Source organism: Dermacentor albipictus, chromosome 5, assembly GCF_038994185.2.
Source record: "Dermacentor albipictus isolate Rhodes 1998 colony chromosome 5, USDA_Dalb.pri_finalv2, whole genome shotgun sequence".
NCBI lineage: Eukaryota > Metazoa > Arthropoda > Arachnida > Ixodida > Ixodidae > Dermacentor > Dermacentor albipictus.
The window spans coordinates 61,296,642-61,432,208 of NC_091825.1; the positions used below are offsets into that span (position 1 = coordinate 61,296,642).

Consider the following 135,567-nt stretch of genomic DNA (forward strand, 5'->3'; position numbering starts at 1 on the left):
AGAGCCTCGAACGCAGTTGGAGCCTGGAACCTTTTTCATACGGGAGTGGTTGTCCAGCTGGATGAACCAGACGTCCGGCATGTCGATGTAAAACTCCCGGACGCCCTACAACCACGGGACGTCTGCCGGACCACTTGAGTCCACGTCACTCTCCCCTCGGTATATGGAGTTGGTGCGTTGACGCTGGCATGGCTGGGCACGGCTGTCCTACTCAGAAATCTGTGTGAAGTGGCGAAGACGCAGTCGCCGTGGCCACAGTTTATTTAGGCAGGTCAGTCAGTGTGCCGCGGAACCTCGCGAGCAGCCGACGGCGGGGGCGCTGGGGTCGAGCGCGATAGCGTGTTCCCTTTTCGTGCTCCCTGCACGTGAGCACATATTCTTCTCCGCCTGCTTTGGAGGCGATAGTCGTGCCGCTTTATATACGTCATATATCATAGCAAGTGAAAGCTTTTACTATTTTAACCGTGTGATTGAAAAAAAGCCACATTTGTTTAATTTTCTTTCAATACTCTTGATTTCACTTGAGGACATAGCAGGTTCTCAAAGTCGTATGAAAGGCAAAATAGGGAAACATATGCTCAAATTATTTTTTATTTATTTATTTCATATTGCAGATCATGTTGCAGATCCACGCAGACCAAATTAAGAAATTGATAACATAGGGTCAGAGGTAGCAAGTAAAAACGACAACAAAACAGCACGCAGCATCCCAGTGCATTGTTAGTTATTCTGTCGGCGAATTCCACTCTTAACGCTACGCGGCAAAAAGAAAAATTTAAAAGTGCCAGTGCGAGCAATGTTAGGAGTTAGTGAACCAGGCTGATCGTGACGCGTGCGGCGTGTGGTTAGAAACGATACATAGGGTGCAGGGCTAAGCGCATTTTTTTTTGTTTATTAGCAAGGAAAGAAATTCTGGACGCATATTTTTTCTTCTTGTTTCAATGAGTTGGATACTGTTATTTTTCATTAACTCAGACGGTGAATCGAACAATGAAAATTTCAGATATATAAACCTTCCGGCTTTTCTTTGAATTCTTTCAAGTTTTTTTTTTTGTAATATTGGGTATAGTATATGGATCCCACACCACGCATGCATACTCGAGCTTAAGCCTGTTTAATGAAATATGAGCCAATAGTTTAACCTGAGCGGGACCTATCGAAAGTTTATTCCGTGAAAGACATAGCTTGCGAAAGGCTGAGGAGCAGATATTTTCAACATGTGAATTCCAGGAGAGATTGTTAGTTATTGTTACATCTAGATATTTAACACTGGAGACATCATGTAAGGGTGATTATCCAAGGTGATACCTGTGATCTAAAAGAAGCTTTTTGCGTGATAGGCAAATGAAGTTCGTTTTGTCTTTGCTTAGAACCATATGCCATTCCTGGCACCATGCTAGGATGTTAGTTAAACAGTTGTCTAGGTCATTCTGGTGATTACAACATGTTATATCATGGTACAGAACGCATTCGTCCGAGAACAAACGAATCTCTACGCCAAGAGTAACTGCGTCAACGATGTCGTTAATATAAGCAATAAATAATAAAGGGCCTAGTACACTCCCTTGAGGCACACCAGAAGTGACTGCAAGACCATGCGACTCTTTAACATCAATTGAAACATACGGCTCACGGTTAGTTAAATAGTCTGAAATCCAGATAATTAATATCTCAGGAATCTTGCCGATAGATTTGCAACACTGCAACGAACACTTCCGTACGGCAATGGCAGGTACACGCAACAGCTGTGGTTTTATCGCAGTTCTCGTGTCAGTGATGGTTCAAAATGAATCAGTATATTCGTGACAGATGGGTGAAGCTGACTAAACTCCCGTATTTAGAGTGCAAAAAATCAATGTCCAGAGTCCCTTTGTTGAAAGAATGCTTTGGCAATGCGTCCGGGTGCTTTCTGCGTGTTGAACGCTATTAAGCAAGAGTGATATATTTATAGGTGTGTATTTTATCATTATTATGGAGCGACTGAAATGGGAACCTGAGGCGAGCTTCTCTCGCTCTGGCACACAGCCTTTTAACGTTTTAGCATCAGGAGTGTCAAAGCGGGAAAGCATGTGTGTGTGGTGTGAGAAGCCGGTCACGTGATATATACATACATATATATATATATATATATATATATATATATATATATATATATATATCAGGTCAGCGATATATATATATATATATATATATATATATATATATATATATATATATATATATATATATACATATATATATATATATATATATATATATATATATATATATATATATATATATATATATATATATATATCGCTGACCTGATGCGAAGACGTGGGATCGTTCCCCACCTCTAATTCAATTAGTAAGTACAACTAAATTTTAATTCCGCTGTGTAGCCCTTGGTATCTTTGTTTCTTGGCTTTTTATGATATGATTAGTAAAAATCGGGCCCCTCGGTTAAACAATTTTGTTCCCATTCAATACATAACGAGGGCATGGACTCCGGCAACACTGATGCTTTCAGGTAACATGTGTGGGTTTTTTGACCAGTTGCCTTCACCCAAAAAGATCACGTACTCGTGACGCCTGCGGCACAAAAGATGTTTCACATCCGCAGCCAATGTTTGTGAGTGCTAGCGCTGGCTAACACGCCCAGGGTTAGTTCTAGCAGTAACACACACAACATGGTGCTGGAAAACGCAGAAAGGTCGGCCGGAAAGTGTAGTATCTGGCCAGCTACTGTACTCAAGAGAAGCGGAAGAAGAGAAGAAAGAGGGTGACAATGGGGGATGATGATGGGAGAAACGAGACAAAATAACAGACCACATAAGTGTTACCATCACACTCCAGGCTTGTGTCGCCTAACAAACGCTAAAAAGCATGCATACTCTCTATCGTCGGCCATGCGACCCTACGGCCATGCGCCTATCAACCCATAGTGGTCTGTTGTCTAAATGCCTCAAGGTGGCTGCTAGTGTCACTCTTTCGCGTGTATACATAGGGCACCCAGCGAGCACATGGTGTATAATCTCAACAACACCACACGCTGAAGAGACCGGAGAGTCCGTCATTTCAATGATCTGCAAATACCTGCGCGTGAAAGCGACGCGTAAACGTAGTCTATGTATGAGGCAGGACTGCGGGCGCGGAATTCCACGCGGAACAGAAAAATACACAGCGCGATCCATCCTTTTAAGATGGACGTGGCGAGCGCCTAGCTGGGCCCAGTATTTTCCCGTTTCACTCATTAATTTCGACAGGAGGCATGTGATGTCCTGTCTAGAGAACGGCACAGCAGTTCGCAGGCCATTGCTGAGGGCGCACCTTCCTTCAGCATCCGCCGTCTCTAGTAACACATAAATATCCCTGAAAGTCGATGCTGCTTGGTACCCCGACGGGACGGCATTCGTACCGGTGCACATCGATCACGGTGGGAAGATCACGAACTCTACAACGGTTCGAAGTCGGTCGAGGTGGCGGAGCAAGTGGCGATCACTCTGACCTTGCTGGACGACAGAAGTACTGCAAGTTATAACGACTCGAGGACGCTATCCGGGCGTTCGCTAAGGGCACCGTTTCGGAGCAGGTCGTGTGGATTATGCGGGACAAGGACACCAAGCCGCACGCGATTATCTGCGTCCCCGCACACATGGGGCAGATCGAGGACGCCCCGCCAAACTACAACGAGTCGGCCCACAGAGCTGCGCGAGGAGTCGTCGACCGCGTACCAACCGGGCGGCGAGGCGCAGAAGTTATGGACAATCGGAACCCTCCCTCTTCATATTATGAACTTACCAAACATTTTACACGCGACGGAGGTGGTATCCTCCGCCCCATAGGAAACTAGGCAGACCACAGGCTTTAATATTCAGGTTACTCCAGGTCGGGGCATATCATAACCCCGCACTGTTACACAGTATATAACCAGAGATACAATCGACCAATATTTGCGTGCTTTGCTCAGACGTAGCTAACTTGGAACACATGCTCTGGCGGTGCCCCGCGTTGCGCAACGACGACGGCGTCACGTCGTCCAAATGGGAGCCTGCCCTAAGGAGCCCCGATCTTGAAGCACAGCTATGGGCTGTCCGCCGAGCACGCGACTTAGAAGAGAGGCTCGGTCTCCCTATAGCGACGCGGGAGCGGCCCGCGACGTGCTGACGCTCGTTCCGAAGGACCAGAATAAAGTTTTACCATACCATACCATACCCCAGAAAGTGGGCAGGAAGACGGCCGGCGCCACAGTAACTGAATTGGCAGAGCATCCTACGCCTAATGCGAAGCCGTGGGATTGTTCCCCACTTACGGCAAGTTGTTTTTTCATCTACTTTCATTTTCAATTCCATTCATTTATAATTTCTTGAAGACAATTAGTATATGAAATTTTCTGTGTGCTGTGCTGGGTATCTGTTGGCTTCTTATGATATGATTATTAAAAATCTGGCCCCTTGAATAAAGCCCTTTCTTCTCATTCATTATACATGTGTGTGTGTGTGTGTGTGTGCGTTCGTGCGTGCGTGCGCGTGTGTGTGTGTGCGTGTGTGTTCGTGTATGCGTGCGCGTGTGTGTGTGTGTGTGTGTGTGTGTGTGTGCGTGCGTGTGTGCGTGCGTGTGTGCGCGTGTGTGTGTGTGTGAGAGAAGCAGTGTATCTATAAACTCCTGAACAACACTTTGCAAAGTGGTGAACTCGGCTTACATCATACATCATCCAGGACCTCAAAGAGGTGCGACGTAGGACTAAGGCATTTCGCTCGCATTTACCGCTAGATCGCTACTGAATGTTTTTAGACCAAAAGTACTTAGAAGGCTTGTGGGCGAGATCAGTGCACCTGTACTTTAAGTGCTCAAATTATATAGCCTTTCTTTGTATTCCTCCAAGTTTTGTTACGTTAGGAAGCGATTGGGAGAACCGAAATGCACTCGTGTTTTCCAGGATCGCTATCACAAGTGTTTTGTAGGTTACTAACTTAATAGAAATGGGCGCGTACTTAGAATCTTTTCTTTTTCAAAAAAAGCTTCCGTATTGCTGCTGCTGCAATTTTGCTTATGTATGAATCTCGTTTTAGACTTGCTGTAAGTATAACACTTAGGAATCGGTTCGCATACTTTAGCTAAGCCTGTTGAAATAACTGAATACGCAAACTGAGAGGGTTCTTTTTTCCTGGTCACAGTTTTTGCTTCCGATTTTTCACATCACCTGACACTTTCCAGTTCTCGCCTCACTGTAATATAGTGTTAAGTGGTGTATTCAAAGGCAGGTGGTCGTAACAGGTATTAATTTTTCCGTAAGTGATCCACAATCGGTTAAATCTTTATTATTACAGCGAGGTTAGTTGTAATATCCCTACAAAAATAGAGAAATAAAGGTCGAAAGACAGGTCCCTGTGGCACACGGGACGTGACAGGAACTACTTTTGATGTATGGTTAACAGCAGGAATTGTTTTTTTGATATAACAGAAAATTTTATTCGGACATGAGAGTACTCCGCTTCCCACGACGCCTTCTATAAACTTTCTATGAAATGTTCTGAAGCTGAAATATGTTGAGGCCTAAAAGTATGTTTTGTCATTGAAAGGTGCGTTCGGTGATTTATCGTAAAGCCATGACGACGTATCTGATTCCGTGTGTTTGGGCACCCTACAATTTGGGCTTATGGCAAAAACGACGTATGCACTGGAAAACATGTCAAACCTCGCGGCTCAGTACGTATGCTACGAAAGCACATTGTTGACTTTAGGAACCATCGGCGCGGGCAGGTGAAAAGGCTTCTCTTAATTACTTTCATCATTCTAACTCTTTAACCTTTCTGCAATGGTCAATAAGAGGCAAAGAAAAAAAGGCACATCACGTGGTTTTTACACAGCGCTATCTATAGTAACTTTTCTTTTCCAGAGCAAGATTTGTAAAGCAACACAACTGGCATCGAGTCCGTTCAAAAGCAAAAGTGAAATTATGTGTTCAATGTAGAGAAGTAAGTTAGCTGTTAGACCAAATATTTGAAGGACTCAGTGTCAAGAACATTGGCGAAAGAACCCGTGTCCTCTTTTTATATATTTTTACATCCCAGAAGACCCGCGCAATTTTTTTAACAAAAGAGGACAAATAAGACTCCTATTTATTGTTTTCTTCTAATGCATAAAGTGGAGGGGGGGCGGAAATCTTGGAAATCTCTAGGTGCTATGCGACCGATACGGAACCACGTGACGAATAAAACGCCACTTTATTGCAGAGGGTAAATCACACCTGAAACTTAGCAGTGCCGCAAAATGTACAAGCAAGGTTATCATTCCGATCACCGAAGCAACCCATTCACGTTGGTCAGCTTACATGCCTTGAGCCGCACTCTACTCGAGCCTTCTCGTCGACGGTAGGCTCCGAGTTTGGCGAAGTGCGCTACGGCGTGTGCGGCGAATTTGAGACCCAACCAATTCTGTTGGTGTGGCGTCATTGATCGTGGCTTGTGCTACCGCGCAACTAGGGTACTGGGCACTACTGGAAGACATGCTTGTGGGTGGGCAGACCCCAACGGCTTCGAGATTGTCGGCTCCAGAAGGCGGTCCAGCAATTTGCGCCATGGTGTATAATGTGGTCGACGGGCACCTTGCACGTGTGTCGTCCCCTCCCATCAAGGACGCAGAATCCTTTTTCGACGCAGTGGCAGTTGTAGAGGCTTGCAGACCAGCTTCACCTCCCGCTCCAGCGTCTGGCGCCGCAGCTGCGTCAACAGATGCGGCTCGCTGTGACGAACCGACCATGACGGAGTAGGTTCCGTCCGGGTGCAGCTTGGTCGGGAAGTGGCAACCGTCGCCTAGGCTGGTGAACACAGGAACTAGCCAAAGGACGATGTGCACGCCGAAAACCTGCAGCAGCAAAATTTGTATTATGCGCTGCAATAGGTTTCACAGCAACAGCCCTTTTTTTAAAAGCAGCTTTTCTTGTCCCTTTGCCCCAGGAATTACATTTATCCCATATAACATGCTTTCACTGCCCTGGAAAAACCTGCGATACTGAGACAATTACGTGCACCTCTTTTGCGTATTTACTGACAGGTGCACCTCAGTGACATGCGCTTCCTACCCTCGTTTGCGTTGGGTGGTTGACGCCCCTCATTGAGCGGGCAAGGCTAAGGTTGAATGTGCACGACCCGGAAATTGAAGATGAGGAACAGTGCATAAATGTTATTTGCCGGCGCATTTATGCATGCAACCCACGAAATCCATACAATGGTGCATTCCTCACTTGTTCACTTATAGAAGAGCTGGAATCTTGTTCATAGGTCATCGTATAAGTAGCACGCGAAAAAAAAAAACGGGGCAAAACATATAGACGGACACGTAGTGCTACGTGTGTCCCGTCTTTCTTTTTCGTCCTCGCTTTTGCGTGCATTATACGCGTACACGAAATCGAAATGTACCAACTCGCCCAAACCGCAAACACTAGCCCATGACGTGTAAGTGCTTCGTGTGAAACCGTCTCTCCCCCTGACCTCGAGACAATTTCTGTAGCGTCCGAGGTTGAACGAGTCACCGCGCTGCTTGAAGTTGGGCGCCCGCATGGACTCCAACGTGGTGGCGTTGCGGATCACGAGAGAGATGTGAATGCCGAGGAAGATCGCGAGCATGGCGGACATTGCACCGCCCATCACCACGAGGAAGCTGATGTGGCGCGAGCGGTGCAGGAGTCGGCGGCGGGGGCTCTTGTGCAGCAGGTATATGGACACACTGGCCACAACGTAGGCTGCCAGGAACGCGGAGTAGAATAGCGTGAGCAGAAAGAACTTGTACGTGCTGAAGCAGACGCAGTTGTTGAACCACGGGCAATGGTGGTCCATTTTCTGCACGCACCTGCGCAGAAGGATTGGTCGAAGTGAGAACTGTTTCCGTTTAGGCAATATTGTGGCAGGTTGTATTCCAGCGTGAGCTTGCTGATGACCACTTATTCGCTGGAACATGATCGCTGGTGTGCCCGTACACCGACGCGCTACTAAAGCAAGGTTTTGTTTTCATCAAGGTTGTAGCTGATTTGATCGTGAGTGGTACTGACAACATAATATAAAAGGCACGGCATGCCAACGCTTTCCCAAAGTTTGGTGCTATCTCCTTAATCCACTTACGTGTGTCAGGCGATTCTTTGTGGAGGGCAGCGCAGACAATCAACAAATATATGATGCCATAGTAAGTCGCACGATAATGATAGGTGGCACTAATCCTTGCACATCGGTGTGCAGGTGCAGCAGTATTATTTACTAACAATTTCTGAATGGGAGCATATGGCTACATATTTCATTAGGTCGGGCACTTTTAGTGCTTTGTGATGCGCTTTCTTTCATTCCGACAGCAACTATACGGATACTCAATACCAACACTGTAATGCACCATTGTAATGTCACTGTGCCAACGCTACAGACGCGCATGCAAGATGTGCTCGTGCGTCGTTACAATGTCTCTAGAGATGCGGGTGATACCTTTGGCTGCAAAAGCGAAGAAGCAATTAGGCTGCAAATTGTTGCACCGCATAATCAACTCTTCTGCACGAGGGGGGGGGGGAGGGGGGGGGGGCAGAGCACAACAATGCACTGCACTCGGCAACCACTGCACTGATTTTGATAAAATCTTTCACACTTAAAACAGGAAGGTAAAGTTTAGTAAATGTAGGAAGCGGATTTTCAGTTTAAGCCAGCACGTTTTTCCCAAAATTCATAAAAATAGCCAAATTTCAAGAAACTCAAGCGTCAAGTTTACAGCTGTAACTCGGCAATGAAGAAATCTCACTATTCTACCATCTGCACTAAGAATATCTCTCCACCGCACAAAATTAATGCATTATAGACCACTCCAAAAGGAACCGCTAATCTGTCAGTGCGACTTTTGCAGAATCCTCGTGAATGATGTAAGAATGTTACGTAAGTTGTAAATTCATCTATCAATTTTGTCCGCTTGATATGCTCAAACAGGCACCATTACAGATAATGCGATATCTATTTTTGCGGTATCCTAGCACAAGTTTGTGCTAGGATACCGCTTGTGCTTGTGCTTGTGCATTTTTTTTTCATATCTTCAGGTCCTAGACAAAATATTCTGCTTCATACAGTGGCTACTATTTACCTTTCTCAAATTCAACAAATTTCACTAAAATTTTTATACCAGTTGCCGAATGAGATCATTGCTGCGATTTACGAGTAATTCGATAGGGGAATTGGAGTTCACCCCGATCTAGAGCTTCCTCTTTGAATAGTGAACTTTGCTATTCATGAACCTTTCATGAGATTGTACCATTTCGTTGAATTGAAATAAAGACAACTGCAGGCGTCAAGTTCAGTTACATATAATTCCATTGGCTGCTATGCGAAAGTTTCGCTTCCCATGGATACCAGTGTGCCTTGGATCTGCATAATATTTTACTATGTGACCTATTCGGCAAGACAACCAACGGCAGCAGTAGCCAGGATCAGCAAATTCCGGGAGAATTCGCGAACACAACTTCGCTTTAAGAAGTTATGCGGAAACGATCGAAAAATGCATAAGGTTTCGCACAATAATTACCAGCGGTAACTTTGGCTTTAGTGTTTCCAGGAGCTGATATGTCTGGAAGCTATGGATAGTACATGGATTGCCTCTACTTCATTCGTCTGGCTTCAAACGGCTTCGCAGGCGCATAATTTTAAGCAAAGTACCATATCTTAAATAAATAGACGCCATTAAGATTGTCTGAAGGCAAGATTTGAACACAGGACCTCTACAGAGGCCCGACATTGAAATCATTGCGCCACACACGCATGCATCGACAAGCGGCATCATCATCATCATCATCAGCCTGGTTACGCCCACTGCAGGGCAAAGGCCTCTCCCATATTTCTCTAACAACCCCGGTCATGTACTAATTGTGGCCATGCCGTCCCTGCAAACTTCTTAATATCATCCGCCCACCTAACTTTCTGCCGCCCCCTGCTACGCTTCCCTTCCCTTGGAATCCAGTCCGTAACCCTTAATGACCATCGGTTATCTTCCCTCCTCATTACATGTCCTGCCCATGCCCATTTCTTTTTCTTGATTTCAACTAAGATGTCATTAACTCGCGTTTGTTCCCTCACCCAATCTGCTCTTTTCTTATCCCTTAACGTTACACCTATCATTCTTCTTTCCATAGCTCGTTGCGTCGTCCTCAATTTGAGTAGAACCCTTTTCGTAGGCCTCCAGGTTTCTGCCCCGTAGGTGAGTACTGGTAAGACACAGCTATTATACACTTTTCTCTTGAGGGATAATGGCAACCTGCTTTTCATGATCTGAGAATGCCGGCCAAACGCACCCCAGCCCATTCTTATTCTTCTGATTATTTCCGTCTCATGATCCGGATCCGCAGTGACTACCTGCCCTATGTAACAAGCGGCATAAAACACCCTTATGACTTTCTCCCGGGCAAGCGAGCGCGTTGAGACGCTTGGCGCGTCGGTTTGGCCCCCCTCGACAGGCTGAACCACTGCAATTTGTAGCGATCATGCTTGTTCAGAGGGTTTACTGAGTTTAGGTAAATATACAGTGCTTTGAAATTTAGCACAATGAAAGCAGTTAAAGCGTTATAAGCAAAGTCACAAAACCATCTTAAGCCACAAGCAAGAAGATCAGCCAAATTCACCAACTAATTCCATCATTCTAACGGTGGCTGACTGTGAGCCCACATACAAGAGTGCATGTAAGCTCCCTAGTAGCTGAACGATTGCAACGCCAGAAATCCATCTATAGCCACTATTTTAGGAAACATTATGGAATAAGGTTGTGAGGGGAATTAAATAAGTAGCCGAACGAAAAAGTTCGAGTACGAGACCATGTTAATATTATTTTTTTTTTTGCGCAACTGAAGCGTTCTAGCTAGGCATGACGCCTTCGTTGCTATTCCTATACTGTTCCTAGGTGAGTATGTATTTGTGCGACATTATATTGCTATAGTAACTACATGAACACTCCAAAAGAGTTCTTTTCGTTGTCGGCGTTGCCACGAAGCTCCGCATATATTTAAGGATTTGTATGCTATATTCTTATTCATGCCCTTATATGCGGGTTTTATTGCTACACTATACAAACACTAATGTTGCTCATATCATGTGTTACCCGTCGTGGTTGCTCCGTGGCTATGGTGCTGGACTGCTGAGCACGAGGTCGCGGGATCGAATCCCGGCCACGGCGGCCGCATTTCGATGGGGGCGAAATGCGAAAACACCCGTGTACTTAGCTTTAGGTGCGCGGTAAAGAACCCCAGGTGGTCGAAATTTCCGGAGTCCTCCACTACGGCGAGCCTCATAATCAGAAAGTGGTTTTGGCACGTAAAGCCCAATAATTTAATTTTTTTAATATCATGTTTTATGCTCTTGACTAAATTATTCCCAGGAATTTCGAGTGTGACAGCCCGCAAACAAATGTCATGAAACATAACATTCACAGCGCATGCCTTTTATCTTAAATCTTTTTCAGACTATTAAAAATCAGAAGTGTGAAACAATATCCGTGCTCAAACCTGAAAGTGACGTAACTTTACTGGCCTGGCTCCTTACGGGCAGCGTAGTGGTGCCTGTGTTATGTTATTACAGGCCCAGCATGGCGTGTTAAAAACTCCTAAAGGTGTCAGAAATTTTGGCGCGACCACGTATGTCGCGCCCGTGTTAGTCAGACCCGTGTATAATTCGAACTCCGTCCAGGAAGTTCCGGCGCAGCGTTACACCTTGCTAGCCGTGCCTGGTTACCTTGTTGCCGTGCGGAGTAGCCGACTAGAGCGCACTAGCTCAGGTCGTCCTGTCAATAACATCCATCGGTATGAATATATGCACCTTGCTAACGCAGACAGTGCTCCGCCCTCCGGGTTAAACTGACAATTGTTATAGAACTTTCCTATCAATTTTAATAAGTTTACATGACTGCTTGTTTATAACTTGCAAAAAACGCGCCGGGGAACACGAGGAATAGGCAGGGAGACATTAAGACGATCACAAGCACCTTGTGATCGTCTTGATGTCGCTGCCGATGTCATGTTGTCGCGGTACCGTTGGCGTATGCGTGGCGCGCGTTTAGAGGGCTAGAAGGTGTCAGAGACGCGAGGTATGCTGAGAGCGTTTGGTTGCAAATAAAACAAGTCCAAGTGGAGGCACTCGCGCGCTCACATGTATATATTCGAACGCACTAAAACTAGTAGAAGGGGTTCACAAAGGAAACACGGAAGCGTTTTCAACAACTGTCGTTTACTGAAACCTTGACACAGTCATATCGAAACAAGACAGCCTGGAACGAATGAGTACTTAATATTTACACGGCTGCGACGTTCCAGCCAAACACAGGAGCCATGCTTTTCCACCTCTTTGCTTCATTACCCGTGCTGCCCATGGCATTCACTCTGCACCGCAAATATGTGCGAATCCATATCAAATTTTATGTGCCTATGCTTCCGCGGCATTCTCGAAATTTATCTCGGTTTGCGGCATCGAAAACCATCTAGTGCCGACACAGCTATCTTCCCAATATACCAACTTTCTTGCCTCTATTATGTCACTTAAGAAATTGTTCTTCCGGAACCTCCTCAAAGTAGACTATTTGGAAAGCGGCACACACCAGGAATTATCACAATGCGAAGAGTGTACAACGTTCGTGCTTGGAAATAGATTTTAGTAACCCACGTGCTAAGGAATGAGCGTTATTCTAACAATGAGAGCCTGCAAACGTACAATAAGGTTTTTCTCTAGTCGGGTCCCATTTCGTTTTTAATTTACAAGACCTATCACGAGTGACAATGTAAACCTGCAAATACAGGAAACGCGCCTTCCACGCCTTCCGGGTGCGTTTTTGCGATAACAGACGCCTTTTTAAGAAACGTTTGCTGATTGAGTTGGATGCGAGTTTGCTGGTTTTTCAAACCGTCGCTGAGTAAAATCATCCTTTGTGCAGCACAGTAATACAGGAGGGAGAAATTGCTCAATAAAAAATTGCTCACTGTTCGATAGACAATAGACACATACAGGAAGGACTGATATACCGAGCGCCTCTGATTCTATTGCTTTGCTTGTATTTGTGTATGTCCGTGAGCACACGCTTAACGTTCATTTCGCACTTGACTTTACTTACAACCTAATCGCTTGAGCTTAAGCTTCAGAGCATGACAGGGATAGGACAGTCACATACGTGTGCTAATTGTTAACTATGCGGCGTTCAAGTCTGTCAAACTATCGCACTACCGCACAGGTTTACTGCCTTTGTAGTCCACGCAACCAGAAAGAACCGTCCTTATTCGTGGATATCGAGAAAGCAGGTTCATTTGCCTTTCAGAGAAGCACACTCCATTATGAGTGACGGCAAAGTCATCGATGTCATCTATGTTAGAGTACAAAAGGCCTTAGCGTAAAACAATAGCTGCGGAATGAGAAAACCAGGCCTTGCCAATGGCCACCTTCAACAAGCACGACGATGATCATGATCACTGCGTTCTTCCCATTTATATAAAAAATATCACGAAGCGCCTTATGGTGGCACGCGACGTGACTTGGCTATTTTGGCTGAATAGTTTGCTGAACGCGCGATCTAGTTTTTCTTCTGCTCATTGTGATTTGATTTGTGCACATTTCAGCCGTTGCTATCCCAGCAAACCCCAACCTTCGCAGCAAGCATTAACTGGGACGGTCGCCTTACTTGCCTTTTGCAGCTCGAGCAGTGGTGACATCGGTCGGGTTTGATTAGCTGACACCTGTCGCAGCAGCTCACGCCGCCGCCCGCTAAGCGAGTGAGCACGCCTCGTTCACTGGCCATCGTTTCAAGCAGCGCGCACCGGCGATTCCCGTCCTGGGCACAGCGAACCAGCGCCTGGCATTCGTTTTTGGTCAAGTGAAAGGAGCGAGGCACGGATGGCGCACGCGTGAAAGTGGTCTGCGCGTACGACCACAGGCACATAAGCAGCAGCAGGTGGAAGACAGTGGCCAAGGCGAAGCGCAGAGGATCTTCCTTCACGTACCGGCCGCAGAACACGATCAAGTAGGCGTAGTATGCTTCGGTAAATGTGGCCATCGCCAACAGGGCGGGAAGCCAGCAGCAAATCCATTTGGTACCCTTGAGCAGGAGTCCGAAGGCTTGGCGGAACATTCTGGTCCTATGTCTTCTTCTTCATTCACTACTTGACTGCTCGACCTATAGCGGAAGTTACCCACTAATGAGCCGTAGACAGGAGTCAAACTGTAATGATAATAACAATAAAAATTGTGCGGATCCAACATACATGTAGAGAAGTACGTGAAGCACATATTTCTTCAAACTGATAATTAAGCGTCATAAAACGCGATGTCGTACATACAACTGTATTTATTATCCCCCTGGGCAGCATGTAATCTCATACAATTTTTATGTTTGTACAACGCACAAATCATTATTATAATTTCGGGTTAGTATAATTTTGGGCATTACTACAACTTCCAGCACAACTGTAAAACTTGGGCTAGTTGGTCATAACGGAACTTGCACTGTTTGCTACCAGCTGGAGGAAGGTACAGGGGTTAGCATCTATCTGGCAGTGCTTGCGAAAAGCCCTCCAGTAGACAGTGAGGCACACGCTGCTCCTGGCAGTCTTGCCTATCGGAACGGGATTAGCGGGAGGGGCTGGTGGTCCGACCCCCAGGTATCCGAAAGCGGTGCCCAAATACAGTTACATCCCTCCGTTGCTAGGCTGACGTCGATAGCTGTGAAGACCACCCACGCGACACCCGGATGAATGTATGAGCTCCGGTGCTGAGAATTGAAAGACCTGGTTGGTGGCGACGTCCCGAAGTCCCTGGCCACGTGGACAGCAGCGGCCACTTCCCAAGGTGGTGTGGTGAGCATTGACGTCCCCGCAGAGGAGCAAGTTTTTCCCCAGGCGCTTGCCCAGTTGCAGGAGGCTGACGGTTCCGCGGTGCATGGCCGTGCAGGTGCTGGCCACGGTAGTGTCGGAGCCTCGCCCCCCCCCCCCCCAACCACCTCTCGTACCCGAATGGCACATAATTCAAGAGGACCGCTCAACAGGTCTGCAACGTGGACTTCCGCCTGTGGTAGTTCTTGCCTCACGTAGATCGCATAACGTGGTGATCCCTGCTGATGGCCCTCGTCAAAGTAGGGGGCGCATTGGCAGGACTCCCTAGTGCAGTAGTGCGGCTGCTGCAGCCCACGTATCCAGGAAGGCTCATGCTGTTGCTGCAGCTTATACCTCCTACAGAGCAAGCACATCATGCTCACTCCGCAAAAGGTGCATGGAGAGGTCTGCCTGCCACCGCCGCTACAAGTTTGCGCTGCTCTAGAGCATACTCTGGTGGCGTTGGCAATGTACAGCTGCTGGCGGGTAGGTCCATGTTGCCCCACCCGCCAGCAGCCATGCCACCACGGCTAGCCATGTTGATTAGTGGGGGTGGCATGCCTCCAGGCACGCCACCTGCCTGGAGACAGATGTAACGCAGCTGCTGGTTGTCTGGTGGCAGCAGGTCGGCGATCGCCCCGAGGAGGAGTCGCCAGGTTCTTGTTCTCCTCATCGCTGCTGCTCTGGGGAGCCTCCTCTAGGGACCACCATGACTTGGTGCAGCCCCGCTTTTTGGCGCCTGCCTGCTGTCCACACTGCTGCAAGCGGAGTTGGGGTGGTGGTAGAGCCGTGGCCTCCTTGGTACAAGCGCCGAGTGCTGCAGCTGGTCCTGCAGCTCGCAGGACCAGCTGCACCTCGCGATGCGATAAGTGTGTGGGAGCTGACACCCTTATGGGGGCCAGGCGCCGCTCTCTCCGCCATAGCTGGCAGTCATTTTGATAGGCTGGATACGGCCATCCGCAATGCGAGCATGTGACACTGCTCGAACAGCAGGAGTCCGTCTGCTGTTCGTCTCCGCACAACAGACACACCGCACCGCAGTATGGCAGGTTGCTGTGGCAAGTCCGTAGCACCCGCAACGAAGGCGCTGAAAAAGGCTGGGCCGGGAGAGCAGCACCTTGAAGGCATGCTAAAGAGGTAATCCTTGCGGAAGGGATGGGGGGAGGGCAACAAAGCGCAGCACCATGGTGGTGCCTTGACATTTAGCCGCGACCGCCTGTACCTCCAACGATACGGCAGCCAGCAGCTTCACGTCAGCGTAGTCGTCATGTACGCCCTGCACCACGCCACTGCACCGGGACCGGTCAGCAGGAATGCGAGCAGTCACGGGTGGTTGCCGACGTAGCCAGCAAGTGTTCCGTCCATTCGAGCGATGCTGCGTCCACTACCACAATGGTCTTCGTGTTCATGCGTACCCCCTTCACGCCAGGTAGAGGGGAGAGGGCCTGCGCGATGGCGAGGCGGGAGGTACTGGGAAGGCGGCACCATTGTGTGCCGCACAAAACACCCCTTGCAGGTTGTCGGCAGCAGGGCGGGCATTGTAGTTGCAGGGGCCCCGGCAGTAACAGGGGTAGCCACGGCAAGAAGTGCACAGGGCTCAGGTAAACTACAGCAGGCTCGAGGTCGCGGGAGAGGGGGGACGGTAGCTCGTTCTAGGGAGGAGGGGCATTGTTTCCGGCAAGGCCCACTGGCAACGCAGCACGCTGGCGGCGTTTCTGCGCCTTTCACAGGACCTGCTGAAACTCGCCCTCGTTGGTACTGCCACCAGCAGGAGTGAAGGGGAGCTCGTCTGCCCTTGCAGCACATGGCGTTAAGTTAGTCGTCGATGTCGTATGTGGCGTGGTCCCGACTGCTTATTCGCGCTTTCCAGATACGCTAGCGCCGCCGCGCGGATTTTTTCGGAACCCGGGAGGCGGTGATGGATCTCCCGCCCACGCGGTTTCTGCAGCTGTGTTGGCGTTTTGGTACTCTTTGATATGGGGAAAAAAAAAAAAACAGTCGACGAGCGAAGAGCAATCGCATGTGCAGTGTGCCACAATGCACAAATCGTGAAATATTGGGAAAAGTATTGAGAAAAGCACCACTTTCCAAAAAAAAAAAAGACAGGAAGTTGTGGGTGATCAAGCTCCGCATCGGGAAGCAAGTGAGCGAAGAAATAGTCATATATAGCGAGAATTTCAACAAAAACTTCTTTTGGGGCCACCTTGGTGAGTGTACTTGACTGTTGCTCAATGATTTCATTTTATTTTTGTGGCGAGCTCTTACGAAAGCGGCTGAAGAGAAACGCTGTGCCTTCGCAAAAGATCCCGCTGCGGTCCCACGAAGCAAGACTGAGATCATGGTGTAACTGAGACCTAGCGTTGGCCGAAGAAGGCCCTCTACAGATTCCCAAAGTAAATTTAAGTACACAAGTGTCACCGTTTATTAAGTTTTCTGCCTGCACTCGCGCTGTTTCGGCAAATACCCTGCGACGGTGCCTGACGCTGCGTCGCGAGCATTGCAAACTAGAGAACCTATTCCGCAACTGTTCGTAGTCGTTTTGTGTGAGAACGAAACAGGCGGTCTATGCACAAGGCGTTCGGTGATTTTTTTTTCTTTTGCTGTATTCAAAGGTGTGTACTGATCGGGGGTCGAGCGCACGTGTTTCTGATTTTGTAGTTTTGTTTGGTCTTAAAGTATCTCTTCTATAACAATGTTGCAAGAAACAAGGGCCAGGACTACGTACCTGAAGCGGTCATTGATGAAGAATGCGCATGCGAGCTTCCCTACAGCACGCGAAAACATTAATCGTGCTGTAAAACGGGGCGCGCTGGCACACGTCATAGTGTCACTCATATATTGTAAATCGGCACTACTGAAATGTTTACGTATTATCTGGCATCATTAACAAGCATTCCGTATATAAGCCGGAGCGTCGAGCCATTTATCTCATCGTGAATGCACCCAACGTTTACCTTATGCAGCGGCATAAAGCGCATACTGCGCTTTGTTTACATCTGAGCGCTACCGATTAACTGCTTGGTGTCAATTCTTGTACATCGCGTATAGGTTACGAAGCGTAAGGATACATAGTGACCTTTACGGCGCCGGTTACACTGCAGACTTGAACTTTTGTAGTATGCGGCGGGCCTCTCACGGCGCTTGTCTGCAGGCAGAGTTACTCGACCTGAACAGCCGCGCTTGTCGTCTTTCGTATTTCACACCATATTATATGACCAGCGTTAAACGTAGCCTCTCCCTCTACAACACCTCTCTGCGTTTCCTTAGCAATGTTAAGGATCGCGCTTAGAGATACCAGAGGCCCGTAAGCCGCCTGCTTCTGCAGATGCGCACGCTTTCGTATCGCCTCCATCACCTCTATCCCCGCCATATTGCAACGTTCTCCGCGCCACCTATAGGCGCTGGAAAGTGCGAATAGCTTTCGCGAGACGCTCTCGTCGTTGCGACGAGGCTCGCTTGGACGCGAACGCTTACGCGCAGTAGTGGTGTCCATATCTTCGATGTCCGAGTCTGTCGACAGTGGGACGTATTGCGGTTCAAAGAGAGACACGCACGGCAACACCAGCACAGCGGCGCAATCCCCAGAGAGCAGCACACCCGAAGAACTCGTGGAGGTTGTCGAGAGCTCACCGGCAGTATCGAGGGTAGCGGCCGAAGGTGTCTACAGAGCCGCCGCAGTGGCCAGGGAGGCAGCGGCGGAGGTGGTGGGGCTGGAAGGTTCATTGTGATCACGTGCATTTCCGCTGCCGGGTCGTCCTTCAAGAGTGGCTGCGTCCCGAACATCTCCGCTTTGAAGATGGTCGTCGATGAGGAAGTACAAGTCGGCTGCTTGCTGACGGCCCGGCAGAGGCGTTGTGCCTACTCGTGCTGCAACCGCATCGCCTCGGCACTGGCGATGAGCGGCCACAGAATTTTCGGGCAGGCCACGTTCATCGCGCGTCTGCGCAAAGAGCTGCATACGAGATAAAGCCTAGGGTGCCCATGGTCGATCGGCTGCGCCGGGAAGGGTGGGGCACACCTGTCACGTTAAGCGCAAAGACGGCAGGAGCTCAGCCGAGCTCGTGAATAATTCTCATGAGAACAAAGCGGCGAAGAGGAAATCGGCGGAGACGACGTTGTCGGCGGCGCGACCAGGTCGGACGAACCTCAGGCGGGCGGGCACGGCTAAGCTTAGCCGTGCCCATAAACGTAAAAGTAGGTAAACCTACTTATGGTTGAACAAACTAGGGAGGACACTTAAGTTTTGCCTTAAGAGTGGAACGCGATAGCAGTCAGAGATCCCTGACTGCTTCTCACGCTCCCAGGAAACTTCATCTTATGCAAGCGGAATGTTTAACGGGAAGCGTATTTCTAGTTGCTAGTGGGTACAGCGGGGCGTGGCACTTGCGCAGACGACGGACGTATGCGCGCATGCGCGAGTAAGAGCGGATGCAAGAGAGGAAATGTGGGTATTTTCGCTCCTTGAATATACGACTCTGCCTAGGCACTACGGAGGAGCTTCTTAGCGCGTGTCGTATGCGCTTGCCCCTAGGCGCGCTGGCAGAAGTAGCGGGGAGCGGTAGTGCTGAACCTAGCATCGCAACTTGGCGGCTCGACGCAATTATATTTATTCAATCGTGATGTTTGCTCATTAAAACAACGTGTCACTATTTCGCATTATTGGCGGCGCCTCCAGGACACCAAAGCGGCAACGGGGACATCAAAGCTAGAAGCCGGACTGGTCCGGTGGTTGGCGCTCGCAGAGGCCTGCGTGTGCCAGGGGAGTATAGGATCGGCTTTTCACGATAGCGGACAGCCAATGTATTATGCGAACACCCCCTGGCACTCTTCGGCCTCCGCGGCTCCAACCCACGGGCCGCTCTGCTTCCAGCTTTGATCCCCCCGCTACCGCTTCGGTGCCCCGGAGATCCTGCGCCACCTGCTTTATTATAACCTCAGGTGCTCTCCTGAGGCCTCGGTTTCCCGGTTACGTGTGCTCTAATGGAGCAGTGCTTATAGAAAATGCAATCTACCGTCGCGACTAACAAAGTGACCCGCAGCTTATACATCAGTCAGAACCTTGCCCCTTCAGAGACAGTGATCAATAAATGAGGCGTCCGTGCCCACTGCCTCACCGCGCGGGCAGTCAGCGGCGGAGAGTAACTCGACCCCACTCGGCCCTGCCGGCACGCCTAGGGACAAACGCACGCTACACGCGCAAATAAACCTCCACCGTGGTGCCTAGGCAGACTCGCACATTCAAGGAGCAAAGGCCCCCAGATTTTCTCTCTCGCACCCGCTCTTACTCGTGCCTGCGCAGAAACGTCGGCCGCCGTCAAAAGCGCAACGCACCGCTGTACCTACTAGCAATTGTAAAAACGCTACCTGGAAAGGTTGGCACCGAACGCTATGGGCGAAGGCGAGCTTTTTGGTAGAAACGGCACGCGATGGATGAATGGATGGTGTAATGAGCGTCCCCTTTGGAACGGGACGGTTAGTTGTGCCATCAAGCTCTTTTTATTTTCTTTAAGAACAAAAAACAAGAAACAAAATAAAGAAAACGCCCACGATGCATTCCCATAACCAAGTTTTTTTACCCCTTATTGTGAACTTGGTTTTTGTACGTCTCCGTTTTTGTCATTTCCCTACTTTTCTTCTTTTACTCGCCTCTTACTAGTCTCTATTGCAGACATGTTTACTTTCCTCCTGCTCTCGCAAAACCCAAAGGCTTCAAGGGGGCGAGTGATGCCTAAATAGACCGTTGGGCAGATATCTTCACATTCTAATAAAACATGCTCTATCGTTTCCCTAGATTTACCGCAGCAAGTACATGCTTCCTCTTCCTTCTTATATCTCGCTTTATAGGTGCGTGTTCTAAGGCACCCTGATGTCGCTTCGAAAAGTAATGAGCTTCCCTTTTAGCTATCATAGATTGTTTCCTTCCTGATTTCGTTTTTTTTCCTTTTAAGTAGTTACTCATGGCAGGTTTATTTTCCATTGCCGCCACCCATGATCCCTTTCTTTGTAACTTAATTGGTAGGCAAGAGCGGCGTTCAGTTGGGCATTATTGCTTTCGCATTCACAACTCACATGCAGCATATCCGTAGGCGTCCGTGGATACATGACGGCGAAAACCTTACATGCCCCATGAACCGCAATATCCTTCGAGCGTACGGCGCTTAGGTAGGATGGCAAGAAAAGCTATGTGACCAAGTGAGGACGTCACGCTCCCGGCGCTGCAGCTGCAGCGGCTCATTCTGCGAAATCCAACGGCGAACCGCCACGGCGTCAGACGGATGCCGCGGTCCAAGCCCAAAACTATATTAAGGTGGATTAGGGTCAATTAGTGGAATGAGGTGGATAAAAACAATAAAGTGGATTAGTAAGGATTAAGGCCGATTAAGGTGGACGAAGGTTTATCAAGGTTGGTACACATTAGAGTAACATGGATTAAGGTTGATTGAAGTGGATTAAGGTGGATAATAGTGGATTAAGGTTCGTACCAATTAGAAGAACGTCGATAAATGTGGCGTTTGCATTTAACGTGACAACTTAGTCAAGTTCTAATGATTTCGCATTCAAATCACGTACGTAAGGATAATTAAGCTAGTGTCGATTTTTTTCCGCGAGAGCATGCCGTCCTTGATGAGGCAAGTCCAGATGGGCACTCTCTCAATCTCTGTAGGGTCCTGCTCAAGGCGGCTGTATAACATTTCTGGAGTGGCAGACCCAGACGCCGCCTCCTGAGCGAGTGAAGCCGGCGGCGGCCATATAGTGCTACATGCAGAGGAGCGCGGATCCAGCATGGAAAGCTATTCTTGTATTTACGGTACCGCGGTGAAAAATAAGGATGAAATACCTTCGTAAAGCGTATCATCCTGCACTTGCGTGTCGCTGTTGTCGATAAAAACATTCCTGCATCGATTTATTTTCTCAAGCTTTGGGAAAATATATCGGCGGGACGCTTCGCCAGTCGCATTTCCTCGCTTAGTTGAATTATGATCGGTGTCTCCATACAAGCGAGAGGAAGACGACGAAGTGTGGCGACAGGTCGGATTGGCTCCACGTCTGCTCCGCACAGAAGCTACATTTTCGGCGAAATCACCTCCGCATCCAGATTCTACGTAATCATCGTGTGCTTGAAGTCAGCCAGAGCACGTCAACACCAAACTTGAGGGTGTAAGTGCTATATTTTGCATTTTACGGCCACATCAAGTTTCGCAGCGGGGCCGCCCCGCTAAACCCACTTCGCTAGTGGCGAGGCCTAGCAAAGGCTTCGGCCGCCGCACCGCTGCAGATGGCGAACGCGCTGCTCAATGCCGACGCCGACAAAGCCCACCAATCGTCTACCGGGGCCCCGGAGGACGAGGACATGGAAATTCGCGAATAGCAAGGACTTCGGGCTGCCGAGGAAAACGAATAAGACAGTGAGCCTTGGATCAATGTTACCAGTCGTGCCCGTTGCCGTCGGCTGCAGACACGCTGGACCACGCCCCAACTTTCCCGAACGCCATCGAAGGCCGTTCTCCGCCACAGCCGACCGGCGACGCGCAAGCCCCGACAACCCCCCCTTCGTGCCGATGATTGCAAGTTGGCGGTTTGTCCACGGAACGGCCTGCAGCTCAACAAGGTGAGCCCAGGGAAGTTAGTAGACGCCATCACAAATGCGGCAAAGCTACAAATCGGCTCCACCGGATTCAAAATACGCATTGACGAAGACCAAAACATCCTTGTTCTGAGCACTGCCTCAGAAGCTACGGCCTCAGCACTAAGCAAGATGCGAAAAATCACAATTGATGCAACAACATATGATATTGCATCATACGGAATTTCCCCCGATAACTCTTGCAAAGGGGTAATATACAACATCGATCACGACACCACGCCCGAAATGTTACTTCAATGCATTGAATCTCCCGGATACGAGGCGCTAACATGTAGAAGACTGGGAAACGCAACCACCATGGTGATCACATTCTTGGGAAAAACAGTACCATATTACATCGAATTTTCCGGCATTCTTCTGCGGTGCTACCTCTACAAGAGAACCGTGCCACATTGCCGAACCAGCAACGAGACAGGCCACAGAGAGGACGTCTGCCCGCGGCCCCCCGCCACACTCAAGTGCAGAGAGTGCGGCACTTCGCTAGCAACGGAGCAGCACGAGTGCCACCCTCGGTGCTCTCTGTGCGGCGGGAATCACCCGACAGCAGCGAAAACCTGCCCCAACAGGTTCCTGCCGCCCGTCAACCACCGGAAACCGCAGCAGACCCCGAGAGCAGGCTCCTCGTCTCCGAGGCCACGTGGCGAGCACTCAGCATCCCGCAAGTCGCGGTCCCCGAAACGACGCGGAGCTGTCCAGGGGAGGAGCAGTTCCAGGCCGCGTTCCGGTTCCAGGCGAAGGACCTCATCGCGACGACGGACGCCATCCCATGGCAGGACCTCGAGCCGTGGTCGTTCCGCAAGCGGCAGGAGGGGAAGCAAGGGAGCAGCGCAGGTCACGCAGCAGGTGAGCTGGGCACAGGTTGTTTCTCCCAAAGCTCGTCCCCCTCCCCCCCTGTTGACACAGAGCTGGCACAGGCACATGCCCACATTAGGCGTCTCACTGAAGAAAACGCAAAACTCAAATCAGAAATCACTAGCTTACACGCAGAATTCGTAGCACTTAAAGATGAATTGCTTGGAAGAAATAGCACTACCCCTACACAAAACACTTCAACCCCACCTCCGGAGAAGCGGAAACGGGAAGAGCAGCCAGCTCACACAGTCACGTCAAATCCGACACCGCAACGAGCAACCGCGCAGCCCACTGCACCGCAGGGAGTCATACCCGTCCAATATGCCACTCTCCAGAAGGTAGAAGAGGTAGTAGCAAAATCTATTCAGAGCCTTCAGACATCCCTACAAGCTACCATGCAGCAACAACTCACAGCTATACAACAGTCAGCGGCACAACAACAACAATTCGCAACTCAACAACAACACTCTAACACTCAGTTGGCGGAACGCATCATGAGACTAGAGGAACGCATACTAGCACTGGAAGCTCGTCAAAGCCGGCGCCCCAAGAAAACAGCTTATCAGACCCTACCAGAATTGCCAGATTCTCTGGGCTCCCCAGAACCCCATCTTGTGCACGCATCACCACCCCTTGATAACCAAGATGGCTCCGCCTCAACATAAATGCAGTAAGCGCGGGGGCTCCCCAGGCGAAACCACGGTGTGGCAGTGGAATTGCCGGGGCTACAAGAACAAGTATGGATCACTGATACAATACATCGCTACATCAACAAGACCACCTGAAATCATCGCACTGCAAGAAACGAACACACACGTCCGCCTACCCGGATACGTCACTTATGGCACCGATACAGGGAGCAGCCTTCACACCCTGGTCAGTAAAAAGCTAGTGCCGTTTAACACCATCTCCAGCAATCCGAACCGCTTGACATTCTGCTCGAAATTATCCCACAGGCAACAAAGAAAAAGGGTCCCATGTTTGTTCTAAACGTCTACTGTCGACCGAAAAGCGCGCCATCGGTCCTCAAACTGGTTTTGGAGCAAGCCACGCACGCAGCAGGCAACCATCCGCTTCTAATTGTGGGCGACTTTAATGCAGCCCACCCCCTTCTGGGGTTATACGTACACCAACCCCAGGGGAAACATGCTTCACAAAGTTATTGAGGACATGGATCTCACGCTCGTCAACGATCCAAGGAATAGCCCGAGGCTCGGCACAAGTGTTCAAAGAGACACGAACCCCGATTTAACCCTCACCAGAAATATCCTCCAAGCTTGCTGGACCAATCTGGAGGAGTACCTAGGCAGCGACCATGCGCTTCTAGCCACCACTCTCCATGGGCTCGAATACAAAGCCAGAATAGGCACGGCTCGCCTCACCGATTGGACCAAGCTGCGGGATATAAGAGAAGAAAGAGCTGCGAACGAGCAGAGCCAACAGCTTCAGTCAATTAAGGACTGGATCGCTCAGCTTCACCAGGATGTGAAGGCGCACACCAAAATGCTTGAAACATCCACCACCACTCCAAGCATCGACGCTCGCTTGCTCCACATGTGGGAAGCCCGGCGTAGCCTGCTGAAGCGTTGGAAAAGGCAAAGATTAAATCGCAAGCTCAAGAGGCGAATAGCACTACTCACACAAGAGGCTGCGGAATACGCTACCACGCTATGCCGAGAGAATTGGCTATCCCTCTGCGACAGCTTGAGAGGAAGACTGAGTACTTCCAAGACGTGGAAGTTATTGAGGTATTTACTCAACCCGGCCAGCAGCAAAACGGAATCCCACCACAATATGGCCCGAGTAATTCACCAATTTCCTGGAAACGAGGCGGACCTCCTTTTGACTCTCAAAGCCCAGTATACTTCCCCACACAGACATCGGAGCCTCTGCCACCCTACACCGGCACCCCTAACGAGCTCCTAGATGAGGACATTCATCTACATGAGGTAACAGCGGCGATAATGGGCTTGAGACGCCACACAGCCCCGGGAATGGACCAAATTACCAATAAGGCACTTGTAAATCTTGACAGCCCCTCGCTAGTAGAGCTTACCGCTCATCTTAACGAAGTATGGAGGAAAGGAAACCTTCCCGAGGACTGGAAAATAGCCGAGGTTCGTCTGGTACCGAAGCCAGGCAAGCCACCAGGCAAGCCACCAGCCATTGAGAACCTACGACCGATCTCCCTTACTTCGTGTGTAGGAAAGCTCCTAGAGCACGTCGTTCTCAACCGGCTACAACCATTCCTGGAGGATTCGGGGAAACTTCCAACAACGATGATAGGATTCCGTCCACACCTCTCAACTCAAGACATCCTACTTCAGCTGAAAGAGGAGGTGATTGTACCAGCGACACGCAACTCCCCCACGGCTATCCTCGCCTTAGATCTTAAAGGGGCGTTCGATAACGTCAAGCACACAGCAATCTTACAGAGGCTAAACACGCTGGGCTGTGGGGCCAGGACGTACTCCTATATCAGAGATTTCCTCTCAGATAGAAAAGCCATCCTAAAGGTCGGGGACAAAGCCACAAACCCCTTCCTACTGGGCGGGCGCGGCACACCACAGGGCGCAGTGTTATCCCCTCTCCTTTTCAATATCGCCCTAATAGGCCTACCGCCGCTCCTCGATAACATCCCAGGGACCCGGCATGGCCTATATGTCAACGACATTACCACCTGGTCGTCCACAGGGTCCATCGGGGAAATGGAGAACCACTTGCAGGAAGCTGCAGACGTGGTGAGCGACTATGCTAAGTCATGCGGGCTCAGCTGCGCCCCCCAAAAGTCCGAGCTACTCCTGGTCTCACCGCGAAAGAAGCACACATCCGACTCGCCCACTATCAACATACAATTGGAGGGACACACCATTGTTCCGTCTCAGAGCGTAAAGATATTGGGAATGGTTTTCCAGTCCGATCGCACCAATACAATATTAATTCAAAAGCTTAAGAATACAACAGCTCAAGTTACGCACATGATCTGGCGAATAACAACAAAGACAAGAGGCATGGGGGAGGCGGACACGCTTCGGCTTGTTCAAGCCTTCGTCGTGTCTCGAATAACTAACGCTATTCCATACGCACTACTCAACGAGACGGAACTGAAGAAAATCAACACAATGATCAGAAAGGCATATAAGCAGGCGATGGGCCTGCCAACCAGTACGTCCACAGAACGCCTACTACGACTAGGTGCGCACAACACGGCCGAGGAGCTGATCGAGGCACATTTATCCAGTCAGCGAACAACGCTGGCGGTTACGGAAGCGGGGAGGTCCATTCTCTTACGCCTAAGACTCTCTGCCCCTCTAAGCCATCCGCCACCTCAGACTGTGAGCTTACCCCATGCCATCCGGAGAAACATCACCGTACGTCCTCTACCTCGCAATATGCACCCAGTGCACCACGCAGAGCGAAGGGAGGCCCGCGCCCTTGCCATACACAAGCGATACGGGACTTTACCCTCTACAGCCTACACGGACGCGGCTTCTTACTCCAGACGCGCAGCCACAACAGCCACCGTAGTCGTCATTACAGAACATCGGAGCAACATTTCGCTCACACGAAACAATCCCCTCCAAGCCGAGGAAGCGGCCATAGCCCTCGCGCTCTCCCAAACAGAGGTTGCAGTCATAGTGACCGACTCCCAACAGGCGTGCCGCAACTTTGCTAGCGGCAGAATTCATATCACTACCCTCCGGGTCATCAATCAAAAGCCGCCAACGAGATCAGTCATGATCATCTGGGCGCCAGCTCATCAAGGCATTCCTGACAACGAGGTCGCCAACCACTTGGCTCGAGATCTGACCCACCGAGCCGACGCCGAGGAATCTCAACCCGAGTGCATGCACCCTCTAGTCTCTTACCAAGACATTACACAACACTACAAGCTAACCCGCAGAACATATGCACCCCCACACAAGTCACTACCGAGAGAGCAGGAGCGATTCCTCCGAGCTCTACAGGTTAATACATTCCCGCACCCAACCAGAAATCACCTCATAGACCCTACGAAATTCTCTCCGCAATGCCGCTTTTGCGCAGAGCCCGGGTACCTCAGGCACATAGTAGGGGGTTGCAGAGCGGCGCCATTAAATCCTCCGAACCCTTACCCCACTAACGAGCTTTGGGAGAGAGCTGTGGCCAGCTCCGACCTCGAGGATCAGCAACAGCTGATTGCGAGGGCCCAGGACGCGGCCCGAGCTCAAGGCATTCTGGAATGAGGACGCCTCTCCGAAGCTCCATTCACCGAATAAAAATGTTTATTCTCTCTCTCTCTCTCTCTCCATACAAGCTAACCGTGTGTAATATGAGCGTTTAATGAACATTCGTCACTGGTTACCCACTAACTGACGTGAAGGATACGACAGGCGCTGTTGCGCTGCTCGTCAAGTGAACGGTCTTCGAAGTCGCACGGTGCATCACTGCGCCATTCGCGTAAGGATCTGCCGTGTCCACTTGTGTCGCGCGCATTTCCTAAGTGATGTTTGTCCAATAGCATCGGTGGATGTTATGGCCGACAACACCGTTCTCGCCGACAGGGATAAATACGCAAGCACTCGTGATTTCACTTTATTTCGGTGACAGAAACTTTTCTTTGGCTAGGCACGCAAGGCGATTATTTCAGGGAGTTTGCCTGGCATATATTCAGGACTCGATCTGCGCCAGGCAAACTCCCTGCAATAAGCGCCTTGCGTCCCTACAGAAATAAACTTCCTATCATCTTCGTGACAGGTGTTCTCGATCCCACGGTGGTCCAAGTCTCCCTAAGCTCCAACAATAGGCGGTGGCGACATGGCACGAACCAGCTCCAGCGCAGCTTGAACTAACGTTGCCCGTTTGCAGGAAAAGCGCCCTGACGGATACCACGCTTTGCGCAACGCTGGCACGAGGATGAACGCAGCCAGAGGCGCCACAGGCGTCGCACGTCGAGGGTCCGCGAGATGAGACCAACGGCAAATCCTAGACGTTTTTCATCAATAGATGGAAAAGCTAGATAGATTTAGGTTGACGTTTACTCTCTGTTACGCTCAAAGCATTGTATCCACCACACAACGATCGCTACATGCAAGTAATGTTTTAGGCAGCGATTGTATGTAGGCTCCCTAACCACACAGCTGCTCAGTAAAAAATGGCTGTGGCTTAGCTAAGGTTAAGCCCAGGAAGCGAAGCATACTAGCCTTTATTTTAGTTGTTGAACCACTGTTTAGCCTGGTGAACTGCTGTTGCTTGGCTATATTTGGTTCGGCTAGACGAAGAAACAACTCATGCGTTACTTTGCTTCGCCTTCAAGAGTGGAACGCGACAGCGTTCCCGTCGACCCGCCAAGGGGTGTACGGCGCAGCGAGAGATAGTGATCTAGGGAAAGGAAGGACGCTTGGTTCTGCAACCCGTCAGGGAGCACGGCGAAGCGTCATCAGGGGAGAGGGAATGGGTAGTGAAAGATGATAGAGAAAGAGGGAGGATGTGGCCTAATAGACTCCACTATACGCGACAGGTGGCAGTCCTCAGTAAAGTTGCCAGCGTTGTAGCGGGCGCTTATAGGGTGTCTATTCCCGTGGAACTTATAAACTCCAGCAGGCTTCGCAGCGCAGGGAGCTGTGGACACACTGCGAACAGCAGGTCAGTCTCTGTGGCCGCTGGAAGGCCGTGGCGTCTGTAGGTGTTGATCACTGTGGAGCGACGGCGCAGCGACTACGCGCCCCGCATTGGACGCGGTGAGCGTCGAGCAACGCAGCGTTCGGCGCGGCAACGAAATGTGCGCCTGAGCAAGCGACGCACGCCTGAGCCTTAGAAACAGCTCGTTTCTAAGGCAACACCGCATTCACTAGACGCGCTTTTGTACCGCTTTGAAGCATCGTACACGTGGCTCAGTGTGATGAATTAGTGAATTTCAAGAAATTTTAGCTTGTCACGTTGGTCCAAGTAGTCCAACGTGTTTTTATGTATGTCATTTTGTGAATAAAGAAAAAAAAAACTCGTGGCTCAGTGGTAGCGTCTCCGTCTCACACTCCGGAGACCCTGGTTCGATTCCCACCCAGCCCATCTTGCAAGAGTTGAGCCAAAGCCACCTAGAAAATCAGTCTCTGTAGCACGCCGCAACCTTCGCTTCTCATTCCAACGAGCACCTCTTTCTCCAGGAGGCATCTCACCTCGTGAGTGTCTAGCAGAGGCAAGCGCAGCTGCTTATATACCGCCGCGACGCCGCGAGCGACGGCGCGAGTTGGAGCCCCGTTCCTCCTCTGTCGTGACGTCACGGTGTCACGTGGTATTGAAGGCGACACCGCCGCGCCTGAGGAGCTGGGTTGAGCTCTCGTAATATGCTTCGCATAAAAGCACTAATGTGTGTTGCGCACAGCGGTCATGCCAGCAGCGGAAGCCAGAACACTGCCCTGGCAGAGCCGACTGAGCGAAGCATGATCGAGCTTCGCTGTGTTGTTTCTGCAGCTAAAAGCGCTGCTCGTCTCCGGATACCTTCTAGCCCTCCACGTCATTACGGTGGCGGCCGTATGGCGTCGCCAGCTCCCGATCGCGGCTGAAAGCATCCCATATTTACAATTGTCATTAAAAGTAAGGGCCGTCATTTTGAATAAAACATTTCAAATGGTCGATGAATGGTTCAACCATGCACACTCCTGAGCTGTGTGTTTAGAAAAAGTTTATTTAGGATTGTTCCATGTCAATCGAATAGTCGGTCACAAAATCCTCAATTTGAAGTAGTGGTTTTTGCTCTGTAGACTAACACAGTCGTTCTGGTGGCCTCTGCGACTCTCGTATTACTCGGTCTTGTTGAAGTCGTCTGATAAAGCAGAGTCGAAGAAGATGAAAGCACCTTCTGTAACAGTATATGGCTTTTAGTCTCGGAGACCCTGCATAAACGCCGTTAAGATAATGCAACGCAATCTGTGTTCACAATTTCTAGCAGTTGGTTTGAAAAAGGGACATTCTTCACGCCGAGCTAAGTGTCACTTAAAAATTGGGGAAATATTTCACGCTTTCTCCAGGTCTGCAATCTGAGTATCACCTGCTGCTAGTAGGAACACTAGTTCATCGCTTTCTTAAATGAAAAATGAAACACCTTAACATTTCTGACAGCACTCTGAAATTGCGGAACCAGTTCTCAATGGCATCGTATATGTCCCTTTATAATGGGGAAAAAGTGGTACTCCCACCTACCCACCCAGAAACTTCACCAACACGTTCACGAACGTGTAAAACCGCAAAAGAACATGTTAGGTAACGAATAACTCCTTGAAATCATGCGACTGTAGTCTTTCCTGACCCACCAAGTAACATTCTACAGTGAAGTTGTTACGGGGACTTCCACAACGGTTTTCACGTGGTGGAAGCAAGGTGCAGTAGCGTTGGCGGTATCGAATATCAGCTGCAGAACCGCCAACAAGGCCGCCTACGTCGGAGCCCACAAAAGCCGGACGCCGGCATCGATTGCGAATCATAACTAAGGAAAACCAGCAACGCATGCAACCTGTCTTGCTGTTCCGAAGCGGTCTTATGACCAGCCGGAAGGGACCAGGGGGGAGACTTGGTCATAACACACAGCCGGACGGCGGCATTCCAGGGCACCATACGCTGGCGTCAAGAGAGCCGGCCAAGTGTAGATGAACATGCTTCGGGTACAGTGAAGCGTTTGAAAATGATCGGATATAAGAATGAATAGCGTCAGATGTCGTCAAGTCTTTCGAAGTCTTCTGAAGTGTTCCGTAAAGCGTTCGCAAAGTCTTCCGTAAATTTCGGGCAGGTGCAACCATACTCTCTAAGATTTTAAGGTACTTAAGTGGCAATATTTACCTAACTGAACCATGAAATTCCTGCGTGGTCAAGGTCCCTGCAAAGAATTCGAGTGGTCATATCCGTCTTGTGTGTGCCAACCGAATGTTTGCTTTTGGCAACGCGAAACACCATGTGAAGACTACACGCACGCACACACGCTCACACACACACAAATGCACATATTTGCTGCAAAACGTTTCTGTGAAAATTGTTCATTTTTAAATCATTCTTCCTATGAATAGAATATGACGATCATTATAGTGTAATAAGGGCTAAGGACAGCCCTCCCCGCTGAAAAAGAAGCGGCGAAAGTAGTCCACAAAGACAGTTCTTGTTGTAAGCTCTGCGCTGGAAACAGGTATTTCATAGAACACGACCAAACTTGTGCAGGCACGACAGGAACCTTCTTGCTTTTGTTATATTTTTGTCTGGGCTATTTCTTAGTGATATCTGATTACCTTTCTTCTCCATTGACTTAACTCAACCTAAACACAGGAAATTTCCTTATCACCTACTCCAATTATATGCGACTGTCAACGCTGTATTCTTATTTGTTCAATCAACCGGCCGATTGCCTGCTCTTTACAACACGATTTTCCACTCCCACGTTTCCCTGCTTAAAGTCAGCTTGATTCAGATCTGCATTGCTTTCATTCTGGAGCCGCGCTAGTACCTTTATCTCTTAAAACGTTTCCTGTGCTTTCTCTTCTAATCACTTATTGTGAAGTCCCTGGCTTGTTCACAATTTCATTAAAATTCAAGTTTCACAACATAGGCTAAAATAATGATGTTCACGATATTCCTATTATGGCCAACATGCGGGCCGCACATTTAATGGCAGCTAGAAAACGCAGAAGGGCCCATTTATAACATTTGTGTGTCAGTACCTCGATCTTGTAGGTTCAGATGAGCGCTGGGGATGACCGCACCAAATGTACACAACAAAAAACACCGCCCGAAACATCGTAAACCAACTCTTATTTGCCAACGAAGAGACTCATGGGCTTTTCTGTAGTTCCACACAATACAGTGCGAAGCAGCAGCACCGATATCTAGTACAACAGCATAAAAAGAGAAAGAGTCGCAATGTTTCGTGCAATGCCAATTGCACGAAACAAAGCGGCTTTCCAGCTAATCAAGACTTGAACCCCGATTCGATTCGCCCGTTTGAGGGAATGACAGTGCTAACTTTGTCGCAAGGTAAAAACAATGGGGCCCGTCATCACTTCGAACAAACACGTCTCGCTGAGTGCTCTGTGTACGTAGACAAACTCAAATGGTGCTAACATTTACCATCGCATCACGACTGTCGTAGGCAGTCAACATCACCGCTAGACACCGTCAATAAACTCAAACAGCGCAGAAAGCTTCGCTTACATCGATTCCCACAGTGCATGGAGTCTGCATGATTTGTTCATTTTATTTTTATTGTCATTTTATTTAATTATGAATCACCAAAAAGCAATTATACAGGGTATTTCAGCAAAAACTCAATTTTTTTAATTGCCTGTGACAGACAACATAATTCTACTCATGAGTTGGTCTATTCGAAGAGGCGGACATGAAAAAAAATTTTAAATGCATAAGACTAATTAAAGATTCACTAATTGTTTTAACTAGTTAACTGATCGTACATATCCCAATTTAAATATTCTAGCGGGTGAAGATAATTGTGTCGATGACACCATTTAAGAGATATGCGCCGTGAAACTTGCGGTAAAAATGCACGGCCGTTCCACTTTAACGAAATGTTTTGTTCATTGAAGCACAAAAATAACTTAAAGGCCAATGCGTTTCATCCGAGAGTTCAGGAATTAATATCTCGAAACTGTTGTCATCCTGAGAATTCGTTCCAAGTGGATCTGCCTTGCGAACTTCCCAGCTAGAATTTGTAAATTGCAATATGCGCCATAGGGTAATTAGGCTAAAACAATTTTTTAGTCGATTATGCATTTCAATTTTTTTGTTATCGTAATGTCCTCCTCTTTGATCAGAGAGAGAGAAAGGCAAAGGAAAGACAGGGAAGTTAACCAGAGATCTGTTTGAGTAGACTAGCTCATGAGCTATAATGGTGCTATCTGCCACAGGAAAAGTCTTTTTTTTTTCATTTTGAAAGTGTTCGCTGGAACACCCGGTATGAACGACACAGAGTGACGCTGGGAACACGCATCAAATGCTTACCGCACTGGAAGTGTCGCATTTATACGAGGGCCTCCGAAGCTCGAGCTCTGCTAGAATTCACTTGTGATGATGTGGCAATGAGCACTTCACTCCTTTATGGTCTCATTCAATCAAGGATTTCGTGTTCTGCACATCTTCTGCCCATGTAAACTCCGTATGAAAGAATCATCTTAAGCTGAGTCAAATTTCTTCTATAATTAACACCCTTAACGTTCGTCATCTCGCAACGGCCTTATGGATGAACTGCATATGGATGAATCTAACGGCCATACAAGTGACGAAGTTAAGCGAAGTGTAAAGATAAAATCACGTCTGTGCATTTCTTCGACACAATTTTACGGATGTTCCGCAGTGTGCAGAAGAGGCACGTTAGTGTATACCTACGCAATATCAATACATGCACTGATTCCTTGCTGGATTTCTTGTTCCTCGGTAAGGTCTCGCAACGCGGCGAGTACATATCCGCGCATCGCGCGCATGTTCGCTTGACGCAACCGAAACCACAAGGCTCCGGCGACGACATGCACGCGCCCGCTATCCAAGTCACCGCACATCCACCGACGTCAACGACATCGGTGGTGCCACCGACGACGTCGCGTCTTTCTTGTTCGCCGAGTGAAGCTGGGACGCCGGTGTCTCCCTGCTCGGCACAATGGTGATGGCCATCGGAGGCAGACGGGCGTGGCCACCACGGCCAGCTCCCCGACGCGGCGACTGCAGTGGCGGCGACAGCGTCAGGGCCACCGACTCGCTGGATGGAACCGGATAGCGGCACGAGGGAGGACCCACGACCGGGGGCATCCGCGAGTGCGCGGCAGTTTCGGTTACCACGGTCGCGGGAGGGACCGGTACGGAAGGCCTGCGCGCCTCCACCGCCACCGACGCAGGAGGGCCGTACACGTTCCGATCCGGATGCAGTCGTGTCGGGAACCGGGTTCCGTCACCGAGCGCCGTGAAGACCGGGAGCAGCCAGAGGGCCTTGCGGCGGCCGAACACCTCGGCGATGTTGTTGCAGCAGCCCACGTCGAAAGAGTCCCTGCATAGCGGCACGCTTCTCCGAATGGTGTTCCATGGGGTCACTTGTATAGCATAGTGCATAGAAGACGAAGAAAAGAAGAAAACTGGATACGCGATGTCAAGCGGGTGTCCAGTCACTTTCTTTTGCCGTTCGTCTTCTGTTCCATGGTTTGATTATGGTGCGTCAAGAAGAACCTCCCGGAACAACAGTGCCTTCAAAATACTGCAGACGCTAAGTGTATGACCCAATACGAGGATTTCATGATTTTCGAGCGCGCAACGCTATTGGGACGTAACTGTGCACACAGATAAACCGATGCACACCAAGAAGATCTTGCACTTTACGTAGCCACATAAGAAGCTCGTCACGCACAAGGGCACACTTTGGCATGCTGGTCGAGTGACAAAGTGTGTCAAGTTTAAACAGGTATGTGTAAAGAACAATACGCTTCAAATGCGAGAACGTAGCCTGTGTACGCGGTAAATTGGCAATAAACGATGCCTTTTTTCATCAATGGCATTTGCTACTACCATTGTCCTACACCCTTTCCTCATTCTTCCCACCAATTTTTCTTGGTACTTTGCTTGCTTTTTTAACGTGCTCATTTATTATGTGAACAGGGCAGGTCTCAGCTTCAATTCGAGTACATGGTTGATGCCACAGAACTAGAGCAGCCATGCATTCAAGCCTCCCTCGCCTGCATGATGCGATGAATTCCAGTTGCTTGACACATTGTTGTACGACACGTGCTTGAGCGATGAGTGCCCAGGCGTATGTTTGCAGTGCATTTCTTTATTTTCTGTGTAGGATAAGTGCCCCCATCATTTCAGTCATTCCAACGTTTCAGTTGTGGACGCTCGCGCATACCATTTTAATTCAGAAGTCAATGACAACCGCTACGCCTATCTCAAAGCTCACAAACAGGGACACGAGTTCGCGCAGGTCACGAAACTCCAGTTGATTTCCGTATGCCTGTATGATTTGTGTGCTGCACACGGCCTGCGTGCCGAGTTGTAGGAGCAGAAACCTTTGTCAGGCAACATGAACTTTAGCTTCTGCTTCCTTTCTGTTCTAAACAGGAGAAATAAATTCATTCATATATTCTTATGATCGTTCTATCTAGCACCAATATCGGATCTCGGGTAGCACAAAGAGGGGTGGGAACTCAGCAAAACGGGAGGCGGCGGTTCGCTGCGCGCCTAAATTTGTCAATACACAAATTTTCTGCACAACGTATGTACCAACCCCACGTTGTATATCAGAAAAGATGTCGCCAATATTCGGGCAGAAGGGGGAAGGGGCAGGGGGGGTTGTTCACAGGGTCCCACCGAGGCCACCAGTGCTTAGTACCCTGTCGCCGACAAATGCGTTTCCCTTTTAGTGTCATACATTGTTAGGGTAAATTAATATACATATTCAAGTAAGCCAGCTTGTATTCGTTTTCCTTTGCGCTCAGCCTTACTGTGTCTCCCTTCAGTGAGCACCCGTTAAATACAGGGTCGATAAACAACTATCGAATCCGCATGGCGTGTACCTGCGATCCTTGAACTGGTGCGGTCGCAGGTCCTCGAGAGTGGTGACGTTGCTGCAGACCATGGTGATGTGGAAGTAGAGGAAGGAGCCCAGCGACAGCGACAGCACCAGGCCGAACAGGTACAGGAGTGTCGCGTGAAGCGTCAAACTAGAGGCGGCGCGGTCGGACCACAAGCCCGCCACGTGGTGCGTCGCGCTCAGCAGCCCGAACACGCTCAAGACCACCACGTAGAATATCGTGAGCAGGAAGAACTTGTACGTGCTGAAGCAGACGCAGTTGTTGAACCACGGACAGTGGTGGTCCATCTTTGGTATGCACCTGGGAACGTTAAGCCAAGGATGGTGCCACACGTTCCAAACTGTACACGCCACTGATTTATAGATCGCGCATAACCTACAGAATCATCGTATGTGGGTTCTGCCAGAATTCTTTAAATATAATTTGCGAGCTATGTTACTAGCGCAGAAGTGTCAGCTCATCATGTATACAGGAGCGCGCACTCAAATATGCACTCCTATCAAGTTCTGGTCAAGTCGCAATTTTATGTTTACTTCTACGGTCACGCACGTTTTCTTGTCGTCGTCATTGTTGTTGTTCTTGTTGCAGCAGTCATTGAATCGTGGAGTATAATGGAAAATGTAGGGCTATTGTGTTTCATTACATTCTAACGTTACGCATTAGAAAAACGCGATCCACAGTGCTCGAGTAAAGGATGCCTGAACCTAGAGCCAACGTTTCAACAAAGGGTCTCGCCTTCGTCCCGGCAAAGAGGTCCTGTTGCCAGAACGGGTGCTCCGGCCTGACACATTTCTCGTTACACCCCTGCCGATCGTCGCAAACCTCCATCTTCCTGTGAACGCATGTTGTTTCAACACAAGGACACCGATAAAGCGGTTCACCTCTTGCACTGGGAGCAGTGATGAGCCCGGTCGGGCTTGACCTGCTTGCAGGTGTCGCAGAAGCGCACCACTCCGTTGGAGCCTCGGGTCAGCACGCCCCGGTTGTCGGCCAGGATCTCGAGGAACTGGCGGCGCGCGTCGTCGTCGGCGCATTGCTCCATCAGCCGCTCGTCGCTCTCGCTGAGCGAGAAGTAGCGCGGTATGGGCGCCACGCTGGTCACGGTCGTCTGCACGAACGACCAGATGCACAGCAGCAGGAGCAGGTGGAACACGCCGCCGAACACGACCCGCTGCACGTCGTCCTTGACAAGGGAGCCGCAGAAGATGAAGACGTAGACGTAGTAGGCCCACACGAACAGCGCCACCACCATGGCGACAGGAAGCCAGGCGACGAGGCGAGTCGTCGCAGAACGCCGGGGCTTCGTCGGTTCTGGGTCTTCCGAGGAGGACGACATGATGGCAATCGAGGCGGTCACTCTGTCGGTCTCCCAAAATCTGGGTGCGAGCGAACGTTTGCGCGAGGTGATGGTGGCGATGTTGATGGTTATGATGAAGATGATGACGACGATCCCTTCAGCAAATGCCATAAACCCGCTGTGGGGGATGGGCCAAAAAATGGGTGCTGTTATGTTAAGAAAAATGCTAATGGAAATATGAAATAAAACGATTATAAATCAAATTAATTAATCCAGCCGTGGTATTCAATTATTTGCGATGCTGCTGATGTCAAAAACTGTTACTCATTTCTATCAAACGGAATTGGACAAGGATCGGGCGCCACGGGCAGAATTTATTATCGAAAGAGACTTTCAAAGCTAAGTTGGTAATTGTAAGCGAGAAAATAATAAGAAATATCGAGCGTTCAGACGGAAATAAAATAATCTGTCTTTGAATGAAACCTATTAAAGGAACCGAATTTTTTTAAGCCTAGAACGGTGTTTCGTTTACGTTCGTTTACGTTTTTACGCGTGTATGGCACGTAAATTTAGTTTTACTAAAATATTTTACGTATCCAAGTCGATTATTCACCACCACATGTTGTGTGTGTGTGTGGGAAGCACTCGGTTCTTGGCTATAGCACATACCCACGACGATGTATGTGCCAAGAATTTTCAGGGCAACAACAGCTACAGTGCTCTGCACGTTTGCACAACCTTCGAAAATTCTATTCCATACAATTCCCCACCGGTGACCTTGCTATTATTAATTCTTTTTCAACACTGTGTCGTTTTAATTTATGTTCTTTGACCCCTGTCCTAATGCTCATTCCATATCCTCACTTATTTAATACAAAAATATTTTCCGCTTAATGCTGAACTGATCTCTATTGCCCTGTTATCCCGATGTCGATGGCGTGTGCAGCGCGAAAGGTGCAGCGCGAGCTTAGAGGCCCAATGGAAATCGATAGACTTTACGAACCAGAGTCTTTATTGCATGGATCAACATCTAGACTTCCGCCTTCCGCACGGCTTACCACGATGGAAAATTAATTCTAATTCGTCGCCGGTGTCTTGGAGCAGGACTCACTAATGCCTACTCCTTACTCGTCGGAATGGCCTGAAGTCCAGAAGGTGAAGTTTGTGGGTGCAAATAGACACTTGCGCACTTTCTATGCGACTGTCCTAGTTTCTGGACACGAGTAAAATGCTCTGCTTTCAACTCTGCAACTTATGTACAGTGAGGACGCGAGCATGGAGAGTGAAAAAAAACACACTCAAATCGCAAAGGAAGCATGTGATCGATGGCCACTGTCGGCTATCGATGTGTAATGCACACAGCCTGCTCGGGGTGAACACAGCGCTCGTACCAGCAGCAGAAGATGGCCTGGCTGCGGCAGAGCTGCCTGGGCCAAGAGTGGACAGCACATCCGCTTGGTTTCGTCGTATTCGCATCCAAACACATTGCGCGCCCCAAGAGACCTTCTAAGCCTCCACGCACAGGTCATGCGTGCGCCGTCGCTACCAGGACAGCACGGCGGCCCCGCGCCTCAAGCGTCCTTATATTTGCTGTCGCACTAAGGAAAGAAAAATGTAAATTGCTCTTTTAAGTAGAAAGGGTGCGTCCTGGTTTGACTGCACAAAGCGGCGCGAGCCATTCGACACTAAAATGCAGCGCCCTGAAAACTCCAAAGGAGTGGCAGTAGGGGTTGACTCAGAGCGGCTTATTGTGACTTATTGGCTTGTGTGAATATTGCGACTATACACAGGACACAGGCAAATGGGACTTACTGCACGTGTTAGTAATGAGAGCAACACAAATCTTCAACAAATATTTGAGCCTACAAATTAATATTCAGTGTTCCCCAAAATCTATCCCTCACACGTCACGGCATTGAACTTATCAATGCTAATTCTGCTGCAGACGAGAATATTAATAGAATGCTAGCTGGCGCACTCCCCCAAACTTGAAACGTCTTGTGCATCTATGTGCCCATGCGCAGCGGCCCTCACGGCGCCATCATGACAGTAGTAATCGCTGCTCTACCGCTGTACTCAAGGCGCCATTTAAGGGAACGCTGGGGAGAATGCCATTGTGGATTTTTTAAACTGGTTTCAACAGGAAAGTGTTGTCTGCTGAGCTATAGTGAAAAGCTGTTTTATATACGTATATCAAGCAGTCATCATGACTGATATTTTCTGGCATTCCCGCGAGATGACTCAATTTTGCCAGCTTGTGTAGAGTTACTGTATATTTAATTAGGTTGTTTCCTTTCCCTCCTCCTTTTCCTTACTATATAGGATCCTGTACAGTAACTCTAGTTTTATGAGGCAGTAGGGGATCTTCGGAGAAGGGATCGAAGGACAGCACGAGGAGGAGGGGGGGTCGGCCACAGAAGAGTCGGCGACACGGTGCAAGTATGGTATATATTCTTACACTGAGGTCGGCGACGTGGGCAGTGTTTGGAAATGGAAGGGGGGGGGGGGAAGAAACAGCGCACATTCCCCGCCATGTCATTTGCTTTTCATTGGATGATCGCCTTCGGCCCCGAGAGGTCACTCCATCCATAAGCGCGCTCGCCTAACGCGCGTCTGCTCACCTTTGAAGATGTGAATGGGCGCGCACGCGCGATGCTTTAGGAGTTCCGTTGCGTCAGATATACCTACGACACCTGATAGGTTTTTTTGCCGGTGTGTGCCAACGCATGATTTCTCAGCGTTGGCACGCACCGGCGCGCCACGCATCTCGGAGGCCACGCCACAGGAGGGAGCTTTCAACGGACTTACCACACGTGCCGCTATGTGGCGCAGCATGGCCAGTAAAGCCCAGCATGGCCAGTAATGTTTAGTGTTAGAAAATCAGGTGTTATGGTATTCAATGAAAACAGTGGACAGACAGTGGAGATACAGGGCCAAGAAATACCTCGGGTAACAGAATATAAATACCTTGGTATATGGATAAACGAAGGCAATGGATATATGGAAACACAGAAAAAAACCATAACAGTAAAGGGGAAGAGAAATGCAGCCATAATGAAGCACAGAGCGCTATGGGGATACAATAGGTACGAAGTCCTCCGAGGTATATGGAAAGGTGTAATGGTTCCAGGACTTACTTTTGGAAATGCGGTTGTTTGCTATAAATCAGGGGTACAATCAGGACTCGACGGGAACCAAAGGTCAGTGGGTCGCCTCGCATTGGGCGCTCACGGGAAGACTACAAATGAAGCTGTGCAGGGTGATATGGGCTGGACTAGTTTTGAAGTGAGGGAAGCTCGCAGTAAAATTGAGTATGAAGAACGGCTGAGGAATATGGAAGAAAGTAAATGGGCTGGGAGAGTGTTCATGCAGGTATCAGTACAGGAAAAACATTGATTCACAGTGGAGGAAAAGAACTAGGAAGCTTACCAGCAAGTACGCGGCCTGTAGGGTGGACAACACAACAACAAAGGTCAAGCGGAAAGTCAGAGATGCTGAATTAATCTCATGGGTGGCGGCAATGGAAAAGAAACCTGCCATGAGTAACTACTTAAGAGGAAAAACGAAATCAGGAAAGAAACCATTTATGATAACTCAAAGGGAAGCTCATTACTTTTCGGAGCGAGATCAGGATGCCTTAGAATACGCACCTATAAAGCGAGATATAAGAAGGAAGAAGAAGCATGTGCTTGCTGTGGTAAAGCTAGGGAAACTACGGAGCATGTTTTATTAGAATGTGAAGACGTCTACGCAGCGGTCGATTTAGGCACCACTGGCCTCCTTGAAACCCTTGGGTTCAGAGGGAGCAGCGGTAAAGCAAACATGTCCGCAATAGACATTAGTAAGAGGCGACTGGAGGATTGGTGGAAAAGTACGGAAACGACAAAAGACGGAGACGTACAAAAGCACAGTTCACAATAGGGGATCAGAAAATTTGGGCGTGGTAGTTCATAGTGTTTTTTTTTTTTCATTGTTTAACCTAGGTAGAATATTAGGCAGTATAGTAGCAAGAGCTTGGTGGCGCAACCCACCGCCCCGTTCCAAGGGGGACGCTCATAACATCCATCCATCCATCCAGCCCCTCCATCTAGAGTTACTGTATATGCTACCAAATGATACCTTTGGTAGCATATACAGTAACTCTACCTCCATGCACGCGTCAACGCCGCCTGGTCGGCGAAAACGTGTATGGAGGGGCTTTAGTGTCCAGAGGTGAGCACGAGAAAGGAGCCTGCCTGCAGTACACAGCTCATATGCACTGGCGCGTAACCTGTCCCATCTCGGAGGCCATACAAAAGAAGGGAGACTTCGCGCAGACCTCGCGCGCGCGTCTCTAGATGGAGAATTATGTTCAGACAGAAGCGCGCGAGGGGAGCCCGGATGCAATATACCAGTCATACATGACAAGTTTCCCTTGTGGCAACACGGCGAGTCGCTGCATTGCTTGAATTCATGCTCATCGCATTAACGTCGACGTTCATTGTGAGATGGCTTCTGCCGGAACTTTTTTTCTTTAGTGTAGCCTTAGGAGAAAAAAGAGCGCATGATAGATTACGTATATAATCAGAGAGGAAGGTAACCGAAACGGTGAACAGCATTTTTAGAATGCATGTCATAAATCACGAAAATAAAAAAAAAATGGAAATAAGATATGGCAGGAATATATACATGCACACAACATATCAGGTCTCATGGGGAGGTGTGTCAGCACCGCATCAATTTCATGGCCTCCAAGACAGTTAGCATTTCTCTGTAATAACCCCCAATTCCGACAGGGGCGAAATAATAAGCGCTCGTGCACTTATATAGATTTAGGGACACGTTTGAGAACGGTCAAAATTAATCTGGAGCCTTCCATTACAGCGTGCCTCACAAGCTCATTGTATTTTTGGAACGTACAACCCCACAATTAAAGTGAAGTTTAATACTTCAGCCATTATGCCATGTGAAGCAACGAGTATGCTCAACCCCCCAGAAGTTATGAAGCATGACGCACAACGCCTCAGGGAAACACCTTCCCCTGTGTGTTCTGTGTACTACGCAGACAAACATCAGTGGTACACGCAGGGTAACCTTTCATATCAACTCACCACCCTCGTGTGAGAAGAAACATTGAAGAAATTAAACAATCGCCGTCAACATCACCGCTACAATTATCGTCAACCAAAAAAAGCGGCACAGGAAGCGTCGCTTACATCGATTCCCACAGTGCGTGGGATCCGCATAATCTTTTAGAGACATTTTTGACCTAAATGATCATCCCTTTGGCCAGACATCCCTAGTCAAACATTGTATCCAGACCAGAGATGCTCAGCAAATTCATTGACGACCTTACTGAGCTTCAGCGTCGGAGCGTCAAGTCGTCAAAGCAGAAGTGTACAAGATGCCTGCAAAAGACATCATTCAGCGATGGTCAAGTCCGTGGGCATCACTAGTCGTGTTAGTGAAAAAGAAATACGGCACGTGGAGATTCCGCGTTTACTGTCGTTGCGTCAATGGCATCAGAAAGAAGAATGTCCACCCCCTACTTTGTGTAGATGACACCCTTCAGTACCTCTATGATGCCCAGTGCTTTTCATCCATGGATTTTCGGTCCGTGTACTGGCAAATTTCTCTGGATGATCTCGGTCGATGCCGGACGGACTTTATCAATTTAAGGTTATGCCCTTTGGCTTTTGTAACACGCCGGCCGCCTTTGAGCGAATGGTGAGCTCCTTACTTCAAAGGTTTATATGATCAACTTGACTTCACTACCTGGATGACGTTATAGTGTTCTCGTCTACGTTCGGTGCACACGTTGAGGGACTCTCAGCCATTCTTGGTATATATCGCAATGCTGGCCTGCAGCTAAAATCGAAGAAAGTTCATTTTCGCTACCGTGAGACAGCTGTGCTTGCAATCTTGTTGACACTTCTGAACCGGGAAAAATTCGCGCCCTTAAGGACTTTCCTGTACCGCATTCAGCAATGGCGTCCGCAGCTTCGTAGCCCGTTGCTCTTACTTCCGCCACTTTGTCAAAGATTTTGCCGCGATAGCACGATGTCTCACAGATCTCCTCAAAAAAGGTGTGCCCTTTTCTTGGGGCTCCTCCCCAGCTGCCGCGTTCTCTCGCTTCACGACTTTACTGACCTTACTGACGACTCACCACCCCACTTATCAACGGTCGCTTCGATGCTTTAGCCCCTACACAGGGTTTACCCTGATACAATTGACCACATAATCGGTGCTGTCTTGGCGCAAATTTAGCGTGGTCGTGACCATGGTATTTCGTACGCCAGCTGCCTCTTCTCACCTACGGAGCACCACTACACCCGTGTCTCTGGGGCGGTTGCGAAATTCCGTCCCTACTTATATGGCCGGTCCTTTTGTATTGTCACCGACCATCACGCTCTATGTTGGCTTCCGTCCTTAAAAGACACCGCAGGGAGGCTTGGACCGTGGACTTTGTGGCTGCAGGAGCTTTCCTATCCGGCGTTCCACAAATCTGTGTGCCAGCACATCTAAGCCGGCTGCATGTCCCGTTACCCCGTGGACACGCCCGACGTCGAAGACATGAACGCGTCTGTCTGCGTTCCCCCCATCTCTCAGACTTTGGACATGGCCAATGAGCAACGCCGTGACGCCATTTTGCGGATCGTCGCTGAGCAAGTTTAATCTGCGCCTACTGACCCATGAATGCGGTGGTTCGCCCTTCAGTTTTGTAGCGAGCCGCGAGCACACCTCCGAACCGGATTCTCTCCCCCTTCCTTCTGCACTCTCCACCAATAATGAGGAGAGGGAAAGGCGAGCAGCGCCAAGGCGGGCGGAAGCAAAAGAAAAATAAAGCCAGCTGACAGTTGGGACTCACGCCGTAGAGTGGTCTCTCCCCTCAGCGCGTACTCGCGCCAGCTACATATACCGACGCCATACAGCCGACGCACCAGCCATCTCCGTCGTCGACGTTAACCTACCGCCATTTGGGACAGCCGACCCAGTTGTCCACAGGGGGAGCATGGTGGTATATGTGCTGCAAATAGCTGGACACTTTGATATTTTGGTGCACGAAATGATGGTAACTTGTAAAGCAGCGCACTACTCAAGGAATGCCAGCACTACATTCAGTGCATCCAGTAGACACATTGCACTTTGAGCAGACTTAGCGTGCGATCTTGTACGCGTTCCAAAATAGAACGGAGGCGGTCCGTTCCACCGAGCCGCACACGGTTGGTCAGTTTGAACGGTGACGAACGCCATGACGTCAACTGTGAAATGATATTTGCTGTCAATCATTCCATGTTGTCTGCTATCGGACGAACGCAACGGAACGGACCGCCAATTTCGCGACGGAAAGAACGGACCGCCTCCGTTCGAGTTTGGAACGCGTACAAGATCGCACCCTTAGTGTGCTGGTTTTTTAGGAGAACAGCACACTATAGTACACATTACAGTGTCATAATACATAATCATAGCACAGATATGACTTGTAAATCTTCAAAATGGTACCCCATCAGCAGGTGTAGTGTGTGTCACAGCCGGGGAAGACAGTCAAAAACTCTAGTGGGCCCAATTGGAAATTTTCCAAACAGAAATTGCTGTCAGACCAATCAGATTTTCGCCACCCATTGGACCATGCCATTGACAACGAATTGGAAACGCCATCTGAATTCAATTAGATTTCCAGTTGTACTCAACATGGTAGCCAAGTTGAAAAAAAAAATCCAGCTGGTTTCACAGCTAGATTTCCATCAAAAACCAATGGGATCTAAATGTAATCCAAATGATTGCCCAATTTGCCTCTATAGTTTTACAATTGCAAGTATATAATTTGGTGCACAGCTGGACCTGTGTGCGTGTTCTTGAACACAGTTGTTCTGTTAAACATTATTATTACTGTTAAGTGGCCTCTGTAAAGACAAAGAAAGCAGGGTGTCTGAATGCGTGCAACTGCACAACAGAATATTGCTTTACTGAGGCACTTCCATTACTCTAAATGCAAGCAGCTCGCTCCCAGTATATGCCAGTAAATTCTGGCCCAGCAGCTAGGGTGAGCCTTTTAAAACATATAGGCAAATTTTTATGGCAGATTATAAAACTCAGATTAAATAAATGCTGCTCTCCATTCATCATATCAAAGTACAAATGTATCTTCTTCTGGACTAGTGCTTTTATTTGGCAATTAGTTTCATTAACTATTTTATTCTTTCACAGCATTGCTTATCTGTGTGACTTCCAATTAATACCAATTGGTACATCAATCAATTCCCACTGAAATCAACTGGATCAAATTCCATTATGTTCCGGTGGCATTTAGGATCCTTCTAGTTGCTAATTCTAGATTCCAACATGAAATGCTTGAACCACTTGATAAATATATGTCCCATTGGGACATACAAAGACCAAACAGAGCTGTCTTAATACCAACTGGCCTCACAAGAATACTTATTCGCAACCAGCTGGCTTCATCACAATGCCCAAATAGAATGCTTAATACTAACTGGATTTATAACGCTGTGAAAACATTATAACCGGAAGAGCTATGTTCCAAAGAGTTGACCCCAATTGCAATTGCAAAAACAATAGAACTCCCAAGTATTCCAATTCAAAAGGCACTGTGCTAATGAGTCCCCCATTGAAACAACAAGAATTCTAATTGGAAGACCAAATGGAAAATTATGCACCAATTGGCATGACCATTTGTAACTGTCAAGTCAAATTGCACAATCCCATTGTAACGTTCCACTTAATTTCTAGTTTATTCCATTTGGATCCCATTCCTAACAATTGGTGTAACCAGTTCGACCCATTGACCTTTTTACTGGGATAGCATGCTGCGTCTCCTTCAAGATCTGTGCGTGCGATAATGCCAGGCCAGCCTTCTGAACAGTTAGCTTTGCCAACTTCTTTCTCCCATGGGCCTTCAACTTCCGATGTATGCGGCACTGAAACTGAAGAGTGCACTGGGGAGTGCAAACATCACTTTGACAGCAGCTGCAGTTTGCCTGCAAGAATGTTGGTGGTGACTTCGGTGACGCAGAACAATTTCACTGACTTCTATCTCTGCGAGTAGAATTGTTCCTGAACATTTATTTGAAGACAGTGCACTCATTCTTAATTTGAAGGCAGTCTTTGGAAGTGGCATCACGAAAACCCTAACAGTTCAAACACTTGAATATGGTTGTATGGCAAATGTCTTTTGTGTGGCTCTCGGCACACCGGGCACACACCGGCATGCACCTACACAGGGTGTTCACATGTCCAAACTTACAGCACTTGTGCCACTGAAGTGATTTTGCAATAAATGAGCAAACAATGTTCTGCAAATGGCGTGCCTTGATATGCGGGGATGAGGTTACCGTTAAATGTAACCTCGTCACAGCATGTGCTGCCGAAGTGGCCAATGTGCAGGCTGCCAACATTGGCAGGCTTTATGCATAGTGCTATAGGTCTGCATTATGTATATTTATCTCTGTAATTCAAGTTGTTCCGGCACCCGCCGTGGTTGCTCAGTGGCTATGGTGTTATGCTGCTGAGCACGAGGTCGCGGGATCGAATCCCGGCCACGGCGGCCGCATTTAGATGGGGGCGAAATGCGAAAAAACCCGCGTACTTGAATTTAGGTGCACATTGAAGAACCCCAGGTGGTCGAAATTTCCGGAGTCCTCCACTACGGCGTGCCTCATAATCAGAAAGTGGTTTTGGCACATAAAACCCCATAATTTAATTTTTTTTTCAAGTTGTTCCGGTGGTTTTGCTCCTTATATCCTCCTCTCTCTCATGCCTCTACATTTCACGGAGACTAAATAAACAGAATTAAAGTAAAAAAAATGGAATATCATAGATGATGCCAGTTGTGGTGACACTTACCTCAGGTATGATGAGCAAAACGTGAACAAGGTGAATGCAGGAGCCAACGTTTCGACAAGTAGACTTGTCTTCTTCAAGGCCTTGAAGAAGACAAGTCCACTTGTTGAAATGTTGGTTCCTGCATTCACCTTGTTCACGTATTGCTCGTCATCTTGAATTTCCATCTCCCGCATTCCCTGTGTTTTACCTCAGGTATATAACATAAAACTTTGATGTTGTCCGGCTGCTTCATATTGTGCTGTGTACCCAGCAGGCTCCCATCAATGGGCAGTATGTTTCTTCTGGTGTTTATTTTATTTATTTATTTAGAAATACTGTCAACTCTCAGTTGAGGGTTATAACAGGGAGGGATGTTACATATACGTTCATACAAAACAGCCAAATACAAAAGAAATATGCACATACACTACAGTGTCCTACGGATACAATACAAGATACTATATACAGACTGTAAGGCATGTATTCAAATGTTCAACCAGCTGCCGCACGCACACAAACAGAAAAAAAGGAAAAAGAGAAAAAAAAGAAAAGAAAAACACTTCACAATATCCGCATGGTACAGTTTTAGTAAAGAACATTGATTGCATTTGTAAACAATGCAGTATCAGAACTGCGAACAATTTCTGCGGGCAGCTTGTTCCACAGCTCTATTGAATCTGGGAAGAACGAACAACGAAAGGCATTGGTTCGGGACAAGTACGGTTTAATAGCTTCACTATGACTTAAGCGGGAGCTCAGTCTGCCTGGAGGTTTTAAGTACAACTCTTTATTAATTTTTAGTTCACCATGAATTATTTGAAATAACGTTTTTACTCTCTGCTTCTTGCACCGATTTTCCAATAGTTCAAGACCGCAAGACTTTAACATCGCCGAAACTGAGTCTGTCCTTCTATATTTCGAGCAAATAAAGCGCGCCGCCCGGCGTAGTATCACGTGCTTAATTTCATTCGGAACAAAGCTTTGAAGAAACATTCAGAGCCATTCCACTCTTTGAAGGTGGATTACCCGCGGAGCTGTATATATGATGATAAATATGCTGATAATAAGTATGTTCATAAAAAAATAAGACATACCAGAATGAATTTTGTTTTCTCCCAATTTTTTTTTATTAAATTGCATACTCAATGCTTTCTTTATTTTTAACCTTCCTTTGTTTGCTTTATTGGATTTATTTGTCACCAAGGTGACTATTGCTTTGGCATCGCTATGATATATGGCCAGTGGCTCTGTGGCGACAATGGAAAGGTTCTCGACTAATGTGAGGTTTGTACACGACCGATGAAGCGTCATGGGTAGAATAATGTTTGTGTAACACTGAATACCGAACCTTTCTAAGAAAAATGTCACGAACCACTTTCCGTCTGGCCGAGACACATCTATGTTGAAATCACCCAGAATTACAGTGGAAGTGGAGTCGGTAGGGGTGATACAACCAATGGTGCATATGCTTGGTGTTTGTGGCACGATCTTCATCCATATTACGTGCTGTCCACCGTCACCATGCACATTCCCACTTCTGTTCACGACGGTGTTTTTTGTAGGCATGCTGCTCTTCCGAAGTCTTCATTGCATTCGACCTACTCACTGCATGGTTTGAAGGTAACCGAGGAAAGGTCACGTGGTTTGCCTATAAAACCGGTGATGTCAAACTGCAATCCAAACTAAACAGTGCCTATTCTGGTTTTACTTGTTTTTCATTAAGAAATTAAGAATTAAGAAATTTTTTTAATCATAATACGTTTTGACACTCTCGTGATTAAACACAGCTGGGGCATACCCGGCGATACGCTTTTGCTTTACGCTTTTTTAGCTCTGGGGTGACCGCAAACTATTTTGCCTACGCACACTAACTGCCAGAGCCTAGCGTATGACAGCTCCACTGTGATAAGTTCAGAACACGCCAACTGCTTGCTGAGTATTCTGGCAAGAACAACACAGTATACATGGCCAGCATTGAGGCATGGGCCTAAGAGTAAACACACTTCATGGCGAGGATGTATCGAGAAATGCCCCTTTTCCTTGTGATGCAAGACAACCAAAATTCGTCGCCGGAGGATTCGTCCCCTGAGGCTGAGAATACCTCTACGTCCTCGCTGTTTCTAGAAACGTTTCTGTTTCCTTGATGTGGTTCTGGTGGAAGATAGCGATCCTGACGAAGTCTCGAAGAGCTGTAACTCCATTGTTGCAACACTGGGAGTGCCGCTCCTTTGGTCTTGTAGTGAAAAAATTAGAAAAACTTATAACGAACCTCAGGTGTGTTCTACTAAAGAGACACTCCGTCATCATCACAACGTTGCTTAGTGTCTTAGAATGGCAGGTGAATCCCATTTCAGATTCGGTGGAAATGGGAGCAATTTTAAGGGTGATGTGCAGGAAAAGCTTTCAGTTTCTAGTTTAATTATGATCTTTGCAAATCGTACGTAAACCCTTGACGTCTGCCAGTTTTCATTGGTTATACGCAGCTGCAGTGCCCTCACTAAGCTAAAACGAGTCACTTTGCTTAAATTTCGAGCAAGAATGAGCAGGTTATGGGCACGATGCACATAAAGTTCTAAGTCTGTGCTTTATTAGAGCCTTTTCAATAAATTACTTATGCAAGCACTGGGGAACGTTACAAGTGTCTTAAAGGAACTAACAACCAATTCTCAAGATACCCATTTTTTTTGTGTGCAATGGAAAGCTTCCCGGTCAGAGTGGCCAATCATTAAGTGTTATGCGGAAAACGCTGGGGAACATTTTTTATCAGCATTTTTTTATCTGCAGTAAGGATGTGGTCATTGACTGGAAGCATGCTGAAAATGGTGATAGGTGAGCACGATAGCAATTATATGCCGGCATTACTGGGAGGCAGACGACAAGCGTGGCCATAGCTGTAACAAAGTATGATTTTGTTTATCAAGTAGATGTTCCTGCAGTTCATGTTTTCCGGGATGTTACATTATTCTGTGATAACAGCTAAGTAATTTCGTGGTTTCAACTTCAACTGCTTTGGTATTTACCCAGTCAAAACGAAACAACGGCTTTACACATGATACGGGATTCAGCCTGTTGCCGTAGCCACGCAGTTTTGGTTTCTGAAGCATAGAATAATTAGCGAGTGCCTAATACATACAAACTGCTTTATTAAGCAGCAATTATGCTATACTAAATAACAGTCGACTTACGTACAATAATCTCATAGAATACATCCAAAGTATCGGGATTTCATCGGCAATTCTTGCCACTTACTTGCTCTTGAGATTTTCTTTGACAATTTAAAATTATAATTCCTACTTAAATCGCAAACAGCGTGCTGAATTCTTTCACTATAAATCATGGTAATTTAATTTCCATCAACATCTCACAACACGTTCCGGTCAGTTGTCAGTCTCTTTAAGAACAGCAAATTACCTACCTGTACTGGAAGAACTATACCAGCCACTGAGATCAAACTTGGTGAAAATAGAGGCAACATTATGGCTGATGTGTATATAAAGTTTAATGGCTATGGGCAAAATACAGCCTTTACCCAAAAGATCCTTAATCAAGTTATTAATGTGTGTGGTTCAATTACAGCCAAATTAAGTTTTTATTGCAAATGCTCGAAATAAATATTACGCTAGAAATTGGGCCGTACTTATAGAACGTAACAAGAGTCTATCTTTTTAATGCAAGAATTATGCGGGAACGAGGATTTTGCCAAGATCATTTTGTGGTGTGAGCAGTGGCAAATGCCCATCAATTTTGAAAAAAATTGTTTTCATGAGAATCACTTGCAATAAGAAACCCCTGCTCATTAGTTATTATACTGCTGATCAAGTTTTTTCTGAGGTTGAACACTATAAATATTTAAGATTACTGATTACTAGAACTCTCTTGAAATACACACATGAATAAAGTTGTAGCCAATGCTGTAAGGAAGCTATTCTTTTTGAGACGTAAACTAAAGTTAGCTACAAATCAATTATCCATGCTATGTTAGAGTATGCCGTGATAATATGCCGATATGCTGATAGTATGCCGGGACCCCTTCACTAAATCCAACATTGAAAAATGAGAAAGAATACAGCAAAAGGCTGTAAGATTCATTTACAACTCATACAGTTGCCCCTCTATTAGCGAATTAATAAAAAAGGGTCATTTCCAACCAGTGACTAATAGAAACCATGTTTGTAAACTCAAGTTCTTTTATCAATTGGTAAATGGTAACTACAAAATTAACACATCACATATCTTGACTTTGCCTGCAGGTTACGTAACTAAAGACCGACACACGCAAACAATTACACCTTTAAAGCAATGAGTCGATTCCTTTACAGACTCTTCCTTTCCTTATACAATTAACGATTAGAATAACCTATCTAACGAGGCTATAATACAAAAATCTTTGGTATCCTTTCAAGAGCACTTAACTTGAAGTGTTCTGTAGCCTGTTAATACTGATTGATATTAGCTGTCTTTTTTTCCTTGTTCAAATCTACCGTTCCTACGAAAATGTACCACTCTGCTGTGGTCTAGCTTAGACCGCGGTATTTATAAGTCAATAAATAAATTATACGGATGCTCGAGGCGCATTGAAACCAAGTCACTGCGCTCATGCGCTATTGCAGCACTCTCAACTGTCTTTTCATGTTCACAGTTTTTTCTGTGTGCTGTCGTGGAAGGTGCTGACACACTTTGAAGCTGATGCCCTAGAACAGCGGCCGCTCCCTCCCCCACAGTACGTGCGCACGGTTCTTTTACTCGAAGCACAGTTGAGAGCGCTGCAATGCGATGGCACATGAGCGCAGTTGCACGGTTTTATTTAATATTTCACGAGCTTTCTTTTAAACGCCAAAAAAAAAATCACCTCGCAGCATATACGTTGCCACAAAAAATTGGATCGGTCATTTCTGAATCCCCTCTACAACCTAACGAAACGCACTTGGCCCTAAAGTGATTAATAATAATTTTGCATACTGTATTTACTTGCATAATGATCACGCTTTATTTTAATTGACGCAAATTTAGGGGTGCGATCAATACACGGGTTAAACTTCCCACGAGAAGAAACATTTCCTTTTGCCATCCCGCGTTTGCTGTGTGATGACAATGGGTCAACAAGAAGGTGGCACAAGACATTCATTTGAGGGATCGCCAGCCATTTGTGCACAGGCGCGAGTAAGAGTGGGCACGAGAGAGAAATTCTGGGGGCTTTCGCGCCTTGAATATTTGACTCTGCCTAGGCACTACAGGGGACGTTTCTTAGCGCGCGTTGCATTCATTTGTCCCCTAGACATGCCGGCATAGCGGAGTGTGGTCGAGTTTGTTTACACTCCGCCGCTGGCTGCCCGCGTGGTGAGGCAGTGGGCTTGGACGCCCCATTTGGTGATCGCTGTGTCTGAACGGGCAAGTTAATTTCTGACTGATGTTGTATAAGTCACAGGTCACCTCTTTCGTCGCGACGATAGATTAAGCAGGTGGCACAGGATCACCAGGGCATCCAAGCCGTAGCGGGGGGATCAAAGCTGGAAGTAGGGTGACACGTGGGTTGGGGCCACGGAAGCCGAAACATGCCAGGGAGTGTTTGCATAAAAAATTGGCTGTCCAGGATAGCGAACAGCCGATCTTATACACGCCTGGCACGAGCAGGCCTCTGCGAGCCCCAACCCACCGAGCAGTCCGGGTTCTAGGTTTGGTGTCCCCTATGCCGCTTTCGTTTCCTGGAGGCACCGCCAATATTGCGAAAAAAATGGCACAATGTTGCAATTAGTGAAAAGCACGATTGAATAAATATAATTACGTCCAGCCGCCAACTTGTGATGCTAAGTCCAGCACTACTGCGCCCCGCAAGTTCTGCAACACCATTCAGAACTTTGCCTCTGAAGGTACGTCAGACAAAATTTCACCTGCACCACTGGTATTGAGTCAGTCATCGTTACCGGCGGCCTTTCAGCCACTTGAGTTCAACCGTGGTTGCTAAGGCTTCTAGATATTCAATATATGCGACCCGGGCTCCACTACAGTCGTTACTAATCCCACAGAAACATCTGTGATGTTATTTACAAGGTACGTTGCCATAACGCGCGAGAAAACTACTACCCGCCACGACTTAGCTGACTGCTTCACCTACTTTAGCGTGCCGGCAGCCAGCGTCTGAGCGTAAACAAACTCGACCCCACTCTGCAATGCCGGCACTCCTAGGGACACATGCCTACAAGACGTGCTAAGAAACCTCCTGTGTAGTACCTAGGCAGGGTCATATATTTAAGGAGGAAAAGCCCCCAGATTTCCTCTTGCACCCGCTCTTACTCGTGCCTGCACACAAATGACTGGCGATTCCTCAAATGAATGTCTCGTGCAGGTGGCTGCCGCTGTTCAGTGTGGGACACCAAAACAAAAATGGCGGCCGGCGGAGCAAGTTGAATGCGCCGAACGCAATTATTTTTCTTCTCGAGGCTACATTAAGCGCATTGAAACAGTTTCTTCCGTATCAGTAATGAATAATATTGTTAATATCGGCAAATCTGCAACAATAACATAGCCACATCCACTTTGAGGGGACAGAGACAGAGATGGGCGCGCTTAGCTGCCAGTGACATAGAAACACGTGGCCAGCATGCTGCAGAAACTGCGGCATCTGTCTTCACTACTGTTCTAATACAGCACATTTCTGCTAAGGGTGGGCAAATATCTTAGCTGCATTACAAGCGTTGGCGTATGAATAGGGTACACTCCTAATGTATCAGTGCAAACTTGGCCACTATCATTGCCGCTCGCAATTTGTTGCGTGCCCACGAGTGCAGACGAGAAGAATCGAAAGGTGCCTTTTATGTTGTTGTTGACCAAAACCATTATGAAGCCTACAAATAATAAAGCCAAGGCAAGTTTGGTTGCAGCTTTTTTTTTTCCATGGAAGTGCGGAAAGTGCTGAAAGGAATGAAATGGGGCATCTGCTTAAGAATGTTGGGTGTGTGCGGACCACTCGGTATGTCTTCAAGAGTCATTCGCGTAGCATTTGACAAATGGTAAGCGCGATAATCATTAGCTAGACTTGGCACACGACATATCGCTGCAACAAGTTCAAGGCGCAATCATTACGCGGGAAAGAAAGAAAATCGAATTCAAGGTTGCGATTATATTACACGAGTGCGATTATTATGCAAGTAAATACGGTAATTGATCTTAGTTAATAAAACAGAGCATAATAAATACTCTAAGGGGCATCACGTGACGGCAGACCATACATTGTTGGTGTCATTCACCTGCGGTTAACCACTTTTCTAAATCCTTGGTCCCAGTTAGATGAAACATCCTGTATACAATATGCATTAAAGTGCATATGTTTACTTATTAAAGGGAAGCTTTCTTTTCCTTCCGCCACGAGGTATGGGGCATCTCAGTTGGTTTCTCGCCAAAAGGGCCGGTGCAGACAGTGTACACTAACAGTTAAGTGGGCCATTCCGGTGATGGTGCAAAAAAACTGGGCCAATCCCACACACTGCCATCTGAGGTCGCGTGGGTCACGTGGTGCAGAAAGGCAGTGAAATCACACCATTCCCCCACCGGATGCGTGGCACGCTTATCCTCGCTTCGTCCTTTGGTCAGTTCCTATAAAATGCCGCTCAACGAAATCCCAGCAGATTTTAAGGACGTCAACACTTTTTGATAATCATTAAAAAACTTCTGCTGGATTTACTTTTTTCCTCCTGATTTTCTTTTTTCAAGGAGCATTCTATGTCAGGTACCACTGTTCACATATGCTGCAATGCACAAGCATACAATCAAAGAAAAAAATCGAACATTCAAAACAATTTGAAATAAGTCCAAAGACTTTATTAGGTCTTACAATTTTGTTTCCACAATGAATCCATTCAACAACAAAGAAACAATGCCTATTTTCAAGCAGCACGTGACACAACTCGATGTCGAACAACACTAGGCGCTGAAATAATCACCTATGCTTCTACAACGAAGCAATAAGTAACATTTGCACGCATGCAAAATTTAGCGTTCTCATTCTGTGACCAACCTTGCCACCAACCTGTTGATTCTTATCAGTGTTTGCAGAGACCGAATTTGGTGCATACTAGTTAATGCCAGGCAAAGTTGTGCTACTACCATTTTTGCTGCAGATGCCATGCAAAGTTCATTTGCACTTTTGCTGATCAAACTTTATTTAAAGTTCAAAGTGCACATAGTGCACCAATATGCCACATGCTGTAGTGCGCATAGTTCAGCTCACGTAATTTGTGTCTGTAGACACGTCAAAGCTTCGATGAGTGCCCTAAAGAGTTCTTTACACTTCAGTCGCACCATTTGCCTCGGACTACAAGACATTCCCACATTTTTTAGGAGCATGGCCTTCGATTTGTCTACTAAAAATTGGCTTTTCAGTGCTTTGCATAACCAAAGCTCAAACCACATTCTGTACAGTTCGTTTGGTGTGCCAGTTGTGTTGAGCCACATATATTTTTTTTAATGTGTGCATGTGTGTGCACTCTTTAAAAAACGTATTTACCTAATACATTTATTAATTATCCCAGTTATTTAGATTCTACACTTCTATATTTTCATTTTGGTTCCTAATCATTAACCCTTTCTATACTGCTGACAAGTAGAATCGTCATGAGTTTTTGTACCAATGTAACCGATGATGATTATAATAATCAAATTGCATCCAGCAGCGATTTTCGACCGTAGATTGCCACAATTCACCATACTGTGCCATTGTATCTTGCCTTTCTTTTTATTGCCGCCTCCTCTGATGAGAGCAGCAGGAGCGCATCCCCGTCGCCCCGATCCCACGAAACATCCATCTGGAAGACAACGTGGGAAGACGTCAGGCGCGTGCGAAGGCCCTGCCGGAAAAGGCTCGTGAACGGGCTTCGAAGAACAGCTTAGTAGGCGTAGCACGCTACAATGACGGATGGGCCTTTGCTGCAGTTAGCGTAGACCATGAAATTCAAGTCACAAACTCTATCTCGAGCAGGACGCCGTCCTCTGAGATGGCAGAGCAGGCTGCAATAGCGATGGCCTTATTGGACGACAAGAGGTCAGCAATCTACACTGACTCGAGATCAGCCATTCAGGCTTTTGCCAAGGAACCATACCTGAGCTGGCTCTAGGAATACTAGGAAGCAAGGAGATCAAGCCACAGAGAGTCATCTAGTTTCCAGCCCACATGGGACAGATTTGAGTGTGCCCCTCCCAACCTCAATGAGTCGGCAAACAATGCTGAGTGAGGGATCAGTGACCACGTAGCTACCCGGCACCGTGATGTGTTGGGGGTACAGACAATCGGGACTCTACTTCCTCGTACAACGAACTTACTAAGCCCTTTTACTTGGCTCGGAGGATCTACCCTCTCCCACACTGTAAACTCAATAGAACTCAGGCTTTGACACCAAGGCTTCTACAGTTGGGGGCATACCCAAACCCCCTACTTCTTCACAGGTTTCACCCCTGAATTTAGACAACAAATGCATGTTGACTATGCAATGACTTAGCGAACTTAGATCACATGCTCTGGCGATGTCCCGCGTTACGTGGCGATGAAAGCAACACTTCTTCAAGCAGGGATGCAGTTCTGCGCAGCCCTGACCTCAAAGAACAGTTATGGCCTGTCCAACAGGCTTGCGACGTGGCGGAGAGGCTCGGCCTCTCTGTCCAGACATGGGAGCGACCCGCTACATGCTAACGCATGCCCTAAAGGACCGTCCGTCCGTCCAACCTCCGACTCCTGCGCAGGAAACATGGCTACCTTCCTGCTGCAGGAGAATAAAATTGTGTGCAAAATAAAAGTTTTCTGACAACTCCTCATCAGAAGACAGTTCTGTAGAGCTTTGCTCAGAAACAAAAATCTGATGCAGTCTCCTCTGAGGACTCGGATGACGATTATGTGGATGGACTGGAGCTTCTCATTACTGTCCTCGAGTTATTCCTTCACATAATAGTAGTGCAATTTGGCGCTGTACATGTGTTTTGCACCATTTACATTATTTCCTTTTTGTATTTTTGTAAGTATATCGAGCCAAACACGGTGCTGTGCCACAAGACCTCACTGCAGTGCACAGCAGCCTTCCTCAAACCTTCACTTCATGCAATTTCGAAAGTAAAGCTACCTCACTGAGTTTAAAAAGCGGTACCATTCTGTTTGGGGAAAAAAAAGTGCTACAATCTGTGTGAAAAAAAAAAGGTTTTGTAAATTTGGTATAATTATTATCATTTTTTGCCGTACAGAAATAAGTGCAGCTTGCCACATGCACCTGCCAAGTCTCCCTCACCTGATCAGCCTACAGTTCCTAACCGAGTTCCAGAGGTGCTGCACTTAGTCATTTGCTGTATATGGCGCAGGTAATATGCAGAATGACTTTGCAGCCTTTCCTACACACCAGCAAGACATAGTGCAGAACAACTTCAGTGGCTCTGTGGCCATGACTTCCTGCAAGTAGTTCCAGTTTCGATTCCCATTTGCGGCGGCCACTTTCCTATAGAGGCACAATGCAATATTGCTAGTGTCTTTAGATTTACGTGTGTGTTAAAGAACCCTATGTTGTGAAAATTGATCCAGACTACCGCACTATACTGGGTGTCTTTCCCCAGGTCTTCCTATGAGGCATTAAATCCAGTCAATCTATTTATTTGTAAATCAATCAAACATACAGTGCCAGGCTCATTCCACACAAGCAGAAAACTGGCTGGCATTTAACTGATGTGAACTAGTGCCCAAAGTGCACGACAAGCTGAATGACCGAACAGTGCATTCATCGTTGCCAGTGGCATCACCTTGCTTCCTGGCACACAGTGCACCTGGTCGGCGTGTCAACCCTCCCCTCTTTTTCTTTCCACTCTCTTCTCAACACACATTGGTATACAGTCGCCGACCGTTTATTCGGACCTCACGGGGACTGCGAAAATGTCCGAATAAACAGGTGTCCGAAAAAGCAGATTAAGAAAAAAAAATAATAAAATCCTTTATTTCCACGCACTTATTTGGGCTTGGCAGTAGGCTTGGAAGAAAGAGTGAATGCGCCGTTGCACGCTGTTCCGTTTACGCGCAATCAGATAAGCCTGAATCTCGGAGAGGGTCGTACGGTCACTATTAGCGGCTGATAGCACAGTCACTGCTTGTACACGCTCCACATGCGACGGCAGCGTAGCACATGGTGAGTAATCTTCCGACTCTGAGTCATCGTCCGGCGGTGCAGCAGAAACCTGACGAATTATCTTGCCGTCGTCGAGTTCTGCGCATGTCAATACAGCAGTGTCAGCACCTATGAAACTGTCAAATGAGACGGTGTCCGGAACCGCAATGCAACCACTGCGCAGGTCTCGGAAGAACATTTTCCGCGTCAGGTGGGGCGCGCATCGGAAGGCGGCTTAGGCCTCCCGGCACCCGCTAGCCGGCATTCCCCAGCGAAGTCTGTGCGGGCACTGTCGGCGCCATTAGACACTTGACGCGATGTTTCCGTACACCGCGTTGGATCACCGAAACCTCGACACAGCGCACAAACGAAAAACGTGGCCTGCTCGCAGCGTCGTGCGCGAAGAAACAAATAAGCTGCTGGATTGTCTTGACATGGCTTACTAAGCTGAAACCGGAACTGCTGCAGAGCCACTCTAACCAGGCAGAAACGATGATGATTAGCGGGGATTTCCAGTAGCGCCACTTCGTGGGGCAGCAAGGAAGCTCTGTTCAAAACAAACATGGCGTTCAGCAAGTCGAACGATGTATGGAACCATGCACCGGTCAGAGTCGGTGCATGGTGCTCTCGACCGAGTTGGCTCAAGGAGTGTCCGAAAAATCAGACGAGAGGTTGCAAGGTGTCCGAACTTTCGGCAGTTGTTATACATTATGGTCTATGGGGAGAATGGCGGTGCCGCGAAGCTGACCGAATAATCGGGCATGTCCGAATTTTTGGAGTCCGGAAAATCGGTCGGCGACTGTAGTGAATGTGAAATGATTTAAACGGGCATGCTCCCACTTCTGCCGGTAATTCGGCATTTATTTATGTAAAAATACTGCCGCTGCTGGCGTCATTACATATTGTGCCACATATACAAGCGTCGGAAAGTTTACGCCACGCACTCTGTTCTGTCAGCGCTTCTCTGCGACAGCCCATTCAGCTGCCCCGAGCGCAGACGTTCCCTGCATTCGGCTGCGAGCGGTGGAGAAAAAAAAGGCTCGCTGGCAACTGCAGCAGAGCCGCAGCATAGTGGGCTGTGCAATACGTCCCATAGTGATGCCACTCATCATTACTAGTTCACTAGTGCCAAGTAGTGTAGTGAAAATTCGTGAAGCATAATTATTGTTAGCACGTAGGTTAGCCAGGTAATGAAAATAAGAACTAAACAGATCACTATAAACTCAACACCAATATAAAGGCAGCTATTTGATATTAAGTTAGAGACACGCTTGTGAAATCGTAGCAAGCCAGTCCCATCTTTTACTAGACATTATAGATATAAAAGTGTGTGCCATGGTTATCAAGCCACATGGGTCATACTTATTTTCGGAACTGCACTAACAGTAATGAATGCACAGGATTTCTGTGGCTGTTTGAAAAAAATGACTAATGGTGCCAATATGTCAGCAGTGAGTATAGGCTACACATTTTCTTTCACAATTACCGAGTCACAAACATGACAGGCAACTCATTATTCCAACAGCAGGCAAATCCTTCACTGTGACCCGAACCGAAAGCAGCCACTAATGTTTTGCTTACAGTCTCTTGTCCCTATCCACTAGCCTGAAATATCAAAGCTTTGACATGCATACTCACACACATGTAGCACTAAAATGAACCCATGTGTAGATTTTTCGGCTAGAAGAATGCATAACATAAACTCACTCAATAGCCATGACTTTCCTTCACAGATGATTACATAAAAAGAGAGAAAAAAAAAACTCATACTTTAATTTTGAACATTGTATATGTATGTACACCTGGAGTAGAGCAAGGGCCATAACAGGGGGTTGCTTCCTAAAAATCAAAACTACTGTTATGGTTGCAACAAATTGGGCATAGGAACCACAAAGAACACGGTGAACCAATGAGATAAAGTGGCCTTAAGCTATCACCCCCTCCACATGACTGATGCTTGCCCTGTGGCAGCTGCCAGGTACCAGAGGAATGGCACAAACAAAAAAATCAATACACTGGTTCGTTCATTTACATTACCACTTGAAAATGTTGAGCACGTTTAGCAGCCTGAATGTGTTGTGCGACAGGCCGACCTAGCAACTATGCCAACGACTGTACATTGCAGATTTCGCCTGAAACGTATGCTCAAGACCACAGGGGATGAACAGAAAAAACTGCAAGCGTTTCTTGGTACATTGCTCCCTCCCACGGTGTAGGAATAATTTAGGTGCTGACACTCGCCGCTCACCGTAGAGAGAACGCGCGGGCAGATTGTGTTCGCAGATGACCTTGAATCGGCGGTAGTTTTCGCCGCAAGGGTACAGATGGCGCTGTAGTATGGGAGCCCAGGGGCCCGCGCTGCCCGCTCGGGTGCGTTCAGAAATTTTCACGCCACGCGCGGGGTGAATACACGTGGTATAGGTGCAGAAGTGTACTTGCTGAAACTCGTGTGTGTGTGTGTGTGTGTGTGTGAAGGCTTCTCCGGATTCTCGAAAAGTGTTTGGTTGTGCCTGTCAGTCCTGTGAGTGCATTGTTCGGCTGATTGGTATTCTGCTGGGATTCACTCAACGTATACCACGCCGCGTCATGTGACGCCGAGTGCAATTAGTTGCGCTCAGGCTTGCTGCGCTTCAAAATGGGCAAGAAGTGCTTTGTACCGAATTGCAAGTCGGGGTATCGGACATGCACGGAGCGTGTGTCGCTTTTCAAGGCTCCGCGTGAACCCGAACGTTTAGAAAAGTGGCGACGGGCGATTCCGAGAGCAGACAGAGTTTTGCAGCCTACCGACCACGTGTGCGCGAAGCACTTCCCGAATGAAGTGATCTCTGCAACATATCACGCGGAATACAAGGGGAACGTCCTTCTGCACGCACAAAAAAAGCCGGTGCTCTCACCCGACGCTGTGCCTAGCATTTTCCCGAATTGCCCAGGATACTTGACTGTGCAGCAAAAAACGAGAAAACCTCCGCGGAAACGGCAGGCTCTGCCGCCGACTTCTCAGAAGCCTAAGAAGCAAGGACAGCCAGAAGCGTCGAATGCTTCTGAAGAGCTACACCTGGCCGTTGAAAATACACCAAGTTTATTGCTGGTTGACACAACGAGTTCAAAATATTCTGATGCCGAATCAACAGACGCGCCTTGTAAGAGGCCACGCTTGGATTTCAGCAGCGTCGCGCCCCCTCCACGTGAAGAAAAGGATCCTTTTCAACACGATACTGACACATTGAGTGGCACATGCACTGCCGACGCACCTAGTCACACAGCTGAAAAGGTAATTTCCTGTTTTAAATTCAGGTGGCATTCCTCCAGCCGCTTCACCTAAGCTCACTAGGTGCAACAAATCATGATATTGTTCTACAATACCTACTGAGCGGAAATTATCGTAAATACGATACGGTTGCTGCAGCCGTGTTTTCTTCCCTTCAGTATATTTATTTGATTATAATTAATTAGCCAGGATCTCATTGGACATCTAAGAGCACAGTGTGCTAGTAATCGCATAAGCTTTGCTCACTATTAGGTGCCATCCGGAAAGTGCACATTCATTTATTTAATTTCAGCGCTGTTCAGGCGTTAAAGAAGAGGTTGGTAACAGGAAAATTTTAGATTAATAAGAAATAATAAAATAGTAAGAAACATATAACACCGACTTGTTAAGAGAAGTAATGACATAATATAGATGACGTAAACGAAACTTTGGCTTAGTTCGGACGGCAGAAACATTCCTAATTCTATCATTTCTTTTCATTCAGCAACAAGTTTCTTCCTCATCTCAAAAAACTACGGAGCAAGAGAGAAGTCATGGACCAACGCAAGAGCAGCGACCCACCGAGTCCCTGTTCCTCCAGGACGGAGGACAGCAAATGACAATTTCCGCTCTGTCAGGCTGTGCTTCCAGCCTTAAACTCCCAAGTGAAGCCTGGGCAGTCCAAGTTTCTGACAGATTTGGGGTTAAATCTGTTGTTTTCAGTGAGCTAGAATTGCCGAAAGAGAGTAAGCAGGCGCCTTTTCATAGAAAAGTACTAGAAGTAACCACATCACATAATGACTCCTTGTCAGTGAAATGTTTTGTTTATGGCCGTTTTGTTAACGTACAGACCATAAGTTCTGGTTTGCCCATGAATTCCCTAGCTGATATAGAGTGTGCAGTACGGGTCTTTCATGAAATGCATGTGTGTGCAGGTGGTCCCAGTGGTGAAATGTACAATAATATACGCCCCGAGTGCGCATATATTGACAAATGTGGAACCTGGCGGCACAACCGTTGCCTACTAGTGACAGAGAGTACAAGTTGCAATGCATGTGCTAAGTTAAAAGATGTACTTCGTATTCATGCTGCACGAAAGAAAAAGAATTCTCAACTGAAACACATTCGCATTCCGGCCAGTCCATCGAAAAAAACACGCATTGAAATGTTGCGGCGCGCCAGGATTGCCTGCTACAAGTCAAAAGTGCGGCTTCAAAAACAAAAACATAATCTTGAACAAGAATTGGCTAACTGCAAATCAAAACTACTAGAAATCAGTAATGAAACACTCGAACGCCTTTCCAGAGAAGCAAACCTTCCTGAAGCGCAAAAGCTGGTGTTGAAAGAGTGTGTAGCTGCAGGCAAAGCTCGCTCAAAAAACGGTAGAAGATACTCAGATGACTGGATCTTGCTCTGCCTTCTCCTCCATATTAGGTCACCTGGAGGATACAGATTCTTGATGGAGAGTGAAATTCTCGCCTTGCCTTCAGTACGAACAATACACCGCTACATCTCATTGGTGGGCTTTAAAACAGGCTTTGATAGTAAGTTCTTCATAGCCTTAAAAAAGAAACTTGAAAAGAAAGATGACTTCAAGCGGCACGGTATTATCATCTTTGATGAGATGCAAGTCCGTAAAAGTAAGGCTGTCAACTCAAAGACAATGACCTACGTCGGTCTGGCATCAGAGACGGAAAACAGTACCGAGCTTGCAGACCATGCTCTTGTTTTTATGTTCTGCCCTTTTGGTGAAAGTTATGCTCAGCCAATAGGTGTTTTTGCAGCAAAAGGTGCCACGAGGGGTACTATTCTTGCACAGTTGCTCCTTCAGGCAATTTTACTTATGGAGGAAGCTGGAGCAAAAATTCATGGGTTTGTTTGTGATGGAGCTTCGACAAACAGGACTATGTGGCGAACACTGGGTATAAGTGGGTCACTAGAAGCCTGCCGGAACTCCTTCACACATCCAAGCGACCCCACACGAAAAGTTTTTGCATTTTCTGATGCTCCACACCTCTTTAAATGCATCAGGAACCGTCTTTTGCAACAAAGGTACCTGAAAAAGGAGGGACGTTGGATTAGGTGGGAGGACTATGCAGCAGTTTATAAAGAAGACCAAGCGAATGTTGGAGCTTTGAAGGTGTGTCCAAAAATAACACATTCCCACATTTATCCAAGCAACTGTGAAAAGATGCGGGTAAAGCTTGCCACGCAAGTGTTCAGTCGCTCGATGGCAGCAGGTATTGAATTTTACAGAAACCGTGGTGTGCGCAGTCTGGGAGACACTGAAGCCACGCAAGAATTCACATTGTTTCTTAATAATCTTTTCGATGCCTTGAACCGGCGGTTTCCTCATGAAGGTGTCACAAAGCAGGGCTCTGACCTAGGCATTCTGTCACGTGGGGTAGAATGGTTGGATAACTGGGAAAAAGAGCTGCAGAGTGGAAATATCACGAAAGATATGTTCCTGACAAAAAGCACTTCTGAAGGGCTCCGAGTTACCTTGAGATCAACTAAAGAGCTTTGTGAGGTTCTTTTGCATCAGTACGAGTTCAGATACGTTCTTACAAATAAAATGAATCAAGATCCGATCGAAAGATTCTTTGGCAAGATAAGACTTGCTGGAAGCCAGAATGACCATCCTTCAATGCCAACATTTATGCAACTGTACAATACAATGTCCATTTACAGCCTTCTGAGGCCTCCCAAGTTTGGCAATTGCTGCGTGGTCGATGAGAAGCCATTACTAGACGCATCAGACTTCAGAGCCCTGATCGAACTAGGCAGTGCAAGCAACTCTTCGCCTGGCTTCATTGATCAGCTAAAAGAAAAGCTTGATAAACTGATTCTTGTTGAGGACTGGGAATGTGAGGATGTTATCAAAGTAAACGGAAAGGATACAGCGCAAGTCGTTGACTGCATACTTTACTATGTGGTTGGATTCTTGAGCCGAAAGTTGATGAAAGCCACCACGTGCGATTGTTGCCGGTCTGCTTTTACCATTCCGCAAAACAGCTCTGCTGAAGCATCCCTGACCAACACAAAGAGCAGGGGTGGACTGTTGCACCCCAACGCGAATCTCTTTGAGCTGTTGAGAGTAGCTGAGGAGCACTTTGCAAAAAATGCCGACAGTCAGTCTGTATACTGGGAAACGGTGGAGCATGTGCTTGACACAAAGACCTTGACTTTTCCATGTGCTCAGCACAAAGAAGAGGTCATTGCACAAATTCTGCACTATTTCTTAACCATGAGAATGAGGCAGCACTGCAAAGCTGCAACCATGAACTTGAAAAAACAAGCTCAAGAGAAAAAAAAGCTTGCAAAACTTTGTTCATCCTGAATCGTGTTGCCAAGTTTACAGAATGTACTAATTTTGTTAGATTTTTTGTGAATGTATGTATTAAACAGTTTGTGCCATGCAATGTATAGTTTTGTAACAGAATAAATTATATGTTCAGCCCCCCTTTCAGCATGCCATTCCTAATATTCTACACAAATGTAAGAGCACTGTACACACCACCAGACCTACTTCAGGTCGGACATTTTTTTTTCTAATATAAGAGCGCGCATTGTTCTCTTGAAATGACAGAGTAGAATAGAAAAATTATGCCCATTCATGGGCAACTAGCGCAAGATATACTGCTTTGAGAGTTGCGATGGATTTAGCCGTGTGACATGCCCTTCATCAAGCTGTACTGCACACGGCTTGCAGTACTGGCGCAAAGTATAACCGCCATCGCCTTAACACTGAGCAGAAGCCTGCGTAGGGGTCGCGTGTCGAGCGAAGTTTGTAACCAAGTACATGTGTAAGCTAGAGGTGCAATGGTTCAAGGTGCTTTGAGGACGTTTATTTTGTAAAGAGGAAGATGAGCAGCGGCGGCAGCCGCACCGCCAGCGCACAGCGCGAGATTGCTGGGTTGACGACCGAAGCTCGGAACGGCATTTTGGCTAGCTGTCCTTACGCTATTTCCCCGAAAATCCGGCTACAATTTATTTATTTTTGCTTTAATTAGCTAACATTGGCGGGCGCAACTAGAAAATACGATTGATACACTGGCTTCAACGTATGCTAGATACCAGATCTATAATAAAAACGTCGTCGAGAAATCAGTTGCACATTCATTTAGATAATCAGTCTTGTTACTGCAGAATCCCGGTGTATTCATGCCTGTGCATACTTTTCTATATACCCCGATATCGAGCTCGACAAACGAGCAACGCTTAGCATCGATAACCTACGCAGCGCAAATCCGAGAGCCTCCACCTACTAGCGCCACCTGTCGCCGGGAAACGGAAACAGCGCCGGCGGCGAACACAACCAGGACGGTGCGCCGGCCGCAGTGTCAACACCTAAATTATTCTTACACCGTGCTCCCTCCTGACATGTCATCCAGAATGAAGTGTATCACGAACCAAACATAAGTAACATGTGCTTTCCATGAAGTCCGTAATTGTGTACACCCATGTACACAGTATATAATTATTTAGCCTGAACATTTCTGAGGCAGCATGACAGGAAAAGTGTGCATTCAAAGTATGCATGGTAGTCCCACTTGCGGCAAAGCAACATTGTGTGCCAAGCACCAAGTGTCCTTCCCACAAATTTTGAACATAGGAAGTCAATAAGCACATAGAACGCCAATTATGGGGGTGTCAGGTGCTATCAGCACCAAGGAAAAAAAAAAAATGCGTGCAGCGCTTTTGCCCTAATCCTTCACTCCAAAGACAGTGTTATAAACACTGCCACATATAATGAAAAACAACAATAGGTAAATACAAATCAGAAGCATCCAGTGCTCTGCTTTACAGTAGACAACATATTAAAAAGTTAAACCAGAATATGCATATTCAAATAAGCATAACAAGAGCCAACATGTCAGTAAAAAAAATTGAAGGGTCTTCTTGTTTGCTTAGTAATAGCCAGACAATGAGCTTCTCTATGTACAGAAAAACGCCATCGATACACACCATTCATTTGAAAAGCATTCACTCCGTGCTTTCATCGGCCGTCGTCTTAGGCCTCTTTTGCGTGCTGGCACCACTTTCGGCTTCTACGCTGTCTTCTGCCTCTCTCTTCGCTGCAGACGATGGTGGTGCAGCCGATGTGCCCGAAGTGCTGCCCTTGGCCTTTTCCTCCTCTTCTCCATCTAAGTATTCGTCCCACTTCTTCAGCCGTTCCTCAAGCTCCTCTTCTGTCTCGTAGATCTTGTAGCGTGTTCGGCCATCCCAAGTCTCGGCAGACAACTGGCGTTGGGCGAACCACCGTCCGTTCATTCTGCTGATACAGGCATCTGCCTCCTCGGGTTCCTTGAACGTCACTGTGGCGATGCCCTCAGGATGCCTCTGAAACAAAAAAATTCGTTCAGATGTGAGCTCTTCAACTTCCTGTCAACAGAACATTTATTGCGTTATTTATATCAGTGCAGTGGCTAATTGCTCTGTCACAAAAGCTTTAATACAATTGTATGTTTCCGGTTATCTTTGGTTACCTTTGGATAAAACTTTTTTTTTCCATTTCGCGTCCCAAAAATTTCACCTCGTACTATATGCAGGTTCATATTATATGCGGGTTTTTACGGTACTGCAACAATGTATTTGCTTAATTATCAACCCTTAAAGATTCCCTGAACCACCTCTCGAGCTTGGTGAAAAAAGCACATCCTGCAGATAGCATACACCGCTGTGAGCGTCACAGCCAAATTTTGCACTTGTGTGTGGGGCATGGCCCCCACAAGCGGAGCGCGAAGTCACCTTTTAACACTTTTAACAGAGATTTTCTCCACATTCTTTACGGGCTGTTTGTGGCTGCCCCTCGACGTCAGCAGGCAGATTCCCACATAGCGCTGCCACTAGCCGATAGCCAACATCCATCGAAAAATGGTGTTTGAATCAGACTGCTTCTTCATGCTGTCACTGTGTATTTACTGATGCAGTTTACTAAACAGGCTGAAGTAATCGAAAACCTGCATTTCGAAATTCGATAAGAATTACGTACTTCTGGAAAAAGCCAACTATCGCCTGTTCATGCTTGGCCACGGCCACCTGCTTTTATCAACTAAACTTTGGCCACACTGCTTATTGATGTCTTAGCAGTCGGCTCCAGCTAATTTCGATCAGTTTTGAACACTAACACTAAATAGCCTCAAATTATGCAAAACTTAAGGTCAGACTTCACGTATGGTTGTCAGCAAGCACTCACTCCTGGCAGCTCCTTGCCAGATGCCTTGACAGACATTGCTTTGTACTGTGCTATTAACGGCGCTTCTGAAGGCACAATTAAAATGTCGCTACTATCTGTAAGTCAAGCTGGTGCAAGGAAAAGCCGGTCTGCACCACAAAGCACGACTAGACTGGAGCACGTGAGAGCAAACCCACACTCCAGCTCTGTTGTGCACATGGCAAACGTGCTACAGCTGCATATAGCTGTGACTACTACGTAACGTAGATACTGCGGTTGCCACAACAAGCCCTCAATGAACGTGCGGCTCGCTGAGGACGACCACACACTCTGAGCTGTCTCTGTGAGCGATGTGGCTCCAGGTGTGTGGTGAGCCTGCTTGTGCAACAACATCAGACTGGAACAAGTCATCTGCTTCCCGAGCTGCACATCTTCGACGCGTGCCACCATCATGGTCGAAGCTTGTTACAAGTGAACGTAAACATGCTTCATTTGAACCTCACAAATTGTGTGATTGCTGTAGAGATAAGGGGGAAAAAAATGTGCCACTTGTCACTTGGTGCGAGAAAATCGCACATAGCTATCTGGTACCCTATAGCAAAGCAAAGAGATGAGACACCGTAAACTCTACCGTAAGTTGAAGGATAGCCTCAGAGCTTGGTATGTCGTAGGTGCCAAAAACACATTTGAACTGTGCACCATAGTGACATTCAGTAGGCAGAGCGATGTGAGCACGCCTGCCCCCCCCAATGGCCTTTGCAGTGCGAGGCATCAAAGAAGGAGCTGGAGCACTGTGAGGAGACTATAGGCGATGCCAATAACTGCGCCTCCGCTGAACGCATTGAAGTACTTTTCACTGGAAAGTATTTCTGAAATAGTCTTTTAACTTCAAATGCATTTCTCAACTTTGATAAAAAGTGCTTCAGGGCCCCTTTGACCACCGTCTACAGTTTGCATTTTCTGAGCACCTTTTGCCTGATAACCTCAGTACAACTACCCACTCCTTGTGTTTTGATAACAACGCATCTGCTTTTAAAAAAATGGAGACAGAAATCTGCTGAAAACTTTCAAACTTTGAATACTAGCCGTCCTCTGGCTCCTCACGGACTGTAACATAAGGAGCTCAACTAGCCTTATTCTGTTTAGAAACTCTTTTTACAGAGTACCTTGGGTTTCAATTGCAGAATATTAAAGAAAAAAGAAGTCGTGTGGCAGCTAGAAATAGTAGCAGAGAATTCAGCTTCCATGTGATGTTGCGGGATGCCCGAATGGTCTACAGTCGCCGACTGATTTTCCGGACTCCAAAAATTCGGACATGCCCGATTATTCGGTCAGCTTCGCGGCACAGCCGTTCTCCCCATAGACCATAATGTATAACAACTGCCGAAAGTTCGGACACCTTCCAACCTCTCGTCTGATTTTTTGGACACTCCTTGAGCCAATTCGATCGAGGGCATCATGCACCGACTCTGACCGGCGCATAGTTTGACTTGCTGAACGCCATTTTTGTTCTCAACGGAGCCTCCTTGCTGCCCCACGAAGTGGCGCTACTGGAAATCCCCGCTCATCATCATCGTTTCTGCCTGGTTTGATAGAGTGGCCGTACAGCAGTTCCGGTTTCAGCTTAGTAAGCCATGTCAAGACAATCCAGCAGCTGATTTGTTTCTTTCGCGCACGACGCTGCGAGCAGGCCACGTTTTTCGTTTGTGCGACTGGTGTCGGCACGGTGATGTTTGCTTTGTGTGCTGTGTCGAGGTTTCGGTGTTCCAACGCGGTGTACGGAAACATCGCGTCAAGTGTCTAATGGCGCCGACAGTGCCCGCGCAGACTGCGCTGGGGAATGCCGGCAAGCGGGTGCCGGGAGGCCTAAGATTTGTCGCCTTCCGTGCTCCCTACTGACGCAGAATATGTTCTGCCGAGACCTGCGCAGTGGTTGCATTGCGGTTCCGGACACTGTCTCATTTGACAGTTTCACAGGTGCTGACACTCCTGTACTGACATGCACAGAACTCGACGACCGCGAGATCATTCGTCAGGTTTCTGCTGCACCCATTCTCTATGCTGCACTGCCGGACGATGACTCCGAGTCGGAAGATGACGCACCATGTGCTACGCTGCCGTCGCATGCGGAGCGTGCACAAGCAGTGACTCTGCTTTCAGCCGCCTATAGTGACCGTTCGACCCTCTCCGAGATTCAGGCTTATCTGATTGCGCGTAAACGGAACAGCGTGCAACGGCGCACTCACGATTTTTTCAAGCCTATTGCCGAGCTCGTGTAAGTGCGTGGAAATAAAGGATTTCAAATTTTTTTTTCTTGATCTGCTTTTTTGGACACCTGTTTATTAGGACATTTCCGCAGTCCCCGTGAGGTCCGAATAAATGGTCGGCAACTGTACACCACTTGACCAAAAGGCAGCTGCAGCAGCCAATCCCCCGCTCTGTCCTGGCTCGGTAGCGACGTCTGTCGGGCGGGGTTTTACTCATCGACGGCACCAAATGGTGGTTACGGCCCATGCAACGTCACCACTCCCCCGCTTGGGTGGCGGGTGATTTGAATTTCGAAAAAGGCACTCAAACCCTTCAGATGCAATTTTCTTGTAAACTACCGTATTTACTCGCATAATAGGCACACTTTTTTTTCAGAAAATCCGGCTCGAAGTTCGGGGTGCGCCTATTACGCGGGGTAAAATTTACGAAATTTTTTCAACTCGCATTCCCGCGCTTTAAATTTTAACATATGTCAGGAATATGGCTACTCTCACATAATTCACCAATAAATCCAGCATAAAAGGGAAAATAAAAGCTACCTACTTACCTTTTATTGAACAGGCGAGAGACGTTGACTGAACACACACGTAAAATTTATTAAGACTATTCAGAGTCCGAGTCCGAGTCGGAGAGAACATCCTCATCACCGTCGGGTGGAGACTCGTCTTCCTTTTCTGAGCTCCACAGCATGTCGTCTTCGCTTGCATCCAGTGCATTGGAGATCCCAGTCTTCTTGAAACTTTTCCTGACGACGTCATCTGAGATCTCTCGCCAAGCTTCCACGATCCATTCGCACAGCATTTCCATAGGCGGCCTCTTAATTTTGCCACCGGGGGTTAGTTGACGCTGTCCTCCAGCCATCCAATCGGTGTAAAGCCTTCGAACGTTGTCCTTAAAAGGCTTATTTAGGGAAACGTCCAAAGGTTGCAGCACGGAAGTGAGGCCTCCCGGAATCACGGCAATATCCGTACGCACCTCTGACAACTTCTCTCGTACACGTTCTACAAGGTGCCCGCGAAAACTGTCTAAAACGAGCATGGCCGGATACAACAGGCCGCCCGGCCGCCGGCCCCAGACAGTCTTGACCCAGTCTACCATCAATTCCGCGGACATCCAACCTTTCTCTTGGACCCTCACGTGTATGTCTCGAGGGAAATTTCCCTTTGGGAGCATCTTTCTCTTAAAAATAACATAAGGCGGTAGTTTGCGCCCATCCGCAGTCACTGCCAACATGACAGTACACCTTTGTTTTCGAGCGCCAGATGTTCGAATAAGCACACTCCGTGCACCTTTTTCCTCTACTGTTGTATTTCTCGGCATGTCGAAACAGAGAGGAGTCTGATCTGCAATACCTATTTGTGACAAAATGAAGTTTTTCTGCTGCCGGAGCCGTATGACGAAACGGTGGAACTCGAGTACCTTGTCCTCGTATGCTGAGGGCAAGCGCTGGCACAACGTTGTGCGCCGCCTCAGGGTAAGTCCGTGGCGTCGTATGAAGCGCTTTGTCTATCCGGAGCTTGCTTTGAAGTCTTTCGCTTCGATGCCCTGCGCTCGGGCAATTCTGCGCGCCTCCGTCTGCACTATGTCGAGAGACACTGCACAACCGTCCTGTCGAAGGCCCCGTATGTGTTGAACTAGTTGATCTTCTACTTGCGGATACTTTCCCGACTTTGCACCGCGGAAGGCCCGTCGCGACTTCTTTGTTGCCTGAAGTTTTTCTTGCTGACCTCGCCAGTAGCGAATGCTTGTCTCTCCGACACTGAAATGCCTGCTTGCAGCACGGTTCCCATGCTCGAGTGCATACTGCACAGCTTTCAGTTTGAATGCAGCCGTGTAGCTGCCGTACTTGCCCATTGCGGAACACGCGACCACACGAACTGCACGCCGTTTGCAAAATGGCGAGATGTGGCGATTTGTCTTTTCTTTGCCTGTGTCAGCATGTGCAGAGCATTGATGGCGATGGCACTGTCGCTTGTGTCGAGTCGCCCGGCCTCCGAGAGTCGCCCAGCTTTCCGAGCTGCCTAAGCGAAGGTAGCGAAAAGCTTATATCCGCGCGGCGGTTTGGAGAGGAGGGGGTGTTATCGATAGTAGATGGAAGATTTTTCGCTCGTTGATGCGTTTTTCTTTCTTTTTTTTTGTTTCTAAGGATGCGTTAGGTCGTCGTACTCGCTGGCTTCGCGGTGGTTCGGGGAGGGGGGTGTCGGTAGTTAATGGAAGAGCTAGTTTTCGCGATGTTCTATGTGCTGTGGGCCCTCAGCAGCTGCGACGTCAGCAACACTAATGAGACTAGTAGTCCAGCAAATGCGTTGATAAGCTTGGGTTGTGAAATGTGCTTGCGTTTTTTTTTTTTCCACCTGAGATGGAGGGGCAGGAGGGCGTAAATGCGTAAATAGTGTAAATGCGGTACTGATCACAGTGCCAAGTTCGGGGTGCGCCTATTATGCGCAGAAATAAAAAAAATCAAATTTTCCGCGACCAAACTGGGGGTGCGCCTATTATGCGAGTAAATACGGTAAGTTCTTTCTTGGGGCGGAACAAGCATTGCGAGGTTTCTGGAATGGTATTTAAACAGTCCACATCGACTTAGTATTTGCCTTTGGTGTCCCTTCAATTATGTTGAACTATATATAGCCCACTGCGGAATTTTCATTTATTGCAGTGAAGCTACCGTGACGGGCAGCTATATGCTATTCACGATTGCGCGGGCTTCGTGTATTTTCCTGTCTACATGGGATTTAGCAGCCGGAAAACATATAATACGATTGCAGTTTGGCAATGCACTGAATGTTGGTGTGGAAAAATCGTGTTTTTGGGATTGTTTGAACCGGTAAAAAAAATGAGCACAACTTTACTGGGTCATTTTTTGTGTTCTCGATTTCGAACGTTGGTGCCAGGAAAACATACATAACAAGAACGTATCAACGAGGTTCTATTGTAAATACCCCGAGAAAGCGCTCATCTTTTGTTGAAATGAGCAATATACACCGAGAATAAGGAGATTCATCAAAAAGAAAAGAAAATATTTTGCAGAAACTTATTCAGCAATAGGTTAGCTGCTAGTGTTAGCTGCCTGTGGGCAACACCAAGCAGAACACTGAACGCGACCTTCAACCCCAAGCTAGAAATGGCCTCATGTGGAACCTGTATGGAAAGTTCTCAGTGGATATGAAACAGAGGTGCACATTGTATTTGTTCTACGTCACCTGCATGTCACCATTACCACCATTTGTATCGTACCATTGTATTGTCACCTACATCACCATTATGTCCCCCGAGGTCTTCATGCTGCAGTGGACATAAGATAGGCTGATGATGACGATGACCTGTGCGATACGTCTGCCAGCTGGGGTTGTTGCATTGGTCTTTCTTCTCTGACCACACTTTCAGAACAAAGCAAGTCGTGTGTAAAACTTTTTTTTCCTCATCCTTTGTTCCTGCTCTAGTCCAACAAACAATGCCATTTGCTTATGATTCAGTATTAGCCAAAAACTACTGAATACCAAAACAAAGTGAGAAAAAAAGTTTTTGTTTGTTTGTTGCATGTAAACAACACAAACAACAAAGTCTCCCTTCTTTAGTAAGAGACTATAAACGCCACCTTTCTACACCGTGGCGTGTCAGCTCCTGAATTTAGCTGCTCAAGCCAACCCCCTATACAGCAGTACAAAAATGTTCCACCAGGGTGTACTTGTACAGTTGTCACGTGGAGGGTCACGTACAGCTAATGCCACTAAAGAGCGAAGATGAGGTTTCAAAGCAGCTCTGAGACCAAAGTTGGAACATTTTGTCAAAGTAGCCAAGCGATCTGCAATCAGAATTCTCAGGCATTTACTTACATCATACACGACCACCTTCTTCACCTCTCCAAACTGGCCACACTCTTCCCTAAGGTCCTTTTGGTACTCCAGAATCAGGGTGGGGTCTTTCTGCAAAAGGTCGAAGGACAAGGTGCAAAGGAATACAAATTTAAACTATAAATTTGTTTCTGCCAAGCACAGGTTAAGCACGACAATCCTACAAAATAATGAAATGTCAAAGAAAGACGAGTCAATATTCCGTTTCCATAGGTTTGGTTCCAGTACACCATAAAGGAAGGGCAAAGATAACTCTTTTTTAAAATTTTGCACCGAAACCCAAGGGCCAGTACGTCAGTATATCGGCATGAAAGTCAAAGTGTTTCCTCTCCTTTGTGCCGTTTTGGCTACGTGAGTGTTCTCTAAAGTTGTCAAGTTCTGTTTCTGGCTCAATTAGGATACAATGTAGGCCATGTTTACCAATGAAAACTTAACTAGGCTGCAGCAGATGGCAATATCCGTGATGCCACAGGCCAGTTGGCACAGGTAGCGGTGTCGCCACCTGCGTTTCGTTCTCACGTCGTTTTTGGCTTATCAAGCATCGTCTCGCAGTAGTTTATTCTGGTACTGCAGAAGGGCAATATAGTAGCACACCTCAAATTGCTTGTCTCTTTATTGTCCCTAGTTATCAATATAAACTCTGAATTATTCAGTTATCCCAGAACACCGTTAAGTGCATATAACATGTTTGAGCTTAAATTCACAACCCTTGCTTCTATTCTGCACAAACTAAACACAAAAACGGCAGTTCGTGCCATCTCGTGACCTATTAGCAATTGTAGCAGCAAGGGTTTCGTGACGTCCTCCACAGCATGGCCCTTTTGACTGTGGCGCAAGACTTGCATCTTCGTCCAAGTAGAGATGCTTCTCACTATTGCAAGCACATCCTGATTATTTTACAGTGTAAGCTGTTATGGGCTCATTCCAATAGCCGTTCGGGTAGGCGATGTTGTCCGCTGCCGCTATCAGTGACAACTATCGCCCGGAGTGAGCAGAAAAAAGACCAGTTCCCACCGGGATCGAACCCAGGCTTGCTGCACAAAAGTCAGCAGCGGCACCAGACTCAGTGGACTCTGCCACTGAGCCATGCCAGTGCTCACTAGTTTGCAGTGAAAACATGACCTATAATTGTGCCCTAGCTAGGGAGGAGACACGCAATGTGACGTGCGCACTGCATGCGTCAGTATGTGCACACTTTGCACCGCAGTTGCGTATTCTTACACCAGGTGGCATGCCATGTAGCAGTTGCATAGGTAGCGGTACAGGGTACACAGAGAAGGTTTAAGAAAGGAAAAGGGAAAAGATTATTAAGAAGATGTATACAAAACTACTAGAATGAAAACCATATAGCACACCTGACAACAAAATTCCAATAAAGAAAGGCGTCAGGCAGGGAGATACGATCTCTCCAATGTTATTCACAGCATGTTTACAGGAGGTATTCAGAGACCTGGATTGGGAAGAATTGGAGATAAGAGTTAATGGAGAGTACCTTAGTAACTTGCGATTCACTGATGATATTGCCTTGCTTAGTAACTCAGGGGACCAATTGCAATGCATGCTCACTGACCTGGAGAGGCAAAGCAGAAGAGTGGGTCTAAAAATGAATCTGCAGAAAACTAAAGTAATGTTTAACAGTCTCGGAAGAGAACAGCAATTTACAATAGGCAGCGAGGCACTGGAAGTCGTAAGGCAATACACCTACTTGGGGCAGGTAGTGACGGCGGATCCGGATCATGAGACAGAAATAATCAGGAGAATAAGAATGGGCTGGGGTGCGTTTGGCAGGCATTCTCAGATCATGAACAGTAGGTTGCCATTATCCCTCAAGAGAAAAGTATATAATAGCTGTGTCTTACCAGTACTCACCTACGGGGCAGAAACCTGGAGGCTTACGAAAAGAGTTCTACTCAAATTGAGGATGACGCAATGAGCTATGGAAAGAAGAATGATAGGTGTAACGTTAAGGGATAAGAAAAGAGCAGATTGGGTCAGGGAACAAACGCGAGTTAATGACATCTTAGTTGAAATCAAGAAAAAGAAATGGGCATGGGCAGGACATGTAATGAGGAGGGAAGATAAGCGATGGTCATTAAGGGTTACGGACTGGATTCCAAGGGAAGGGAAGCGTTGCACGGGGCGGCAGAAAGTTAGGTGGGCGGATGAGATTAAGAAGTTTGCAGGGACGGCGTGGCCACAATTAGTACATGACCGGGGTTGTTGGAGAAATATGGGAGAGGCCATTGCCCTGCAGTAGGCGTAACCAGGCTGATGATGATGATGATGATGAGCACACCTGATTAAATCAAGCAGGCCATGTGACCACTCATAACCGACCCGTTTCAAAGGCGATGCTCGTATATCATCATCATCAACAACAGCGCCCACCACCTGCCACGGGTCAAGAGATAAGATGTGCCCGCCGTGTAGTCTGGATACTTGTGTTTACTCTTCGGTACACGTTAGGGCGCCTCCTCGCAAGGTACGCTGCGGAAGTAGCGAATACAGTCGACTGTTATTACAACGGACCCTGATAATCCCACAAAAGAATGTCCGTTTTATCCAAAGTCTGTAATATCCAAAACGCCTCACTTCAGAAACTTTCGTCGCGATGTCTAACAACCTTATTGCAAAAAGTGAGTGACGAAGTTCCAAAATTAGAAACAAACAAAAATAGCCGCAGCTTCGCTGAAAAGGCGAAGCATCGTTTCCGATAGAAAATCAAGCAAGATAAGCATGGCAGCAGCAGGGAGCAAAGTGACCTTCATGCTGTCTCTCACTTCAACGTGAACTAAACGTCGAAAGCACAGCACATTCGAAGCAACCGGCACTGGCCGCACTTTGTCCAGATTGCAGATCGCTTTTAAGATAGGGCGCCCGTGCAGGCGGGAACTTTGTCCCCATAGCAAATCCCTTACAAGATGCAGCGTCCACACTGTAAGCAGCAGCCGCCAGAGTAGAACCCCTCTCTCTCGCCTCCCTCCCCCTCCCCGTGCCTTGCTGCAAAAGAAGACGGCGCACTTCTGCTTCACCTTCCTCCCTCGCGTGCGCGATATTGAGCCGCGATCGTCGGCTGACCCTCACAAGTCAGTTGTCAGCGCATCTCGACAAGGCAAAAGCACATTTTATATGCCCAATTTTGCAAAATATTGCCGCCAATTTCGTCCGCTCTAGCCGACAGTCCGTTGTGGCACTGTCCATTAAAAGCAAACTTCATTGCATTAGCAAAATAGGTAGAGCAAACTAAGGCTGAAATATGGTCTGTTATATCGGGAATTCTGTTGTACGTGGGTCCGCTATAACAAGCGTAGACTGCAGTAGAACTATAGGCACGACTGCAACCAGGCCATGTCAGGCTCAGCAGACCACTGTGCAGAGAGCAGCACAAGTCGCAGGTTGCTGTCGACGCCAGGCGGACAGTTCAGATCATTCTCATAAAAACTACATAAATACCCTCTAATGTGTGCTGCTGAAAATGAGCCACTCTTCCACCTTACGCTACGACTATGCTGTGTGTGCCATGCAGGCCTGTGACTACTTTTCGCCAATGACTTCAACAGATCATCTGACCATTATGATGTAGCTGTGGATTTGATGCCATCCTGCAGGTCGCAGTAGAGTTGGTCTTCATCCTCAAGAGCTTCTGCCATATTTCTGACATTGCACTGAGTCAATACAGAAGTACTGCTCGCCGCAACTGCTGTAGACGAAACTGCAGTCGCTATCAACACAGTCATACATAGTGACTGTGCCGTTGTAAAGGCATGTGGCCAATGCGCACACTGAATTATAACGAAACCGCATCTTGCCACAACTGTAATGGAAGAAACTACGGTCGTTATGGATGCAATCATGCATGGTGACCACATAGTTCTGAAGAGATGCAGCCATTGCATGCACTGAGTCAAAACAAACCCACCACCATCATCATCAGCAGCAGCATGGCTACGCCCACTGCAAGGCAAAGGCCTCTCCCATACTTCTCCAACTACCCCGGTCATGTGCTAGTTGTGGCCATGTTGTCCCTGCAAACTTCTGAATTTCATCTCCCCACCTAACTTTCTGCCACTCCCTGCTATGCTTCCCTTCCCTTGGAATCCAGTCCGTAACCCTTAATGACCATCGGTTATCTTCCCTCCTCATTACATGTTCTGATCATACCCATCTCTTTTTCTTGATTTCAACTAAGATGTCATTTACTCGTGTTTGTGCCCTCACCCAATCTGCTCTCTTCTTATCCCTTAGCGTTACACCCATAATTTTTTCCATAGCTCGTTGCATCGTCCGCAATTTAAGTAGAACCCTTTTCGTAAGCCTCCAGGTTTCCACCCCGTATGTGAGTACTGGTAAGACACAGCTGTTATACACTTTTCTCTTGAGGGATAATGACAACCTGCTGTTCATGATCTGAGAATGCCTGCCAAACACACCCCAGCCCATTCTTATTCTTCTGATTATTTCAGTCTCGTGATCCGGATTCGCGGTCACTACCTGCCCTAAGTAAATGTATTCCCTTACCACTTCCAGTGCCTCGCTACCTATCGTAAACTGCTGTTTTCTTCCGAGACAGTTAAACATTACTTTAGTTTTCAGCAGATTAATTCTTAGACCCACCCTTCTGCTATGCATGTCCAGGTCAGTGAGCATGCATTGCAATTGGTCCCCTGAGTTACTAAGCAAGGCAATATCATCAGCGAATCGCAAGTTACTAAGGTATTCTCCATTAACTCTTATCCCCAATTCTTCCCATTCCAGGTCTCTGAATACCTCCTGTAAACATTCTGCGAATAGCATTGGAGAGATCGTATCTCCCTGCCTAACGACGTTCTTTATTGGGATTTTGTTGCTTTCTTTATGGAGGACTACGGTGACTGTGGAGCCGCTATACTGCCTGCCAAAACCACAGTTGGTATCGACGCAATCATGAATGGTGATCAAGCAATTATGAACACACACAGCCAACATGCACACTTAGTCAAAACAAACCTGCTGTTTACCAAAACCACTGTCGACGAAACCATGATCGTTATCGACAGAATCAGGGATGGCAACTACGCGGGGTATGTGCGACCGACACAGTGTCATTTGCAGTGGTAAACGCACATATACACAAATAGGCACGAAGTGTTCGGTGTTTCTGTTGTTCCCACATGGTTTCTGCTGATGACTCTGCTGATGCAGATTCTACAGCTTCGATTTAGTTGGCCACTCGCGGCACTCTGTGTTTTGCTTCATGTATTTGCCGCACTCCGCACTCACCACACTCCGAGGGTTATATGCATTAATGAGAGTTTAATGCCATTAAATAATGCATACACCTGCTGGGTCCAAAGGACAAGCCCGAATTATCAGGTTTTTACAATTAATAAGTGTCAAATCAACGAGGTTTTACAGTACTATCATCAAACTATTTCAAGTAACACCAACTTCACTGTCGGTGTTTGCGCCAATAAGTGCAATGACTCAATTATGAGAGTGTCAGACAATGACTGTTGTGATGAAACCCACGATTATTCACCTATAGCAGCACAGTCTACTTCTTTTGTTTACCAGGGGTGGCAATTTGGTGCACGCATTGACAGTACAGTGAAACCTCGTTATAACGAACAGTTAAAAAGTCGGAAATTAGTTCGCTATATCCATAATTCGTAATATAAAATTTCGTAAAAAATACATGCAAGAGGAGCAAAATTCTATCAGAGAAGGCACAGCAACTCGAACGATGCTTACTTGGGTCACGTTCATTTATTTACGCACAAAGAACTGCGTTATCGCGGCCTGCTTCTTGGTGTTGATCGCATTCCGTATCACACCCTGTTCCACAGTTTGCAAACACTCAACAAGGGCAAACCCACTGCCCTCAATAGCACTGCAGTAAATCCAACGCAGCAACTGCTTATTGTGAAGTCGGAAGGTTCTCATCGTCTACAGGGTCAGCCTGAGCTTCGTCTGCGGGACGCTGTGCACTTGTCCGCATGGTCTCGTGTGCTTGTGCCTTGATGACAGCTTTGTTCTTCACAATGGTGCTCAAAGTGCTCCTTGGGATGCCAAATAAATCCGCAAGAATGCACTTCTTTTCGTCGTTCTCGACACGTTCAATTATCTCGAGCTTGGTCTTTAACGTCAGTGCCATTCTTTTTTTAACATTCATCGCCATCACAGCACTACGCACACCTGCGCACCGCACTCGACACGACCACCGAAAGAGCCTCCACACAACGCTACGACGGCCACGCCACTGCTTACACTAAAACGCAAAAGCAACATTCGATCACGCCGTTGCCGCCGCTGCTGAAGCGGCGCTGTCAGCGGTTGTGAGATGCGGACGATTTCTTTGGCTGTCAACTCTCGATGAAGACGTGGCATCTGTGGCGCTGTCAGCGCCTGCGAGGTAGTCCTGAACGTTTGCTGCGCCGCACGACACACTTGTAGTGCAACGAAGCCTGCCGCCTGCTATTAAAGTGAGGTAGGGCTTGGCGTCGCGAAGTTCGTTATATCCGTTTTATGCCAAACCGCGTTCGCTATAGGAAGTTAAAAATACATGTGTTTGACAAAAATATTTCGGAAGAGTTCGATATATTCAATAATTCGTTATATACGTGTTCGTTATATCGAGGTTTGACTGTACTTTCATCTAGCTGCAGTGATCGCACGACAATGTTCAAAATATGGACTGATGAGGCTGCAGGTTGTCAAGCTTCTTGGGCTGCCTGTAAAACAAGGTCACTTACTGTCTGATAAATCAGATATTCAAGACTCCTGACTACAGTAATACCTCGTTAACTCGAACTCGCATATCTTGAAAAATTGGCTAAATTGAAATTTTCTGCGGCACCGAATCATTTCTCATACATGCCACGTGTTTATTGGCCTATATCTCGAAGTAGTTTTGGGTCAAACTGTAGATATCTCAAAATCTTGCCTGAGAGCAGAACAAAAACTCCACCGCCAGAATGTTTAACAAGCTTCGCGCGAGGCTGCCATGCCTAACACAAAGGGGACGCTTTCCCCGAATGTCAAGTCGGAACCTAGCGGCGTAACAACTTTCTCAAGCAACTATGTTGCATGTCACGTGACGAGAGAGACGTGCGCAGAGGCAGCACGCTTTATGCGGTTCGTTTTGTTTGCTTCTTACAATGCACGTGATTTACTATCAGAGGTATGACGCCTGTTTGAATATTATTCTATGCAACGCATGTGGTACAGATTTTTTTATTCTATGCACCATATAATAAAGTGCATGTGCTGTATGCGTTCCGGTATGTCCTGCTCACCTAGCACGTACTCATGATTGCTCACATCATTTTCAGTGGCACCCTTCATGGTAAGCCCGTGCCGCTACGCAACGCACGTGGCCTAGACTTCGCAACGCACGTGGCAGGGACTTACCGCGAACGGTGTCACAGAAAGCGACACGACCATTCCCGAGTACGCGCTATGCCCGCAGGATGTATGCAGGCAGGATGTATGCACACAGGCACCGTCGCTGAAATTGCTGGGATGGTCACCAAAGAAGGGGACGGTGAAGGTGGCGATGACAAAAGACCTCAAGAGGCAACCACATCAGCTGAAGCCAGAAACATGCTTCACTTGCTGCAAAATAAAGTTGAGTGCAGCGTAGGGATCGATCGGCATGTGCGATATGTGAAGCTTCTCGAGGATGCCCTCCTAGGCCCAAGTGCTACCACAAAGCAGACCAGACTTACGCAATTTTTATGCACTGAATAAAATGCAATGCTGAAAAACTAAGCAGGTCGACATCTCTGGTACGTTTTTATTTTTTCTTAGAAACCTTTATGAAGAGCCAGTTTAGAAGCTCTTGTTGAAAAGCTGGTCAGTAGTGGTGCAATTTCTGCAACTTTGCTTCTCTCGAAAATCCACTTATCCTGAAATTTTTCCCGGTTTTTACTACTTTGAGTTAACAAGGCATTACTATATTCAGACTTTCCAACGGTTCCTGTCGAGTCTGAATCATCAGTTAGTGACTGTAGAGAGAGACAAAAGAGGGAGGTTAACCAGACTGAGTCCAGTTTGCTACCCTACACGTGGGGAGTGAAATGGGGAAGTGAAAGATAGAAAACATGACCGTAGATTGCACTTTCACGTGCACTAAGCTAGGTGCGACTGTAAATGGTAAAGCACTTCAAGGCAGCAAAACGGTGATACAAACATGCAAAGAGTGCATGAGGAGAACTTGCCTCAAACTCCTGCGGGCCAAACATGTTCTTGAGGACAACAGTGGACTCGTGCTTGTCTCGCATGCCCCGCAACTTCTCCGGCCGCCAATCAAACAACCTGCGTACATAAACAGGCGTGAGAACACATAGCCTTCACAAGGGCCCAATTTGGAAATCGCACTATGAATGACTTGGAACAAGCTTACAACTACAGTAGAATCTTGACAATACAAATATTTCAGGACGGCACAATAATTCATATTCCCCTAAATTCATATCGCCCAAGAACACATGAAAAAAAATCGTGAAATTAAGGGGACACGTGGAAACCAAATGGCGGACTTGCTCCTTTTATTTCGTAGCAAAATATTTAGAAGAAATGCACAACCAAATTTGAGAAAATTACATTTTGTTAGTGCACTGTCTTCGAAATTGGGAAGAAAATCAGGCTTCGCGAGATGCTATTGCACTGATGGTTGTGCGTGTGTGGCTTTCTGTTGTTGCAGCACCGCCATCTTGGTATCGCTGTAAATGCGAGAGCACCGTGCAAGAGAGACTGCCGATTCAGGCAGCTGCAGGGCTGTATTCCTTCAGGCGGAAATGAAAACAACAAAAGCGAACGTGAAAATGGAAAACTAGCATTGCGATTCGTCACTGCAGTTACATGGCGCTCAGCAACGTTACTAGACTAGCTTCAGTTTTAAAACTCGGCGCCGTTGCGCGGAACCGCCACCCGCCCGCGCCTTCGTGGCGCTGCAGTCGCGCCTGGCTTCACTTCCTCACTAGCCGGCTACGCGGGCGGGCCGGACTAAGCACGCGGGTAGGGTTGGCGTATTCTGTGGTTCGTTGTTGACAGCGAATTTCAGCAAGCATGTCATCAGCAGAACTGTAGCCTTCGCCAAGTTTATTAATATCGGCAGACGATGCCGGCGTGCTGCGTACCTGGCTGCATAGGCCGCTATCGGAACGATGTCAACAGTTTGGCGCACCAATTTTTCTGTGCTCCCAGCAATGCGACGCTTCGCTCGGCGTAAACGGAGCGATTCCTTGTGCCGACTGGGAACTCTCTGCGAAATCAACGGCACGAGCTCGTGCCACTGCTCCCGCGTTCGTCGTCATTTTCCACAGCTGGCTGCGTGGCCGTTCATCTTTCCAGCGTAGAATTTCACTTCACTTCTGTCGTCGTAATGGGGAGACCGCGTTTACGGGGGTATGAGCCATTGCTTAAGGGAGTATGAGCCACTTATAGTCTTACGTAACGGAAATATTTTATTTTTGAAGAAATTTAATTTCAAAGAATCACAAGCGGCAAATCGCAGGCGAAGGCTGCCAACTACGCCGCCTTGCAAACTCGAGACATTGAACGCAAGCAACAACTGCAGACTGCGGGCATACCGTCAGTGACGTCGTTTTCTCCGTCGCAGCCGATTGTGTGTGTAACCTCATAACTGAGTAATAATGTAATGAACCCTCGGGATTAACCTAGTGATAACACAGGGGCCGCACGGTTCAGCTTCGCTGATTAGGCATCTTCACGGAATGAAAAATCGGACTTCCTTTTTTTTGTGGCTTGTGCGCACAAAGACCGACTTCATCTTTCTTTTTGTAGCGCTTCTTTGGCGTGGTGAGAAGCTTCGGTGGGGATGGTCATCCTACAATCACGCACTTTGGCCAGATATTCAGGCTCGTGAGCCTAAACTACGCGTAACGTTAAGACGACAGGAAGAAACGACATTTAGAAACTGCATGCGTTTCTTCCTTTCGTGCAGTTTACCCTTCTTTCAGTATTAACGAACTGGCGCAATAAATCTTATTGCTGTAGGTGGATACCGCTTTCTCGTGATATCACTAATTCTGACAAGGGAGAACGCCAGCGAGCGTGAAACACGCGCAAACTACCCTTCCGCACGAGCTCAAGGCTGTGACGAGGCGTCTGCAGTGGAGCCCGATGGAACAGCGTTGCCGTCTGGCGGCTGTCACAGAAGTGGCGACAGCGGCTGTAAGCGCGCGGGCGGGGAGTTTTACAACTGAAGCTAGTCTAGTAACGTTGGCGCTCAGGGAGTGCTCCTATTGGCCGACACAAATTTGAATCCTTGGCGCACTTATTTCGCACACACTTTGGAAGTAGTGAACTGCACACTTCACACTATTCAAGGCTAACATTTCAATATCAGCCTGATCACCTCGAGTTTCTTTCGTTGCTGTGCCTTAACACATGCCTGCTAATAAGGGCCTGAGTTTAGCAAGATGAGGAATTTGTTTACCTTTTTTGTATCTTGCGATTTGACGGCTACAAAGGCAGAAAAGTTTCGAATTGTCATCTGGCCCAGAAGACGATGAAAATCATGTAATACAGTGATGAGGCTACCCATGGAAGCGAATACCACTGATCTTGCTGATGTAACAAGACTGGCTAGAGTGAGTGCTGGCTTCAGATAATGTTGCAAAGTGTTTGAAAACAGCCGAACATAATACTGCACAAAGAGGTTTTTCTTTTATGCGAAGCATATTACGAGAGCTCAACCCAGCTCCTCAGGCGCGGCGGTGTCGCCTTGAAACCACGTGACACCGTGACGTCACGACAGAGGAGAAGTGGCTTTGGCTCAACTCTTGCAAGACGGGCTGGGTGGGAATCGAACCAGGGTCTCCGGAGTGTGGGACGGAGACGCTACCACTGAGCCACGAGTACGATGCTTCAAAGCGGTACAAAAGCGCCTCTAGTGAATGCGGTGTTGCCTTAGAAACGAGCTGTTTCTAAAGCGTGCGTCTCTTGCTCAGGCGCACATTTCGTTGCCGCGCCGAACGCTGCTTTGCTCGACGCTCACCGCGTCCAATGCGGGGCGCGTAGTCGCTGCGCTGTAGCCCATTGTCTTACACCCCTTGGCGGTTCGACGGGAACGCTGTCGCGTTCTACTCTTGAAGGCGAAGCAGTAATGCATGAGTTGTTTCTTCGTCTAGCCGAACCAAATATAGCCAAGCAACAGCAGTTCACCAGGCTAAACAGTGGTTCAACAACTAAAATAAAGGCTAGTATGCTTCGCATCCTGGGCTTAACCTTACCTAAGCCACAGCCATTTTTTTTTTCCCCACTTAGGATAAAATGGCCTTTTCTATGCACATGCTCTCAATGGGTGGTCCAAGATGGTGCCCATGAGTTAAGAATAGCAAAGTAAAGCTCTATGAGTTGTTTGGGCAGCACTAAGAACACAAATGCTTCCCATACTAACCACATTTAAAAAGTGTGGAAGTGTAGCCAAGCCAAGAGCAATGACATACCGTTGCAGGAGGTGCCGCACCGCATGACGGTGCGGCTGTGACGACCTTAGTGAATGACATTATTTAAAGGGACATTAAAAGCAAATACTAAGTCATTGTAGGCTGTTTAAATACCATTCCAGAAACCTCACAGTGCTTTTCCAGGGTGTCTACCAAGTTGACATTCGCAAGTTCCCTGAGTTTCGCAGGTCTTCCCCGAGTGCCTTTGCAAAATTCCCTGAGTGACACAGAACTTTGTTTAACATCAAGACAGGCCGACATTATGTTGCCTTATGCTGTCACTCTCTAGTAATCATGCTAAAAAACGACTTAATCCAATTTGAATAGTGGGGAGTATCATTTATATTATGAAAAAAAAAATCTGAAGCGAGGGTTTAGTAAAATGCACAGCGAATAAAATACCTTTGAAAAAAATGGTAAAACTCATTGCAAATCAAGTGGAACATTTTCAAATTAGAATAAAAACAAGATGCATAAATAAACAAATGTTTTCAAATATCTACTTCAGTCACGAATTATCATCGACTGTCGATACATATGTGCGAAACATAGGTGGTGCTTGAGACTCCACTGAAAGTAAATCAAGGTGATAGAATGACTCTTTGAGCATTTTATTATGAGTCATTATAATTACAGAGTAACTAAATATTTGAATATTGCAAAGTAAGTCATGCTACCTTGCTTCATAAAAAGGATTAAGTGTCCCACTCGAATTGCATGCACAATTCGTTCATTAGCCTCAAGCATTTAAAGAAAGAAAAATATATATATATTTCAAGGTTGCTACCGCCATTTCTACATCAAGCGTCACGTAAACCATGGTAGTGCCTTCTTCAAAGCGATACTCTAACGATACCTATCACTCAGAAGAAAAATAGGAGTAATTTAGGTTAACAGAATTTTCAATTTGCCGTAAGCTTAATGTTCATGCTCTATTACTTGCTATCACTGCACAGAAATGGCAAAAACAGGTCACGCCTACAAACGTGGACGCCATGACTGAAGGTGATATGAGCTACTTTTATCAATTTATAGCAAGCTCATTGGTGTGAGGCCCGAACTTTGCCACAAATGAGATTCTCAACAGCTGTTCTGTCAACCTCAATTCTCCTGACATACTCTCGGCCCACGCACAACGCCTCAGTTCTGCATATCACTGCTTTAAAGAGTTTATTTCGGTTAGGATGAGAGGGATACCTGCATTCCGGCATCAGCCAACACTTTCGTTTTTTGAGCTCGAGCTCCTTGAAAAAAGCGGCGGCAGGTTTCCTTTCCCGTTCATTCCCCAATTCATGGGTCTTTTCTGTTCTCGTCCTCCTTCCACCACGCGTTCGCCCCATGGACCATTTGAAGCATTCTTTTCATCACCTGTAGTCAACGTACAATTTTTCAGACTCCTTAAGGGCCGCAAAAACGTCCGTAATATCGGGCCGTCCGAAAAAATGAATGCATGTCTTTTACTGCCATTAAAGGCTAAAATCGCCACAGGCACATCCGAAAAGGCCTACCAGCAGGCTTATTTGGCATATCAGCGCCTGTACTGTGACAGGAGATGGCAGATGAACGCGAGTATAATTAAAGAATGGCTACTGTGTCCTGTGACAATTGCCCCTTTCCATGCTTGTTGTGCTTCACTGCGTTAACACTTCCGTATTGAGGCAAAGCTGACTTTTGGGAACCTGCATTATGGAACACGCCATTATTTCCGAGCTTCGAAGCCAATCACGAGCACCACAAAGACAGAGTCGGTGCCATTGCTTACAGTGGCGAATTCTTTCAATGAAAGACATGGCGCCAAATGGCAAGAAGTTTAATAGTGAACGTTGAAGCAGCTAGGCCTAGCATTTACCACGGCAACGAGATAATCAAAACGGCGAAAGTGGTGGCGTTGATTAATGCCGTTTCGGACCTGCGGACACGGCAAAAAATTCGGAAAATCGGAGGGCGAAGGGCTCTTGCATTCGAAATTTCAGACATTCTTAGACATTGACTATGGGGTACGTGATGTTGCCGCAGAGCCGTCAGGCGTCCAGAAAGTTGGCCATTGACTTTACACTGGCAACTCCTCCAGCCGACGACACGCCGTCAAAACACGATTCGTTACGATCTCTGTTACACGAGCCAGCATTACTGCGACTTTCATTCCGTTTTAATAAAATTAGAGCTAATTTTCTCTGATAGAAGCACAAATTCCCCGAGTTTTCCCTGAGTATTTTCAGACTATTCAAAATCCCTGAGAATTCCCGGTTTTCCCGGTTGGTAGGCACCCTGTTGTTTTGTGCCAAGAAAAGACTTAGTTTATGAACAAATTGCATTCAAAGGGTCCAAATACCTTTTTCGAAACTCAAATGTCCCGCCACCCAACCGGATGAGTGGTGACATTGCATGCGCCATCATCACCCTTTGGTGCCGTCGGTGAGTAAAACGGCCCCCGACGGAAGGCTGTACCAACCCAAGACAGCGTGGTGGATTTGCCAATGCAGCTGCTTTTTGGTCAAGTGAAGTAGACTATTCGGACATCCCTCAAGATCACATAGAAGTTGACTTCTTTGCTACATGCAGTTTGCGCGAGTTTCGCGAGCCAGCAAAGCCAGCGCAGCACTATGCGATAACGAAACTACTCTAATGTGAAAGCGTGGGCGGCGCAGAGGTGAGCAAAAGCGAAACCTTCCGTAATTTCAATGAGTTCTATTTTCTGCAAATGAAATAGAACTGGACAAGTAGCATTTTATATTGTCTTACAATACAATACAAGGATGTATTTTGCAAAAGTGGGTGAGTACTAGTGATAGAACTTAAGTGTGAAGTACTTTCGTCATTGGGCAAGTACTTGAATTTCCCTGGGGAGTCTCTAATTCTGTCCTGCATTTATCTCTATTTCTCGATTATTAAGGCTCTGTTCGCGATAATACTGGCACCTTAGGGATTTTCGAGCACTAATCCATCACTTTAACTTGACTTAATATTTGCCTTTAGTGTCCCTTTAATGCATGTTTGCAAACTGTCTAGCAGAATAATGAAAAAATAAATATCTGATGCACACAGATTACTAACTTCTAAGCAGTCAGAATCATTTAGTAGCTATATTGACCACACAAAGCTATATATAGCTTCGCGCGGTAAACCGCTTCAACGCAAGAGCAGCAAGAACACAGCATGCCCAAAGGTATGAGCCATCTGCAGATTCCTTTAAAGATACGTTGTACGCGCGGCTGTGCAAAGTACGCATGGTTTCAAAGCTGCCCCCCCTGCCTCCCACATTGCCTCCCCACTTTCGTCCGTATACAGCACGCAAGATTGAGCCACGATCATCAGTTTCATGTTTGCGAAATGCGCACTTGCTGTCGAAGCACAAAGCCGCCTGTCCGCCTCCCCTCCTCCCCACCTATCCCCCCATGGCCTTTCGCACAATGGAAGACGGCGCATTTGCTCTCTGCTTTCTGCCTTCGCATGAGCCAGATTTAACCGTAATCGTCGGCTCCCTCTGCGTGCTTTTTGCTCGCACATACAGCAGACGATGCGTGGTGACAATGTTATCGCCGTTGGACTTCATACAGAACATCACACAATGGTGATGCTGACAACAAAATTTCGCCTGGAGTGTCTATATAATAGCTATCGCAATGAAATGTTCAAATTGTTTGGCAGGTCTAATTAAACAAGACACTTAACAATTGTGAAAACACACTGCTGATTTATTTAGCAGAATTTGCTAGAATCTGAAGCCCACGAAAAAACATGCACCTACTTTCTATATGTCTAAAGCAAAAAACTAACAATGAAATTATATTAAAGCTCCTCAACAAAGTCGAAATCTAAGCGCATCCAATGTTTTAGCAAGAAAAATGTGTCGCACAACTGCATCCGGTTTTTGAAATCAAGCTTCGCCACAGTACACTTGTGCGATGCGGTAAAACATACGAATGCCGTGCAGGCAGTTTTGGCTTCATATCGGATTGCACCATGCAGGCAATTTCCGGCCCAATTTTCATGAAAAGAAACAATGCACGTTAGAATCACGTAAATACTGTAATCAGACATTGCGAGCTATGGTTATTTGTTGAAAATCTTACTAGGCGAGGCCAACAATGGCAATTTCAATGAGAAATTAAGTGTGTTCACGACGCATTCACTGTACCCTAAGCTCCACCGAGACAGACACTGCTACTAAAGGGATCACTTTTGAGATCACCATAGGGGTCAGGTGCGTGCATGCTGACTCTTCAAGTTCTCATTATATGGCGAAGACCAATTTTAAGGTCGGGACCTTCGGTCTGGATTGTGTTAAACAAATAATGAAATTAACTGGTGCCGAATCACAGAACCCTACTGCATAGACTTTCGCAAACTGAATTCCATGGGTATCGCCATAAGGCCTTTTGGACTGTTGTGAAATTGTGTTGCTCCCACTCAAAAAGCATTGCAGAAGCAGCAGCACATGAGCTTTGCACCACTGGGTCGTGTGTTTTTTACTCAAAATAGTAGAAAAATACATTTTGCACTTACTGCTACTCTATTGTTGATCAAATTTTGCAGAAAGGTTGCATTTTATGTTCCAGATCGTTCAGTGTAACACATGGCACGGTTATTTTCGCTGGTTTTGGAAGCAGCAATGCCGAGGCCTTGATTTACGGGGAAGCTAGCTGCTTCCAAGGCGATGCTGGCGTAAACTCGTGTTACCGCCTATTGACAGCTGCAAAGAGAAGTTCTGCATGTTATTGTGTGTTCACCGAGTGTTCCACAGAAGCAGGCAACATCTGGCTGTGACGAAAGCTGTTATTGCGCCCTAAAGCACCACTCAGCTGTTTTCAGAACACCATGTTCTCTGTAATTATTTTTTTCATGCTTTGCTCGTTGCATGCGAAACACAAGAAGTGCCATGTGATTACGCACCTGTGTGCTGTGACATCAGTATCCCTTAAAGTAGTTTGAAGGAACACTGCCTGACTTAACCACCACATGGTCATTCATTACTTAAGCTGCAATCATCACGCTTTGAATACTTATATCCTGATCGGAGAAAACCAACACCGACAGCTTGTCACTTACAAGCGGTCGTTGAGTAATGCAATGACTGGAGTGACCGCCCAGTCACGACCAATTGCAACTGTCTGGTGGTGGCTAACTAGATTGAAGCTTCACAACCTCATCACACTACCTATTCCAATGACGCGGTCACTTGCCTTTCATTCCATTTAGTTACTTCCATTCCATTGATTATCTGTTCCAGGCATCACATGACCTGCCCAACTCCATTTCTTCCTCTCTTCCTTTCGAGTCTCATTAGTATAACCTAGCCACACCTGAGCCGAAAGTACCCTTGTTGTATGCAATGCACACATTTGTTATAAGCATTCATTTGCGACATGCTTATACTGGCAAGAAAATTTTAGCTTTACCTCACTCTATCTAATAGTTCATTATACTTGTGTTTGTTACATTGAAGTTCCACTGTAATCTCACCCATCACTCAGACATGTTTCTTCTCTACTATTTTTCTCACTTTAGTGTTAAAGCTATGGTCTTCCACTCACGCTGTGTGATCCTCAGTAATAAATGGGGAGAGGAAATGGACAAAGACCAGAGAGGTAGGTGTGCTCACTTGTCAATCTTCTTCTTCAGTCGCTCTTTGTCTTTGGAGGCCTGCTTCTTCTTCTTGGGCTTCTTTGTCGGGTCGTAGGCACCCTTGAGCTGGAAGCGAGCCCGCTCCACACGAATCTCTTTGTCCCGCAGGCGGTACCCATCCAGAATGCGAAGTGCCAGTTCCACAGACTCCACCTGGTGGCATCGACAATCAACGCAACGGTCTCAGTCAAGACCAGCAAGAGGAATTGCGCCGTTGTCTTGAAAACTTGTAAGGCAGCCGTGCGCAAAGCTGCGCCAGATCAGTGCTATCAAATTTGCGACCTATAAAGCTGCGCAACATCTCTTTTCGGAACCTTCAGTCTCCCGCTCTCCCCTGAATTGCTTACGGCTTAAGAAATGTTTTCACTTGCAGCCCCCGCACTCACTGATATTGCAGTGAAAGCATCCTGTGGAACAGACAATGGTGCTGCATGAATAGGAGACATCTTGCAGCTAAAAATACTGCAAAACAAGTAGGAAAACGACGGCCAATCAAGACCCAGCCGCAATAAAGATCCAACGCAGCCCAAACCTGGAGTGAAACCGGGGTACACTGGCTCTCACCAGTGGGTTTTTCGACGTCTCCTATTTCTACTTGTTGCTATGCTGGTTTGTTCATATTAGCCTGTTTATATTTCTTGCGGCGGGAAAGACAGGAAAACAAGTGAGGAAACTACCTGAAACGTTGCTCGGTGTGAATGGTTAATTGGTGGTCACTCAATATGGTGCTCAGGAATGAACCAGTATGACTACATATAATGCTGACAATGATCAGGACCAACAACAGAGGAAATGACGAATGAGTCGCATACAGAAACACCGTGAGGACACCACACATTCCGTGCTTTCACATGTCTCTTGCACAACAGTGGCTGGAGGAGCCCCAACAATGCTTAACAGCAGGGCCTACGGGAAACTACCTACACTATGTGCAGCCCAGCATCTAGCAAAAGGTCTAACACTTTAACTCTGTAGATACCAGGTCGTTTTTCTGAAGTGCAACAAATTCAATTTGTCTACACAACAGAAGTTGTTGAGCTATCAGGCGCTCGCTCGCAATAAAAGCTAAAGTACATTTAAATAGGCTCGAAGGGGGAAGCGGGAAAGGCCGATGATGACCCTGACGGCGACCCAACAGCTGCGGCTTGTTACACACGATCGGAGTGCGCAGGATAGCAGAGTTGAACAGATAAACGAGTGAACACAATCAGCAGTCGGATGGAGGAAGCTGGTGAGGAGGGGCACTGGCCTCCCTGCCTTTACACTTTTCTCACAACTCTCCCATCCCCCTATTTTGATTATTTTTTCATGCATCCCAGTTATAATTATCGGCTATAACAATGGAATTTTTGTGGCACTTGAATGTGATTATAACTGGGTTCGAGTTTACCGCAAGGAAAGTGAAAACAAACGTGTTCGCACGGCTTCCTCGTTTTAAATAAATGATGCCATATAAACACAATTATGCGAGCAGTGTAGACAAGCAGTGTAGACATGTCCACAGTGCCGCCTCCATTGACAGCAGCCAATGGCTAGGAGCCAGCAGGCCTAGCTCACTGGGCCGTAGAATCAGAGACCGGTGGTGCTTGCGGCAATACTGCATGGAGCTTGTAATAAAGTGCTTATGTTGTGCGTGTACACAATTGTCGCACTTAAATTGCAATACAATTACTTTTACACATGCCAATGGAAGCGAACAAGCAAGCTAGGTGAGCTTGTGATCGCTGGGAGACGGTATATGCCTAGCTCATTGGTGGCCAGATCCAGAGTCGACACCCTTTGAATTTTGGTCCTCTATCGGCATTTGCTCGGGATTTTACGGTAGCTGTCGGCTCCATAGTTACGGTATGAAGTCTCAATTCCTAGAGAGCATCACAAACGAATAATTACAGCACATCCACTCAGCTTCATCCACCATGGATGAAGCTGAGCGGTAGACATCTTGGAATCAGTGGTATGTGGTACCCCAAGACTGCCACAACAGATTCCAGTGATGAAATAAGTAAACTTTCTCACGTCCGATGTGGTGCTGCTCTTGGCATACATTCTGAAAGGTTGTATTAGAAGCTAACATAATCAATTATTTGCTGTGTTCTCGGTCAATTCAGGCTTCACAACTTAATTACTTGGTCAAGGGCTATCTAATAGAGTATTAATGCAGGATAAAAAATAAAAACTTATGTCAGTACTCCTTCAAGACAGTCTTCCATTTCTTTTGGTGGTTCGAAAGGTAAGGAACTCTGAAAATGACCTGGAAAAGCCCCACAGCCACTCATCACTACTACATAGGTGCGTACTTTGATGTAGCAGCAGAGGGCGTCCCCCTTGAGCTGGCCGTCGGGTGTGCGGTACAGCTTGATCTTGAACTGGCCCTTCTCGTCCTTCATCACCAGGCCGCACTTGCTCATCATTTCGAAGAACTCCTCCTCGTCGATGTCATCTGGCAGGTTGCTCACATACACCCGAGTGTTGTGGGCATCGTCAATCTCAAACCAGCCTGCATTCGAAACAGTTACATGTCCTTTAGCTGACAACTGGATTAAAGGAGCACTCGCACCACCTTTTCAACTTGCCAATTTTCTTTCGTTGAATAAAGGTCCAGGCCCTCTAAATTTAGCTTAGAGAAAATACTGGCAAATGTCAGAGCACCCTAATTGGTTTACTGTAACACTTGTTTCTATGAGCCAGTTTTGGTTTTGGTACCCCGAAGTTGTGCGCGTCATGACATCATGATTAACTGGATGGCTCCGTTAATCACTATGGCTGCTGCATGCAAGCGCAGCCATAAGAAAAATGTGAGCAACACTCTTTTCTTCATTTTTGATGACCAACAACGTCGTACCCGGCCTTATTTTTCCATGACATCAGGAATCTTTGCTCTGCATCATGACATCAAGATAATGCCAATGACAACAGAATAGGCATTCACTGACCAACTTTAAAAACAATGTGAAACATAAGTGCTTCACTATCTTGACGCTTGCCAAGCGTCATCCTTCTATGTGCAACAACTATGTGGCAGAGCTCCTACAAATTCTAAAATATGCATCAGTACTCCTCCTTTACCACTACCAATCCAAAGCTTCACGTCCAGCTATACAGAACCCTGTACACAGAATATATACAGAACCTTGTCTTTACAAAGCCTTCTCACCGTGCTCCTGTGAGCCCTGCCTTCTTTGACCACGTGGTGAAGCCTCTATTGCTTGCCTCAGCCAGCTTACGCTGCCTTTGTTTACAACAGCAGCACACAACACCAGTAAGGTGCAGCAAGTCGATGTTTTTGCATACGTCAACAACAATGACTAAACTTTGGCGAAAGCTTCAGAAGACATGGAAATGTCACGTAGCCATCCTTTGAAGTGCTACGCTTTCCAGCTTTGTCCGAATGCAGGGATGGAGGCAGCCAAGGAAGCTTGGGAGCAGCAAATTTTGCACTTTGGAGCAGGTTTGGAGCATGAATTGTCCGTTTTTGGAGCAATAAACATGTGTTTTGGAGCAGTTTGGTAAAGGTCAACATGAGTGAAACACACGCATACGAAGGAAAGGTGTTCTTATTTGACTTTGCAGAACACTATTAAGTTATGGCAGATCAGTTCTGTGGAAGCCTGCAAGGCAAGCAAAATTCATTGCAGTGAAAAATTGCCATCCAAATGACTGTGGCATGAAGCTATGGGAAAACCCATACAGCTTTCTGAGAAACCGCCATAAAATTAAATACCGGATGTGACAACTAATCGTAACCAAGAAAAATACAACCAAGGGCTTTCCATTGATAGGCTTGTGTTATGCTAGTCGAGTGTTTTTAATTTTTTTTTTCGTTGTGAACAAGCAACCAATATTTAGTTTTAAGGAACTAACATTTATTACCTTACTTATTCAACAAGGTGCCAATGCAAAGGTTGTGGAATACGTAAAAAAGAATTGATAAATAACCATGTATATAGTGACCAAGGTGTTGCGTGGTTCTATTCCCCCCCCCCCCCCCTCTTGAAAAAAGATAAAAGCCTGCGATATTGCTTTTATATCCACGTGACAACGCATCCCCGCATCAGTAATATAAGTGGTCTCAGACGTAAACATCATCAGTGCATTGCATATATTACGAATGTGCAAAACTGGTTCACTGTCTCGTAATGGTTTGGAAAGCGAACTGTTACAAGATTGCGCTATTTCACGCATGATGGGGACCAAAAATGCCCGTGAGAAACTGCTGATGCAGTGAGAAAAAAGCCCGGCCGTTCATTCCGAGTGCAACTGTTTGAGGAGTTTAGCATAAAGATTGATGCAATCTTTGATGCGTGGATGCGTTGTCATGGTCACAGCGTCTCTTTCTTCGTTCTTTTTTATTTATTTCACAGGTTTCTTTTTTGTTAAAGAAAGTCTTCACGAATCCTAGGTTGTTCTAAATGCTGTTATCAGTCATTTGTCGAGATCATCCACAACTTTTCATTGACATCTCACCGATTAAGTAAATATATAAATTTCCACTAATTAAATGAGTTGGCGCACAATGAACGAGAAATATTCACAGTGGCCACCATAAAACACAGTGTCACACCCATCAAGGTAGAGTGAAAGCCGTTTGCGTAGTGTCCTCTGGTAATTGTTCATTCTCGGCGACCTTCAGTCAAGATAGTGGAATACTACAGAATAAATGTAAAGTGACGTACTGGTCATTGCAAGTTTGCCAATATTTCACATTGCTTGCCGAGTGAAAGCTCTATGATATTTTTGAAGACCACAAAGGGTTAAAAAATGTTTGCTGGCTTTGTGGTCTGCGTTGTTGACCAATATTTTGAATAAGCTCGATTATTCGGGCTTATTCGCGGTTGTGCCACAGGCGCCATAAAGCCAGTGCAAAACAGCGACCGAATTTCAAACAATCAGTGTAAGTCGCGTCGTGAACATCATTGCCGCGAACACAATTTCGGGGTTTGCAGTTTAGTCGAATGTTTAATCACAGGTACAACTTGGCCCCTAAGGTTGACTAAGTACGAAACATTACATCCTTGGCTTGCATTCTGTGGCAACAAGAGCCTGATCTTGTGTGGTGTGGAGTGCCAGTTCACATCATGTTTGTCTGGTCTGCATATACAGAAATGCATAACACTTGTATAAAACATTTTGTAATGCACTGTATAGAACGAAACGTTTTTTATTTTATTGTGGCCTAGGCACAATTATGCCCCCACCACACCTACACTTGAATGACACCAACACTGAAACGGAATGCTCAATCTTGGATTGCAGAGCTAAGTGCTAGCCAACGCATATCTACAGGCTGTGTGGTTGCCACTGAACGAACACATCCTGCTAAATTTGGCAACTTCAACGAAATTAGTGTTTTGGCACACGTTGGCGCAGCTCGATGGTTCAGCACAAGATGGCGCAATTGGCACAGCACTTCCATCCCTGTAAATTTTGCGATAAGAGCTGTACAGTGCGCATACTAGAAGGCGGGACTAGAAATTGTTTTTCAAGACACACTGGCGAGAACTTTCAGCCGCTGTATTAAATCAAGATTACTGTCATTCTCTCCTTGTCCCTTTTTTTTTTAATTTATTGCCAAAGGCTTGGAATCCACAGGTTGTCATGTTGTTGGCTTGGTAAAGCTTTTGGTGCGATCACATCACATTACTTTCTATGTGTTCTCCCCGTGAATGTGTCAAATGCCCTAAATTTGTGTATGCTGCGCTTTGGGCTTAAAACATCCATGTTTTGGAGTTTTGTAGTAGCACACAAAAAATACATATAATTTCTCACTAACTTAGTTTGTGGATCGTGACAAAATGTTAATGTTTTAACTTCATTATGTGTGACATACGTGACTGACCCATTGGTTAACATACTCTCTACCGAGTGCACTCGGTAGAGAGCATGCTATATTCTTCCTGAATGTGAGTCTCAGTGAATGGGGCTGGACGTTATTGAAGACCAGAAAAATAAACAAAAAATTTGATTAAATTCTGGGGTTCCACCTTCTAAAACCACAATTTGATTATGAGGCACACTAGCTCGACTCGCCATCTTGTTAGCTTTTTGGGTTTTCCTTTCTTCCCTGGAGAAATATTAAGACAGAAATCTGGTGTCGAAGTTGAGATAATCGCAGTTTTCTAGTATGCTTTCGAGAAAAATCAGGCTCTGGGCAGTGCCATCGCGCAGCTTTTTATGATGCAAAGTCGCCATCTTGATGCCAGTGTAAGGAGGAGAGATGAGAGCTTCGGATGGCCACAGTGCCTTATTTCCCCGGGCAAAAACAAAAGCAAGTGAAAGGAAGAAAAGCTGGTGTCTCAATACGTTATTCGTGCCACAGAGGAAGCACTGCTATTGGCTGACACAGATTTGAATCACTGGCGTGCATCTTGACAGAGACGAGCTGTGCCTTTCATTATCCTGGCTACACTTGGCAATCGCAGTAGGCAGCATCTCTTGCATTTCTTTCATTAATGCAACCAAAAGTGCTAATGTACCATTCAACATGACTGAATCGTCATACTAAAGAAAAAAAAAGGGAGGGGGAAAACTAGCTTTCATAAACTCCCCCTCTTGTTCGGTTGCAAGATTTACACCCTTAAAAAATTCCAGTGGAGAACCCCGATTATTAAAGGGGCACTAAAGGGAAATACTAAGTTAAACTGAAGTGATGGATTAGTGCTCGAGGGTCTCTAAGGCGTCAATATTATTGAGAACAGGGCCTTAATAATCGAGAAATCGAGGTAAATGCAGGGACACGATTAGAGACTCCCCCTGAACATTCAAGCACTTGCCCGATGACGAAAGCACTCCTCAGTGAAATTCTGTCACTAGTACTCAACTGCTCGTTGCAAAAAACATCCTCGTATTGTATTATAAGATGAAATAAAATGCTACTAGTCCAGTTCCATTTCATGTTAAGAAAAAAAGAACTAATTGAAATTACCATTGACAATGACACAGGCGGTCAAAAGGTTTTGGTTCCACTAGACTCTGTGCCGCCCAAGCTTTCGCGTTTCGCTGGTTTTGTTGGCTCGCGAAACTCCAACAAACTGCAAACAGCAGAGAATTCAACTTCCATGTGATGTTGCGAAATGCCCGAACGGTCTACGGCACTTGACCAAAAAGAAGCTGCAGCGGCGAATCCATTACTTGGCTCGGTGTCACTGTCTGTCGGGCGCCGTTTTACTCACCGATGGCAGAAAAGGGCAGTGATGGCATATGCAAGGCACCACTGCCCAATTGGTTGCGGGCGATTTGAATTTCGAAAAAGGTATTCGGACCCTTCAGATACAATTTTCTCGTAAGCTTAGTCTTTTCTTGGCACGAAACAAGCATTTCCAGATTTCTGGAATGTTATTTGAAGAGTCCACATTGACTTAGCATTTGCCTTTAAAGCCCCTTTAAACAATAACAAGGAAAAAATATTCTAAATGTACTTCAAGGAGTAATTAACCACTGTGATAGTTGGGAAACACTGGAATGGGCACTAGAAAGAAATTTTGTTTTCTAACCATATTTGCGCTTCAGACAGACTACTGCTACAGTATACTTCTGTTACACGGGGAGCGGGGAGAGTGATGTAGGTCGGTGAAGTGGCAGCAGGTGTCGGAGCCGGCGGAGTCGGGTTGTCGTCACCGGGAGCCATGAAGGAAGGCTCGACGTACCGTCCACTGCGAAGCTCCGTGACGAGGTGCAGGGAACGTCCACCTCCACCAGATATGTTACGTAGGAAGACGCAGACGAAAAGCTATGTACAAATATATTTACAAGGAAAATACGCTGCGCTTGGCCAAGAGGCAACAGCCCGCGCAAGCTTCTAACCGTCGTCGTCGTCTTCACACTGCTGGCCTTTCGTGATCGCACATATTGTGCCGTAGCAATATTACTCTGGTTAATTTGATTTGTCTGTTAAGCTGATCTCAACCGAAAGTCCCAGCTGGTGCTCATGTCTTTCTATGCGCCCCAACTTCCGTTATTTCAATGTTAGAATAGGCCTCCACCACGTAATTTGAACTTGACGAGTCCGCATGCATGAGTCTGACACCTATAGTAACCCCAATGTCAACCTCGTTAGTGGCAACATCTCTCTCAGCAGAGCTTAGCGGACAGTGAATGCATTGCGCACACATCATCTCCTGTCAGAAACGCCTATTTTTGGCCTACCCTTCGAGAATCTCCAAGCAGTAACTGTAATTCACAATGTCTGATTACGGTATTATTCTAATTCCAACGTGTACCTTTTTCTTCATTTTTTTTTCATGATAATTGGGCTAAAAATTGCCTGTATAGTCCAACTGGGCATGAAGCCAAAGCCCCTTTTGTGGCATTCTTATGCTTTACCACGTAACCTAGAAGCACTGTGGCAAAGGTGACCTTAAAACACAAGTCGAAGCTGATTTAAGGAAACCAGTCGCCATTCTGCAACACATATTAGTCCCTTTCTTGCTATTCTTGATTAAAACAATTGGGTGCACACTAGATTTATTCATTGCTTAGAAGCTTTAATGGCAGTCCTATGTTAGTTTTCTAATTCAGACAAAGAAAGTGGGATTTGATTCAAGGGCGTGTTAGTAGTGGGCAAATACTGCCAAATTAATGAGCAGTGCGTTTTGGTGTATTTTCTGCATCTTGTTTAATTCGACTCGTCAGATAAATCAATAAATTTAATCGATCCCATCAGGGTCAAATTAACAAAAGTCTACTACACTAGCGTCACTTGTGACCACAGTGGCATAGTGAGACTTGTCGTGAAATCAGTCATCTGCTTACGTTGATGTAAGCCACACTTTATTCACGACATGATGGAAAATGAGCCGAGCTTATACCTGGTTCAGCCGGCTTTCCTTTGTCTGGCTTCTTTGGGTTTGGTTGCTGAGAAGGATTCACTGCAGGGACAGCTGCTTTCTCTGGGATGGCAGCCACTTGGCTAGAGCCGCTGGTGTGACCGGCACCTTCAGAGGGCGTCTCCACAGCTGTGCCATAGTTTGCTTGATAAGCAGCCAGGAAGTCCTCAGTCAGCTGGAATGAAGAGAGACCAATGCATAGCGCACTGAGCTAAACACACACCGTGAATTCTTGTGGCTCAAGGTAGCGTTTAGGCCAGGAATCCTCCAGGCACAATGATGAGTACATCTGGTAATGGAATGAATGAAAAAGGGTTTACTTTACATTACTTACAGTGGCTCCAGATAGGGAAGCACAGTCCAATAAACGCCCAATAAACAAATGAGTTCACATCAGGACACAACAGCACACCCACTTCACCAAAGGTGTCCGCTTTAAAACGGTCCGTCTTCCATAGGAGACTAGACTTTGGAACCAGATGACTGTATCTCAGCCAATCACTATCATCGAATCGGTTGCAATATCCCACCCATGTTGTCGCACTGTTCCGGCGGACTCCTCCTCCTATGTTGCACCCTCGCCTCTGTATTCAAGGCAACTATGTCACAATCTGGGAAGCTCAAGTCGACGTTGATCACATGGTAGCCTTCAACGTTGGAGCCTTTCATCAATTAGTTCAGCTTCTCAGGGTCAGGTAAAGTGATCTTTGCAATTGTTGTAACCTCGAAGCGAACTCTTTTGTTTGCATGTAACAGTCTATGTTGGGCCCCGGCGGCATCTGGGCGTGCACTGATGAAAGACTGCCTCATGGAAAACGTCTAAGGAATGCTCATCGCTGCATGAGACATAACAGGATCTAAAGAAACACAGATCACCGCTTCAAACACTGCTTCAAAAATGATCTCCCCACCTTCAAACATTGCTTGAAATATGGCGTGCCACGCAACTTTCAAAGGGTGCATAGATCATTTTGACCAAAAACATAACATTGATAGAAGGGGAAATGTGAAGGATAATGGTTGATTACAACTATAAGTTCCGGAGGCCTATCTGACCATTGACTAAAGTATATTTTACTTCCTTTCTTGCTTAACAGAGTTGCCTTGTTTGTAACTGCCTCAGAAAATTAATTTACATACTAAGCAATTTGCAACTGTCACTTAGTGTAGTATTGCTTTTGTATTTATATTGTCATGTCTTGTTTGCAATGTATTTTTGTGCGGCACAAAACTACACCATGAACACCTACCAACTTGCCGAGTTTTCTATCCTAATGCCTTGTTTGTATATGAATTTTATGATTGGTCCTGTCAGGTAAACACGATTAAGCAAAGCAACTTGCTATGGCATCTCACACTGTTGCGAGATCAAGCCAAGGTAATGTGCTCCTGTATTCTCACAATGTACTGTGCAGAAAAATTAGAGCCCCTCCTCTACCGGGAATAGGGGTGCATGCAAAGCTTGTCCAACCCTAGGTGAGGGGTTGGTTAGTTTGTTGAGGGTTTGAGACACATTTTTTAAAAAGACTAAGCTGTTGGCAGATGAGAAACGGTCGATTTGTCTGGCGAGCTCGAACACGTTCACTGGCCCACTCCCGCTGCCATTCCTTCAACACAGCCTGCTGTTAGGCATAAAGAACCAAACCCGGCCTTTCCATATGACTGCCGGAACACATTAAACACACATGGTTGTTTTGGTGTTGCGCAGCCGGTTGTCACAGTTGACCCGAGCTCCGGATTTTCTTCCCACTGCCAGTGTCTAGCTTTGTTTTCATGCTTGTGGACTTCTGGGTTTGCTTCTCGATATGCAGCCTTCGCCTGTGCTTCGGCAGCTCTCACCTTGGGACCCGAGTGCCGTTGTCGTTTTGACTCCATGTCAGCCTGTCAAACCACTGGATTGGGCCATCGTTCTCTTTTTCTCTCGGCATGCCTAGCCCTAACCTCCGGCTGCACCTCCCGCTGTCATTCCACTTCTGCTTCGGCTTGTCAAACTCCTTCCTCAGTCAAGCATTGGTGTTTCGCTTATGCTTCAGCTTGTCAAACTCCTTCATCGGGGTGGCGTTTGCATTTGGCTTCCGCTCCAGCTTGGCAAAATTTGGGATTACTTTGGTGAGCTCGTGCACATTTACGGGCCTGCTCCCGTTGTCGATCTTTGGAGGCTGCCTCCTCTTCGGCGGACTGGACCAAGCGCAGCCTACTCATAGCGCAGCTGGCCTTGAACTGGCGAGACACGGAGCATGCGGAGTGCATGAGGAGGAGAACCTGTCAAGGAGCTGAGGGTGAGATTGGGTTTCCGGCCACCAGCTGCAAGTGAGGAGGACTTAGTTTTTCACGTACGACGAGAGCCACACCGACAGTGTGAGTCAGGCAATAGAAGCTTCGCTTTAAAAAGCTGCAAGTCATGTCATATTATAAAGATTGAGAATAAGCAGAAAGGCTGCATACCACTAGTCCATCATGCAGTCTGTCTGCCCCTTGCTACAATGACTCCATCAGCCTGGTGAACCCCCTCATATCTGCTCTGACTATCCTTTCCTTTTTTATCGTACATATTTTTAAACACCAACATGCTCATGTGACATCCATCATAATGTCACTCCAGCCGGTGCAGGCAGCGTTCGCACTGTGCCCATCGGGCAGCATTGCAAGATGCAATGACAAAGTGCATGCTTTACTACAGACTATGATCAATAATTTAGCTGGCTTTATCCATGGCACCACCGCTGTCAGGCAAACAGGGGATGGCTCACATACAGTTGCTATGACTTTTTTGCTACTTGGCCTACTTGTCTTGGCACCACTCTATGAAAGGGACACTAATTCCACACAAGCTTTACAGGTGAAACCAGACTGCATGGGGGGCCCTGGTAAGGTAACCTTTTTCCATAGCTTGAACACTATCACACTATCCGCTGCTAATGCAACAATGTGCAACACTCGCTGAATGAACATGATGATGGAAAGATCGGTAGCACAAAATAGAGGAACCCTTCCTCCTTCGAGGCAAGCAGCCAGTTTAATTCAAGGCTGGTCAACAGCTACTGTACCTTGTGCCACATTACATAAAGTTTGTGAGGAGGAGTGTAGCTGAAGCTTGAATTTTAAAAGGGTATTGACACAAAAATTCTGCAAGAATTCTTTTCTTGCTTCATTAGGAAGCTGCGAACTCCCCAATCATGGCACGAAGCTTTGACTAGATCCAATAGTTATGTCCCCTTTCCACGTGAGCAGCTCGAAACATGTACAGAGCGCAGCATGGATTTGGGCATGAAGCATGCAGTCAGTTATATATGGGAAGGAGGACATGGTGGGCATGTGGTATTCCAAATCGCTGACACGCGCCAGTCGGCCTAGTGCAGCATACGAAGGCCACACTATGGTTACGTCACCAAAAATCTAATGAGCACTAGCAAATTGGCACTTCCATAGTCACCCATTGAGCGGTTGTTCGCGTTACACTCGAGAAAGGTGATGTCGTGAGCGCTTTTTTCAGCATGCGTTGCCTCCGATTAGTACAATCCCGTAATCCCGTAAACGGAGGCGCTTAGGTCGACGGACTGAAGTCCTGCGATGTATGTTCTGCAGGATTATGGGCGCATAAAAAGAGATTTTACAGTTCAATCGACCAGAGCACTACCCAGCCCTAAAGCGAGCAGTCACTTTGTCTAAGCAACGAGCAGGCAGGATTCACCGACAGAGCGCCACGACGTATTACTGAACGAAGCCGCACAAACCTTTGGAAACCAAGCGTGTTTATCGTGGTCCCACTCGTAAACAGTGCCGTCGTTGGGGTCCACGTAAGTGTAGGGATCGGAACCGCTGGACTGCTGGCGTTCCTTTTCAGCCTTCTCCAGTTCTAACTGTTGCTGGAACTCGTCACTCATTGCTCACCGGATAGCAGGAGCTACGCTGATGAGCGCTAGCTTCAACCAGTCTTCGATTCCTCACCGAACCGATGAGCACCTCTAGAGTTTCAGCGATCACACATTCATGCTCGTCACATAATAAGCATAGTCCACATTTACTTTAAAAGTAGTCATAGCACAAGAAAGAGAAACGCAAATAGAATACGCGGTGCAAAGCGCGCAAAATACGGTTGTTTTTTGTCGGCGACAGAAAAGCACGCCAACATATGACGCCAACATCAACGAATATGGCGGTGAACAGTGTTGCCTTCTTGAGGTGCGACTGTTTTGTGCCAAATTAAACGAAATAATTCTTATCAAGAGCTTGATTAACATAGAGTTTCATATGGTGATTAAAAACTACGTAAAGCATAACTAATACATTGCGTTTTTTTATAAGTTATGTTTTAGACAGAGCCTTAGAGTTAGTTTTAGAAGCCAAACATTCAAGAAGTACTGACACAAAAATTTTGTGATCTTGTTTTTCTGCTGCAATAAGTAGGTAATGACCCAGTAGTATCCAGTAGTCATGGCACGAAACACCATTTGCTTCAAAGCGCAACAGGTTATTATTTAGGGTCTTGTTTGTAGTTCAAGTTTCGGTTCCAGAAAGGAACGAGAGGAGAAAAACGATACGTTCATTTGAGGGATCGCCAACTGTTTGTGCGCAGGCGCGAGGAAGAGCGGGCATCGGAGAGGAAAGCTTTCGCTCATGTGTCGTTAACATGAATGCGACAGTGGCGCATCGCCTAGGCACTACGGAGCAGGTTTCTTAGCACGTGTTGTAGACGTTTGTCCCTAGGCGTGCCAGCATTGCTGAGTGGGGTTGGGTTTGTTTACGCTCGGACGCTGGCTGCCGGCGCGGTAAGATAGGTGAAGCAGCGGGCACTGACGCCCGATTTGGCGACCGCTGTGTCGGACAGACTGTCTCGCACCTGCGGCGTTCGTGCTGAGTCAGTCGGGGCGGATCATAGCTTGCGACCGTAGTAGTGCCCGGGCCGCATATATTAAAAATCTCCTTAGAAAGCAGAGCGCCCTAGCAACCGAGAGAGAGAGAAGTGGTTCTGGTGGGCAAGGAGGAAAGGCTAGCACTATCTTCTGCAACCCATGCGGGAGGCGTACAGCGGGGCGTGGCACTTGCGGAGACGCTGGACGTGTGCTCGCATGCGAGCGGGTGCCAGAAAGGAAATGTGGGGACTTTTTGCTCCTTGAATATATGACTGCCTAGGCAGTACGGAGGAGTTTAGCTCGTGTTGTATGCGTTTGTCCCTAGGCGAGCCGGCAGAAGTCGCGGGGCGCGGTAGTGCTGCTGGACGTAATTATGTTTATTCAATCAGGTCTTTTTGCTTATTAGAACAAGGTGTCATTATTTCGCATTATTGGTGGCGCCTCCAGGAAACCAAAGCGGCAACGGGGACATCAAAGTTAGAACCCGGACTGGTGCGTGGGTTGGGGCTCGCCGAGGCCTGTGCGTGGCAGGGGTGTATAAGATGGGCTGTACACTATCGCGGACAGCCAATTTTTTATGCGAACACCGCCTGGCACGCTTCGGCCACCGCGGCCCCAATCCACAGGCCACCCTGCTTCCACCTTTGATGCCCCTTCTACTCCTTGGGTGCCATGTAGATACTACGCCGCCTGCTTTTTAGGTCTCAGGTGCCCTCCTGAGGCCTGCGTTTGCCGGTTACAAATGCCTTTATAGACGAGGCAACCTAAAGTTTGCCCGCGCGGCACCAGCGCCGAATGCTCCCCTAGCGGACCGATTGAAGTTTCGAGGGTCGTCGCTGCGCTGGCGCGCGCCCGTGTTCTGTGCGGCGGGAGCGCTCGCGCGCGTGGTTTTTGCGATGCCGAGTGCGACCTCATCAGCCAGGAAAGGCGGCACGCAATACTGATGTGTTGTTGATTGCCACAGCAGCCTCGAAAACACGAAAGGTCGTACGCCGCCCGTGAAGTTCTACAGATTTCCTGGGAAGTGGTACGAGAAGGACAGACGACAAGCGTGGATAAGTGGGCCGAGTTACGGTCCCTTCTAGCCACCGTAGCCGAGTCAAGTAAGTCTCATACTTTCGCATTGGCGTGGAATATGTTAAAAGTGGAATAGTCATATGCCTCGTCCGCCGTTTGTTTAGTCGTGTCGCGTTGTTGAATTGTGGTGGCATCCGCCGTTTGTTAGCGGTAAATTCATGCGTGTTGCGCCGCTAAGCTCTACGACGCGTGCTCGATTCCCAGCCACGGCGGCCGCATTTCGATAGGGGCATAATGCAAGAACACCCTTGTTACCGTGTGCTTTGATTTTTGTGCACGTTAAAGAACCCCCAGAGGTTAAAATTATTCCTGAGACTCCCCATTACAGCGGGCCTCATAATGATTTCGTGGTTTTGGCTTGGTTTTGGCACTTAGAACCCCCGAATTTATTTGATTGCACTCTGCCTTCCCTCGCGATCGGCATGGACGAGCTCAAGAGAATTATTTCCCTTTTCCAAACGCTGCAACTTAAATTACTAGTTGTGCAGGTAACGAAAGGGGCCGCGCGCTACTTTTGTGTGGTAGCAGACCGTATATAATGCAAGCCGCGGTCGTCGCCTGCGTCGGGAAGCAGCAGATCGGAAAGCAGCCGCTCGAGACGTGCGCGTTATGTTTGTTGCTTGCCCATGCTTTCTAAGTATCTAAGTGTGCAACATCATAACTTGTAGTGGTACCACTCTTGTAGAATATATGCACACAATCACAGGAACGTTACCTTTGCAAACATATTATTGGTAGTAATTTAATCCCCACAACAAATAGGCACACATACTGTTTCATTAATATGCGATGCAGATGGAAGCGGCGCGAAACAGACCAATGGCAATCACAAGTCTTCTCAGCAGTCAGCACCACCGGGACATGTGCGTTCGTACTGCAGCGAAGCAGCTCTTGAGCAGCAGCAAAACACGTGTGAAACCGACTCCAGAACATGCCTTTGTGAAGTGACGGAACCGTCAAGAAGCAGCCCTATGGATCTGCAGTCATCGAGTAGTATGACAACAGAAGTTCCTGCTGCCAGTGTGACTTATGTTGTAATTGAAATAAAAGTAGCTAAATTTCTGAACATGGTGCGTACCTCTAATTCGATGTCGTCTACGATCTTGTCGGACACCTGTGACATGCACTTGGCTTTCACTCTCACATCACCGTCCACAATTTGTTCAACGCCGTACACGTTCGGAAGCAGACGCTCCCTTATCGTGAGGTTGCCGCCACGAAAAAAAACTGTCGGCGTCGGCAACCTTCTTGAAACCGTACGGCAGTCTTCGCATCGCTGTTGCGCAAGCAGGCGATCTGCCGCCGTCGAAAACGGAGCGCCGTGAGAACGAGCAGCGAAGAAAAGCGCGAGACTACGCCGTGACGCGACCGCGCTGCTTGGCGTTTCCACATTGGGGCGCTGTCAGGAGGCGCAGCAGTGCCGCCTGGCCATGGTTTTCTCGTCTATGGAGCACTGCTTGTAAAAAAATCCAATCTATCGTCGCGACGAAAAAAGTGACCCGCGACTCATACAACACCAGTCAGAACCTTTAACCTTCAGACAGAGCGATCACCAAATGAGGTGTCCGAGCCCATTGCCTCACCACGCGGGGCGCTAGCACCGGAAACAAACTCGACCGCACTTCGCGATAGTGGCATATATCTAGGGTACAAACGCATACAACACACGCTAAGAAACCTCCTCCGTAGTGCCTGGGCAGAATCATATATTCATGGACCAAAAGCCCCCAGATTTTCTCTCTCGCGCCCACTTTTACTCGCCCCTGCGCACAAACGGCTGGCGATCCCTCAACTGAAAGTCTCGGGAGGAGAAAAGGGAGAAGATTGCATGTAAAACCGCTGTACAAGTGTTCGCACAAAACTGTGACGTAATCGAACAAAAGCGATCCGTCCACAGCTCGTAATAAACAACACAATCAACGCCTGCACATTTCTGCCGCTCGTAAGTGACAATATGAGTTTCCCGTCGTCGTTGGCAGCGATAAGAAAGCATGTTAGCCGGGCGAGCCGCTTTGCGGAGACGATTGCTGCGGCGGCTGCGCTGTACGCTTGCTACTCAAAATCACGTCAACGATTTGCTATTTCGCGCCACATTTTATTACTTTCGAGGTCACTTTATTAGTTATTTCGTGTCAGAAATAAATTTTTAGGCGATTTCTGTGCCGCCGTTAGCAGCGAGAAAAAAAAATCCTGGGGCGATCGGAGCGGCAAGAAACTCCACTCCGCAATGCCTGCATGCCTAAAGCCCCTGCATCCACGCACCACCGCCGCTTTCTGGTCGGCGGAAACGTGTATGGAGGGGCTTTATGCACGCCTAGAGGCAGACGCATACAAGACGCGCAAACAAGCTTCTCTGTAGTGCCTAGGCAGAGTGATGTTGAAGAAGCAAAAGTTACCACATTTTCTCCCTCGCACCTGCTCTTACTCGCGCACGAGTACAAGCGTCCGGCGCCTCCAGAAATTCCCCGCCCCGCCCCCCGCTACTCCGGCAAACTGGGGCGATTTGGGTGGATTGCGGATTTACGAGGGGGCGTAACGTGAGCGGCCGGAGCGGTGCAGCCACCTGGTGGTGTAGAGTTCAACCAGACAAACACAGAGCTAAAAGTGCAGTAACCCACTATATCCTGCTTCGCTGATGGTGCAAATTTTTGCAGCAGCGTAATTGTGAACGCGATTACGACGTTGTCGAAAATGTACACCAGCAGCTAATAAGAACATAGTAATTGGTTCTGTGTGTGGTTGAGCTTTGCACCAGCAGCTGGCGCCACCAATCTGGCCGCTCACGTTTACGCCCCCGCTCAACCGGCAAACCGCACGCGCTTGCCGGAATACGCTCCTGACAGTGGGGCGCTGCCGCGCTCGGCATGTATCCGCCGCCCTCGACAGCTACGGCGAATCCACCACGCTGAACCCGCAGGGCAGGGACCTTGGTGACGCTTCGCGGGGAGCATTTACGTGCGTGACCCCTTCAGCACCACGGCAGGACGAGGCCACCACGATAGTCTTGAAGTTGACCGATGGCTTCAACCTCTCCTCCGTAGCACCAATTGAGTTGACCCTTCAAATTCGTCGGGCGGCCCACCTTGCCAAGTTCGAGAGGCAGGACGCAGTTGTGAAAATTTGAACCGCCCAAAACCTGATCGCCGTCGGTACGTACCGTGCATCGGCCACTACCAAACTACTCGCCTTACAGTCCGTGGATGTCTGCGAACAATCGCATCCTGACAGTGCGTACTGCGCCAACTACCCACTAAACACCCGCACCTTCCTGCACGGCGTGTCACTCTCCTTTTCTGAAGATGTCGTACGGGAAGAACTCCTTATTCCGGGCCGAAAAATCCTGTCTTTTCGGCGACTCGGTAAGACGGCGTCTCTGATCATCGCGGTGGAGGGCCTTGAAGTACCAAAGAGCGCGATCCTGTTATCAGCGGTATACCGACTGTACCCACCCAAGCCAAAATGTATTCAGTGCTGGCACTGTTGCAGCCTGAAAAACAGATCTGATGTCTGCCCCAACGCCTCGATATATTCGTGCTGCAGATCTTGTGGGCAACATTTCCCTCCTGGAACTGATACATCAACAACTCCTCACGAGTGCGATATGCGCTGCTGCAACTGCGTGCGTGACCACTGGCTACAGACGCAAACTGCCCAGACCGCCGCGCTGCAGAGGAGGCACTTCACTGACGCAAACTACCGACACGCCTCAATCCGGATCACCACGCAGCCCACCGTTTCTCACGACCGCCTACTCGAGAATACTCTGGCGTGCCAACGAGCAACCGGTATTCGGCACACGACGTCGACTGCAGCCATAGCCGCAGTCGCAACCGGAGCCGAAGTCACACCCGGAAGCCCAGTCAAAATCAGCCCAAACAGAAATCGAAGCACGCCCGCAAGCAGAAGGGGGACTTCAGAAAGAAGAGTCAGACAGCTAAATCGCAATGTGATCAACACGATCCGCGCCATCCTTCGTAGCAACTAAAGCCCCTTCACGTGTATGGAGGAGCTTTAGTGGCAACAACTACCTAAACCTAAGCCTGCTGCTGGCAATCCTAACTGGCCTGCGCTACCTAACCAGCGACAGACGCAGTCTACGCCTTTAAAGGTGAGTGGTACAGCTCTCCCAGTCACTTCCCCCACTCTGCAGCCCTCCCCATTGAGGTCAGACCTTCTTTCAGAGGAGTTAGATGCACGTATTTGTCGCATCATGCAGCAAGCGATCGAATCTACTATCGCAACTATAATTACTGAACAGATACAACGCGTCATTCTAACCGCTCTAGCCCCCTTGTAAAACCAATTTGCGCAAATTTCCACCTGCCTCCAACATATAGATGACACACTATGCACATACACAAACGTCTGATTCCCCATAACCCTTCTGAATCACAACATGGCCACTAACTCTAGGCACACACCACCGATCCCAACCCCACCATTCCCATCTCTCACGATATGGCAATGTAACTGTCGTGGCTTCAGACGCAAGAAACAACATCTCCCGCAGCATATGCTATTAATGAAAACAGAACCGGATATTCTTGTGTTGCAGAAGACCCACGGTGCCTTTCCCCTCGCTGGCTATGAACATTTTGTTGCCCCTAGTATTACATACAAACAACGGGGCACGTCAGACCCACTTATTCCTACAGTGACGGTGACTTACGTCAAGAGCTCCTTGCCCACAATCTAACTCGACACTACGCATATGAATACACCGACTATTGAGCACGTGAGCATGAGGACAGTCGTTCATGGTCACAGTCTAGATATTCTAAACTGTTATTGGACGCCAAACCAAAATATCTGGCCGTTATCAAGCTACAACCCCTCCCAGCAACGCTTAACACCTCACCACACCGTCATAATCCTCGGAGACTTCAACTGTCGACACCCTTCTTGGGGATATGACCAAACACCGTTCGGCCGCCAGTTAGACGCCTTCGTGTCAAACTACAAAGTCTCTCTCCTAAACACCCGCCGTGGCTGCTCAGTGGTATTGGGCTGCTGAGCACGAGGTCGCGGGATCGAATCCCGGCCACGGCGGCCGCGTTTCGATGGGGGCGAAATGCGAAAACACCCGTGTGCTTAGATTTAGGTGCACGTTAAAGAACCCTAGGTGGTCAAAATTTCCGGAGTCCTCCACTACGGCGTGCCTCATAATCAGAAAGTGGTTTTGGCACGTAAAACCCCAAATATTAAAAAATTATTATTATCTCTCTCCTAAACGACATTACCACTCCCACCAAATTGGTTAACCCATGTGAGGACACGAATCCTAATCTCACTTGGTCAATCAGCCGCTACGACATTCAATGCGAAGATGCCCAAGACACTCTGGGGAGCGGTCACTCTATTATTGAGATCCGGCTTCCCTTGCGTACATAGAGGCCAAGTCGGACACCCCGCCACCAGACCATCTGTCTGGCTGACTGCGACAAGGGGCGTCAACGACTCGAACTGGATGAGATAAGAAAAATAACCCCACAGTATGGACAAACAATGTGCTGCAGGTTGTGTCCCAGCATGCTTCCCGCATTGCCGCCACAGACGATCAACCCCAGGTTAACACTCACCTCTTAGCCCCCTGGGAACGACGCCGCAGACTGGTGAGCTGGTGACGCCGTGCAAAGAATAATAGGATGCTCCGCCAACGTATACGCACCATAACTCAGGAGAGCCACGAATACGCTGACCAGCTGGCATCTCAACGGTGGTGGCAAACATGTGAAGGCCTCAATGGCCAGCTTCACACACCTAGAGTATGGCAAATCTTTCGCACTCTCATGGGCCAAACCAAACCTCGCTACGCGCTCCAACGATATCAAATACAGACCGGGCGCTTGACCGGAGAAATTATTCAAGAACTACGAGAGACGTTTTATCCGGTGTTCAACACACCACCACGTGCACCCTTTCTGCAATCACCAACCAAGCCAGACGGGATTGACTACGCATTTACACTCCAGGAGTTGCGGCCAGCACTCATGCAGCTCCGACGCAATACAACTCCGGGTCTGGATCAGATAACATCTACCATGCGCCGCAGCTTGCTTGAAAACCACAAGAAGCACCTTCTACACCTCATTAACCATGCATGGGAGACGGGGAACATTCCACAGTCATGGAAGAAAGCTTTAGTTATTTTCCTCCCCAAACATGACAAAGCTTCCAACACTGAAAAACCTTCGACCGATATCCCACACATCGTGCGTGAGAAAATTGATGGAAAAGATGGCCCTGACGACACTAGAATGGCACCTTGAGAGCCACGGCCATCTCCCAGACACACTCATCGGCTTCCGCAGGCATGTATGCGCCCAAGACGTGGCCCTGCAAATGACCACAGTTGTCTACGATTACCCTAGCTTGGCACAACTCCGGACAATTGTATAGGCGTGGATATCAAACGCACCTTCGATAATGTCTTGCACCAAGCCATCACTGACAACCAGGGGCGTAGCCAGGGGGGGGGGAGGGGCTTATGGGGCTTCAGCCCCCCCTCCCCCCGAAAGTTTTTCGTGCTGTCCATGCACCGCCGACCAAAGCAACCCCCGGCCCCGGAAATCATTCTGGATTTTGTCTAGAACGTCTTTTCCACGCTCGAAAAAACATTTCACCGCGAACATTGCGAACTCGCACGTGATTTCGCGATAACATCCATGCACTGGAAGTCACATAACGCAAGCAGCCCCATCCGAGCACCAAGTTTTGAGGGTGTTTTGATGGCGAACGGGCTCGCCGCGGCATCTCGCGAAGGCCGCGGAGTCTACGGAGCGCATAGATGTATATTCCGAAACTTTATGTGTTTAAAGTTCTCATAAACTTTTGATGTGAAAGGTGCATTGGCATTTCCAAAGTAGTACTTTCGGTTTTCAATTGCGGAACTTTGTTGGTTTAATGCTGTTATAAACATTTGACGCCAAAGGTGTATTGACTTTTCTAAAGTGGTACATCAGAACATGCAACAAGGCAAGCCAAATCAACGCACTATCGGACAACTTGACGAAGCACGTGGTGAGGTCCGATGAGACGAAGGGCTGTGGTGGTTCATTTGTGCCGCCATCTTACACAGAAAAATATCAACATTTTTTTGACCTACTCTAAAGCATCCATGTTAAGGCACTAAAGCCAGCAAAGGTAGCTACGTTCTCGTTTATTTTTTCTACTTTAACATTTATTCAAGATGACACATTGAGTCTCTTCATTTCTTTTTTTTTTGTTCTCGCTACCCTAGGCGCGGGCTGACAGAGCCAGCCAGAGCGCATGCGATTTTCTGGTGTTGCCCCGACCACCGCGCGGTGCACTTCGGTGCGCCTTCGCTTTTCTCTGGCGGAGTGGATTTTCCCCTAGCCCAGCTTTGGATGCTTTCTGGCTAGGAGACGAGAAAAAGAAACAGTGCTTGCTCGCCGCCATCACTGTGGGGACTCGACGGATTGCACCGCGTTCGCTTGAGAGCAACATTTCCGGAAAGTCTTGTCTAGCCGGTGTAGGATACCGAGCAGAATGCGCATGGTTCTCGGTGGACCAAACGCCTCACGTTTTCTTCGATATGCCTTTGGTAGCCACATTAGGGGCCCAAAGTACGCATTGGATGATGCCCAAGATACTTTCCTTAGAGTGGGTTGACGATGGTGGCTCAGTCTTGTGTGTGTGCAAAGGAGAAAAGCGGAGAGGAAGCGCGCCGCCTTCCGTCGCGGGCGATACATCGAAGGAGTAGATGGGATGGGGGCGGGATCTAGGATTCCGTGAATCTGTGACTGCGCAACATGTTTATTTGCCTTATTTGATGGATTATATACCGTGAACTTTTCTTAGATACGTAGATTTATCGGAGACTTATACGTATATTTAAATAACTTGTTGCGAGGTTTTGTGTTACGTGCAGCGAACTTGGTTTCCAGTGACACTTTTTTGCCCTTTATCAACCTTCATCTTCCAATTTGTATATTCCATTGTATCTTAGAATTTCTAATGTACGAGGGCGAGTCAAATGAATATATGAGCCTACCCACCCCGCGCAATAATGGTTCGGTTCATTATCTGTGGAGCATGCGCGTAGCACACATGCATCTCTCATTTACAAAAGTGACACGCAGGTGTAAGGATAAATGTTCTTCAATGCTCTCATACACAGGGTTTAACATGGTTGGGTGGCGTAATGGACGCTCCAGAAGTTTAGCAGCGTGGTGCCTTGAGGTTTTTGATAGCTGAAGGCGTTTCCTAAAAAGGAATTAGTCGTCGTATGGCTGCCGTGTACCTAGAACATTGCACTTCATTGGCCACTGTGAAGAGTTGGAGCAAACGGTCCAAAAAAGGACGTGAAAGTTGTGTGAGAGCCACCGTGCAATCACCCGCAACAAAATTGCAAAGGTTGATGAGCTGATGGGACAAGAACGGAGGAAAAGCATCGATGAACCAGCTTAGCGTGTGAACATAAGTCAGGGTTCCGTTCACGCCATAATTCATGAACATCTCGGTTATCGGCTCTTGTGTACGCAGTCGATGCCCAAGATTCTGAACCACCGCCAGAAGACGGAGAAGTTCGGTGCTGCCTTGACTCATCTTATCAGGTATCACAATGAGGGTGACGACTTCTTGTCTGCATTTGTGATCGGGGACGAATCATGGTGCCACTACTACGAGCCGGAAACACGACAGCAAGGCTTACAGTAGAAACATTCGAATTCACCACCCTCAAGAAAACAAAGGCCTTCATTTCCGCAGGAAAGCTGTTGACTTTTTCGATCGTCAGGGGCCATTACTGATAGAATTTGCTAATTCTTGAGAGACTATCAATTCTTTCCGATGTTATGAAACGTGGCATCGGCTACGTGTCGTAATCAAGAACAAACGACGTGGAAAATTGACGAATGGTATCATCTCGTTCCACAACAATGCACGTCCCCACGTCGCTGATGTGGTTAATATAAAACTGGCGAAGTTCAAGTGGGAAACACTGCAATATCCGCCATACAGCTCAGACCTGTCGCCTTGCGACTTCCATATTTTGGGGCAACTGAAAAAAAAAAACAGGTCAAAGGAACCAGATTCTTGTCAGACGATGACGTGAAAGAATCAGTTGCAGACTTTTTGGAGCAGCAACACAAGGAGTTTTATGAGACGGGAATCACGCGACTCGTTAGTCAATGGGACAAATGTCTAATTGCTCATGGCGACTACATTTAAATAAAGTATTCCGTTTTCATACATTCGCATTGGACCACTTTCATTGGACTCGCCCTCGTATATTTTGGAGAACTCCTGCTTTTTATACGCGCTCTTTTTCGCGACTATAATTTCGGTGCAATTACTCACGATACAGCACCGGTGACAGCTGATCCTGCGTAATACATCGGAGCAAATGACAGCGTCATTGAGATTTTTCACTGGCCGTTGCATGTGTGAAAGGATGTAAACAAGGTTCTTGACTGACAAAGTTTCATTTATATATTTGTCCTCAACGTATTCATTTCATGGGCTTTACATTTTTCATATCAGCGGCATGCAATGCTTTGCGGGTTTCGAACTGATATAGCTCTAAAGTTCGTGTGATATTTCCTTTACTTAGACAAAAACATGGAAGCATTACTATCAGTTACTTTGGGTACAACTTTTGGCTCATAACAGTATATTCTTTTATTTAAAAAATAAATATTTAACTTTTTTCGACAGTGCGTAGCATTCAAGAATTCGTTTGCAGCATCTTTGGCAATGGCAATGCAGTTATTATTAATGTATTGGATCCTTCGACAAATTGTTTAAGAGGAAGATTTAGCTCGGGCCCAACTCCGATGCGATCTATTCAGATACATGTAAAATGCAGAAATGCTTTTCTGAGAAAGCGCCTGGATTGCTTTTAATGAAATTTGTTGCATTTGAGACAGAAAGTTGAATTCTAGTGTCTGTTGGAAGCGGAATTTAGATTTAGGGCCTGAATTTTGTTATATTTTGAAAGATACGAAATTTCGGAAAATATAAATTATGGGGTTTTACGTGCCAAAACCACTTTCTGATTATGAGGCACGCCGTAGTGGAGGACTCCGGAAATTTCGACCACCTGGGGTTCTTTAACGTGCACCTAAATCTAAGTACACGGGTGTTTTCGCATTTCGCCCCCATCGAAATGCGGCCGCCGTGGCCGGGATTTGATCCCGCGACCTCGTGCTCAGCAGCCCAACACCATACCCACTGAGCAACCACGGCGGGTTTCGGAAAATATAGAAGCACGATATTTACAATCTAATAGCTCTGCATCAAGAACAGATATCGAGGTTCTGTAAAAGGCATCTACTATAACAGTCAAAACGGACAAATTTGGTATGTCAGTTTGTATCTTACGTGAATTGGTTCCCAGGTAGCACAAAAGAGATACGTAACGTTTTCGTAGCGTTTATCCAAGACGATAAAAACGGGTTAAAGAAGACACGAATGAGAGAACTTCGGTGGGAAAACGTCGTATATGCCTGCTAATGTCCGGCTTAATTACTTTCTTGAGACGATCTAGAACAGGTCTGCAAGACGTATTCGAAAAGCTGGTCTAGAAATAGGAGTGGGAAAGACACAAGTAATCCCTTTGCCAAAACTATTCGTAACCAATTTCTAAACGTTTTTAGGACGTAATCACAAAGCTGGTCTACAAGTGGTTTTGAAAGGTTTACGATCATCTGAAGCGAATTTTCGCTAGTGACAGGGGCGCGATCAGACATCGTTGTTCAAAACACGCGTTTAGTTTCGCCTCACGCAACTGGCCTAGCCACGCAGACGTCGTCAGCCGCACCCGTCGGCACGGCCTAGGCCAATCGCGTGGGGTGAAACTGATCGGGCGTTTCGAACAACGATCTCCAATCGCGCCCCAGGTGAGTAGAAGCATCGGTGTTGACTGTAAGAGCCATGGCGCAGTGCCAAGCACTGTTCCCCGCATGGACGGCGCATCCTCCACCAAGTCACACGAAAATGGGCCTGTTAGGAATAATGAATCCTTAATACCGCCTTTAGTAAGCTACAATGGTTAGAACGACAGAAAGCTGAGCTAGTTGGTAAGGATTCATAATGCAAAATAGAAGTGAGGCGTGCAGATAGGACACAAGAGTAGAGAAGTGGACAACACGAACGCCGACTATCAACTGAAGGGAGCACTGAGGCGAAAAATGAGGCACGTGTACCCGATTGACACGTGGTGTTGCCATTCCTGAGCATGCGCAGATGAGTTTTGTGTCTTCTTTCATTTTTCGCCTCAGTGCTCCCTTCAGTTGATAGTCGGCGTTCGTGTTGTCCACTTCTCTACTCTTGTGTCCTGTCTGCACGCCTCACTTCTATTTTGCATTACAATGGTTAAAACTAAAATGGGAATGACATCCTGCAAAGAGTAAATGGTCACGTCTTGGCAGGCGGCCAGACGAAGCCCTTCATGCCAAGAGTGCATGAAATGAGAACATTGTGACCAAGCAAAAACACTTTATTAAAATGTAATGCTTATGCAAGGTTCGAACAAGATGTGTGAGAAATGCAAATAGAAGTAAAAGTATATCAACAATGACAAAAGTCGCAGAAAGGATTCGTAATGAACTCGAAAGTGAACATTCACTAGTACTTAAACAAAATTCCAAGTACACATACAAAAATGAACAGAAAAAACATGGAGTGATTAAAGTTTCTCATTTATCATAGTAAAGAGCACGTGCTATTAGATATACTAGAGTTATGCAGAAGTGACATCGGAGCGAATGGAAGTAGACTGAGAAATGCAAAAGTATGAATCGGATGGTAACTGCCTCCAAGCAATGTTACCAATCAGCTAGAAGCTTCAAAAGAGCCCAAGAAGAAATACCACAGCATACCATCACAAAACATTCCTGTGACAGAAAACAAATGGGAACAATGCAAAATTGGAAATATTGCCTTTAGTATATATCAAAGAAGGTAATGGCGAGATAACCATACAACAAAAAAGCAATAAAGTGAAATTAGTACAGAATACTTAAACGGGGGATTCAGGGTAACAAGTGAACACTACTGTAGTACAGCAAATGATGAGACAGTAATGCTGCATCTTGCCACTCCAGAACGTGAGAAATGAATATGCAAGCCTCATATTAGAAACTTACATAAACATGGAAATAAACTGGAATGCACTGGAAGCTGCATTTGTGTAACAAAGGACGCAATGGTCGTAATAAATAGTAAGTAGTTTATCTAAAAAGCCCTGTACCAGAGGCAAAGTTGTACCTTTCTGGCAAAAACAAAGTTGCAACGAATAATTTGCAAACCAGCAAATAAATTGATTAACCCACTGACATGTCACACTTTGCGCACATCTCCAGTCTCCTAAAGTAAGAAAAGCACTCTGAATGAGAAAAAGGTTTACCACATGTAGCCCAGAGCAAATTCTTTGCCAGTTCACCCACTCTCACACCCAAAACGTTTGCCACAAAGTCCAGGCACAGTTCCACTGATGTTTACCAATTCACCTCCACTTTCACGTCCAAAATATTTGGCACACAGTCCAGGGAGACCTTCATAGATAAAGAGCCTGAGAGCACACCACTGATTATCCTGCAGTCGCGCTGCTAATAGAACTGCCGCACATGCTGGTAGTGGTTTCAATGTAGACAAACTTGCGGCCCTGGACAGGTATGCTCAGATATCTGCACTGGTGCTCCATTTTGTCGAAGTAGACACATTGATGCACTACGCTGGTAGTTGAAATGTTTTGAATACACAAGCATTGGCAAGCATTGGCATCACCAGAAAGACGTGCCCACATAACACCACTGTCATATACATGCACTTACTCCTCACTCAGTAGCATTAAAGTGTCCCCTATGTGGGAGCCATGTGTAAAAGCGGTGTCACACGACCACTCTCGATCGCGATCGAGCCCGATCCGGATCGAAATTATCTATGCGATTGGATCACTCTCGTAGCTTGCGCAAAGGAGCCAATCACGACCGAGAAATTCGATTTGTAACGGACTGGATAGTGGATAAAAGGGCCCCGTGTGAAACCGGCATCAAATACTGCACAGACGTACGCTAGGAAAATGTGGTGCACAAAGAAAAGAAACTGCGACATGCCCTGTTGTGCGAAGCGCGCGAACAGAACACATATATATAAAAAAAACGCGCGAACGCTTCGCAAACTCCATGCGCACACGTGGCACCCGCACGAACTCGACAGGCCGCCGACTAAGTAAAGCGCGAAGGGCGCACCAGCGTTCATTCTGACACATGTCCCAAACTGCAAACAATCGTACTACCTAAAGCATACAAGTTATTTTATACCAAGGGCATACTCGACTCACGTACGCAGTATCCACAAGCGAGTTATGCAACGTACATGCTGTATCCATTCGCGAAGTAGAAAAATTGATAACAAGCACAAAGCTACAAGGGGCTCAATATATTACTACCATTTCAGGCGTCAAATAAAATCGAATTTGGCCGTTTCATATATCAGACACAATATATGGACACATGTGGTTCCCCGTAAGACCATGAAATACCCATCACGTAGGTAAAGGAGGCGAAAACACAATCGAGAACCTGAAGCGCAAACGATAAAAGCACGGTATGGTGCACGCAAAATTATGTCAGTGCGCTGTAGCGCGAGGGAAGAAAATAGGGCGGGAACTTAACCTCATCTCTTGGGATACCGTAGTACTGAATCATTTAAAAAAAGCCCGTTTGTACCATTTCTCATGTCTGCAACACTCTTGCTAAACGGGATACTAAAATACCACGATGACGGCTCTATTGCGGAGATCGACAAGGTGCGCACAGACGGCAATTTTGCCGCCTTTCTTCGCATTCTGCAAAATTCTTTCTTGTTAGGATCACGCCTAGTGGCCGATCCCGACGCTAGGGACACACAGGCACGATTTCGTCCCTTAACTTTCGTCCTTATACACCCCTTAACGCCTTAATTACAGCGTCAGTGAAAAGGCGCCTCACATAACATGACAATGAACTTGAAGAGCTGATTAGTGCCCTCCACTCGGCGCCCTCCAATTGAAAAGACTACTGATTTCCAAAGTAAAACGACACAAACAGATCGCACAATCCAAACTAATCACAGAATGTCGTTTTCTTGGCGGCAAAACACTGCAACACTTACATGACAAAGGGCAGCGGCAGCACATTCAGAACAGCCGCAAACATACAACAGCGCAATGCGAGTGCGATAACGCTATTGCGCCCGGCTCAAACAGATCGCACAACCCAAACTAATCACAGAATATCGTTTTCTTAACAGCAAAACACTGCAACACTTACATGATAAAGGGCAGTGGCAGCACATTCAGAACAGTCGCAAACAGACCAGAGTGCCATGCGAGTTCGATAACGCAACTATGTGCGGCTTCACGAATAACGTGGCTGCCTTGGTCACATGCCAATTGAAAACACTACTGATATCCAAATTAAAACCGCACAAACATATTGCACAAGCCAAACTAATCACAGAATATCGTTTTCTTGACAGCAAAACACTGCAACACTTACATGGCAAATGGCAGCGGCAGCACAATCAGATCAGCCGCTAACACATCACAGCGAAATGCGAGTGCGGTGACGCAACCATAGACGCAACTATGCCCGGCTCGCCCTGCTTCCCGGCATCACGAATCACGTGGCCACCTTGGTCACATGATGTGACGACGGTATCGCCACCTTGCGCAAGGTTGGATCGCGTCGATGGGTTGTTGAATATAGACGAGGCAACCTAAAGTTTGCCCGCGCGGCACCAGCGCCGAATGCTCCCCTAGCGGACCGATGGAAGTTTCGAGGGTCGTCGCTGCGCTGGCGCGCGCCCGTGTTCTGTACGGCGGGAGCACTCGTGCGCGTGGTTTTTGCGATGCCGAGTGCGACCTCATCAGCCAGGAAAGGTGGCATGCAATACTGATGTGTTGTCGATTGCCACAGCAGCCTCGAAAACACGAAAGGTCCTACGCCGCCCGTGAAGTTCTACAGATTTCCTGGGAAGTGGTACGAGAAGGACAGACGACAAGCATGGATAACTGCAGTGCGCGGCCGAGTCAAGTAAGTCTCATACTATCGCATTCGCGTGTAATATCTTGAAAGCGGAATAGTCATATGCCTGTTTTTAGTGCACGGCCGTTTGTTTAGTCGTGTCGCGTTGTTGAATTGTGGTGGCATCCGCCGTTTGTTAGCGGTAAATGCATGCGTGTTGCGCCGCTAAGCTCTACGACGCGTGCTCGATTCCCAGCCAATTAAGGTGGCCGCATTTCCAAAGGGGCAAAATGCAAGAACACCCTTGTTACCGTGTGCTTTGATTTTTGTGCACGTTAAGGAACCCCCAGAAGTTAAAATTATTCCTGAGACTCCCCATTACAGCGGGCCTCATAATGATTTCGTGGTTTTGGCATGGTTTTGGCACTTAGAACCCCCGAATTTGATTGCACTGTGCCTTCCCTCGCGATCGGCATGGACGAGCTCAAGAGAATTATTTCCCTTTTCCAAACGCTGCAACTTAAATTACTAGTTGTGCAGGTAACGAAAGGGGCCGCGCGTTACTTTTGTGTGGTAGCAGACCGTATTTAATGAGAGCCGCGGTCGTCGCGTGCGTCGGGAAGCGGCAGATCGGAAAGCAGCCGCTCGAGACGTGCGCGTTATGTTTGTTGTTTGCCCATGCTTTCGAAGTATCTGAGTGTGCAAGTATCATAACTTGTAGTGGTACCACTCTTGTAGAATAATATATGCACACAATCACAGCAACGTTACCTTTGCAAACATATTATTGGGAGTAATTTAATCCCCACAACAAATAAGCACACATACTGTTTCATTTATATGCGATGCAGATGGAAGCGGCGCCAAACAGACCAATGGCAATCACAACAGACTCCTCAGCAGTCAGCACCACCGGGACATGTGCTTTCGTACTGCAGCGACGCAGCTCTTGAGCAGCAGCAAGACACGTGTAAAACAGACTCCAGAACATGCCTTTGTGAAGTGACGGAACCGTCAAGAAGCAGCCCAATGGATCTGCAGTGATCGAGTAGTATGACAACAGAAGTTCCTGCTGCCAGTGTGACTTATGTTGTACTTGAAATAAAAGTGGCTAAATTTCTGAACATGGTGCGTACCTCTAACTCGACGTCGTCTACGATCTTGTCGGACACCTGTGACACGCACTTGGCTTGCACTCTCACATCACCGTCCACAATTTGTTAAACGCCGTGCACGTTCGGAAGCAGACGCTCCCCTATGGTGAGGTTGCCGCCACGAAAAAAAGCAGTCGGCGTCGGCAACCTTCTTGAAACCGCATGGCAATCTTTGCATCGCTGTTGCGCAAGCAGGCGATCTGCCGCCGTCGAAAACGGAGCGCCGTGAGAACGAGCAGCGAAGAAAAGCGCGGACGGCACAGCGTAAACGAAGCGGAGACTACGCCACGACGCGACCGCGCTGCTTGGCGTTTCCACATTAGGGCGCTGTCAGGAGAGGCGCTGTAGCGCGGCCTGGCCATGGTTTTCTCGTCTATTGTCGAAGGCGCTAAAAAGGCTGACGCGCCGTGGCGTGGCGCCTTGGTGTGCGCGTCTAGCTTGTCGTGCGCATTGCGCTTTTGTACTTTTCGACCCGTGAATCATGTTGCGCGAACCAGACGCCGCGCGCCCTTCTGTTGTTCTGTCGCCACTCCACCTGCAATTTGATTGTTGTTTAATTTTTATGCGAAGCATATTACTAGAGCTCAACCCAGCTCCTCAGGCGCGGCGGTGTCGCCTTCAATACCACGTGACACCGTGACGTCACGACAAAGGAGAAACGGGGCTCCAACTCGCACCGTCGCTCGCGGCGTCGCGGCGGTATATAAGCAGCTGCGCTTGCCTCTGCTAGACACTCACGAGGTGAGATGCCTCCTGAAGACAGAGCTGCTCGTTGGAATGAGAAGCGAAGGTTGCGGCGTGCTACAGAGACTGTTTCTAGGTGGCTTTGCTACGGCGCAGCGACTACGCGCCTCGCATCGGACGCGGTGAGCGTCGAGCAACGCAGCGTTCGGCGCGACAACGAAATGTGCGCCTGAGCAAGCGCCACACGCCTGAGCCGACGACACCGGCTTTTCTGCGACACGAGCTCCTTAACGCTGTCGCGTTAAAATAAAGGCTATTATGCTTCGCATCCTGGGCTTAACCTTAGCTAAGCCACAGCCATTTTTTCTTATCGCTTATAAAGCTACCAATCATCTACGTTTATATAACTATAACGATTAAACGTGTTAATTTACCAAATTGCGCATTTTTGTGCAGATAAAGACATTACACTATTCGCGTGAGGGACCTGTGGTACTTGCCAAAGAATGCTAGTATTAAAAGTGGCGTATAACTGACGACTTGTAGCCGCTTTTTCAACCTGGAGCAAAATACGTCGGCATACCGCATGCTCGACACAAGCCAGGCTTCACACTTCCGCAGACCAGCGCGAGCTTCGAATGCTCAAACCTCCAAACGAACTCCTGCAGGACGCAACAAGTGCGCAACAACCACACGGGATGCAGCCGCAGTGAAGAAGGTGCGCAACCGGAAGCGCTGCCGATAGTGCGACTTGATCGCAGCGCCATTAGTTATTGCGACCACCACGGGACCCATGCTTTCAGTGGAGCTGTGAAACTGAGTTGGTTCTAATAACGTTGACTCGGATGAGGCCGTCACATAGTACGAGACACAACTGACGCGCGCACGCGCCCTCTCCTCAGGGCGAGCACACACCACCCTGTACTACTTCCTATCCTGCGAAAACCCTGCCTGAAAAAATTGCGTAGAATCCACCTTAACATGCCTTGGCATTTAATCAATATAACGACACATATTATTGCCGCAGCTGAAATGAGTTATGTATGAGGCGTGTACTGCAGCAGGACTCCTCTTTCGCGCTCCCCCAAGAACACTCGGTGCCATCTAGCACCACAGCCGCGAAGCCTGCGCGTGGGTTCCGAGATGCATGGCACGCCGGTGCGTGCGAACTGAGAAACGCGTCATGCGGCAACTGGGGCTCCTCTCGTGCTTCTTTCTGGAAGCGCTGCGCCATCTAGTCGCACATCCGAGAAGTGCGCGCGTGGCCTCAGAGACTAAAGGCGTGAAGCACCGCTGATGCAAAAGCTGAGAATTGTTCCCCCCTCGGTGCCACAATCAGTGGCGCGTACTCAGTGACCGAAGTTGCCATCGAAGAGGTTCATGGAAACCCAGCACATACCGAGTGGCACGTATGCACTACTCCAAGTTGGTGCCAAAGAGTTGCTTTAAACAGCGGTGCCTAGACAGTTCCGCCTTCACAGTGACCCATGTCTGCGGGAAGGAGGTTCCTTGAAGAGCGGCACGTATGTGCTCATTACCACATACTCAGTGACCCAAGTTAGTTCGAGGGTTAGTTTCGAACCCTGTTCCTTCGGCCCAGCAGCCCGGTGCGCTTCCCATTCAAGCATGATCTACCCAGTGAAGCAGGCAGACGGCGAAACGGTTAGATATAAAAACACATAGGTACAAACATAGCCCCCCAAAAGTGCGTGAAGCACCCTGACAGTGCCAACGTATGAAGACCAGCTGTATTCGACTGTGGGCAGGAGAATGGGGGCACTTGTCCTTCATCATAAGTGGGGGCCAAGTAGGGCCTTTGATCCCACCCCCCTCCCGCCCCCACCGTCGGCTGCACACTGTAAAATTCAACAAAACAACAACAAAGGCCAAGTTGTCTTTCAGAATAGTGCCCCCGCAAGTATACTTTTTCTTATACGTTTTCCCAGCTTAGGTAGCGAGGATTGCCTTTCGGGCCCCGTAGAAGACGTTCAGCCGGTTGCACTAAGCACGGTACGCTAATTCGCGACGCGAGCCGCCTTCTGGACGTGCCTTGAACGCCTGCATTGTTGAGGTCTGTTGCTGGGCGGTCCAAAACATGTTTCATTTGCTGCTTGCATCATCCCGTGTTTGTTGGGGACTTCTAAAACTAACCACCTTTGAAAGCACAAAATCAGATTTGCTTTTTCTGTAATTAGCCTGTCATTAGTTTCGCCATTTACTTGTGTAGCGAGAAAATTTTATATTTAGCGACGTGGGACTTTTTTTGGCGTCTGTAGTGAGCAATTGGCGACATTTTAGCGACTTGGAATTAAGGAAAGTGATCTAAAAATGACCTTATAGAACGCAGTTTATTATTCAAAATCTACATCTGGCTGAAACTCGCTGTACGATGGATAGGCTCCACGGCCATGATAAAGCAATGGTTGCCTTATCTCGATTACAGGAGAGCCAGTATTTTTTTCCATGCCAGGCAATATGTTTCAAACGAATATTAAAGCGAAAGCTTTACTGGCCGCGAACTTGCGATTTCGCCGTGCCGGTGCTCCGAGAAAGCACATGACGTCACAACGCGCGCCTCGCCGCAGATATTTCTCTCTCTCTAGCTCCCTAGTCACTACTTCGCATGTGCCACTAGTAGCACCGAGCCACAGGTGTTCCGCTGCTGCGAAGCGCCGCGTCTTTCCGTCGCCGCCCTTTCATATGACGTCACACCGCGTTGCTCGTCGTTGGGCTCGCCTCCGCTCGCTTCGCCAGCTGCGTCGCATGCATGATAACATGTCGGAGGATCGAAAAGGAGAGCTCGCGTGTGCCGCAACCACAGTTGAGGCGGCAGTATGGATGGCGACAATTCTGATAAGCAGGAAGAGGCCTGGAATCTACATCGGAATGAGATGAAGAGGAAACGAATCGCCCAGGAAACAGACGAACAGCGCTCCGAACGACTGGCTAAACGCCGCAACATAGCTAGTCAATCAGACTAAACTGGACTGGCAATCAAGATTAACCAAGGCTAACCATGCTATGCCCAAGCTTTCGCTACGTATATCCTGGCTTAGCCGAGCTAAGCCACTGCCAATTTCTTTCTTTGCCTTTTTCGCCCACTCTCGCGGTTGCTCGGTGGCGAGACTCGCAAGGAAAACGTTCGTTCGTTCGTTCGCTTACCTGGGGGCGGGGGGGGGGGGTGAGGTAGAGATATAAGTTCTTTGGTACCGCTGGTGTCACAATAGAGCTGTGTAGGATAAATATATTACACTGTTTCGCTTTTGCTTTATTTGAGAACATACGGTCAGGCGGGAGTAGACGACGCAGCTATACGTATAGTCGTCGCAGACATGATGTCGCCGGTTCATCACACGTGACGCACAGCAGATCAGTGGCTGTAATACGAGTCGTCACCGGCACGTGTCGTGTTCTCCGTAGCAGGGCGAGTCGAGTGCCCCGTCGATGACGCCAAGTTAGCGGCCAGCCTTCGGGACGGTGACGGGGTATCCCTCGGCAACTCGGCGAATGCGTCGCGCGCCGTGTTCCAGTGGCGCGGTGCTTCGGTTGTGGTCTCGTTGTGCGGCCCTTGGTTGCTGGACGCCACCAAATACAGGAGCAGGCCAAGCCCGGTGAGGAAGAGTATGCCCAGGTAGATGGCCACGAATGGCGACACCGACGTGTAAGTTCGGTCCAGCTCGTGCGTCTTCTCGGCGAAATGCCGCGCCGGACCACCGGGCTTGGCAAACGACCACGTCGGCGCTGCGTTGTTCACGTGGTGGTCCTGCGGCCGGCGCTGATTGGCTTCCGGAAACGCTGTCGTTTTGCCAACCGCGGGCGTTTTGGTGGGAGACGCCCTCTTGGAAGCTTGGGTGGGCGGAAGCGCCTTGAACGGCACCAGAAAGCCGGAGTAGGCCATCTTCTTCTGTCGGGCGCGTGTTGGTTGGCTTTGCTCGCTTCTTCTTTCGCAACGACTGACGAAAACGATGACGGAGGCTTCCTCCTAAGCTACTGAGATGCAATTAATATAGATTCTTTAAGCAAAGTACTGCATAGGTTAACTCTATTGATGAGAGGGATAAAATACGATGAAGATTTTACTGTAGAAAGAGGCCCGAATAATGCGACGATTCTACTGCAATGCCACTGATGTTCGCGTTTCGTCCGTGACCTACGCTATCATTAGGAGAAGGTAGTCATGAGCGGTGACTAATAAAAAAATAGATTCGAGCGAAAGCAATCCTTACATAGGAACTTATGCGCAATCCTTATATGGCAACTTGAAGAGGAATAAAAAGATGGGGTTTTTCGGGGCAAGACCACCATCAGATTATGACGCACGCCTTAGTGATGGACTCCAGAGTGGTGTAGATCACCGGGGGTTCATTAACGTGCACCTAAATCCAACTACACGAGTGACTTTGCATTTCGTGCACCTACATCGAAAGGAAAAAAAAAAATGCCGCGATCAGTATCGAACACACTAACTCAAGCGCAGCAGCTTGCTTGCTTGCTTGCTTGTTCCTCAACTATGGCGCTTACCCACTACGGGGGATTGCCGAAAAGCCGGCGTTTAAATGTTAACAGTTATAGGAATTAAGGGGCGAGAGAAATACTTAAACGTAAAATTAATCGGGATGAAGCGTAACGTTCGTGTTAATTTAAAAAAATGGATTAACGCGGCAGACATAGAAATAATGTTTTATTTGTAAATATATATAAACAGCAAACTTTGTATTCTTTTATGGTGGTATTATAATAATTTCGAAGACACAGTCAGGGATTTAATGATATCTGCAATTATTGATTTCGCACAAGCACAGCCAGTGTTATTATTGTTGCCTCCAAACATGGCTCGTGCCCACTCAGGGGATTGGTCACACTGGATGGATTCTAACGTACACCCAACAACATATCAAAAGGGGTAAAGGCGAACATTCAGAATCAAGCATTTGGCAACTAACTCACAACACTTATTTCGAGAGGACCTATAGACATAAGCTAAATAAATAAAAGAATAAAAATAAACTGAAAGTTTAGTATAAAATAAGATGTCCCATGGTGGCTACCCTAGCAGCGTTACCTTGCGCATGCTTCAACGAACTTGTGCAGTGCAGTAATCATCGAGCCATGGCTTGTGCTTAGTTGACAAGCACCAAAAGACCCCAAAAGTTTGGAGCGAGTGAGCAAGCAAGCAAGCAAGCAAGCAAGCAAGCAAGCAAGCAAGCAAGCAAGCAAGCAAGCAAGCAAGCAAGCAAGCAAAGCAAGCAAAGCAAATAAACAAGCAAACCAAGGGTACCAACCAAGCAAAGCAAAGCAAAGTAAGTGAGTGAGTGAGTGAGTGAGTGAGTGAGTGAGTGAGTGAGTGAGTGAGTGAGTAAAAGTAAGCAAGCAAGCAAGCAAGCAAGCAAGCAAGCAAGCAAGCAAGCAAGCAAGTACAAGTAAGTAAATGAGTAAGTCAGGTCCCCCTCTCCTAAGAAAGGGACGAGAAGGCGCTGCGCATGCAAGGAACTAATTCAAAGTAGAAATGATAGAAAGACCAAGGAGCTACGATACGTGCTATACTCACTACCCGAGAAGAACAACCGAAGGCGGTCCCTTGGAAGAGGACACGGGCGTGCTCTTTGTGAACACCGAACTAAGCCGTGTTCGGGAGCGTTTTGAGTTCTAGAGTGCTTGCTGTGTTTGCGCTCCAACAAGTTTTTATTGATCTGGAAGTTATCTCGCGACCTGTGTATCTGTAACTACTTGGCCCAAATGAATGTACTGTGGTACAGTTTTTAGAGGCTAAATTTCAATTGCGTACTCTTGATTTCCTGCCGAGCTATGAACATTGTCTTAACTTTCGGCATACATAGTTGTCTTGAAACCTATCCTTAGAACTGGCCGGTTAACAAATGCAATCATTAGCTGTAAGTTATCTCGTTGCTGCGTTACGTGTCTGTATCATTATATGTGTAACCCTTTGCAACTGAACCATCTTCAATACTTACTTCTATTTCCTATTACAACTTCGGAAGTCAACTCACCATACTTACTTCTCGTTTCCTTTGACTGGTACTTTATGTTCGTGTTCTGCATGACAATCTTCCACGTTTTTTCTTCAAATTGAGAGCAATCTTAGACCTTACTCACTATTTTTCACTTTCTTTTACGCCGAACACTTCTGCAGTCCTAAAATGATGGTGGCAGAGCAGAAGACAAATATATTTTATTTCTTGGTTCCCCGTCTAGGGGCGTTTCTGGACGGCTTCCTATTATTGCATCTCCGAAAGAAGTAATGGATGAGTCGCAATTGACTCCTGTCTCCGTACTTTAGGAGCGTCGCACTAGAGTGAATGAATTGTGTTCCTAGAGTGAATTGCCATTTTCACGGCCTGCATTTCTATACTTCTGCATTGTAGTTGACCAAGACAACAGTACAATGAGTTTTTATGTTCTCCTGTTGCCATTTTTTATGCTGATGACTGAGCGTTGACGCAAAAACTTGTACTGTGTCTTTAAGTTATGCCTCCTATTTAGGTTTAGAATTCATTGGTGTTCTCCGCTACTCATTGTAAGTCCTCCCTTGGCCGCAATAACCGATTCTAACAGAATAATGATGTCGTAGTTTTGCCGTAATGACAAGCAGTGACGCGGTAGCTGACGCACTATTATTCCCAGTAATTAGGTCTTGCATTGTTTCATTTGGTGCCGGTCAGAGTAAATATTCACACGTGCGGATGAACAGTCTGCTTTGAGTAATAACTTTCCTTAAGGTCGACTATAATTCGTGTCTTCAATTGCGAATGTGGCGCTACTCGATGGTGAAGTGAAAAGACAGATTTTGCCTTTTCCTCTTTCCTACACTTCAAGAATGAGTGGTCAAAAGAGAGTCGCAGCAACCTGACTCTTCTTTTCTTAAGATCCCTTTTTGCAAGAGCCGAGTCTCAAAATAATGGTCAACCGTTCTGCCCCGGTCAATTGACTCCCAATGGCTCGCGAAGAGTCCTCGTGAAAGATCGCGACTCCTTCCGTACTTGAGATCAGTCTTGGCGAGAGAAAGATTAAAATGCAGGAGACGAAATTCCCGGGAATTTCTTCTGGCTTTATGCTAGTCTTTGGCTTAGACAGACCCTCAGGCTTCATGTACTTGTTGTAACCCACTGTGCCACTCTTTTGTCTTCGTAATGTTCTGACATGACTTCGAACACTAAGTGATGATTTTGCTGACCATGTCAGCTCATATCTCACACGCTCAAACAGAAGTTGGCTACCTGTGCAGATGAAGACTTGGATGAATCACACGGCATTCTGTCCACAAGTAAATGAAAGAAAGAAAGGCTTGGCTACTAAACAGAGCACAGCAAAGCGACAACAAATTATGTTCAGTGACGTGCTCGAGAGCACCGATTTTAAATTTAATTGCGCGACCTAAAATAAATTCTGGCCGTTCACGAGCCAATACCAAGTTCTTGTTACCATGCACCCCGTAATGGGGGACTGCGGAATAATTTTGACTACCTTGAGTTCGTTCAGGGGCCCCGAATTATGCACGGTACACGAGCGTTTTTGCATTCCATCCCCACCGGAATGCGGGCGCAGCGGCTGTGATTGGATCCGTGACCTCGATCTCAGCAGCTCCACGCCATAGCCACTAGGCTACTGCAGCGAGTGGTGTTCCATGGCCAGAAAGAAATATAAGCGTGCACAACATTGTGGTTTTCAGCCACCTTATAAATGCAAAAACAAACATTTTGCAGTACACTTTCCCTTCCACTTTATTTCCCTAAGGGCCCCGTACCTAGGGGCTATGGGTGTAGAGGCGAAACTCTGAGAGCCATAGCAATGCGTTAGACAAGCACACAAAGTTCGCAGTTTTATCTGCGGTATAAATTGCGGTAAACATACGCTTTCTAATTACATTAGCAAGCATGGTGTCACGCACGCACATGCAAGCATGAACGCACCTCACTCAGTAACGGCGAGCGCTCGCGGTCGCAACGTTGGCGGGATGAAAAGCGCGAACAGAGGGCACCGAACGTTTCTACTGACCCTTCCTTTAACGTGTCTCCAAAATTTAAGACTACGCCACGTAGGCTCATCCGGCCTTTGCACAGGCCAGATATTACCTGCCAGACAGGGCGAGGGCAGCACAAAGCTGGGCTCGTGTAACGACAAAATGAGAAGTATGCTAAACGTACTCACGGGTTTTAGTGCTCACATGACCCCTGTCCTTGGCTTGCGCGCACTTTATGACGTGGCCTACTAAATGGGGCACCCATCAAGACACCATCCTGCTAGGATCACCGTCACACGCTTGCACTCGCTCCCACAGCAAACAATGCGCGATAGGACCTCATCGCGCTTGGACTTTATACACAACCTCGCTGCAACGCTGAAGGCAAAAATTATCCGGGAGTGTTCGTACAATTGCTGTCGCAGTAAGAGCAAAATTTATGAACAAAGTATCTGCGTTTGCTACCCAGAATGCGTTTGCCATGCTCTGTAGACGGTTATTTGCGGCACTATGTTTCACTATGTGTTATCTGTGGAGCTCCCCTTGCCACCGTGCTTTACCCGTTTTAGGGAGGAGGAGGAAGAATAAACAATTATTGATGGGAAAAAGAGGCAGGGGGGAGGTGAAGAGAGCGCCAGGGTGGTTCCCTATTCCAAAAATCCAGTGACCACCTCGACTACCCAATTGATTCAGGAGTCCCTTGTGGGTTTCGAGGTCAGCAAGAACGAAAATGTTCTCCCAGGGCTCTTTTATTTAGGCGAGTGCCAAAGCTGGATTAATAGTATGAGGTCTTATGGCTCACTTCCATGTTACGTGAGGCAATCAAGGCCACCTATACTTCGAGCTTCGTTTCCCCAAAGTCCAATATCTTTAAAAGGAACGACAGCGTCCTCGGCCAAAGGCGCAGCGTCTCAACGGCAGCGTCTCAAAACGCTACCTGTCTCGACCACGTGGTTTCGACGGAGGAATGCGAGAGCCATATAGGTTCGTATAATAATTACTACAGTGAACTATGGCGCTGCGATCCTTCAGCCAAGGGAAGGATGGGAAGTACATGAATCTCTCTGATTTTCGAACTTGTGGATCCAGACGTTCTTGTGGCTTTATTTATTACGCTTTATATATATGTCTACATTGCCCTAAATTTCTAAGCGATCTATACTTTTCGAGGTGTAGAATACTCTGCGAACAAGCAGAGTATTAGCACTACTAATATTTATGAAGCGCCTGCCGTGATTTATCGCTCACGGTCAACACCGCAAACGCCGACACCGACACCGACGCCGACGACACCGGCTTTTCTGCGACACGAGCTCCTTAACGCTATCGCGTTAATACAAGCACTACTAAGTACGGCGGCTCATCGGGTCGAGGTGGCCAAATTGAAATGCTCCAAGCGTCTCGACACGCTGGATTGCCCGCAAGATAAGGGCGTTCTATGCCGCTCGTCCATGCATGCGTCGTCCGTGGCGTAATGTTTTCCATATCGGGCTTCCGTGCTAGAGGTCCTGTGTTTGAATCCTGCCTTGGGACAATTATAATAATGCTTATTTGAATATTTATTACACAGTACTTCGTTGAAAATGATGAGTTTACAGAGTCACGAAGTCGTTTGAAGCCAGAAGGAGGAAGTTTAGGCCAATCCATGTACTTGGCATAATTCCCATGCTGGCTGAACCGCCCTCATTGCAGCTTCCGTAGACACTAGCGCCGCAGTTCCCTCGAGTAATTATTGTATGAAACTCCATGGCGAGAACGCTCTGTTATCCACCATGCCACCGTGCGGCATACATGCGATACAACCGACCGCACTACCACTACCGCGGTACTGTACAGCGGTGCAGCTTTTACCGCAGTGGTAGACTGCGCAGCCTTGGACATCGGCCCATGAAATCGGTTAGACACTCTCAAGAAAATCGCGGTTGGTTCCCAAAACAAGCTAAGCGCCTTAATAACATTTCCACCCATGCGTACCTTTTCAACAGTGGCAGAGCCGTGCAAATAGGTTGAATCAGAAGAACTTTTCACCAAAATATTGAATTGCTATGGTTACACGAATAAGCACTACTGGCACCGCTTATTTCCCTACTAATCTTCGCTGTTTTCCTGCACTGTCCTTCTCTTTGCGCCCTAGTTTTGCTTGTTTTCTGGATCCCGCAATGACCCTTTTCTTCGTTACGACTATCGGTTAAGTCGCATGAGCGAACAGCAGAACTGCAACGTGGAATAAGAAATGCTGATTCTGTGGAACGTATTTACCAGCGTTTCAACTATGAAGCACAGCTGTCAGTGGCTGAGATCATAATGGCAAACGTTTCTGCCAGGTGTCCATAGTTACGAGCATACACGTACGCAGCTCCTGTCTCCGTTCTACCATCTGATTGTTGCATATTGTCGCAATATCAGAATACTAACGCTGTACTGAAGAAACAGTTTTCTGACTACCGCTGCCCGTGTGCTACAGCCGATTTGTTTCGAACCAGTACGTTTGTCTTGAAGTACGTACGAACAATGTCATTGGGTTCAGTTTCGTTTGAAATTGGGTTGGGTGGGGCTCAGCAACCCCTTTCTGCAGCAATTTCCTCTTCAAGACACTCAAGTGCGCTTGGTCCTGGTGGCATTACCCATTCTACCTTGCGCCATCTAGGCTCTCGAGTGACTAAAGGGCTCCTGGCTTTATACACTCTCTCTTGGTCCTCGGGAACTGTGCCCGCACACTGGAAAACAAGCAAAATCGTGGCATTATTGAAACCAGGCAAGACACCCCATGCTATGCTTTCCTACATACCTGTGGCGCTTGCCAGTTGCATAGGTAAAACCATGAAACTCATGATTTTTACGTGCCTGGAGTGGTTTTTGGATAAGCGTAATATATATCCAGACGCAATGACAGGTTTCCGAAAGGGTAGGTCATCAATCGGCAGCGTCATTGACCTAGTAACAACTGTGGAACATCAGAAACGGCGCCGTTGATTAACAGCTGCTGTCTTTCTAGATATCAAGGGTGCTTTTGACAACGTTCTACATGGCGCAATTTTAGATGCCCTAGAAGAATGTGGCGTCGGGGGACGTATGCATCAATGGATAGCCAGCTATCTTCAAGAGAGAACGATATTCATGACAACTCCAGACGGTGAAACAAAGAACCACGCCGTCTATCGTGGAGTGCCTCAAGGAGGTGTATTGAGCCCAACCTTATTTAATATCGTTCTCATTGGACTGGTCAAAGAACATGCAGGCACAGTCTCGGTCTCTGTGTACGCAGACGACATCTGTATATGGACCACGAGCTTAACGTGCTTGCAAGTGCAAACGAAGCTGCAGCGCGCGGTGTCGATAACGTCGACATACCTAAACAGTCGCGGACTGCAGCTCTCACCGGAAAAAAGTGTGTCCATAGCATTTACACGGAACTCAATGGCCTGCTACCCCGTTATGATTGATGGGAAGATTATACCTTCAGTAACCCACTACAAGTTTCTCGGAGTCATCATCGACCGTGACTTATTTTGGTCGAAGCACCTCTTTAGATTAAGAAAAAAGCTAGACAGCTTTACTCAGGTCATTCGACAAATGTCTGGAAAATTATGGGGCCCATCCAAGTCACCTCTTCTGCAGCTCTACCAGGCACATTTTGTTGGCTACTTCCGCTACAGTGCGCCTGTACTTTCTCGGATTTGTACAACTGCAGTACGCACACTTGAAAGTGCTCAGGCTCACGCACTGAGAATTTGCCTTGGACTACCACGATGTGCGTCTACTTGGGCCACGATTGCAGAGGTGCCCAGCTCGAGTTTATCTGCAACATGAGCCATTCCGAGTGCGTCTAAGGCTACTGACCAGACACAGGAATCATCCACTCACGAACGTCACAAGCGTACGGTCTGTGTCTGCCTACTCAGAAGCCGTGTTGTCGCAGCAAGACTTATTGCCGTCGGACTTCCAACCGTATGACATACCCCAAGTTCCACTCTGGACGATGGCAAAGCCAACGGTGAGAGTCTCAATCCCTGTAATAACGAAGAAGTTGAAGATGCCGCTTGCTGGGCTCAAGCATTTCGCGCTATCATACATTGCTTACATGTATGGTTATTACGAACATGTTTTTACAGATGGCTCTGTGACACAGACCTCTTCCGCGGCGGTCTACACGGTGCCAGGAATGGGGATCGCACAATGATTCAAGATAGGACACAGGACGTCGTCTACAGCAGCTGAGTTGACCGGAGTTCGAGAAGCAGTTCGCTGCATACTGCAACAGAGTCTCGAAAAGTGGACAGTGTTCTGTGAGTCAAAACCAGCACTGCAACTCATCAGCAATTATATGATTGACAGAACCGCATATAGTTCTCTGGTTTATGACATCATGTCTCTACTTGCTGAGGCATCTCGCTCCGGGCATATCATTGTGCTGCAGTGGATTCCTGGCCATTTTGGAATAGCCGAAAACGAACAGGCTGACGCGGAAGCGAAAAAGGCGCACACTGACGGAACCATTATAAAAACTCATTTTTCCCGGTATGACATTAACACCTTGCTCCATACCTCCCTTAAAACTTCTACGGCACGACGTTGGGACAACCCCGAACATCGACAAGAGCGCCTTCATAGACTTGACGCTGGATTACAATTCCGGCTTCCACTTTGGTTGCGGAGAAGCCGGGAAAAACTCATTCATCGATTACGGCTGGGTGTGGCATACACCCACCGATACCTTCACAAAATTGGACAAGCACGGGACCCTGAATGTAGCGTCTGTCACACTCTCGAGACAATAGCTCACGTACTTTGTGTGTGCCCTCAATAGGCGGCCGAACGAAGAACACTCAAATCTACAGTTGACAGCTTGGACTCCCGCCCCTTTTCAGAAGAAAAGCTTTTGGGTGCGTGGAGGAGTGTTCACTGTGCCCAACGTGCCGTAAAATCACTTCTGAACTTTTTAAGTGTGACTAGTTTAGACGATCGTCTCTAGAAGCTGTGAGACATGCAGTAAGTGCGAAATGTGTTTGCGCAATAGCTTTTTGTGACAAGATTACTTCTTGTGTGGACAAGATTATTCTTACGTGTATTGGGTCTACAGTGCGCATCCGCATATTTGACAACGTGTATATAGTATCTCATTGTACCATAACATAATCACCCGCTACCTACCTTTCACTGTATTTCCCAGTTCCCCTTTCCCCAGTGAGGAGTAGCAGGCTAGAGACACGCTATCCAGGCCGACTTCTCCTTTCTATTCATTAAAATCTACTCCTCCTCCCGCTCTGCAATATCCG

At 47.3% G+C, this 135,567-nt stretch overlaps 3 protein-coding genes across 4 annotated transcripts; all 3 read right to left on the reverse strand.

Annotated features, from left to right (window-relative positions):
- Window positions 1-6,190: 6,190 nt before the first annotated feature.
- LOC139060454 (palmitoyltransferase ZDHHC20-B-like) lies at window positions 6,191-14,116 on the reverse strand. 2 transcript variants are annotated; one of them, XM_070539586.1, is made up of 3 exons: window positions 13,973-14,116; window positions 7,476-7,833; window positions 6,191-6,849 (listed from the first exon to the last, which is right to left on the reverse strand). In XM_070539586.1, exons 1-3 carry the CDS (start codon window positions 14,098-14,100, stop codon window positions 6,334-6,336), a joined length of 1,002 nt encoding a protein of 333 aa, XP_070395687.1. In that variant the 5' UTR covers window positions 14,101-14,116; the 3' UTR covers window positions 6,191-6,333. The 2 variants fall into 2 exon arrangements, with proteins under 2 accessions (XP_070395687.1, XP_070395686.1); XM_070539585.1 differs by having other exon boundaries at window positions 13,658-14,116.
- Window positions 14,117-33,628: 19,512 nt separating this feature from the next.
- On the reverse strand, window positions 33,629-37,297 carry LOC139060455 (palmitoyltransferase ZDHHC15A-like). The gene is made up of 3 exons (XM_070539587.1): window positions 36,763-37,297; window positions 35,864-36,181; window positions 33,629-34,347 (listed from the first exon to the last, which is right to left on the reverse strand). The coding sequence occupies exons 1-3, from the start codon at window positions 37,215-37,217 to the stop codon at window positions 33,855-33,857; spliced, it is 1,266 nt and encodes a 421-aa protein (XP_070395688.1). The 5' UTR covers window positions 37,218-37,297; the 3' UTR covers window positions 33,629-33,854.
- A 17,496-nt stretch (window positions 37,298-54,793) lies between these two features.
- Window positions 54,794-103,748, reverse strand: barc (RRM1_TatSF1_like and RRM2_TatSF1_like domain-containing protein barc). Its single transcript, XM_070538413.1, has 8 exons — window positions 103,308-103,748; window positions 99,556-99,748; window positions 93,049-93,248; window positions 90,729-90,904; window positions 81,872-81,968; window positions 73,656-73,745; window positions 66,342-66,716; window positions 54,794-55,798 (listed from the first exon to the last, which is right to left on the reverse strand). Exons 1-7 carry the CDS (start codon window positions 103,455-103,457, stop codon window positions 66,360-66,362), a joined length of 1,263 nt encoding a protein of 420 aa, XP_070394514.1. The 5' UTR covers window positions 103,458-103,748; the 3' UTR covers window positions 54,794-55,798; window positions 66,342-66,359.
- Window positions 103,749-135,567: the final 31,819 nt, after the last annotated feature.

Excerpts from the sequence above, each read along its gene's own strand:
- LOC139060454 (XM_070539585.1), bottom strand. The coding sequence starts at position 14,100 with ATGTTCCGCCAAGCCTTCGGACTCCTGCTCAAGGGTACCAAATGGATT. Across the intron at positions 7,834-13,657 it reads CACTGCTCGAGCTGCAAAAG|GTGCGTGCAGAAAATGGACC; the intron begins GCAAGTAAGGCG and ends CCTTCTGCGCAG. Across the intron at positions 6,850-7,475 it reads GCTACAGAAATTGTCTCGAG|GTTTTCGGCGTGCACATCGT; the intron begins GTCAGGGGGAGA and ends TTGCTGCTGCAG.
- barc (XM_070538413.1), bottom strand. The coding sequence starts at position 103,457 with ATGAGTGACGAGTTCCAGCAACAGTTAGAACTGGAGAAGGCTGAAAAG. Across the intron at positions 81,969-90,728 it reads CTGAAGAAGAAGATTGACAA|GTTGTTTGATTGGCGGCCGG; the intron begins GTGAGCACACCT and ends TTATGTACGCAG. Across the intron at positions 73,746-81,871 it reads TTGGCCCGCAGGAGTTTGAG|AAAGACCCCACCCTGATTCT; the intron begins GCAAGTTCTCCT and ends GACCTTTTGCAG.
- LOC139060455 (XM_070539587.1), bottom strand. The coding sequence starts at position 37,217 with ATGTCGTCCTCCTCGGAAGACCCAGAACCGACGAAGCCCCGGCGTTCT. Across the intron at positions 36,182-36,762 it reads CACTGCTCCCAGTGCAAGAG|GTGCATACCAAAGATGGACC; the intron begins GTGAACCGCTTT and ends TAACGTTCCCAG. Across the intron at positions 34,348-35,863 it reads CACCAGTTCAAGGATCGCAG|GGACTCTTTCGACGTGGGCT; the intron begins GTACACGCCATG and ends GCCGCTATGCAG.